Source organism: Rhinolophus ferrumequinum, chromosome 6 (assembly GCF_004115265.2).
Source record: "Rhinolophus ferrumequinum isolate MPI-CBG mRhiFer1 chromosome 6, mRhiFer1_v1.p, whole genome shotgun sequence".
NCBI lineage: Eukaryota > Metazoa > Chordata > Mammalia > Chiroptera > Rhinolophidae > Rhinolophus > Rhinolophus ferrumequinum.
In genome coordinates, this window is record NC_046289.1 from 80,569,210 (window position 1) to 80,702,571 (window position 133,362).

Here is a 133,362-nt window from a genome sequence, read left to right on the forward strand (position 1 = left end):
ATGGATTTAATTATGGTTCACACACTTGTTTCTTTATCATCCTCTTCAGATGAGAACTATACAGACACATTGTAAACTACCATGAGAACATGTTATTAGGCTGTCTCTGCTGATGAAGATATTTTCGAATTATGTTGTAACAGTCCCTTGCAAATAAATTCCATTAATCACTGACTTTCTGTTGTAGTTTACTAATCATAGTTACTCATGTAGATCAAGTACAAAAGAAAGCCAACATATCCATGTAAAAGGCTTTATTGTGATTAGCCCCAAAGGTTGGCCATAATGATTAGTCTAAAATCCATTTAACATGGATTTCATATTTCTTCAAAATGATTTCATTTCAGTTCTTTTCCAGCCCATACTTGCCCCTATGGAGCTCATCCTTAAATTGAAGACACCAAATTATCACAAAGTAAAATTTAAAACTAAAAACCAAACTCTGACTTTAAGTAAATTAGTAGTTTTAAGGAAGTGGAGTGGAGAAAGATCTGGAATGAGGTTTGAAGACTAAGTGGTTGAATAGGAGGAAATGATATGAGCAAAGAAATAAGGGGATGCAAGTCAGCTGAATACGGGGTGTATGGAGGGGCTATTGTAAAACTGGCCTACTTAGAGATGGAGTTTTATGTTGGAAAGTAATGGATAATAGGATGGAAAAAACACTCAGAGTAGAGAGCCTTGAGTGATGTGAAAGGCAGTTTGACCATGACACAACAAACAAGCAGTCAGAGGATCTTTTAAAATTATTTTTTATTTACAGGACATGCCTTCCAGACAAAATTTTAAAGGAAAAAAAAGGCATTTCATGAAAAATAATTCTCCCTTTTAATAGAGTCTAACAAAACTTATTTAAAAATTTGTATGAAGAGCAAAAATCCAAGAATAACTGAAAAACTCCTGAATAACTGAAAAACTAAACTTATAGTAATTAAGACAGTTTGGTGTTAATACAGGGATAGAAAATTGAGAAAAGAGAACCTAGAAACAGTCTGTGCATATTTGAACACTAGATTTATAATAAAATGGGTGTTGCAGATCACTGGGGAAACAGTGCTGGGAAAATTGATTATCCATATGGAAAAAATGGATCCCTACCTCATGACATATAAAAATCAATTTTAGAGATAAAATTATAAAATCTTGAAGACAAGGTAGGACCTTGGTGACCTTAGGAGTGAAGAATATCTTAAACAAGATGCAAACGACACTAATCATAAAAGAAAAGATTGATAAATTTAGCTACATGAAAATTGAGAATGTCTCTTTAGTAAAAGCCATCATATAGAAACTGAGGAGATAAGCCATAAACTGAGAGACTATATTGCAGCACCTATAACTAGTTATTCTGAATAATTCAAGGACTCCTACAGATCAATAAGGGGTAAAAAAGGATAATTGGAAACAAGGCAATAGACACAAAACAGGCATTTCACAGAAGAGGAAACATGAATGGTCAATAAACATAAGAAAAGAAGCTCAATCCCAGAAGTAATCAGGAAAATGCAAATCAAAACCAATGAGATGCCATTTACACTCACTGGATTGTAAAAATTAAGGAGTCTTATAAACCAAGTGTTGGAAGGGATTTGTCTTAGACATTGCTGGTGAAATGGTAAATAACCACTTTGGAGAATACTTCGTTATATTACTGCAGTCATAACCTACCATGTTTCCCCGAAAATAAGACCTAGCTAGACCATCACCTCTAATGCATGTTTTGGAGCAAAAATTAATATAAGACCCGGTTTTATTTTACTATAGTATAAGACCCGGTCTTATGTTTTTTATATATATACACACACACACACATACACACACACACACATATATATATACACACAAACACACACACATATGTGTGTATATATATGATATATATAACATATATCTATATCATATATGATATATATAACACATATCTATATCATATGTATATATGTTATTTACTATAAGACCTGGTCTTATGTCTTATATAACATAAGACCATGTCTTACATTAATTTTTGCTCCAAAAGATGCATTAGAGCTGATTGTCCGGCTAGTTCTCATTTTCGGGGAAATACGGTACTACTCTGCCCTGGGTGTTTGCTAGAGGACTGCACACGTGTGGCAGAAGACACAGAACATACATAGCAGCACTGTTCAGAGAAGCAAAAACCTGCAGATAACCCAAATGTTTGGCAACAGAAGAACGGATAAATGCATTGTAGTATAGGCACACAGTAGAATATTATGCAGCAGTGATAATGAATGAACTACAGCGACTTTTTTTTTTTTTTAAATGGATGAATCTTAGGAACATAATGTACGAAAATGGCAAGTTACAGAAGCCTATTTACAGTACAGAGAGCCTATTTCAGCAATGCAATTGCAACGTCTATTTACAGCAATGCCGTTTTATAAAGCTCAAAAACAAGCAACACCAACTAAGATATGATTTAGCCATATAAATATGTGATAAAATATCTTAAAAGCCTATGGGAATGATCATTAAAATCAGGTAAGAGTTACTTCTAGGGTGAGAAATGGAGATGAGGCAGGAAAGGAACACAGGAGGTAAATAGAGTATTGGTAAGCTAGTTTTTTTTAAGTTGGGAGTGTGAGTGGGGTCATGGGCATCGTTTTGTTTCTTAACACACGTGTACATATTCTTTTGTGTTTATGAAACAGAACCTTCATTTGGAGAAATACAACCTTTCGTTTGGAGAAAATACGTCTTTCCACCTTTGACTTACTCACCTCCTCATTCCCCTTTCACAGAGGCTTGTTAAACAAATTGTGGAACGTTTGTACAATGGATGTAATGCAGCTCTTACAGGAGAATAAAGCAGCTCCATGTCTTCTGAAATGGAATGATCACTGGGTTATATTGTTAAAAGAAAAAGTGTGTGTGGAATGCTGCAATTTGCATTAAAACAAACACACACACACACACACACACAAACACACATACACATATATTGGTATATGCACGTGTCAGCTATCTGAGTTAGGTTACTAAGAAACTGGCTTTATATATTGACTCTGGAAGTGACTTATGGGAACCATATTTTTAAAAGATTGATTCACATTGCGTAAATTATATAAATATCTAACCACTATGCTGTATACCTGAAACTAATATTGAATGTTAACTATAACTGAAAAAAAAAGATTAAAAAAAATATGATTGATTCAGCCATATGCAGGAAAACAAGGTGCAAGAGAGGGGCATTCATTAATGAAATCAGGGAAAACGGGGAGACCAGCTAGAAAACCATCACAGGAATATAGCCATGAGGGAACCAGGACTGGAGAAGGGTGATGGAAGAGCATAAGGAAGGGAAGTATGTATTTTGACGCTGTAAATCATTAAACGGTTCATTCTGCCTATTTACTGTTCCCAAAACCCAATAGTCTAAGAAGTCATGTAAAACTACATTTTTAATCTACTAAGTGCAATTGATTTTATTATTATCCTATTTATGAGCTGTTAAATTCAAGGTGTGGTCATGAAATGTCTCAACACACATAGATAGTCTTTAGAAAGTTTGGTGGAATCTCTGTTTGCATTAAAGCCACAAAGGGAGAAATCTCTATAAAATCTGAAATTCTTCCTGATTTAACTCTATATAAACTAATTTTTGACCTTTCATCCTGAGAAGGACTTAATTGATAAGCCTTTGGGTGGGATTATAAAAACGTTTGCCTACTAATGTGCCCTACGTAGCAATGCCAAAAATACCCTCTCAACTGGATATTCTAAGACAAAGTAGTTTTAAGGCAGAAAGTAACTATTACAGGATTTATTCTCATGACACCTATAATTAAATTGAATAAAAACATTATAAACTTTTTCTTCTACCCAATGACATTATGATATGAATTTTTGCATATGTGTTGTATCCACAGTTATGAACTGTTGATTTTTCTTAAATTGTCCTACGGTTATTGACATGCCCATATTTTGACTAATTTGTAGTAGAATCTGCTGGCAATCTAAAATAAAATAGTCCTATCTACTTTTTCTTCTCTCCCACCCCCCACCATGTCTTCTTTTTTCTGCACTTCTTGCTATCATTACTCTTCTTGCAGTTGCTCTTTTTGCTGAAATGAGGCCAGGAGCTAGTTGTGTGCAGACATATCGATTGTAGCGTTGTGTGTGTGACTCTCTGTTGTCCTCTTTTTCCTGAACCTCGAATGGAGTCGTCGCTCTCACCAGTACAAATCAATTACTTCTTGTTGAAGTACCTGAGTCTTTGAACATCTGCTGTCCTTTACATCATTTATGGGACTCAGAAGAGATCCACGTGACGTTTTTTATTTCATAACACAGGGATTTTTCTAACAGTTGTGTTATTTCCTGTAACCCAGAGACTGTTTCATTTTCCTGCAAGAGGAGGAAAAAAGGGATCTAAATGCTTCCTGTGATTGCACAAAGGTTATTTTAGGAACTCTTTTTTTTCCCTATTACACCCTATTTTCCTGGCTGAAGAATTTATAGGGAATGTTGAGTGATGTTTGCTCCTTTGCACCAAGGAAATGTTTATTTTATTGACTACAGAGTTTTAAGATAAATATTCTGTGACCCTCTGGCTCAAATTCCAAGCTTGGTGTGTTTTGTGGAGGAAAAAAACATTGCTGGGAATCTATCTCCTTGCTTTCTAATTAGCATTCAGACTGTTGCTTGAAACGGTTGGCATTATTTAGTCTCCCTCTATACTCACTAATTTTTATAAATAGTGTACATAAAACCTCCAATAAACAAAAATATCAAAAGCTTTTATTAGTTTATGTCTTTATGATGAGGAGAGAGAGTTTTTACTGTCTTGAATTAGCAAGTAATTGTTTTCTATTGAATCAGGGAGATTTCGTATTCCTTCTAGGGAGGAATTTTCATATAAACAAGCTTTTTGTATCTAAGCCTTCCAATTAATTACATTTTACAACGAACATCAAAAATAAAGATTCATAATAACCACTTCCTTTTAGTAAAGAATAGGAGATAGGAGCTATTTAGTCAAGTTGCGTTTTTATGAAATGAAGTATTGTAAAGATAGGAAAATATGCCACCTAAGTGTTTAGAACCTGTATTATCCAGTTTTGCTTCTGAACGACAGCTTTATTGTCATACTTTTTAAAATGCTTTAGTGTCCTGAGCTTTTAGAAACAAGTATGTATGTGACTTGCTTGCACATTTTCTAAGAGCATATTTTCCAGGTGCAGAGTAGGTGCTGCCACTTCAGGTTTGGTTTCACTTCACCACTCTGTCAACACAAATCCTTGTTGCAAACTAACTTTCTTGACAATTCATAGCAACTCTAACATGTTATCATTTTAATCAATAAATGAAGGAGTTACCAGTTCCTACATAAATAAAAGCATTAGTCACCATCTCCAAAATTGGTTTGAGGAAAGGGGAAGGCTTGATTTCCTGGTGATATGAGAGACTGAACTGTGGGAATAATTTCCTTTTGTGTAGTCATTTTATCTGTGCTGGAAAGTATTATACCTTACCAACTTGAATTTCTTTCCCTATATTTTTTGGTAAGCCTAAGGTACCCATTTTTTTTCAGATGGAAGAAACAGGTTTGGAAGGTTCCATACATTTGCCTAGATAAGACTGTCAAAGGAAAACACAGCCGTCCCTAGGTGTCTGCTGGGGATTTGTTCCAGGACCCCCTGCAGATACCAAAATCCATGGATGCTCAAGTCTCTTCTATAAAATGGCCTAGAACAATGTATTCATTTGGCCCTCCATATCCAGGGATTCCCAACCGTGGGTCAACAACAGTATTTTCCATCTGCAGTTGATTGAATTCTTGGATGTGAAATCCATGGATATGGAAGGCAAACCATATACCTAACGAAACTCAGGAATGATGTTAAACTTTTATTGGCTGGAACAGTCCACAGAATTAAGTAGCTATCCACTAATGTGGGTCAGAGTCTATTCACATAGCCCTGCATTTTCAATCAGAATTTCCTTGCTTTTCTCTCTAGAGTACTAGATACAAGTTTGAAGGGAAATTGGAATCAAGCAACTTGACCAGATAAATTAGAATAAGTGGCATTCTTATTGAATTAAATACTAATCAAGAATATAATTTTGACTCTTTTATTCATGTACTATAACCCTTCTCTGAAAGATTTATTTTATAATTTTCACAATTATTTGCTTTCTCTCAACTCCATTGCTCTGTGTTTAGTTTGTTTTGTTTTGTTTTGAGTACTGATTGGGGGCAGCACTCAAGAGAGGTTGGCATCTTGGAGGAATAAGGAGTTTTCCTCTTGATTTCCCCACTGTGGAGGGTAGTGGAGAGGAAACGTGGAATGCCTGAAGTGATTAAATTTGCTGGGCCATCTGGTCATCAGAAAAGGCTTGTGTTTTCAATTTCACAGTGAATGAGGACAAGTTTATTAAAGAAGGAAAGCATCTCGTGTAAGGAAGAAAGGAATCATACTTTGTTTCTACCACCAAGAGCTTCAGCTTGCTTAATTATACAAAGAAGGGTTACTTGTGGAAGACGGACCATCAGTGTGACTGTATGATGCCGTTGTCCGCATTACCAGGGAGAACTTGGAGACGATGGTTTGGGAAGATGAGGCAATGCAAGGGTAGCCACTTGCAGTGGAGTGACTCTGGTCCCCTAAAGTTCCTTCCCACCCCCTACAATCTTTATGGAAGGAAGAAAGTGAGTCAAGGGGTGAATTTTTCTGGGGCCAAGGAAAGAACTCCTTAAAGTTTACTGCCAGAGCCTCTGATCCAGGTGTTAGTTGGAAAGCCATGAATCAAGTATAATTGATTAACATCCATCCATCCACTCTTCTAATTATTGAACTACGGCATACTTTAAAAGTTAAAACCAGGCTTATGTTTTCTTTACCACTTTATTTTGTGTCAGGTTTTTAAACAATATTTACCACTTTTTAAATAAAGCACTAAGTTCAAGAGAAGCTGTAGGGGGAAAATCAAGAATAGGAGAAGAAAACAATGCAAAAAGGATACATCTGCACTAAACATTATCTGGCACTCTGGCAGAGAGATGCCAATGGACAAAGTTATGCAAAAATAAGGTGAGTCCACCTGTTGCCACTTGCTGTAAGCTCGCTCATTGTCATCTTTGCAAGCAGTTAATACCGTTCTCTGATGCCACCTGAATTAAACCTAGAAAGCTCACATCCTGGGCTGTAATTTAGACTGAGCAGCCTGAAACCTTTTAAAAGATTTGGAGAACCTGCAGTTCCACAGAGAAGTGCAGTTTGTTTTCTTCAAGGTACAGCTAATCACTGAGTATAGGAAGAAATCTTCCTGACCCTTTAAAAGACTATTGCCCAGTGGTCTTTGGTTTGTTAGGAGTGCTTGTCAAGGTGAGAATTCTTTTCTGCTGCATTTGAAGCTGCCAGTATGGGGAGAGAGGGGTAGGGCGAGAAGTGGAGTGCCCTTCCAAGAAGGGCAAGAAGAATAGAATGTGCAAAGGCTTGAAGGCTGAGACTTCAGCCAGCGTCCAGACCACAGGCAAAAACGTCAGTGTGGCTGAGGCTGGGCTGGGCTGTGGCAGAGCAGAGATGAGCTGGGTAGCTGCAAAGGGCCAGGGCATGAAGGGCTTCCTGCCATATGAAGGAGTTGGGCTTTCCCTGCAGATGATAAGGAGCCACTGCAGAATGTTAGCAGGCAGCCCTCCCTGTCTGTGGACGGCCTCGCTCAGTCTCTCTCTCTGTTCCAGGCTTCACGCTCAGCCTGAGGGTGCTGCTCATTGGACAGCCTAGCTGGCATCCGAACCTCAAAGGCTTTTTCAGTTTCCATATTCTCTGCCTCCACTCCTCTGACTTTATTCTCTTTCAGATCTACACTGCATCTGAAATCTGAAACTCTCCTAACTCTGGATGTAGTAATTTACCATCCTTCCCGTTTCTGCATTCTGTTACCCTCACCGAACTGGCTTTTCAGGATTTCTGATCCCTTTGATGTCCCTTCACCTAGTTCTTCCCCTCTCTCTGGACTTACCTTTTGTATTATTCAGAGTTCTCCAGAGAAACAGAACCAATAAGACATCAATCAATACGTAGGACAATAGGACATCTATATCTATATAGGGTGTGTGTGTGTGTGTGTGTGTGTGTGCATGCGTGTGGTGTGTGGAAAGAGAATTGGCTCACACAATGATGGAGGCTGGCAAGTCTAAGTCTGCAGGGTGGGCTGGCAGGCTGGAGACCCATGAGAGGTCTGTGGTTCAAATCCAAAGGCTGCCCATTGGCAGAGTCCCTTCTCACTCAGGAAAGGTCAATCTTTTGTTCTATTCTGGCCTTCAACTGGTTGGATGAGACCCACCACTCACATTAGGGAGGGCAACCTGCTTTCCTGTAAGTCCACTGATTTAAATGTTAACCTCATCCAAAACGCCCTCACAAACGTCCAGAATAATGCTTGACCCACTGGGCGCTACAGCCAAGTTGAAACATAAAAGAACTATCACACTTTTCTTTTTTGACCAACTTGAATGTACACAGTGAATGGTTCCACTTGTTTCTCCCTCACTCCCTTATCTTGTTGTGTAACCACTATAGCTGCTGTGCTCGTGCCTAAGTTTGTATGACTCCTGCAGTCTGCTTCCTCTTCTCCTGAAACTGCTCAGCAACAACGGGAGAAAACCACACACCCCTGTGGAGACCCAACTCATGGTCTCTGGCCTCAACAGGACGCACAGGGTTTCTGGGTGCTGCCGTGTGTCCCTGGTCAACTCCCTCTCCATTCCCACAGAGGCTCTTTCAGACCTGTACAGTTTCATGGAGTCCCTTACCCATCTTAATCTGTCTCTGCAGATGAATTTACCTGTTAGCGCAGAGTGAAAACCGTGAGTCTTGACCATTAACCATCTCTTCATCACTGTTACCAGCTGCCCAACCACATCCACACACCATGTCCTCCCATTTCTAAATCCTACTTGGGTTTACTACCCCGAGTGGTCAGGTCAGCTGTAGGAGTTGTAAGTGGATATTTAGCAAGTGGGGCAAAGCTGAAAGATGGAATGGACTACCCCTTTTAGAAGAGATGCTCAACGGTTTTGGCCCTGTTCAGTCTCGGGTGCCTGTGGAACACGGTAAACATTGTGACCTCTTGGGGGCGGGGATTATTAGGTGTCAGTCATACAACCTCACTCATTCCCTTCCCTTGAGGCCACGTGATTTCACTTTTCATCTTATAAGTTGCTAAAACAAAAGGAACTGCTGACCACCTAAAGCCAGGTATTTGAACAACAGGAGATTTATTATGTGCAACTGAAAAGGCCCTTGTGACAGCAGGAATACTTTTCACACTTCAGAGATAGGTCACAACTTGCGGCAGCACCAGCAATCTATCAGTCTCTGTACTGTAATCTCTTGCCATCTTGGCCTAATTGTCTGAAGTTCAGCCACAAGAAGGGACTCAGAGACATTGGTGAGCTAATAGTGAGGAGAATACACCTCTGAAGTTACCAGCCACCAGGTTTATTGTTTGGTGCACAATTTCTACAGAATTATTAAATAACGTTCCTCAAAAAGACCTCTCTCTGTTTATTCATCAGTTAATCTAAGTACGTAATAGCTCCTTCAAATGCTAGCTAGCAGTGAGGACAGCCCCTGACTGCACGGCAGGCATCTGGGAGGGTCTGGAATTGTCAGCTGCCATTGGCAACATTGGTTGGAATGAGAAGCAGGCATGGAAGGAAACAAGTGCTGAAACCGCTCCCAAGTCTATCTGTAGACTGAGAACCTGGCTCCTTCCCCACACAAAGGCCCACTCTTAACAGGCTACTTCGTGAATTCATGATGGCAAAGTGTGTGTGTGTGTGTGTGTGTGTGTGTGTGCACTTGCACGTGCACACACACTCAAACGCTGAGCCTTTGAGACAGGCTTGCAGATCTCTGTACTGTCAGAGTGACAGTGTGACAAAGGCAGTTGTGTCCAGCCTGGAGCTCAGAAAAGAGGCTGGGCTGCAGAGCGAAGTTTGGGAGTCATTCCATGCTGGGGGAGGGGGAAGCATTTTATTCTTTCTTAGGTCCCTTTTGCATCCTTCAGCTCCCACATGTCCTTATTTCAGTACTGGAAATTTATTTTCTTTACAAAGATTCATCAGGCATGTGACTCTTTAAAATAGGGGGTGGGTGATTTTCCCTCCCCATTATCACACAGTTGTGAACACCACTGCTATGGGGTACAAACCTTTTCAGAGGAAACATAAAGGGAGGGAGCATTGTGAAATTTTAAAAGAGGACCATTTTTAAAGTATTTTCATTAATTTCAGAAAGATGGAAGGGTGAAGAGAGGGCCTCTAAATGTCTTACAGGAATGAATTCCTTGCAGTTTGCAATCACCGAAAGAGTCGATAGAATACATAGAAAAATGCACAAGTCAATTGTCCTAGTTTTTAAATTCTAAAGTATAGAACTTAAATTCTAAAGGTGACAGAATTACAGAGAACTGAATGCATGCATGCATGAATGAATGAATGAATGAGTTGGCAACTTCTCCTTGAGCATCAGTTAAGCTCTTTGGGAGTCCCTTATCTTCCTCAGCCTACTTACAAGTTAATGGATGGTGTTCCTTTGATGCCTGAGGGTCTCCGATTACTCTTAAACCAAAAGTTAAAAATGATAGGTGCAATATCCCTATTAATTCATTAGTTAACTCTGCATTATTTCATCAAATGCCACCAAGGAATTGCTCTCAATCACCCACTTTTTCTTTTCCTCTAAGGTACAGAGCTGCTCCAGATAATATATGCTTTTCATTCGTTCTCTGTGTCACATCTCCAAGAGAGGTGGTTGTCCCAGGGCCAGGAGACCAAACTTTCAAGGTTGGTGGCAATAGATCTTACATTGATGAAACCAAATATGTTTTGCTGAGAATATTGATAAAATCATTCGTTTTTACTGAGAGCTATTCACACTGATAGATGGTCATATACAAGAAACAAAATAAATATGGATTATCCTGGCCTTACTTCTTCTGACACTTTTTTATTACTTTAATATTTTTCTACACAGTCTGTAGGTGTGAATGGGTGCCAAACTGGATTTAATTTTTCTGTGCCTCCTGGAATTGTACTTGTTAGTTTTATGTACTAACTCTTAAAGGAAAAGATATTTTTCCTATATGAAGATGTGGTACTTCAACTTCATAATATGACTGCTGCTTTTTTTTTTTTTAAGATTTTTTTTATTGGGGAAGGGGTACAGGACTTTATTGGGGAACAGTGTGTACTTCCAGGACTCTTTTTTTTTCCCCCCAAGTCAAGTTGTTGTCCTTTCAATATTAGTTGTGTAGGGTGCCATTCAGCTTCAAGTTGTTGTCCTTTCAGTCTTAGTTGTGGAGGGCGCAGCTCAGCTCCAGGTCCAGTTGCCGTTGATAGTTGCAGGGGGCGCTGCCCACCACCCTTGCAGGACTCGAGGTGTTGAACAGGCAACCTTGTGGTTGAGAGCCCACTGGCCTATGTGGGAATCGAACCGGCAGCCTTCAGAGTTAGGAGCATGGCGCTCTAATCGCCTGAGCCACCGGGCCGGCTTGCTTTCTTTGATATGTAGGTTAAACTTTAACCTGGATGTGTTTAATGAGATAATGCAGATTATTTGAAATATAGAATTATTGAAATCTTACTGAAATAAGATTTTTTATAATTCCCTTCCTTAATAAATCATATTCAGTATATTTCTCTTGCTTTCATTAATCTGGATTTTGTCATGCTTCAAGATATAAACAATCATTTATGCTTCTACTATAATATATATGCATGTATAGAGGGAAAGAATAATTTCCCTCTCTTTTTTTCCAGAATCTAACCTCAGAATTACATTTGAAACAACTAAAATCCTTTCCGTGTTTTTTCTTTCTCTTTAACCTAAGAGCTGAGTACTGCCTCAAATACTGTTTCATTGGTAATTTAGTTATTTGAGATTTTAAAATCACCATTAATCCTTTTTTCCTATTTCAATTGGAAGTCATACATATTAATAAGATGTGTTTAATTTGCTGACTAAGCCAAGCAAATGAATGTCCCCTGAGTTTTAGAAAGTAAGCATTTTCAAACCAAATCCTCAGTTAGATTACCTTAGATGTGACTTTATCTGCTAGTTGGATGCTAAAATCATCTCTAGCCTTTCTTCTAACTCTTCATTCATCATTCAGACAATAAATTTATATCAAGTGTCTACAATCTGTCAGACAGAGTGTGAGAGGCTAGGGAATACAAGATGACAAACCACAATCTTACCTTCCGTGTACTTATAAGGCATCAGTGGGGCATCAGACAGGGATTTTCTCTCTTCAGCATCACTGGCTGAAAGAATCAAGGCTAGAGCTCAAGTTCACTGTTCTCAGTCAATAAAAAAGCAAAATTTTAGCAGCCTTCCTGAAAAGTTCAAGCTCTCTGACTGAAAGTTTGCAAAAGGTTTCAATAGATGATGGTATTAGATCAGTGGTTTTCAAACTCTAGTGTGCCTGGAATTGCTGTAGGGCTTGTTAAAATCCTGCACCTGGGGTTGGAGATTGGGGTGGGGGGGGAGTATTGCATTTCTAAGAAAGTGAGACAGGTGCTGCTGGTTTGAGGACTACACTTGCAGAACCACTGGTCTAACGTATTTTGTTGCTTAATTGCTCTCCTTCTGGTGATGATATAATGATGAGACTCGCTTATACCTCACGCGGGCTTGCGGATGTCAGGGATTCTGCCCTTTATAGTCATCACTGTATTCACTCTCCACAACAACCTAATGAAATCGTTGTGATTACTATCCTCATTGTACAGATGAGGAAATAAACATTTGGAGAGGTTAATTAATTTGCCCAGTGTCCCAGAGGTAGTAAGTGCCAAAGGCCAGGATTTGAACTTCCATCTTTTGGGCACATGTCTCTTCCACCACCATGCTCCTCTGCACACCTGGGCCATGGTGGAGCAGTGCACTCAGGGTCCCTTTGGGAGACACCCATAGACATCTGTGCACGCACCTGCACCTAGCGGCTTCTGAACAGAAGCTTTTTAGGCGGTCATGGGAAGGAGATAGCAGAACTTCCTTCAGTAATCTATGCTAGTGGCAAAGAAGCTTTTTGCGGTGGGAAACTTTCTTTTTAATTGGATAAATGTTTCTGTCTTACAAGTTTTTAAAAGCCATTAAGTCATCAAGAATTAGATAACTGTAGCACCGTACACCCAGTTGAATGGACCGCAGCTCTAGATGAAACAGGATTTGACAGTAAGGAACAAGGTCTGCTGCTTTTCCCAGAAGGTCATACACCCGCTTTACAACCCCCATCTACTTACAACTGTTTTCAAAAGTTGTCTGTGAAATTAATTTGAGCTGTCCTGACCTATCTAAGTTAAAGTACTTTTTACATATCTCCTGACATAAAAATAGTAATTATCCAGTATATTAATTAATAGTTCTCTCAGGAGGGTCCATTGATCTTTCCCACAGGGTAAGAAAAATCAAAGATTGTGCTGGTGGTTTCCTCGCCATCCTGGGAAGGGCCACCTTGCTTCCTAGTTAGACGACATTGTCTGTTGGGGAATTGCTCCCATCTCCTGACCTAGCACCAGACTCCTCTCCCTCCCACAGAGGGTGGCGGAGCCCTTTCAGGTGGGCTATTATTATAGTAATAAAATCCTATTATAAAATAAAGCACAAATACAGTAGCAACACAGAACCTCATGAATTATTCTGAGGTGAACATACGTGAAATCACCGTCATGTTAAGATATCAAACTTTCTCACCCACTGTGATGGCTAATTTTATGTGTCATCTTGACTGGGCTAAGGGATGCCCAGAGAGCTGGTAAAATGTTATTTCTGGGTGGGTCTCTGAGGATGCCTCCGGCAAGATTAGCAGTTGAATGAGTAGAGACTGAGTACAGAAGGTGGCCCTCACCGACCGGATGAGCATCATCCCATCCGTTCAGGGACTGAATAGAACAAACAGGCAGAGGAAGGGCAAATTGCTCTCTGCTTGAACCGAGACATCTATCTTCTCCTGCCCTCTGACATCAGTACCTGTGTTTCTCACCCAGGTTTTTGGACTCGGGCCAGGACATAGACCGTTGGCCTTCCACTTCCCAGGCCTTCAGACTCGGGCTGAGTGACACCACCAACTTTCCTGGTTCTCCAGCTTACAGATCACGGGACTTCTCGGCCTCCACAATCACGTGAGCCAATTCCTGTAATAAATCTCTGATATAATCTATGTATATACTATTGGTTCTGTTTCTGTGGATAAACCTGACTAATACACCCATCCAGCAATCCCACCTTTCCCACAAAAGTAACCATACCCTGACTTTATCATAATCACTTTGCTGCATTTTTATAGTGTTATGCTGCATGTGTGCGTCCTTAGCACTATAGTTTAGTCTGGCTCGTATTAAAAATTTTGATGTGTCTTTAAATCTCTATTAACGTATAGATTCCCTCTCCATCCCTGTTTTCCCCCTTAAAATCTATGTGGAAGAATCCAGGCCATTTAACCTTGAGAGTTTCCCCAAATCTGGATTTTACTGATTGCAGTCTCTTGGTGCAATACAACATGTTCTCCTGTCCTCTGTATTTTCTGAAATTGGCAACTGGTTATAGACTCTGGATCAGACGCAAGATTCTAGATGGTGTTTGGCAAGCTCATAGGAGGCCCATGATATCTGGTTGTCTCTCCTTTTTATGACAGAAAGAGCTTTCTTAATCATCTACATCTGTTAATTCATTAAAGTTGTAAAATGATGCTATTCTGTCATTTTCCTTCCATTGATTAGTTGGGATAAATTTACAAAGAGATCCTTCATTTACTATTGGTTAGTCAGTCAACGGTATAGTCCACGGAAGGAAAGAGGGATAAATGTTTGATTCTTTCCCCTTATTTACTAATTCTCATGAATTAGTTCCCTGTCATACTTGAAAGGTAACTAATTCCTTTTTTAAAAGGTCATTTAAGAACTCATGGATTGAGATATATTTCTAGATTTAAATACACTGTGTTTATTATCATTGCTGAAACTCAAATTATTACAGCTTTGGCCAGTGGGAGTCTCTTCGAGGTGGCTCCTAAGTTCTTTGGACATGACCCAAGCAGTCTTCAACGGTGTCCTTCTTTCTGATATGACAAGATACTCTGGGCTTATTGTGTAGACTTCCTGTGCCATGCCTGGCATTTCCTATCTCTAATAAGCCCCAAGTTCTTTAAGTGAGAAATTATATTTTAAAACCCTATCTGGTGCTATGGTCGCTCATGGCTACTGGATCAGTCTTTGTTTCTAGGCCTTTCAGTGAACAGAGCTAGGAAAGATATGTGTGTGTAGACACATACATACATATGTGCATACATTTTGCATCTGCTCTTTCCCCATGTTTTAATAGTTGTACTTTGTCTACATCATTTTTTAACCCTTTGTTCCACAAGTAAAGTATATATTTCATGTCTGCCACCAACATTATGTCAATGTTGCCCTAGTTATCTTGGTTATTTAAAGCTCATTTTCCAGGAAAGATGCTTGGGAATAATATTCCCTGAGTCCTTGCATGTTGATTAGTTTGTATTCGTTATACTTGAAAATAACTGTTGGATATTATATTCTTGACTCATACTTTCTTCCTGTGAGTATCTTAAATATGTTACTCCTTTTCCTTCTGGGATAAAGCATTGTGTGGAAGAAAAACTATTGGCAATCTAATTTTCTTTCCCTTATAATTCACATGTTCTTTTTCTAGGTGTCCAAACAATTTTTTCTTCGTAGGTGTCCAAACAATCTCTTCACTTCCCAATACGGCCTCATGTTGGTCATCCTGAGTTGATATTCTCAAGTACATAGTGTTTTTTCAGTCTGTAGTTTCGAGTATATTTATTTTTCATTTTAGAAAAACTTTTCTTGAGTTACAGGTTTTAGTTCTATTCCTTCACTTTGGATTTTTCTTGTACAGGGCCTCATCAGTATATTTGAGCTCCTTTGCATATCTTTAATATTTCTCATTTTCTCTTGAATCCTTTCTGTCTTTATTTGTTTTTGGTTTTTAAGATGTTTCTCTTTTGTATGTATTTTTTCTCTTAGGACATTACCTGTTGTGTATATTTGCTTTTCTGTTCCTTCTAGTTTGCACTTCATTTCTGAAATGATTTTTTTTATGTTTAATTTGTACAAGTTCTGTCACCTCACTTCTGAGTTTTTCTCATTTTGATTTTTTTCAAGACTTCTACTATTCTCTTAACGTCTTTTAACTCATTTTGAAATATCAGATTACAATTTTATCCTATATTGTGGACATGTCTTTCTGGCATGCTTTCTTTGCTTGTGGGATGCTATTCAGTTCCTTATTATTATTTTTTTTATAATAAGTTTGTATGATGTCTATCTTGATACTTTTTTATAGGTCACGAAATTAGTTTTTCTCAACTTTAGAACAAAGTTGGGGTTCAGTAAAGCAGTTCTTACTTCATAGAGCCCCTCTTTCGTTTTTGTGTATTGTTCAAATATGTGGCATTTTTCTTTCTCAGCTTTCTTGGCTGTTTCCCTCCCCCACTTTGGTCTGAACTTTCCTGTTGTCTGTTGTCCCTATTCTGCTCAGTTTTAATTGCATTCCCAGCAGCTTCTCCTCAGTGTGGCCCCATCTGAGAAGGGAGCCCTGATTTCACAGGGACCCTTTCCATCCTTGGGCCATTGGTAAGGGCAAAACCTCCCAGTTTCAGCTGCTCTTCTCAGGTTGGTCCTCCATATTTTCCAGTTGACTATATTGTGGTTTTTCTGTTCTCAGGTCCATAAGTCAGAAGCCACATTGCTTCCTTTTCTTCCTCCTGCTCAGACAGGTTACCTTGCAGGTTTTCTGAGGGTTGGTTTGTCTCCACCCACTTATATTTTGGGGTTCATGGGATACCTTGTCATCTAGTTCTGTTATAAATGTTGGCCACTGGTTTTTCGTTTTGCCCTCTTGTTCTATTTTTATGTGGTGATTTGGAGAGATTGAAAATCTATGCTTGCCACACTGCTGTCTTCCCAGAATCGTCCCCTACCAAGTAGGAGCTCTTAATAAACTGTTGCCTCACTTAGAGCAGGGAGAACTATTGTAGCCTCCCTGGTGAAGACATTTAAAAGTGCTTTTGATGTAGAATTCTCTTTCTTCTCTTCAGCCTGCTCAAGCCCTCTTTACCCTTGCTTGCTCTCCCTAGGCAGGTTTTAGCAGGATGGAGGTGAAAACAAATACGCTTTAGAGCTTAACAGTGTGACAAAATGGTTGGAACATTTTTCCCATCTTGCTCTCCATAGGACTGGACAAAAAGGGGAGTGAGAGCGGACTGCTTCAGAGATGAAAGCTGTTTCTGTTCCAACTGAAGCTTTAGTGATTCATTCTTAAGCAGGAGGAAATCATTTAAGATACAGTTTTTCTGGGGCTGACATTATACTTCCAGGCAGAGGCAGGCACCACTAGGGGAAACCAGCACCGTGACCCAAGAAGCAGTTTTAGTGCTTGTATTCACATGGCGAAAATTGGAGAGGTCTGGGATTTTAACCCTCATATAAAGACCAGTTTTGTGAGTATAAAAACACAGCAGCCCACCCAACGTACTTTCCTTCTTATTCTCACCTCTGAGGAAGGTGTTGTGTGACTGATGGCAGCATTCTTTCCTCCCTGCCTGGCAGGCCTGTGCCCTCCCTGGGTCATGGAAAGACTGTCAAGTCGCCAGGCTCTGCAGTTTTTCTGTGCCGTTTCTAGACATTCTTGGAAATCCAAGCACTGTCCTGCTTGGGGCCCTACTGACAGCTAGGTCTCCTTCTGAGTTTCAGACCAGCGGAAGGTCCCCTTTGACTGGCATTTCTTTTATTAACCGGGAGCCTACAATCAGCCCTTCTACTGCGTGCCAACATTTGGTGTTTGGCTCGAAAGTGTCTCTTGGTGACCTTTATTTGCATTGGCCTTGAGCTAATAGTAAGTTTCCTTAGTGAGGAGGAGGTGGGAGGGGATAAAGGGCACATGTGAAGCCTCGGTATTAACGTAGTGAGGACTTAAGTATAGGATGTGCAGCCGGCTCTGGCAGCCTCAGTTCCGCTGCCCTTTACAGAGGGGACGATGACTTATCATTAACCGCCCCGGCCGAGCGCCACTGCTGGACTCTTACACATTCAGAGATTTTAGAGATTCGACAGCCAGTGTCCTCCAACGGTCCCTAAAACAGGAGGCCACACCTGGTAACCATGGAAGGGGTAAAACGTTGCTGTATAGGAGAGGTTGCCAACTGAGTTTCGTTTGGACTTCAGAGAGTTAGTTGTTGTTGTTGTTGTTGTTGTTGTTGTTGTTGTTGTTGTTATTATTATTATTATTACTATTATTTTTAACTAGTTGCCAACATTTAAATATCAGGACACGCCATGCTTTTTTTTTTTTTAAGTCACTTTCTGGCTTCCCTTGAGAAACCAAAATCCTGGCAACAGTTTCTCTGGAGCTGAGTGGCATCTGCACCTAATTTGGGGCCTGTGTGCCCTTGCTGCCGTAGGCCCCTCTCGCTCCTCTACCCTCATTGTTGTTCTTTCTCCTGGATTATTCCCATCAGTGTACAAACCTAATGCATACAAACCTTCTTCAAAGTCAATCTTTTCTTGACCCTACTTCCCCTGCCAGCGCTCCTTCCCAAGTCTTTTCTCCTCTTTGCAACGCAAACTCCTCAGCAGAGTTGCTCACACTTGCAATCTCCATTCCTCTGCTCCCATTCTCTCCAATACACTCTGCAGTCAAGCTCTGGCCACTTAGGCTCCACACAACACAGTGAGGTCACCTGAGATGCCATGTTTCTCTCATATTTCCTCCTAGTTGACCTGAACACCTGTGACACCTGTACTTGGTCCCTTCCTCCCTCTCTGCTTCCCTCCCTCCCTCCTGCCCTCCCTCCTTCCCTCACTCTGAGGCTCACTCTTTACTCACCTGTCCTCCAGGTTCCACACTCTCAAGCTTTCTTTTCTCTCTGGCCTCTTAGCTGGGATATCCTTAGGTCTCTGCCCTTGGTCCTCATCTCTCCTCACACATCCTTCAGGCTCGCGGCTTTAAAAAGCATCTGTGTGCCAAGTCCCAAATGTGTATCTCCAGCTCAGGCCTTGCCTAAATGCAGCCATAGATGCAGCTGCCTACCTGTCACCTCCTCCTCCTGATGTCCAATAGACCTCTGATATCTGGCACGTCCACGTTGAACTCGTCTTTCCCCCTTTGCCAGCTATCTTCCACATATCTCTCCATGTTCACTCTTCACCGTCTCCTTCTCTCTGGCTCTCTGCCCTGGGAGAGTGATGTGTATGGGCCGGCCCACTGTCTGCCTTCTGGTTGGGTTCTACCAATGTAGTTCCCAGAAGGAGATCACGGGAGAGAGGAGCGTCAGATCAAAGTGTTTATTCCTTAGGCTCCTTCCCGGCAGGGTCACCCAGGGCTGGCTGCATCCCTCCATCAAATGTAAGTGAATACAGACATCTCCACACGACTCTGACCTTCCTGGGTCCATTCATGGGTAACTGGCCCATTCACTGGGCTGGTCACTGCTCGATGGCTATCACTCTGTCACTTGTGGTTTCCCTACAGCCTGTCCACACCTTTGTAAATAGTCCCTGCATTAAAACGTCCATGTGTTATCCTAATCTGAGTGTGCCATCTGTGTCCTGCTGGGACCCTGATTGTACTTTATATTGGTGCCCTTTCTACTTGAAGAGGACGTTATTGAGAGTGACCATCCTTTGTGTGAAGACTGTTAAAAGGCAGATGTGTGTCCATCATTTTAATGTTACACTTTGATGGAAGCCTGAGGGGAAGGCAGAGCCACTTAGTCATTCTAATAAATATCTGTGCCTAGACCTTCACTCCAGAGGATAGGTAATTTGGAAGTAAATGCAAATGAGATAAAAGAGCATTTGCCTGAGATAATGACTCTGCTGCGCACGTCAAGCCAGTCGCAGACTCATGCGCTCTTCTCCAGCTGTGGGAATATAAAATTGTGATTCACAGAAACCTCCCAAGAAGGCTACAAACTGCATTCCTGCACATTTCAAACCATTTGCCAACATACAGGTAGTGGAGAAATACTGCATCTCCTTAATCTGAAAAGCGGGTATTGATTTAGCTGCTAGAGACAGAAGAGCTAGAATCATTATTGATGTATCTACAGACACTGACCCAAGCCATCCAATAAGTAGGGGGTTTAATGCAAGGATTATGTTTCATTGATGCTATTGTTTACTCTCGTTGTTAATACTATCCATATTCTCAGCAGAAACTCAATTAAGCAAGATCCTTGCTTGTTAATGCTCCACGTTCTTTTTGCCTCTGATTGAACATAAAAGAAAGAAATATAGTAGCTCGTCTACTAGTAATGGTCGGGACAAAAGGAGAAGAGACTTTCCTTGATATTGAATTGTGAGATAGGTACAGATTTTTATCTCTAATCTCACTTCCACTTCCTGTCTTTTTCCCCTTCTCAGAACTCCTTTTACCTCTAACTTCTAGGATTTAGGTACAGTCCTGTTTTTCCTGCCTGCAAGTAAAACCATCTGATAAATGTATTAGCATGAAGCCTTTAGGGAACACATCTATGGACCTTTCCAAGGGCATTTTTGTTTTTAAAATTACAAGAAAAAGAAAAAAGAAATAGCAAAGATAAAACATAAATCAAGATGAAATTCCTATCAGTTAATGTATGATTTGAGGGTCAAAATTATTTTTAAGGTAAAGGAAAATAAAATCAGTAAGGGCAAATCATCAGAAAAGCAAAGATTTATGTACAAGGAGGTTTATTCTACAATTATTTATTCTGGTAGAAGCAACAAAAATATCCTACAATAAAGGAATGGTGAGATGGAGTATAATATATCTATACAATAGTTAAACAAGTTGTTATATGCCCGTAAGCATCAATCAAACATTTTTTCAAAGTATATTTGAACACATAGAAAATTGTTCAAAATAAAATGTTAGGTACAAAAAAAGCAACTATATGTTTAGTATTGTTCTTTTTGACCATGTTATATTACATATATGCAAACCCGTATTAATAAAGTGTCGAGAGGGCTTATGTTAAAATGCTAGCAGTGATTATCTCTGGATGATAGGATTATAGATGATCAGTGTTTGGTTCTTTATAAATTTTGTATTTTATAGATTTTCTTTTTTGACTTTTGCAGTAAACATCTTAATTTGACAATTAAAGAGGGAAAATTACTCTTTAAAAGAGAGTACATTGATTTCCAGAAAGAAATGGTGGCATTTCGGGCAGCAAGGAATGGACATTGTAACGTGAGAGCCTTCTGTTGTATCATATATCCCAGAGAACAGTAATTAACAACAGGTTTTCTAGAATTATAATCAATCTGTGCTGCGTACTTATCATTTGCTGGGCTCTATGCATTAACATCCTTTATATCCATTGTTTCTCTCTTAGTCCTTTAACAACACTGTGAAGGTAGGTGCTAGAATTATCCTGAAGAGGCAAGGGAAGTTAAGGAAGTTAAGTATATTGGTCAGGGTTCAGCAAACTGCTATAACATAAACCTAAACTCTCACTGGATTAACAAAAAGGAAGAAGATTCTTTACTCATGTAAAGGTTATTTCTTAGTCCTGTAAAATCCCATTGGCAGCACCAGTGGGGAATGGGGTAGAGTTTCCAATCTGTGCTTGGAGGGAAGCCCTGCTGTCGTCAACACATGGCTTCCAAGGTTGCCCGTGGTCAGGCCAGCAGCCGGGGAGATGGAGATATGGAGGGCTGTGAGTTCTTGTGCACAGTATGTCCAACCCCATTCCAGTGGCTGGAACTCTTATCACATCACTCCTAACTGCAAAGGAGGCTAGCAAGTGGAGTCTCGGGAGGAAAGGGAATAGGGTTGGGGAATGGCTCGCTAATGTCTGCCACCTGAGATATCCTACTAGAGATCACACACCAAGTAAGTGGCAAAGCAGGATCTGAATACCGTCAATCCTATTCCAAAGCTGACATCTTAACCACAGAGCTGTACATTCACACTACAGCGGACATGCAATGTCTGAAAACTAACTCCTGCAGGCATTGGCTTATAGAGCAGCAGTCAGTCTTTGGAGATCAGATGGTCCACCTTTTGTTTTTGCTTACTTTAAAAAAAAAGAGGTTTAACTTAGTTTTTTTAAAGTTAGATTCAAAATGAAAAGAGAGGTTGAGATATAGCCAAGGCTGAATACCCAAGAGTGGGACAAACTTCTAAGAATCAGAGATAGGATGAGCTGAGATATGTGAATAAATGCTTTCCAGGGCAATAAGGTAGATTTTAATAGAGTGTAATGCAAGAATGTTACAAACTGATGACAAAGGAAAAGAAAAATTGCTTAACGCTTATTCTATCAAGAATAGTCTTCAAATAAGAAAGAACAGAACAAACATAATTAAGAAGGAATGGGAACTGAGATGCAGAACAACGAGTGCACAGTTTGTTGTTCTAGAAAATGAACTCTAGGGCATGTTTCATGAAGATGGATTAGGTGCACACATTTGCTGTCCATTAATCCCAGGATCCAACCAAAATGAAAGTAAAGACAGGGAAGAGAGAGGACCTGGGTTTCACAGAAGAATGCTCTCATTTCAATGAGTCTCTAGGAGGTGGAGAGAGGTTGAGAATGAGTTGACAGATGAGAGGCAGGGAAAGGTGACAGCCTAGCACGAGTAACAGGAGACAAGGGAGCCAGCCGCTCAGTGGAGGCTTTAGGTTGAAAGTCGACAGGTCCTGTGGGAGGCAGGTGTGAGCAGTGGGACCAAAAAGTGATGGGAGAGGGTCGTAAGAGGGGAAGGAGGTACATACGAGGTCAGACAATTAAGTTTGCAAACTCATCTTAGAAAAAGTGCCACATACCTCATTGCTGAATATCACTACGGTCCCCTTCGAAGTACTCCCCTTGGGAAGCTATGCACTGATGCCAGTGCCTAGTCCACCCTTCAAAGCAATTTTGGAACTCTTTTTCTGGACTGGCCGTCAGATCTGTTGTCGTATTACCCTTGATGTCGTGAGTGTCATCAAAATGTCTTCCTTTCAATATTTCCTGTATCTTCAGATAAAGAAAGAAGTCATTGGGGGCCAGATCAGGTGAGCAGGGAGGGTGTTCCAATACAGTTATTTGTTTACTGGCTAAAAACTCCCAGACAGACAGTGCTGTGTGAGCTGGTGCATTGTCGTGATGCAAGAATCATCAATTGTTGACGAAAAGTTCAGGTTGTCTTACTTCTTCACTCAGCCTTTTCAGCACTTCCAAATAGTAAACTCGGTTAACTGTTTGTCCAGTTGGTACAAATTCATAGTGAATAATCCCTCTGATATCAAAAAAAAGTTAGTAACATTGTTGCAACAAATTTGTGAACTTAATTGTCGGACCTCATACATCAAAGGTCTATCTATAGAAGAATCTATTAATGTAAAAATCAAAGTGTACCTGACACAAGGTAAAATGTAGGAGTGGGAAAGGTGGGCAGTCAAAACAGAATGCCAATTTTTATGTAAAAAGAAATAGAAGTTTGAATATTATTTAATGTTACAGTGGTGATTGATAGAAAAACTAAAAAAAAAAATAATGAAGCATTGAGAAGAGAATAGAGGCATGAGGTAAAATAAACAAAATACTTATCTTTCATATTAAGGAGTCAAAAAGTTTCCTCAGTTGATGAATTAAGAAATAGGAATTTTTAAAAAAAAAAAAACTTTTATTTATTTTAAGTGTATTTTTCCAGGACCCATCAGCTCCAAGTCAAGTAGTTGTTTCAATCTAGTCGTGGAGGGCGCAGCTCACAGTGGCCCATGTAGGGAACGAACTGGCAACCTTGTTGTTAAGAGCACCGCGCTCAAACCAACTGAGCTAACCGGCCGCCCCCCAAGAAATAAGAATATTTAAAAATTTTATCCAACAAATTATTCAGAGGAGATAAATAACTCCCAGAAGAATAAAAATATTAAAAGAGTTTGCTTTTTGGGTAGTGCCACTGGAGGGTGGAGAAGGGGACACTGGATTTTGAGGTCTTCTGTACTTTTTGACTTGTTCATGTATTATCTTCATGGAAAGTAAAAATCAGTTCAACTCTCTAGATTCCCTTGTTTGTCATACAACATTTTCCCAGAGAGCCTATGAGAATACAGATTTATGGCCCTCCTTCCAGGGATTGTAATTTAGCAGAGGGTTCTGATACATGTGGTCCATGGGCTACACACTAGGAACCACGATTCTAGGCTGTGAGAAATTATGTCGTGTTACTGCCCAAATCATTGCTATGACAGCTGAACCAGCATTCTCTGCTCTCACTCTCACCACACTTCTGCAATGTGGCTGCTCCCTTCCTGGAGTAGACGAGTCCTCAGGGAAAGGTCGGATAACCTGTATCCACAGATGAGCCTGAAAAGGTGGCACCACCTTCGTGATTTCCCTATGGCCCATGGACAGCACCTTCTGTTTCTAAGTCCAGTAACAGTCTTCTCTGTGCTCCCAGAGAGTCTCACTACTGCACATGACCTTAGGCAGTTACAGTGTGAAGGGGGCTGCCACTTGGACTAGACACTGTAGCCTGGCCAGCATACTCTCTTCTTGTAGAGAAACCATTGAGAGAGCCAACATAAATCTAGAAGTTGCTTTGTAGATGTGGAATCAGAGCTTATGGGATGTTTAATAGACCACAACTCAGATGGCCCCCCACCCATCTCCACAGCATGGATCCACCTGGAAGACCAGTTCTTCCCAACCCAGGCTACTCATCACAATCACAAAAGATGTTTTTCAAAAGTACCAGCAGAGGCTATTTGATACACAGTAGTGAAAATGAGCCTTTGAAAATATGAGTCTTTGAAAATGTAAGTGAGATCCTCTGCTAAAAAAAAAAAAAAAGTCTCCAATGTTCTATAAGGACCTACATGCTCTGTTCCTGCCTGGACCTGTTTTCCTACTTCTAGCCCCTTTTCTCATTCTGCTCCAGACACACTAGCCATCTTGATGTTCCTTGAACACGCCAGGCATGTACCCACCTTAGACCATTTGCATGTGTGTGTCTTATCTTAGATATCAGCCAGGCTGTGTAAATGTCACAGCCTCTCTTCCCTTCACATTGAAGTTTCTTGGGAAAAAGATAGTCTGATATTTTCTCCCTTGATCTAGTGCTTACTTTCCCCCCTCTGTCAAATGCATTGCTCAACTTTCCCATTAAACTGCTTTTACTTAGGCCTTGAAAAAAAAAATGTGTGTGCATGTGAGTGTGTGTGAATGCTTATATCGACCATTCTGGGACGTCTGACAGTGAACCACTTCCTTCAAGTCTCTCCCAGGGCCTTCAACGACACCATTCTGCTCTTCCTTTTCTCATGTCTCTGGCCCAATCTTCCACTCTTTTCCTGTGCTTATCTTATAAATGGTTATTTTTCTCAGGACTATCATTAGCCCCGCCTCCTTTACAGGCTACATGTTTCCCTACAGGCCTCCTGCCCAAGTCTTCAGTGTCCACTTAAGTGCAAGGACTCTCAAAATGAGCTCATCTATCCCAAACCCTACTTACAGTTTTACTTAGTTGTGCTATAGACTCATTGCATTTATCATATCCAAAACTGAGCTCTTCATTTTACCCACAAAACACACCCCTCTTTCCTATTTCCGTATTCTAGTAAATGGCACCATCATCTACCTGTTGCCAAAACCAGAAAATGGAATGTCACCCTTGACAAACACCTTTTTACTCACGTTACCTTGATATTTAGATGGTCTTGAATTCTCAAAGATTCTGCTTCTCATTACTTCTAAAATCTGTCCCCACCACTCCACTCTTACTGTCTCTTAGCTATGCTCTCGAGATTCAGTATTTCTTGCCAGGATTATTGCAATTCCTTCCTAATGAAATCTCCTCACTTTACTCTGCGGTTGTGTCAGTCTATACTTCACAACTCTGCAAAGATGTCCTTTGAGTGTATATATCTGCTTCTATTATTTCTTTGCTTACAATTTCCAGTAATTCCTGTGAATAAAACTCGCATTGCTTAGCCTGACTCAAGGCTCTCATGAATGTGCTCTGCCTGCCCTTCTCTCGTCACCGTCTAGCATTCCCCTTTGTAAATCCTACGTGGTTCTCTGAACACGTTACTCTCCGTCTCCCTTACCTTCCTGGCTTTGCCTGGAACGTCTTTTCCTGGTTCTCTATTTGACTGTATTATACTCACCCTTTAAGATTCATCCAAGCATTATCTTCTGGAAGCCTTCAATGACCACCTCCAGCCTGTGTTAAATATCTCTTTGATTCAGTTAGGAATTAGTTGCAGCTAAAAATCTCTGCAGCCAGCTTCTTAAAAGGCAGAGAGAGGAGGAACAGCTAATTTTGGAAGGGTTAGACGAGCAGGCTCTAGGCTGTTTCCAGGAGCAACTCCCAGAGGAGCACTGCAGAGCTGGCCTACCAAGGGATGGCTGCCTCTGCCGTGATCAGGAAGCTAGAAAATAAGGACGGTGCCACCACAATTCCGAGCTCTAGGTTTGCACTGCCTCTGCCAAAATCCATGTCAGCATGGCACCCAGGAAACAGGGCTAGACACAGGCACCACTGCCACAGCTGAGCTTGTCAGCGTATAAAATGACAGCAGTCATGGGTGGCCTGTACCTCAGGGATTTACACCCACATTCCAAGTCTTTCAATCTTTGCTTCTGGTTGGCAGAGGCTGGGCTCATGTGAAATGGATCTGTAAGGGAACTGGGAAGTGCAGTCCTTAGCTTGCCAGTCCTTAATCTGCAGGAAAACATGTCAGAAAGAGGATGGGACAGCGTGGAGGGAGCCAGCACGTGTGTCTCCTCGCACGCCCTTATGCTCTCATACCGTTATGTACACCATTCTGTAGTAATACCACTCATATTCGACTTTAATTGCCCAATACCTGTCTGTCTTATCTGAATAGACTGTCACCTTCTTGAAGGCAAAAACTATTCTTCTTCATTTCTGAATTGTGCCTGGCACATAGTAGGATCTCAGGAAAGCTTTGCTAAATGAATGAAAGAACAAAAACTTTTAGCATTATCTTAGAATTCTCCTATATCCACAAGCCAGCAGCCCCTGTTAATTCCATCTCCAAAATGTCCTTCCAACAAGCTCTCCTTATCTTACTTATTGCACGAACCTCATTATTAATTTCTATCACTTGGTTCCATTCTGTGGTATAAACTCCAAATCACCACCTAACTTTCTAAAACACAGATCTTCTCATATCACTCTCCAGCCTAAAAGCTTCCAATGGTTTTTCATTTAGGAAAAATGCAAAATCCTCAGCATAGCACAGGAAGTCTGTCTGCCTCTGTCCAGTCTGTTTTCTGGCTTTGGTTCACACCACCCCCGCACCCACTATCGCTGGGCAGATCACCCCCTCAGTGCAGCCAAAACACTGAGCTCCCTTACCTTTGCTCTACCCTCCCAATTGTATTCGCCCTTTTAGCTCCGATGCCCCTTATTTTAGGGAGGTTTTTCCATTACCTGCCCTTTACACCTTTAGCCCCCGACATTCCACATCTGACCAGCAGATGATATTCATCCTTCTCTGAAATTCTAGAGCAATGGGGTTTCCACCGTGCAGCACAGGGCCCTGGGGCTCCCCAGCGCTGTTTCTAGGGCGTGCAAAAGGAAGAGAGGAAGGCTGTACAAGGGAGGCTCTGAGCTCCCACCTCAAGTCAGCCAGAACAGCTCTGCTCAGTATGACTCGTCTACTGCATTTCATATAAGACTGTTGAGAAGAAGTTTACATTGGTATGGAAAAAGGAAAAAAAAAAATTTTAAAGGCAGTTTCCAAAGGACCTTATACTTTGGGGATAACAGTCATCCTAATGAATTAAGTTTTAATTATGTATGTGTGTGTGGTTCTGCGTCCTGTTCATCGTTGAACTTGATAGAAGCAGCCAAGAAGCGCTTGTTTATTTAGATTGAAGACAGAAGATGTAAAGAAGACGTTGTGGTAGACATCAACTTCATGGAGAGGGGAACCGGCTCCTTCTACTTCCTCAGAAACACAAGTGAGAACCGAAGGGGATGTTTCTGAGATGGAAGTTTTAGATGCAGAGGAACAATTGTCAACTGGACCGAGGCAGTAATGGTCTACCATGCAAAAGCCTCTCTGACAGTGGAATTATCTGCCCGGAATGACACATAAGTGATCTCAATGTGGGGTTGGCCACCCTACGAAAGACCTTGCAGGTCCTTTGACTTCTGTGCCACCATGATATTCTTTTATAATTATAAATCCCCACTGAGATTCCAGATGGCTTGAGACTATACTATCAGCAGTATTTTTTTTTTTGGTAGTGCAAAATGAATTGATTTCATATTTTATATTTTGAATTAGTTGCTGTCTGTTTCCAACGAAGGCCACTTTAGAAAGACAGCCCCGGGACTGAAGTGCTGTCCGATGGGGGAGCCAGTGCCGTTACTGAAGCAATGCTGTTGGCATCTTCTAGTCACAGATTGGCTGGGCAGCACATTTAGGAGAAAATTTATAGCTCGCTCCTTGGTAGTAAATGAGAATTCACTTGACTGGGGTAATGAATTGTGGGGGGTTCCGTAACTGTCTCTGTGAGTGGTCAGCAACCACTTGTCGGCAGCATTAGAAGTCAAGGGTTTATTTTGCTGGCTATTTCACATTATACTTTTACTGCAGTTTGATTGAGTTTTCCCACTTGTAGGTTGGGTCATGGTACATTTTATTCCCAGAACAACTAGCTTTTTATTAGAAACCAAGAAGATTACTTATTATTTCCAGGCCCTGGGATCTTTTGTGTGGTATGTTTGGGAACAAACAGGTTGGCAAGCAAAGCTAACAATGACCCCGGGACTGCTGCTGTTCTCAGGGAATTTTGACACAGTGTACTTAGAAACATTGAAAGAATTTGTTTGCTCACTTAACTGGACCGAATACCTATCTTTTCTAGGAATGTTTTCTACAATGGAAAAGTACTAAACATAGCTCGATATTCTGTTTTATTAATATTATTCTAATTAATTCTTGAAGTTCTGACTAATGTCCTCAGGGAAGAATGGTTAGCACAATTAATTAATTGTACTTCTTTTTACCTTCCTGTTTCCAGAGGTGGTTGTTTAATTAAAGGCTTACGGCATAATGTTTTTCTTTAATAAGGAGAAATGTTTGATTTCATAAATCTCACAAATCACATAAGGAAACAAACTCAACAAAGTTCCAAGAATATGTCTTTGTATCAAGACATAACATCCTCCTGGATCAATTAGCCTTGTGAACAGAAGACTAAACAGAAGTATACGTTGTGAATTATATTATAGATACCAACTAACATTGACATTCATACTAAATACAGGGCTAGTCTACAGCACTGTATAATTTGTGATCATCAGAGTATTTTTCTCCTATAGCGAAATCTGTCCTATATTCCTTAGCCTCTTGTGCATATATGCACACATTCCATGTCTGCTTCATAATTCTGTTATGTCAACCCTGTTATTTCTGTTGTTAATGGAGCAAAGGAGAAATAACAGTATTTCAAATGCTAGCTCCTGGGATGGGTATTCTTTCACATTTAACCATTGTCCTGTAGCTAATGATTCCCTTTGAAATTCTAGCAAAATCATTAGGTACCTCATTTTCTTAATCTTGATGCTACATTAGCAAGATAGTGTAGTTATTCAGCATTTGGCAACATAGTAAAGAAGGAAGAAATTTATGTAACTGTTCATGGTTTTAAGTTAACAGGATTTAAAACCCAGATAGTTTGTGTACAAGTATATGGCCCATTTTCAAGACTAATTACTTGAGATATGTAAATGGTGTCACCATAGAAGCAGTAGAAGGAAATTTAAAAATATGTGATATAATTATATTTCAGAGGAGGAATAACCAATTATATATTACACAGGATCAGCTCTGAAAGAATCAAGAAACTCTTGTGTGTGGCTAAGGGTCAAACAGTGCTTTATTTTATAGGCACAAACAAATAACTTCAGAAGCCAAAGTCCAGGATTAAAAGGGCTGTCATAAGAGATACAAAATGCTTAGCATAGGCACAATCTTTGATGCAAATGTCACAGTTCTAAAAATCGCCTGATAGCTCTGGACGGCCTTTGAAATCTGGTTCCCATGTCGAGCTTGTCCATACACGATCCATTCTGCCAGAGGCTTAAAGTTGGTTCTTTTCTTGATTCACTTGGGGTGGGGGTCCTGGAATGTAAAAATTTGTTACTCATTCATTATTCGTACAAGGCAACATCTGTTCCCTGCTCATTTTTCATCTGTATTTCTGCCTTCAGAGTATGTTAAATAACCATAGAAATGAGCTCTGTGGTTGAAATTTGCTAACCTGAAAGTGAAAATAGGCACATTACCTGAGCTAATGTTCAGCTGGAATGCCCCAGCTGTTAAAACACTAAACCCTTCTGTGTTGGTTGGTCTATAGCTACGATGCTGACACTCCCAAAGTGCTATCTGTCCTGGCAGCCCCAGCTCCTCCCCTGGGACTCCAGACATTTCCATAATCCTGCAACACAGGGATCATGCCTGGTTCAGCAGGCCTCCAGGAACCTGCTGGGCCAGTATGTTAAATATTTTCAATAGCACCTCTACATATTACCTAACTCTCTGGACAGCAGATTTCCAATAAAAGACTGGACTGTTTCTACTCCATATTGAGCAGTACAGGAATCCCACCTTAGGTGCCGGGTATATGTTTCAAGACCCCCAGTAGATGCCTGAAACCATGGGTAGTATTGACCCCTATAGATACTATGTTTTTTCCTGTACACACATACCTATGATGAAATTTATTTTACATATTATGGAGTTTCATCGATAGAAGATTCATTCTTACCATGGATTTTAGCAACCACTGCATACAATATTTTTCTTTCCTTATTAAGTACTTTCACCTTTTGGCTCAAAGGAAGCTCTTACAAGCTTCTCTTTGGCGTATCTGAATTGCCAGCATCACTCCTTTTGCTCTTTGGGGCCATTGTTAAGTAAAGTAAGGAGTACTTGAACACACGCATGGTGATAGTGCGACAGTCAATCTGATAAGTTGCACGACTTTTAAGTGACTAAGGGCAGGTAGTGTGTACAGCAGGGATATGCTGGACAAAGGATGATTCGCATTCCGGGTGGAGGGAGCAGGATGGCGCAAGATTTGTGCCTGCTACTCAGAATTGTAGAAAATTTAAAACTTATAAATTGTTTATTTCTGGAATTTTCCATCTAAGATTTTCAAACCACAGTTGACCACAGGTAACTGAAACTGCAGAAAGTGAAGCTGTGGATAAGGGGTGGGGAGGAACTGCTGAAAAATATTATCCAGGCAGGCTCCTAACAGGAAAGAGATGGCACGCCCACATTAAGATAATCTGTTGAGAGTCTGTTTATAATAAGGGAACTATTTACAAAGATGTAGGTGTGTACGGGGATGGGTGGGAAATCACACGGGTGGTGCAGTCACCCAGGGCTAGGAGCAGCCAAACCACCCTCACCCTGGGCCCTGGTGGATAGAGGAAGCGTGGCCGTGATCACGGAAGGCTGGCTTGGAAGAAGTGACCTGAGGTCAAGCACAATAGTGAATCTGAAGCAGTCCTGAGGCAAGGATTCTGATTAGCCATGGACAACATGTCCCGCAAGTTCCCCACGGCAGATCCCAGTGGGAAGCGGGAAATGCAAAAGCCCCTTGACATGGGGCAGCACTCAGAGTGGGGTGCGTGGAGAATGGGATGAAGGCAAGACACCTCTTCTACCATGTCCTTCGGTGTAATTTTTCAAAATTGTTCCTCTCCCACATGAAGCGCTCTTCACAAGGAGAAAATGTGGAAGGTTTAGCTTGTTTCTCTAAATTGATCACATTCTATTAGGAAATGTCTCTACTTTTGCTTTGTTGATTCACTTCACTCGCCACGTGACGCGTACTACCATACCAAAGCCACACCTCTCAAGTCGATTTTTCACAATCGATCAGGTTTACACAAAATTTCACTATTGGAATGATAAAAAAACAAATAGGTGTGCAATTGTTCAACGAAGATTCCTGAACATCAAGTGATAGAAACTCCGTCAGATGTAATTACTTCTGAGGCAGGGCAGTGTAATTGTTTATTTTCCGTGAAGTTCAATTGAGTCCTTGTGATGTCTGCAAGTGTGAAAATACATCTCTCTTTACAACTCTGTGGGTAAAAACATACCATCTGTCTTAAAAAGGTCATAGTTATCTCTGACCAAACTGACACATGTTCTTTTCCAGTGCAAGAACAGATGCTTAATATCTACATATTAAAAGATCAAAAGCTAGATTATAGGACAAAAAGAAACTGTGCTTTTTTTTTGGCCTTTGTTCCTTTCCAGCTCCATCTCTAAAAAGCTGAGCACACAGTGGCCTTGGTCAAAGCTGGATTTGTGCTGCCTGCTGCTTGCCTCCAGATTCCCACAGCTTCCTATGGCCACGTGCACTCACTTGGTAGCTTCAGACTTTCAGGGACTGTGAAGATGGTGGAGCACATGCATTGTTAGCCAGCGGTGGGAGACATGGTTTCCAAGGTGTGGAACAGAAAAAGTACGATTGCTCTGATGACATAATCAATTTGGAAATGTTGCCACTGCCTAATTTATGAGGGACCACGGGCCACACTAGGGTACCCAGGAGTAACATCCTGTCCCCACGGTTGGAAGAGCTGAGTTCTAGATTACAATTAGGCAAATTGCTTACAATGGGGATTATATTTGACTTCAGAGGGCTTTTTGTAAGGGCATTCACACTGTGGTGGTCTGCCCTGGCCAGAGGGACCACTTTCTTTCTCTTTTTTTCTTTTTAACAGTTTTTTTTAAAAAAAAATTACAGGGGACCACTTTCTTTTAGCCAAGGTCCTGTATGGCCAAATTGACTCCTTTGTCACCTGTAGCTTTTGTACTCATGATGACATCAGCCCTCCTTGGCACTGAACTAAGGAAATTATAATGTCCTCACCTCCTAAGGATATAATCTAACACAAAGATATACGAGCAGCTTTGTGCTTGGAAAATTGTTCCATCCCAACAGAAGAGGAAAGGAAAGGAGGTTTAAAATTCTCTGAACATTGAGGTGGTTTTTTTTTTCCTTTTAATTATATGCTTCAAGTGGGTAGCAAATAACTTGAATAATGGACAAATAACAGATAATTCCAAGTTCCAAATTCATTAGGGGCATACTGCGTGCCCAGCACTGCTCCAGGTGTTGAAATAAGGATGGACTATGATGCCTGCCTTGGCCTCAAGAAGCCTAATAGGAAGGTACCTTTAGACTTAGGGGTACAGAGTAAGGAATGTTTAGCTGGTAGAGGGCGAGTTCAAACAGAAAAATCTTCTTAGAACAGGTGACATCTGAGCTGGACTTTGTAAGATAAATTCTAAGCAGAGGAAAAGCCTAGGCAAAGGCATGGGGTGTGAAAAACGGCATGGCAGGTCTGAAGAGGGAGCAGAGACTTGTGGAGGGCCTGGTGCTAGGAGCTTGGACTTCATCCGGTAAGAAGTGGGGAGCCATGGCAGGGCTTTAACCCAGGCAGGGACTTGGTCAGTTTGGCATTTTGGAACCATCCGCCTCATGTAGGTACAAGGGATGAACTAAATGTTCCTGTTCCAAACCTTTGTGTTAGACCTTAGCCATATGTTAAATGGCTTTCCAATTTGCTTTCATTTAAATGAACAATGGAAGCAATTGCCTATCATCAGAGTCCTGTCAAGAGACAGAAACCACACCAGCTACTTCAATAGGGAGAATTTAATGTAAAGAATTGTTAACTAGGTGTTGAAGAACTGGAAAGACAAAGAGTACGTTAAAGTATCATGGTGACGTAACTGAAGGAAACAGCTACCAGCCCAAAGACTAGAGGAACAAGGGAAGAGGTCAGAATTATAAAAACGTAAAAGTTTCTTTGGGTGGGGGTTGGTCACGCACCGTGAGGCTGGTTCGGCGAATATTGGAAGAACTGCAGGCTAGAATCAACTGCTGCTGCTGGAATGGACTGCCACTGCCATGGTGAAGAAGCGAGTCTGGGGAGGCACTGATAAATAGGAAGCAAACAGAAAGCGCCACAGGAAAAGGCAGCTCCTTTCTTCCTTCTCCAGCCAGCGCTCCTTCTCGTGGAGCCCAATGGGGAGCAGGCCCGAGTCCCCGCCCAGAACCACCAGGCCGAGCACAGAAAGGTGAGTTTGGAGCTGAGCGGTTGGAGCTTAGTAACCGGCACAGTTGCCATTCCCACTGTAGATCCCAGTGGGTGGGAAGAAGTGGGGCAGACATCCTAGAAGCCAAAAATTTCTTAACACATTAACAGGTCACCTTTTAGGCGTAATTACCTGTGGGCGTTGTTAGTTATCTTTGTGATCTCTAATTTGCGTTTTCTTTAATATCTTAGGACTTACTGCTTTTCCTCTGACACCCCACCCCTCACCCCAAGTCTATTATCCTGCAGACCGTGGAAGTTTAGGGAAAAGATATGAGTGGGCCCAGGCTCGTCCAAAGGTGGACAGTGCCTTCTGGGGCCTATGCCTCACGCCTATCTTCTCAGTCATCATGGATTATCTGAGGTTTATATGTCAATGACAGAAATATCATGCTTCCTCTAGTCACGTCCTCTTCTTTAAAGACCCTGCAAGTACTTTGCTTAGGGCCTGGCTCTTTGTAGCCTTTTGGACTTATTTGTAGAATTAAATTCAGGGGTCTTGATCATGTGTAATAAACATTTAATTATGTACTGCTAGTATTTTTCTCCAATTAATTTCTATGTGTAAATCTTGCCTCCCCCACTAGATGACAGATTTCTGGAGGGCAGATCTGTGCGGTAGTAGAGCATGGATTGGGAGTCAACAGGATTAGTTTCGAATCCCAGCTCTGATACTTGCTAAATAATTTAAGCAAGTTACTTAATCTCTCTGAGCCTTAGTTGCCTCACCTACAAAACAGGATAAAATCTATTTTTACTAGGATGTGATGGTGAAATGAAATGATATCATAACATAGAATCTGATACTTAAGAGGTGTTTGATAATTTACTTCCCCTCTTCCTTTATTTTCTCTCTCTTTGAACACATCTCATTATGTTAGGAATGCAGTAACATTGGTGTCCTAACTTACCAAAATAGAGAAGTTGTGGAATCCTTTTAGGAGAGAAACTGAAATGTCTTTATACAATTTCCCTCCTCCTCAGGCATCTAGAACATCAGGTACACCAGTAACAATTTTAAAAATATATAATGGCTGGAAGTTATTTCTAAAGAGGAAGGTCGTCTTCAGTGTGTGTAGACATGAGCGGCCGGATACTGTGTCAGAACAATAGCTATTCATTGTGTCGGTTTCAAAGCTGGCAGTGGCAAGCTCACAGTCCAGTGTTATTCCCACACAAACAAATCTCGAGCAAAATTTCCATGACCCAGTGGATTGGTGTAAACAACTCATTGCAAGAGCTTTTTACATCCGTCCCCATGTCATTCATTTAAACACTCGGTGCTTTTCAGGGAGTCTTGTAAGCACAGCTTAAGAATTAATGATTTTTTTTTTTAACAAATGTTGATCAACCCCTTCCCTCAGGATTGTGTTTGTTGCTGAGTACATGTGGTCAACAGCTCGGTTCCTTCCACCTGAGCTGTGGATGGGAGATTCAGCCATCAGATAACACAGGCTGAAGGAAGATCCTTTAAAGGCACAAAAGCATAACAGGCTGGCCAAGGCATGCAGGCTGGGAGAGGTCCTGACTCCTGGACCAAAGATAACGATAGGCTGTTTTTATTTTTAAGTGCTAGTTAGCATTTGATGGCACTTAATACTTGCAGTGACCTTTACAGTTATTGTTATTAGTTATTCCTCCCAGGGGTTCTTTGAACTAAATGACAAAACTATTTTTACTCAAGTCACCAACTCTCCCCCCTTCCACTGCAATCCCAAGACCAGTGGGGTTCTCTGTACAGGGCTGACATTCGTTTAGGTGTAAGTGCCGTTTGCTCATGAGACATGACCTCAGTGATAAAGAATATTTTCAAGTCAAAACGCTATTAAATACAGTGCATTTTAATATACTCAGTGTAAGTCAGATCATGTCACTTCTGTGCTTTAAACCTACAGCAGTTTCCCGTTTCACTCGGTGAAAAAAACCAAAGTCTTCAGAGACAGGCCTGGAAGACCTGTCACCCCTTGCTCACTGCTGGAGCCCCCACTTCCCCCCCCCCCCAACCCTGTCCCCATCACACCTGCCTCCATGCAGCCTCTCCAGCCAGGCAGGCTTTTGTCCCAGACCTTTGCATTGGATGTTTCCTCTGTGAAACGCTTTTTCTCCAGTCACCTACCAGGCTCACTCCCTCATCTTCTTCAAGTCTTTGCTTAGATGTCACCTTCTCAAAAAGGTCTGCCCTGCCAGCTGAATTTAAAACTGCAACTGTGATGGAGCCTTCTAATATACTATATAATTTACTCAGCTGTTATAGTTACTGTTTATTTTCTCATCTCTCATCGTAACAAGGGGGATTGGAGGGGCAGGCTTTGTCAGGCCACAAATAGCTCTACCAGGCTCTCCTGCCAGGCCCATAAGGGAATAGGCATCTTATGGCATCGTAACGAAGAGTGACCACTTCATAACTCTTCCCTGAACTAGGAAGATCTGTGTCCACTTCGGCAGAAAAGTAACTGCTGTTACCTAGCTAATTTCAGGTTTCACACTACCAATCTCCCTGTGGTACTTACGTTCCCTGGGTCTGGTTCTACTCCTTGAAGCCAGTACAAGCCTCTCCCTTCTTCTCTGTGATAGACCTTCACCTACTAGAAAGTAACTACCCAGGACCCTCAGATTCTTTTCTTCTCCACAGGCTCCCCCACTTATTCAGTGGGTAATTTTAGGCATGATTTTTGTTGTTGTTGTTGTTTTTTAACAATAATAGCTGATGTTTATTTAACTTACTATATGCCAGGCTGTACAAAGTTATCCAATGTGTTAACTAATTTAATCTTCAAACCACCCCATGAGATAGGTTTCATAGCCCCCTTTTGCAGATGAGGAAACTGAGGCTCACTCAGGCACGCTTAGTAGCATGCCCAAGGTCACATGACTGCTGGGATTTGAACCCAGGCTGCCTGGCTCCAGAGCCCACAGCAATGCAATGCTGCTTCCCTAACTCAATTTCATAGAACTGGTTCTGTAAAACAGAGATAATACTTATCTCAGAATATCAGATGTGATAAAGTATGAAAAGGTAATTAGTGCAGTGGCTCCATTAGCTGCCCAGAAAAAAATTTTCATTTGCCACCATTTTCCTTACATGCAAACAAACACCTCACCTCTTAACTACTTCTTTACTCACATTTTAACTACTTAACAGTGGGTGCTCGTTGGGTGGTAATGACTCCCCACTGTTACCACCGGATGGTTTGAAGGCCCCTCCCTGCACTGATGGTTCTGCTCTAACTCATTTAGATCTTGAGATTGTGGCGCCTGGAACTGGCCTTGAGGCACCAGGTGGGTTTGAGTAAAGCAGAGTAGAAGGGAAGGGAGGTCTCTGTTACAAGGTCTCTAAATTCTGTTCTATTACCTGCAGTCATTTTTTAATCATTTACACAGCCAACAGGTATTGAAATGGCTGCCAGTCAAACGCTTGACATCTCTTTACTTAGGCTGTTACTGGCCGTCGCCTTGCCTCATTTGGCCTGTCCTTGGATAGTTGATTTTTTTCTTTTTCAAAAATGTCCTTTTTCTCTGATTTCTTAAATACCACATATTTGCTGTGAACACTTTGAAAAATGCGGAAAATCACAAAGAAGGAAATTAAAGTCACTGTGAATAGCATGATCAAGACATAGGAACTATTAATATCTGCATATATATATGTGTGTATATATATATATACACACACACACACATATATATATATATCTTTCCAGTATATGCGTTTCTTTTTTATACAATTTGTATCATGCTATTCAAAATATATTCTGAATCTGCCACTTATCACCATTTTCTCCTGCCTAAACCACCATCATCTCTCTGAAAATGTTGCAAAACTATTAAACTATTATCCTCCCAAATTAGTTTCCCTATGTCCACTCTAACCCAGTCTATTCTCCAAAAAGTAGCCAGTGTGATCCTTTAAAATCATAACTCTGTCCTGCTCACAACTCTCCAGTCACTTCCCATTTCACATAAAATAAAACCCCACACTTCCCCCGGTGGGCAGGACCATGCATGGTGAGGCCTCTCCAACCTCATTTCCTTCTTCTCTCCCCCTTGTACACCGTGTCCCAGCCTCCTGTGCTTCCATCCAGTCCAAGCCCTTTCCTGCTTTTAGGCCTTTGCTCTTCTCAGCACTACATGGCTCAGCCCTCATTTCAGTACTGGTCAGTTCCATCCCTCAGAGACCACCTTCCTCCAAGAGTACCTCTGCCTCAGTCACCTCCTCTCCCTTCCCCCGATTTGTTTTCTTCATTGCCTTAATTATTCTTCTGGAACATGATTTTGATGGCTATAATGTTCTATCATAGCTATGCACTGTCAGTCCCCTATTGTTAGATTTTCAGTTGTTTTCCTTATTGGGTGTTATAATTTATGTAAATATTTTACCTTTATAGTTTTCATTTTATAAGAGTCTACCATTTCAGCCTGATGGAGGTGGTTGGAATCCTGATAGCTTTCATAATCAGGTACTGTTCTTGATGCTTTTATGCTTACTAATTTAATCTACCTCATCTAGGGAGGTACAATTATTATCCCCATTTTGCAGGTGGAGAAATTGAGTCAGCAGGTGTAAGCAACTTCTTTAACATCACACAACAAACAAGAGGTGGAGCTGGGATCCAAACATAGGCTCTCAGCTTCCACAGTGGTACTCTCCACCCCACCAACGAATGGCCTCCTGGTCTTTCTCCCAGCAAATGTCAGCAAACTTTTTTTGTCCTGCAATCAAGGCCCCTGTCTGTGTAGAGAGGCACGGAAGACCAGTCATGTGCCATTAAAGCCCCTCCACAGACTGATGCTAACCTGTTCTCCAGTCTCCTTTGGGGGTAATTGAGCCATTCAGAGTGTTCCTAGTTGTATTATCCTGGAGCCTGTATTTTTCTATCTGGTTCGCAAGGAGATTGTGTAGCCTTGTTTGTTCCCATTTCCTAACTCTCCAATATCTGTGGGAAAAGGTACCCTCTGTAGAACCGTAGGAGAGAGATGAGGTTGGTCTGACCAGCGTTGGTCTTCCGGGGTCAAACAAACAGCTTCTAGAATTTTGCTAAAAGTCGAGACATTCGTCCCTCCCCAAGTTTCTGGAAGTTCTACCATGTTTCATAAACTCTCATATCTCATCATATGGTCATTTTTTTCAGATATTATAATCACAAATTCATGTTCGTTTCGAGCCCTAGGGCTGTTTATTTTGTCATCCCCGTTGCTGTATTTGGGTCCATGTAGAGACAGTACTGAGACGGAACTCATCGGATCATTGAGACTTAACTATGGCAGCCCGGTCCTCTCCTGCTATCTCCTCACCATCTCAGACTTTAATTTCCTCTTGGCCATGTTTTTGCTCTCCTTTCTGGCTGGCAGATCCTTGTTCTTGATAGAGAAGATGGAAACAAACTAGGAGATGAGTAATTCTGTTTCACTGTATCGTCGCGAAGTTAACTGTGTCATCTGCCCCAAACCCAGGCCAACCCTTCTCTTTTTCTTTTCTTGTACCGAGCGAGCGTATCCCAGTGGCTCTGCTGTTCTTTGTATGCATTAAACCCCAAGCCCAGCCTTCCACTTCCCTGACTTGATTCTTTTCATTTTATGCCATTCCTTTGTATCTGCTCTTGGCAGCAAATTCGTCCTTCCTGCCTTTGTAAATGTCCTTGTAAAATGTAAGCTCATTGGGGACACAGTGATTTCTTTGGATAACTCCCTCTCTCGCTCCTCTCTGGAATTATGTATGAATAGATAGTCAGAATTATATTATGTGGAGCCTCCAAACTTTCTAGAATCAATTTCTATATGATTAGCTCGGCGTCTCATCTAATTAGACTAATTAATCTAATCTAGATTAGAGTTTCTGACCAGGGAATCAAAGAGCATCTAGCCTACTGCCTGATGCAGAGGAGGCGTGCAATAATGGTGACAAAAACAATAATAGCCAGTCTCTACTGAGTGTTTATCGTGATTCAGGCACTGTGCTGGGTGCTTTTTATACAGGATCTCATTTAATTCTCACAACCAACATATAAGATGGGTCACATCAGTTATGATTCTAGTGAGGAACCTGAGATACAGGGAGGTGACGTTTGCACAGCTGTGAGGGCAGAACCAGGAGCCTGACTCAGGTCTGTCCAGATTCCTGAGTGTGCACTTTAATCTCCATGTGATGCTGCCCTCTGAGTGTGTGTGAGTTCATGAATCAGACCTTTTATTTGCTGGACTTGTGGAGCTCTGTTTTTGTAAGGTCTCAGGAACACACACTGCTCATATTCCCTTCTCTGGCTCTTATAAATCATATGACACCGTCCCTTTTCTCTCCAAGTGCCAGTCTCCTCCACTGTGTCATTCAACTAATCATGCTCCCTCATTGGCCAAAAATAGGTCCAAGCAGCAGCTTTCTTCACTGCATTCTTGTCCTTCTGTGACGTGAGATTGTCAGCAGTACAAGGCTTGAGTGAATTAGCTGCTCTACTTCTGGCAGAGGGGGACCCCTAACAGACCTCTGGATGCTTTGTCCATCATCCCTCACCAAGCAGAGAGCAGGGCCTGATGATGGAGTGACAGGTGCACCCAGCTAGGTGGGCTGAGGGGAACCATCCTTCCATCTTGCCACCTCCTCACTGAACTTTTATGCTCTGAGAAGGATGCTTTGGTTTGAAGGGTTTTGTTCAACTGTTATTTACATGCCACCTACTCTCAAAAAGAATGTGAAATAGTTTACAACAAAACATCTCTAAAACAAGACCGTTTAAACACATTTTGCAAAGAGAGGCAGAGAGAGATCCGAAATAACCTTGGTTTGACTCCCTGACAAGTTTTATAGCACATGACTGTATTTGATGAGCTCCCAAAACAAACATCTCGGGGTGTAGGCATGGGGAAAGAACTCTGCAGATCGGGAGAACCTAGAACCTCAAGGGCCCATTCGCTCCACATAGTCAAAATGAAATGGCCTCATGCCTAGTGATAGCCATGGAAATCCTCATTAATACTACCTCAGTTCAGGCAGCCTCAGGGTAAGGCAGCGGTTGCATGGGTTAATACTAAATTTAGAGTAGCCATTTGCCTGAGGGTCGTAGCCAGGATAGTTCATCATTGTCATTGACAAAGAACCACAATAAATTTGTCTTTAAATTTTAATACCTAATTCACATATCATACAGATAGAACTCACACTATCCATTTGTCTTTCTGTTATTATTTTTAAGCACAGGACTGCTATAAATCGTAATGGGACCTTTCAAAATTACCCCATTTGCTTCCAGGGAAGCTTATGCTGCCGCTTATCTGCTGAACGTGATTCCTAGTGGAGAATGGATGAGCGAGGAATGGATGAGTGCACACGGTCCCTTAACACCAGTGAGTCAGTCCCACACTGGCTGTGCCACAAAAGTTCATTCATCAAGGCTGGGCGCGTCCTCTGGCAGCGCTCCACGTTGTGACGCAGGCTGGCACTAGGGCAGTTCTGAGTCAGACTGACAGCCAGCAGCATGACTCAGGAGGTGGCGGGGCAGGCAGGGAGCACAGCCCTTCACTGACACTGTCCAGGCATGCACGTGCCGCCACCTTGGGAGTTTCATGTATGACTGTGTCCATTCTAGAGTCAGATGGGAAAATAGACAAGGAACATGGGCTGTGGTGGGTGGGCTTGTGACTAGCTATGCCATCAGGGATGTCAGAGCACTCTAAGTGACCAAGTGAATCAGAGGAGAAATTCACTGAAGTCCCTGGCAGGTGTCCCATTTCCCTACAATTCTATAGGAGCATGTCTATAGTTCACCAAATGAAATCAGAGTGCTAAGACAACCTAGAAGCGAAATACTGGCGGGGTTCACTTTAAAACAAACAGGCACACACAATGAAATCTCAGGCAACAGATCTAACTAAAACTCCCTTAGTTCTTTCTGTTTCTCTAATGTGAAGATCTTGAGTGTGTAGGTATTGATGGGAGAGATAGCAGTTATTTGTTGTAGGCAAATATTGATGTTCTCTTGGGTACAGGAAGTCATTGCAAATGGGAATGATTAGGACGGGGAAGTGGCATTGACAAGTCTGGGCATGGGTGTTTTTTGTCAGCTTGATAGAATTTGGTGAGTAGTAATTTCTAAAAACATCTTGTAGGGCTGGATTAAGCTATATAAAGTAAAAACCCTGGGATGATGTTACAGCAAAATGCAATTTCCACAAGTGTTTTTGTAAATTCACTCCACCAAGTATTTGTTAACCCACCTAGTTGTTCATCCATCCAGCCACTCATCCATGATACATCTATTCATGCATCTATTCATCCAAACATCCATCCACCATTCACTCATTCAACACTTATTGAGCACTGTAATGGGCTAACTTGTGTCCCCCCCCGGCCCAAAATTTATATGTTGAAGTCCTAACCCCCAGGACCTCAGAATGTGACTGTATTTGGAAACGCGGTGGGCCCTCAGCCAATATGACTAGTGTCCTTTTAAACAGAGGAAAATTGGCCTTTTTTTACGCCACCTCTCTCACCCACGCACTCTTTCTCTCCCCCCTCTCTCCCTCTCCCTCTGCCTCTGCATCTTCCTCTCCCTCTTCCTTGCCCTCTCCCTACACCCCCTCCTTTTCCCTCCCTACTTCCCTCCCTCCCCTTTTCTTTCTCTCCCCAACCTTGGCTAGGCCCCGTTCCCTTCTCCATGGAGAGGGGCCCCAGAGGAAACCAACCCTGCTGATCTCAGACTCCCAGCCTCCTAAATTATTAGGAAATAAATTTCTGTTGTTTAAAGCATAAAGTTCTGTTGTTGAGTACTAGTGTGTGGTACTTGGTTATGGTAGCCCTAGCAAAGTAATACAAACACCTATAATATACCAGGCACCGTACTAGATGTGAACGTGACATCTTTTTTGCCTTCAAAGAGCTCCCAGTCTGCTAGCTGCGAAACAATGCTATAGGTGTCGGGGAAACTATAAGGCTGCTGTGATGAATCAAATACTTAGTTTTGTGAGGTGTTAACATTCTAGAAAACCAAAGCTCTTGCCCATTGGTCTGACTACGGGGGCCACTGCGTGACACGTGCCCTCATTTTGTTTTGAAATCTGACCCAAAAAAATTCCAAGGTGAGGGGTAAGTTGGGAATTAATATAAATTTCTATCAGCCACTAGAAACTAAAACCTGCAGAGGTATGGGATGTTGTGTTTTGCTTTTTAATTCATGGGCATCATTTGGGTATAAAACATTCTTCTGAGGATTTTTGCTCCTTTAAGCTCATCAGAAAACTATTTTCACAGTAAAATTCCATCTTCATGGCAGATCCATTTACTCCGAACTCATATGGGTTTAGGTGAGCTCCACAGTAAACAGAAGGTATAGTGGTGACAGCTGGCACCCTGGTTCACTTAGATTCATTTGTGCAATTACTATTTAGGTGGAGCCACTAACTCAGGGAACAAATCATGACTTAAACCAAGTTGGAGGACCTACAGCAGGGCTTGGTGGCTTTTGGAATAGAACATGGTCATACATTTTAACAAACTGCATGAACCAAACTACAGAAACATGGAATTTTTAGAGCTCCAAGGACCTTTGGATGTTGTCCAGTCTTAAAAAAAAAAAAAAAAATTCCTCCTGTTATAAAGTTGGAACCAGAGGCACAGGTTCAGTGTTTCATGACTTGCCTATAGTCAGAAAACGAATTACTGGCGGAAATGGGATGACGACCCTTCTTTGTCTCTTGTTCGAAGTCCAGGTGTCTTTTTCTGCCACAATAGTTTCAGGCTTTGGAAATTATAGCCCAAAGCCAACCTGCTCATAAACACTGTCTCTGTAACTCAGTTGCGTTGTTGCTGAAGAGAGAGAGCTATCTATTCCTTGGTTTTCGTCTGAGCAGCTGGGAGTCCTACTGGTGTGGGAAACAGAGTCAGGCAAGTATGACCCTCTTTTCCATTCAAAAATAAAACTGCTTATTAACATAGCACATGTGGAAGAAATGGGAAGAAGAAACAAATACTTAGTAGGTACCAGCTCTGTGTCAGGTATTGTGCCGGTGACACTTCACAGAAACGCATGAGGCAGGTACGGTTACCCCCATTGTAAGATCCCACGGTACCAATGGACGGTTCCGGGATTTGTTGTATTCCACACACTGCGATTCTCCCATTATGCTACACTGCCTTCTTCAGCGTAATTAGTAAGTGTTATAGCATGAGGCTAAACTGGGCTTATACTAAGGTGTAAAGCCACATAAACATAGAGTTATATCTTATTTATTAACCTTTAACTTTTCTCAGTCAGTCACCATTTATACAGCACTGGTTCCATCTCCAGGCTAGAAGAGAACACGGTTGAAGCTCACCTGGAACCTCTTTTGGCCAGAAATTTGCCCAGAGTTATAAAACTTTGGGACAGCTTTGCATCAAGAGCCACTGCAGGAAGTAGTCACTTCCCCTCCTGAGAGGACATTCGCCATCTCCACGGTCCTTTTCTCTTGCTTATCATATCTGGCTTCTTTCTCAGCCGAGAGGTGGATCCCTTCTATGACAGCATGTTTTATTCCGGAAAAAACCTTGGGTACCATGTCCTGCTCTCATGGTCAGAAATCTGTGTGATTAGGTCTACTGCATATTATTTCATCTTTCATAGGCAGCTAAGAGAAAAGCCACAGCGACATACAGTGGGCCAGTCTGCCTCACTTAGATTCTGTTTGTGAAGTTCCCTTTTCTATGAGGCCACTGAGCGCTGATGTCCCAAGCACTATATGGTGTCCTGGGCACCATTTGAACCCTTTTCTGTGCATGGTCTCCCTTAAGACTCAGTATCCTTAGATTGCACCTACCTGTTTTACACCTACTTGATTGCACCTACCAGTTTTACAGACTCAGGAAGGTCAGAGAACTCAGTCAGGTTCATACAGCCCCAAGAAGTAGGGCCAAACTTCAACCCCAGGCTGTCTGTGCAAACCCCTGAGCTTTCAAACCACGTGTGCATGCTGCCTCCTGACTCTGTCTCTTTGTGCATTTCTCTAGTCAGAAGGTTTTTCTCCACCTGACTATTTATTTTCCATAATTCTTGCTCTTGGAACAGATGATTTCCAAGGTCCCTTCGAGTATTGAAATTCTATGACTGATTAAAGTTGCAATTTATGCAGTTTGATTAATTTGCACTAATGCCCGAGTTCATTTGTTATATTAATTCCTTACCTGAAGGTTCCAACAGCTTTTTAGTTTACTTACAGATCTCTTGATGTTACAGGAATTATTCTGCTTTTCCCAGAATAACATTTAAAGCCTACATTTTAAAAATGTAGGGTTTAAAAATGTATCGGAAAGGATTTTACCATGCACACAATGTATCAATTTTTTACATGGACCAAAATAGTCATTTTCAGCTCCTCTTCTCTTGGTTATCTTTCCCTGATCTCATAGATGCAGTGCTAAATCCTCGCAGCTTCCGGTTCTTTTTAACATGAGGTAACAATTTGAACGTCTTGGGTTTGAGCACTATGTTTGTTAGGCATGCCAGGCCTGGAATTGATGCTGGCTCAGCAGGATGCTGAATCCATGCAAAGATCAACTCATCTGAACTTCGAGAAGCTTCTCAGGGAGCCTCCTGTTTTGCTTCTCTCAGGCTTGGTATGAGAGCCAGGGGTGAGATTGTTTGGTTCTACAGTCCTGGCAGCTTTGGGTGTTGGCCTTTTTTGGACCGACTTCGGCATCTGAGTCCTTGTAGCCAAGCTGTGCTTGTAGAAGAATGGTTCCAGAAGAGGCATTTATTCACAGACCTACCAGCTGGGCTAGCTGTGGTGTCTGAGTGGCTCTTTGCAGCCAAAAGCACACTCGGGATACATCTAAAGTTCATTCTGACTGGATTGAGAAGATAAGGAAGACCAAAAAGAAAGGAAATGGTAGGATTCTGCGATTACATCTGTAATTAGGGAGCCATGAGGCATCTCTTTGGAGACTCTCTGGATCTTCTCTTGCTCGCACTTTAGCTGTAGTTCTGATTGCTGGAGTCAGGCGAGCCTGGATCCCAGCCAAGCTCTGCTGTCAATGGCTGTGCGTAATGAGGACATCAGCTCATTTCCTGAGCCTTGGTTTCCTCACCTGTAAATTGGGCTGATGGTACCTCCCCCATGGGTGTGTTGTGGGAAGGACATGTGATGCTGATGCTGAAACTCCCAGGCTCCCTTGTTCAGCTGTGTGGCCAGGGCATGGTCAGCAGCTGCACCATGCTGTTTTGACTCCCTTCTTCTCCTCCCCTACACAGGACACACTCCTCTAGAAAAATAAGTTTCATGCAAACTAGCATTTTAGGAGCACTTACGCAGGGATGTTCCATGTGATGCATGTGTGTTTGATGAGGTGCCAGTAAATCGAATTTTAAAATCATATTTTAAATATACTTGGAAATATGCTGCTGGGACCCACGGCAGCTCCTCACTGATGTGCGGCTACGTAGGCAATAATTGTTGTTTAGTCTGGGGTTGTTTCTCTTCTTCCTAAAGGATGATATCACATGGAATCCTGCGCCCTGAGCCCAGTTGAGCCTCAGGGATGGAAGAATTTGTGCTTTTATAAACCCACAATGATACAACAACTATGGATCAAACTGGAGGAATTACCTTAAGGTGAAAGGAGGGTGTCCTGTGCTTGTCACTGCCCCACTCCCTGTTGCCAGCAGCTAAGTATGCCTGTGGACAAGGGGCCAACAGAGACCAAGGAAATGGCGAGCAGCAGACATGGGCACTGATTTATGTGTGTGTGTGTGTGTGGGGGGCAGGCTGGCACTGACTATGTGCATGTGCAGAGCCCCCACTCCCCTCTTAGGTACCTGCAGCCACCTCAGCAAGCTGCTGCAAAGCCAACCCCATGGCCAGACCGTGCACAGCTGCCCTGTAGCCACACTTGGACCTCTTTCCAGGGAGTCCTCTTGGACCTATCCCAGGGGCACAGCAAAGGAGGGTCTTCCATTCTTCCATCCAGGAATCTCACACTCACCAAAGGCTTCCAATTTGGATTTTAAAAATGTTATCTCCCAAGATATGCTAATCGGTCTAACAGAAGGAAACGATCATCCGCTTTCAACTTCTGCCAGACTTGGGTACCACGCCCATGAACTTCAAAATAAACCCTGCTATTATATTGTGAGCAGGTTGATTATATGGCCTTGTGTGTGTGTTAAGTTTTCCCTGTGTTACAAGCCTTCATTTGTCAAATGTAAATTTCTAAATACGTCAGCATTTGGAAACCCCACTTGGACATTTCTTTAACATACCTGGAGCCTCAGAGAATGGAGGCATCCCAGACCTCTCTTGACCTTCAAGTGGCCTCTTGGCCACTTTCCTCTAGGGGGGCTGTGGGGAAAACTGTGCCCTTTCCACGTTGTCATTTCAACCTCAGAAAAGCTAAGGTGCAGCTCCGTATTTCATTGAAGAGCTGACCTATAAAGAAAGAGGTCTTCTAGGTTTAGGCGTGCACAGTTCAACTCCTTTCTTACTCTATTTTACGCAGTTTTCTCTCTTATCGTAAGGCTGCCTTACTGCCTGACTGACTGCAGCCTGTCCAGCTCTGGGGGAAATGGCTGCCTGATGTTCTTGAGTTTTTACCCTTAGATACTGGGGCTCAACTATGGCTGCACATTGGAATCAAGGAGGGAAGTTTTCAAAAATGCGATGCCTGGGTCCCACCTTCAGAGATTCTGATTTACTTGACGTGGGATGTGATCTGGGCATTGGGAGTTTTAAAAGATCCCCAGGTGGTTTTAATATCTAGCAACATTTCAGAAACAGCGCCCTAAGACTTAACCGTTCACCAACATTAGCCTGCACCAGAATAATGGAGGCGGGCTTGTTAAAAATATGCTTGCTGAGCCGCATCCTCACAGTTTCTGAATCAAAGTCTTTGGATGGTGCCTGATAATTTGCATTTCTAACAAGTTTCCAGGTGATGTGACCCTGCTGGTCCACGGACCCCATTTTGAGAACCACGGTCCTAAAAGAAAGCCAGGGAGATGAGCTGGGGAGGGAAATGTGAGTGAGTGCACAAAATCCAGCTATTTCTTATTCTTAAACTTGGCTTCCGAGGCAGGGACACCCCTACGCTCCAGTGTGGGTCCCCACAGCTGCCACTGCATAGAAAACCCAAATGGGGTTGAGCTGAGTCCAGGCAGCAGGCGCCTCAGTTGGTTGGGTGAGGCATGGGCCTGAAACAGAGAGTCTGGGGGTCTAGATCCGCTCTGTCCAATGCCACATCCTGCAAGCCACAAATGTGAGCCCTATCTGTCATTTCCTTGTTTCTAGCCACATTACAAATACAAATAAAAAACTAGAATGAAACAGTAAGATTAATTTTAACTATATATATTGAACTTGATTATCCCAACTCTTATTATTTTAATATGTCATCAACATAAAAAAAAAGAAGTTTCAAAAATTGTGAATGGAGATGAAAAACATTTTCACCAAATATGGATCATGCTATAGTTACTCTTCTGCCATTTACATTGTTTTTATTGTGGGAAATATGTATAACATAACTCGTCCTATTTAACCATGTGTAAGTGCACAGTTCAATGGCATTAAGTGCATTCACACTGTTGTGCTTCATCCCCGAACTTCATCTTCCCAAACTGAAACATCACCCCCACTAAACGCTAATCCCTCCCCTCCCCCAGCTTCTAGCAACCACCACTCTACTTTCTATTTTTATGAATTTGACTTCTCTAGGTATCTCATGTAAGTGGGATCGTACAGTATTTGTCCTTTCTGTGATGGGCTTATTTCACTTAGCATAATTTCTTCAAGGTTCGTTAATGCTATAGGATGTGTCAGAATTTCTGTCCACTTTAAGGCTGAATACTATCCCATTGTATGTATATACTACATTGTGTTTATCCATTCGTACCGTGATTGACACTTGGGTTGCTTCCACCTTTCGGCTATTGTCTGCTATGTTCTTTTGAATAACATGTGGTAGACACTTTTCCATGTGAGTTCCTCTACAGACATTTTATTCTTAATGGCGGCCTGATATTCCATTCCACGGACATGACTAGTCTAGAATCACACAGCCAGCTCGTGGTGTAGTGGGGATTTGAACCCAGTTCTTCCTGATGGCAAAGGCTGGGTGCTTTTCACCATTCCAAGAGACATGATGGATGTATACAGCTTGAGCCACCACATGGCCAGTGTGGCGTTAGGCAAGTATAAAATATTGTGATACCATTTGCTTGGGTTCTGAGAGGAGTCCGATCAATGAAGTATGAGAGTGGTGGAGGCCTGATCTAGCCCTGATGGAGAAGTCCCCACTCTATGTCCTCCCATGACACGGTTAGTGCTAGTTCTCGGTTAATGCTGACCTGGGCCCCTCTCGGGGAAGCTCTGAATAACAACAAAGAGTAGCATCTTTAGGCCAGCGAGGACCTCAGCGTTCATGAGGCCCAGCCCTCTACGGTAGGAGAGGAGGAACTGGAGCCCGAGATGTGGACCTTCTGCATGAGCCTTCACTCTGCTTCCACCTCCAGGGTGGGGCCGCCAGCTAAGCAAGATGGGACGAGGCTCCACACTGTTTACCATCCCGATTTTATTGACTCATAGTCACTCTATTAATGCTGGAAACTCGTTTTCTCAAGTGCATTATTTTTATTGTTTATTTCTCCTGGACCGATGCATTCTTCTAGCAGCCTGCCTGGCTTTATTAAAAGATATTTATGTTTTCTGATCACTTCTGCATCCCTCTCCTCCTCCCAAGAATGGACAACCAATCTGAGTGTCATTAAGAGGATATTCTCTGGAGAAGATTGCTGTTGATAGTGGATTTGTCATCCAACTTACTTTCTTTTCCTGAGCAATTAAAATTTCTTCCACGGGGTTGAGGTCCAGTGTTACTGGACTGTCTGTATTCAGGGATGCCTTTTCCTGACTTGCCAAGTTTTCATTTCATTGTCTCTCTGTCATTGGCTCATCTGATTAGTTTTAAATCTCTTCATATTGATGGAATGAAATTGGCTTGTTTAATTCATGTCGGGAAATTCTGAGAATGTTTCATTTAGACTCTGATGAGGGGCATATTTTTTTAACGTTTCCCTTGGGAGTGAGACGTCGTCCTCCCTGCAGTCTCTTGAATTACACAGAGTAAATGTTGAGACGCTGGCGAGATGATCCCTGCTGCCAGGTCTGGGTGCTTTCGCAACAGACAGTTAGTTCGGCCTGTTAATGGGGCAGTTTTTCATTTAAACAGAAAAAAAACAAAACACTGCTGCCTTCCCACCTCTAGAGTTTGTCTGAGTTGATTCTAAGCATCAAAACCTCGCCTGCCAGGGTGGGGCCTGCTTACCATGCATCCCTGCCATCTGGGGCTAGGACAGAGCCGTGGCCACTTCACCAGCCCGTCAGTGCTGCTTGATTTATAAATGCCTTCCTTTTTCCTGTTGGCTGTGAGGTCAGCGTACAAGTCTCAAAGCTGAATGTTTTCTGTTCTGTCACAAAGAGAAATGGATGGGCAGATGCAAGTGGCCTTCAAGGGGAGAAGGGGATTCCGCTTGGAGCCAAACCCCATGCCGGATGCGGGCCTCGTTCATGGCACTCAGTAAGATGCCTTTTGGGATGTGGTTACTCATTGGCTGGAATGAAAATTCTAATAGTTACTTTTCCAATCAGCAACCCGCAGGATGCAGGGAGCTTGTTTATTTAACATGATGAAACCACTATATCCAACTAATCTCTACTTGCCTATCTCCCCTAAGCTAGCTTTCATGAAAATGTGTAAACATGCTCTTAGAATTGTCTTAGAATTCCCATAAAGACCCCCCGCAACCACCTGCCCCCTCATCTGGGCTGTCCAGGCAGAAGCTAAGCTAAGGCGCCCCCTCGGTGGGAGGGTTTTCATACATCTCCATCAGGCCAGGCAAGAGCTGCAGCCAGAAATGAGCTTTCCCCCACAAAGCAGCCTCCCTGCGAGGCAGGGCCCAGGGAGCTGCTGTGCGAGCTGCAGCATTTGGCTGATTCATTTGTCTTCATTAATGTTGCTTATAGCTGAGGCCTTTGTCACATATATGATTATGTGAGATTCGATTCTCTTGAATGTGTAAACACAGAGCTCTAGTCTGAGGCTCCACACAGGCAGCAGCGTGAAGAGGTTTTCTGTTGTTGGAGGGATGGCATCTGCTTTCAACCCCTGGAGATAGGGGCCACACTGGGGAGCCCTGGTCTTAAACGTCAGGAACTGGCTCTGGGAATGCTAAGGGTTAGGCCGGTTGCTTGGTCCTTGGCTCCAGGGGCTCATCTCTGCCCCCAATTACCTCAGCGACTATGTCCTTATCCATTTCTCCCTCCCCTCAGTTCCACATCCGCCAAGTCTGCTCCTTAACTTACCACCTTAATGTCTCTTAACTTCACCCCTGCCTCTCTCTTCCTCCTGGGTCCTGTCCTCATCCAAGGTCACCATCATCTCATGCCTGGATTCCTGCAACAGCCTCTTAGCATACCCCCTACCTCCAGTTTTGTCCCCCTCTAATCCATTCCTCACCTTGCTGATACCTTAATCTTTCTGGAATGCACATCAGTTTGGGCCACTGTCCTTTTCTGGGCAAAGGCCAAATGCTTCAGCTGGTCCGAGGCCCTTCAGGACTAGACCCCTAGGACCCTTCCAGGCTTCAGCCCCTTTCAGTGTGCTCACTCCCTTCCCCACCCCCCCCTGCACCCCCTTTTAAGATTATACTTTGTCACAAGGTTCCAAAACAATTCTACCTTGTGCCTAATATCTTAGGGCTTTCAGATAAAGCAAGTTTTAAATTGTTAACTCACGTCCTCTGCTATTTCTCAGATAAAGACAGGGGGGACTGGGCCCAAGTAAAATGTCTAAGTCCCTGCTTTACTAAGTACGATTCTTCTCCAGGGACTGAAGCTTTCTTTCCAGGCTGTCATACTCAGGTCACTCTAAGTGCAAGAAAGACCACAATTAAGTTACCAGAAGAAAAGGGGGGAATTTATTATAGGATGTGCATGAGGGAACCCAGAAAAGTCTGGCTTCAGGAAGGTCAGAAACAAGGCAGCTGTATGGTCCAACCAGTCTGTCTCTGTCGCTTTCTCTGTCTCTGTGTCTCTGTCTCTCGCTCATCTCATCAGCTTCGCCTCTCTCCATTCTCCTTACTTTCTCTTGATCAGTTTCCTCTGCTTAACTGTCATGTATACAACCCAAAATGGCAGCCCTGTGCCAGGGTCTACGTGGGCTTCCAGCTTAGCACCCACGACTCACTACAACTTCCTATTGTCTGAGAGAGAACATGATGGCTCTGAGACATTTCTCTGAGCCAGGCTGCAGCTGTCCTGAGTCCTATGAGCCTGGGTATCTGTTGTCCTTGACTCACAACTCTTACCCTCATTCCTCCTCTTAGCTTTGACCCAAGGGGGTGGGGCTTTGACCCAAGGCGGTTATCAGGGTGTTCTGCCTTCTCTGTCAGTGGCTGGGAGTGAGGCAGCTTATCAGTGAGAGGCTGTATTAGTAACAAAGTACCACAGACTGAGTGGGTGTTGTCTCACAGTCCTGGAGGCTGGAAGTCTGCAATCAAGGTATTGACAGGGTTAGTTCCTTCTGAGGACTGTGAGGGACGTATGTGTCCATGCCATTCTCCTGGCTTCTGGTAGGCTTGTAGGTGGCATTCTCCCTGTGTCTCCACATCATTTTGCTTTGGGATATATCTGTCTCTGTGTCTAAGCTTTCCCTTTTCATAAAGACACCCGTTGTATTGGATTAGGGCCAAACGTAATGACCTCATCTTCACTTGATCATCTATCAAGTGCCTATTGCCAAATAAGGTCCCATTCACAGGTCCTAAGGGTTAGGAATTCAATCTTTGGGGGGAACACAATTCAACCCACAACAGAGGCCATGGGCAGGACCAACAGACATCTTTCTCCTGGGCCTGCTCAGGGGCATCCTAGGGAGCCCCCTTTGCCAGTCCTCCAGACACGACTACGTACTAGAGTACAGAGAGACGCGAGGTTCACATTGAGGCCCCCCCTACAGACAGACAGAACCTGGTACACCCCAAGTAAACACATTCTACAGCTAAACAATGCCCCACCACGTCCTTGCCTTTCGGTGTTGTAAGACGTATGGGGAAAGGTTATTTACAATATGGATCGGTCTATAACTCTCATGGCGACTGTTGACGTGGTCAGTGAGAATCACAACAGTAATAATACTGCATACCACGTGTGTCGTGCATTGGACTTGTCAAAGCGTTTCTACATACATCATTTTATTTGATCTTCTCAACAACCATGCGAAGTAGGAAAAACAGATTCTGTTTTATTTTCGTTTATTATTTTTTATTGAGAAATCATTGACATATAACATTGTATTAGTTTCAGGTACACAGCACAATGATTTGATATTTGTAGATGTGGCAAAGTGATCACAACAGTAAGTCTAGTTGATTAACATCTGTCACCATAGTTACAAAATATTTTTTCTTGTGGCAACTTTTATGATCTCTCTTAGCAACTTTCAAATATACAGCCCAGTGTTATTAACTGGAGTCGCCAGGGTATACATTACATCCTCATGACTTATTTATTTTGTAACTATAAGTTTGTGCCTTTTGACCCCCTTCATCTATTGTAGCCGCCCTCCCCACCTCTGTCGACCACCAATTTGTTATCTATGAGCTTTTTTTTTTTTTAGATTCCACATATAAGTGAGATCACATGGTATTTATCTTTCTCAGTCTGACTTATTTCACTTAGCATAATACCCTCAAGGTCCATCTGTATTGTTGCAAATGGCAAAATTTCATATTTTTTTAAAGCTAAATAATGTTCCATTTTTGTGTGTGTGTATATACATACATATACACTCTACATTTTATTTATTTATTCATTCATCAGTGGACACTGAAGTTGTTTCCATATCTTGGCTATTGTAAATAGCACTGCAGTGAACATAGGGGTGCATATATCGTTACAAATTAGTGTTTTGGATTTCTTCAGATAAATACCCATAAGTGGAATTGCTGGGTCATAATTGCTGGGTCATATTTTAAATTTTTTGAGAAACCTCCTTACTGTTTTCTTTAGTGGCTGCACCAATTTACATTCCAACGGTGTACAAAGGTTCCCTTTTCTCCACATCTTCACCAATATTTGTGATTTCTTGTCTTTTTGATAATAGCCATTCTGCCAGGGGTGAGGTGACATCTCATTTTGGTTTTGATTTGCATTTCCCTGATCATTAGTGATGTTGAGCATCTTTTCCTGCACTTGTGCAGATTTTTGTTATATTATTTCTTTGTGCCTCCGTTTTCTCATCTGTGAAACGAAGACGGCAATAGCTACACACAGTATTGTTGCATGGGTTAGACGCACTAATTACTTACAGTGCTGGCACCCTGTAGGCATGATGTAATAGATGCAATTTTCATTACGGAGATGAAGAGGTTAAGAACCTCAGCTAAGACTCTCAAACCCACCGCAGAGCCAGGGCTGGCCCTCATGGCTCAGGGGCCAGAGGATCAGATGGGCATCTCTGTGACCCAGAAAGGAGATGCCTCCATTCCCGCCCACTCTTCCTGTCATATCCTAGAGTTACTTTGCTGGAGGCTCATATAATGCCATGTTTTCAAACTGTGTTTTTATCTATTTTATTTCCTGTCAAAGCTATTTTGTTGTTACCAAAATTAGGAAGGCTAAAGAAAATACATTTTAGCATAAAATAACATAGAACTTTTTAGTTATGCCTATAATATTTGAAGGGTATACAGCGCAATCCTTTACAAGAAAGGGGAAGGTAATAGGAAAATCACACACCCATGTATGTCCATGTCCCCCCTCCCCCTCCCTCCTTCCCGCCTTCTCTGCATCCTCTGGGCTCCATTCTGGGATGTCTTAGGTTGGCCTCCTCAGAGGCTGCTGCCAAGATGAGGGATCATGTGAAAGTGATTTATTAGAAAGCCTGCCCAGGAACAATTGGAGAGTGGCATTAGGAGAGGAGGTGTAGGAAGGTATCAAGCCGAGTCTCACAGAGTTGCTCTTGGAGATAGAGGAAGTCATACTTTAGTCTTGTCTTCATCAGGCAAGGATGGACAAGGAGCTAGAATAGTTTACCCCCCTGCAATCAGGGGTGTTAGGGCTTCCCCTACCTTTCTCCCAGGACAGAGATTCCCAGTCACTTCTAGCAATCTGTGTGCAAGCCTGAGGGCGGTCCTTTACCGGAGAAGCAGGTGCTGGCTGTTGGGAATGAAGGCACTCCTGAAGCCGCTGTGTGTGAAGGGGGTGGAGAGATCCGAGGGGAAAGGGGCCTGCTCCATCGAATGCGTGATGAATCCCAGGGGTTCTGGTTCCTGCCACCAGCCTGTGAGAAGCTGCATAAAGTCCCTCCTGAGTGGGGCTAAAAGGGCTGTAGGTCCTTCAGAGTGGAGCATCTACAAAACAAAATTCTGTTGCTCACATGCGCTCTCTCTCTCTTTCTCTCCCTCTCGGCAAAGTTTTGATGTTCTATGTTACACAGGGTCTGGTTTTTTATTCGTTTTGCTAAACTCAGAGAAGGGAAAGAAATGACAAGAGTATAGGTGGGAGAAAATCCCACTAGTCCACAAACGTAAACATATTTTAGTTCCATCTTATTGATTTTTAAATGAAACTAAAGATGGATGAGACTGATTTTTATGCTAATTAAACCATGTGTTAGGTCCAGGGACCTGGGGTCTCTGCTCTCCTTGGAAGGGTTCCTGACAATGTCAGATGTCCCGCCTCCTAAAACTCTCACCCCACATCTTTCTTTTTCGTTTTCTCTGGTTTTCTCACTCTTCCCTCTTCTATCCAAAATTGGCCTTGACTTCTTTCTTTATTTCTTTATCTCCTTTTCACTTCTTTGAAAGCCACGAGTAGGGGAGAGATGCTGAGAGAGGTGGATTGAACACCCAGTCTGGATCGTTTTGGGGATCAGGATTTTATTTGAGAGGAGAAAAGACTTGGTGAGCTAACCCTCAGTGGCAGCAATAAAAAGTTATAGGAGTGGGAGGCATGTGTGAAAGGGGACAGGGAGGTGCAGAAGGAACATGTTGTCTGAGCTCTGCATGTCAGAAGAGGATTTCAGAGAAGACATATTCTCCCTCATGAAGGAAGACAGGTTTCTGGCCTAGAGAGGACAGAGCCATGGAGTCGGGAGTGCTTGGTGAGGAGGAGGGTCTGGTAGCTGGCACCTGTGGCAGAGAACTTGGCCCTCACCTTCAGTGCCTCTTGGCATAAAGGCAAGGTACTTCCTAATGGAAACTGATGAAGCCGGAACTGGGAGAGATAATGAACTGAAACGGGATTCCTCTGAATTGAAAGTCAGGGCTGGCGATAATGAATGTGATTGTGTCTACTGAGCCTAGAAGCTCCACTCTGCACGAACTTTGTGAAATGAGGCCTTCCTTGTAGAACAACAGTTTGTGAGGAGAGGAATCTCTGTTTAAATTACTGTTCAACCGAGCTAAGCAAAGTCAAGCAGTCGCCTTCCGACTCAACAGATTAATCCTGCAAGCTAGTGCTTGGAAATCTCTGAGAGGCTTGAAGGCTTCTCAAGTCTTCCGGCAACATCTGAAAGGAAACAAGTGCAAAGAAACAAAATTTCTCCTGCCACGTCAGAACTAAAGCATCTCAAGGGCAACCTGAGACTATTGTCTAAGGTTGTTTCTCTGAATAAAGGGACATCCTCAAGTCAGACGCTTGTGATTTTATGGGGTGAATAAAAGAAGCCAGAACCCTCAGGTGCAAGCATTTTGGAAATCTAGAGAGAGATTTTCCTACACTGAGGAATACCAACAAAATATCTTGGACTTTGGGGCACATTAAAAGGAGGAACTGAGGCATGTTCATCCTATAACAAGTTTGGATAACAAGTCTACTGATCCTGAACTCCCACTATAACTCCTGGCGTCACTGGCATTTCTATTGTGCTGAATGGAAAAAGTGGGGTCTGGATTGGAGAGGTCTGCTCTTGAGGTAGGATATTTTATTGATTTTTCAACTGATATTTACCTGTATAGTATTTGATATTTGCATTGTCATTCACTAAATTTTTAACTCGTGGCCTACGTGACTGCTAATCGTATGTACAGCCTGTACTTCAGAAAATTTTGTATAAGTTACATTTTTGCAAATCAATCATAATTTTGATGATTTAAAGCAAGAATAACAACATGTATCTATGAATCAGTTGTCCACAGTTTACAAAACATTTTAGTATAGTTGGTATCACTTGTCACGAAATCATTTTGAGGAGGTGTTTTCATCTCCATTTGCCAAACGAGGGAACTGATGATACTCAAGGGATCAAGGGATGTGCTCAGCTTTCCCCTGCTTCCTGGCTTATATTTAGAAGTTAGTTCTCCTGACTGCAAGTCTTACTTTTTTTTTTTAATTCAGTACTCACTAATTAAATTCCCTCATAGAACAAACGCTCATTCTGCAAGGTTAGTTTTTCTGTTTTGTAGGTACTGTATATAATGTCAACAAATATTTATTTTTATTTATCAAATTATTATAAGACACAGGGTATACCAATGGTGGGTCCACATTGAAAGAGTGTCAACTAAGACTGAAAGAAGGATTATTATCCCCATGCTGTGGGTAAGAAAATGAAAGAACAATGAGGTTAAGTGAATTTTCTGAAGTCTTAGTGAAATGGTAGTATCAGTGCTGAGTATTTCAAGCCTCTTGGTCAGCCCATAAAACAGCGCTATATTTTCATTTCTTGCTTTGATCGTCTGGTTATTTGCAATACCCATAAGAACACTTTCCAGTAGAAGCATGCTTTATGAGTTTACACAAGACCCAAGGTCAGGTCCATATGTCTGTGCTTGGAAGGTTACACGATTTGGCAGAACAATTTTAAGCAAAAGAATACAAAATTAGTGAAGGACTCTGAAAATTAAGCTTCAGTAGCTCACAGTAAATCTATTTCTACCAAAAGCTGGGAGGCGTGCTTCAGCAGCTCTCTTCCAGATTCTCACCACACTCCACACCCAACACTTACACCATCCCAAAGGGCAAGAATGAATTGATTTTTGTCTCCCTTCATCAATAAGTATACATCCTGCAGAGCTGGAGTGAAGCCCCAATTGGGACAAAGATATTGAGAGCAGCTGGCCATTTGAAATGTTATTCAAGTCTCTAATACCAGTTAAATTACTCTCCAAGGAACCAAAATAATTTAAAGATATGTTTGAGGAACAACTTTTAATAATCGTTGAACAAGTTACCAAGGAATGAATATCCACAGATGAGAGGGGAAGTTGTTACCCCCAAAATCCAGAGGTGGATTATGGAAACTACAGACTGGTAATCTTAACCACCAGCAAATTTCTAGAATGGGTTATCTAACAAATAGTTTGTTAAAATGTAGAAAGAGGAGACATGATTACCAGGTTCTAACATGGATTCACTAAACCAAAATTGTCATTTCCATTTTTTAAATTGAAATACTAAACCCAAAGACCAGGGAACTACATTTGGGTTTCTGAAGGCTATTCGACAGACTCTTTCATGATGTCTTTTCAGACTAGTTGGAGAAACGTGGATTAAGCTATGGAATAGTTAAATAGATTGGCCTGGTTGACAGAGTGAGATGAATTAGTGCTAAAGTGGAAAGTTAGAATTGCCCATTTCTTTTCGGCTCTTGTTTGTCAGGGACAATGGAGATACAAAGATGAATAAGACAGGGCTCCTGCCTTAAAGAGTTCAGCACAGAAAAACGATACACAAACAACTAGCTATGATCATTATAAAGAGGGATATGCAAGGAAAATGGGACTGAAGTAGAACTACTGGGGTGAGGGGTGGGGGATCTCTATGGCAATTACGTACTGATGTCCAACTGTGACGCCGACTGTTTTATGAAGTACTGAGGATTTTAACTAGAGGTGACATGACTGTTGGGAAAGGACATTAAACCAAATGGCTTTCAGGTTCCCTTCCTATTGTAAGGTCCTGAGTTTTGCTTATGGTTAAATCACAAGAGCTGGTCTCAGCGCAGCCAAGTCTGCTCAAAGCTCTGAGCACATATCTCCAAAGCCAGAGTGGGGTGGAGGTGGGGGACGACAGAACTGCTCAGGGGGGTACCAGTCAGCCTGGAAACCACACTGGGAGTGAAGGAAGGGGGACGAAAGTTTGTTAGACTATTTAGATTATTGGGATCCTCAGGAACGGGAATATACACGATTATTTAAAACATTACAAGCTAAAGGGTCCAAGAATTGAAGGAAACTTGTGGTCTAGCAAGTGAAAGCCAGCAATATGGGCGGGAGAACCTCCACTCAGAGAGACTGTATTTATGTGTAAAGAGTGCTAAACACCTCCATATTCTCCTCATTTCAAAACTTTTTCAAGTCATTGAAAAGACTGATTCTACTTTTCTAAAGAACAATGTGGGTTATTTATTGACATTTATAAGAAGTATTTCTGTAATGCTACCTCAGGGTTTGAAGCCAACCTGGATGGATGAGGTACATCGAAAGTCTGAAAATCCTAATGTCAGTCTTGTTTCTTGCGCGAAGCGTGATTTAAAATGAAATATTAAGTCATTGAGTCATTTAAGTACCTGGAAACGATTCACAGCAAACTGGGGGGAATTTATTAGAAAAACACATTCCAGTCCCCCAGCACAGGAGCCCACAGTTCACAGTGCACAATTGTCAACAGCTGAGTCCTATTTGAGTCTGTCACTGGCAAGTGTCCTGGCCTAAATCAAAATTCTGACCAGGACTCTCCTCTCTAACCCAGAGTCACCGTAACAAGATAGCCACACATCCTCAAAATGCTTTATAATGTATCTCCCTAGGGGCTTACTCTTTCTCAGATAGACACCCTCGTCTAAGGACAAAAACTGGGCATGTGCTGTGAGCACAGCCCTTTTCACCAGGCCGGCTCCTAATTACACAGCGTCTTTCTCCAGTGTGCTCAGCGCCAAAGACCAGCAAGACAATGAACTCATGTTGCAGTGCTCCGGATAATGCTGCTCATTTAATGTGGTTGAATATCGCAGCCAGGGCCTTCCTGTTTCCACACCAGTCAATAGAGGTGTGGGGCCCTGAGTACGTTTCACAGCCTTTTGCCATTCCGTGGAAAACAAAGAAGAGTTTGATGTTTGTGCCCTGAATGTTTAGCAGGAGGCGGGGAGGTCCAGCTATTCCTCTGCAGGGCAATGAAAGGCTGTGGTACTTGGACAAATTCGGGTAGAGCTCAGTTTGCTAGGCGGCACCGTGCCTCGGTACCCACAGGTCCATGGACAGGATGGATAGTCTCAGTGTGACCGGAAGGATCTTCAGTCGTAAACTAGTGTCTGTTCTCCTGCATAAACACACAGGCATCATACTTGCATTTAACCATCCATTTTTGTACCCTAGCATTCCATGTTTTATTTATAAAACCTACTTGTGTTCTTTAAAATTGAATGAAACAGTATTCAATAAATAATCCAGAAGTAGCCTAAGAAAATGCCCGTACATCTAGACTGGGACTCTGTTCTGAGAAATGGGTGATGTTTAAATCTTGCCTTCTTTCTACATGAGGAACTATTCTGCTAATCTGAACATGTGAAAATCAAGCTGGGATGGGCCTTAGCCCTTTGGCTCTCGGTGATGGAAAGGGATCACAGATTTGTACGTAGGCAGTCTCTTCATTTTATCCACACTAGCTTGGCAGTCAGGTTATTCCCACATAGCAATTGAAAAAGAAATGCTCTGAATAACAATAGAGTGTGTGCGACCAATGGACTAGAGTATTCTGTAAGTGAGAGTCCCAATCCATCCTTCTCTCCTCCCGACCCTCCATTTGTAAGCAACACTATGCCAAACCTCTCAGACGGCTAAGAATGAAAATCTACAGAGATGCTATAACGAACAGATCCTTAGGCTTCTACTCAGAGCACATCTAGAAAGTACGCGGGACTTTCATACACTTGGCTAAGAATAAATAGATGGATAGATCAATAGATATAAACAGATAATTACTTTACCATTTAATAACTGTGTAAGGCATAAAGGTCCTTTAAGTAAATAGAGAAAAACCAAGGTGCTATTCCTAGAAATGATCAAACTACATTAAATGTCTTTCAGGTCTTTTAAAGGGCACTTCTCTCATTCTCCCTAGCACCTTTAACCAGCTAACTCAAGGTCTTACTTTAAGAAACCCCAACCCTGGCAGACCTTCCATTATCTCCCAAGACGACTTCATTTACTTTATTCTGTACCCGTGTAGCGTGCTATTTGTTCCCTATCACAGCATAACCATGCTAGTTCGCATGGTAACTACTTGTTTAACTATCTGTCTTTTCCACTGGTCTGTAAGTTCCCTGAGGACCACGCCTGTCTTTTTTCACATTTTGATCTCCAGCACAGATCACAGCACATAGTAGGTACTCAGTAGACATTTGTTGAATGAATGAATGAATGACCTCACTGTAATTCAAGGTCACCCAGGACTTTGTAGAAATATGAATTGTGACCCTTTTATTGTGAGCACCATGCTCTGTCCTAGTTCTCTTGAGGCCATTGAAGGTTACAAGCAGTGGCCCTGCTCTCAAATTTCTTGCACGCTAGCTAGACAAATGAGACAATCAGAAACTCATCAGGAGCCATGTTGAGCCACTGACTTCAGCTGAAATTCAGAGGAGTGAGATATCATGGTGGCCTAAGAAATCCTATAAGGCAAGGAGTAAATGAGACTGCGTCTGGGCTTGAAGGAGGGGTAGAATTTTATTAGGCAGAGAAGCTGAGGATGGTATTGCAGGAAGGAGGATAAGAACTGGAGTTGGGGGCACATCTGGCATGAACAGAGAACAGGGGAGAGCCTGGCTTAGCTGCAATGAAAAGTCCAGATTCTCCACAAGCTGTAGAAGAAGCTGGGGCTAGATCATGGAGGATTTGGAAAACCAGACAGAGGAGTCTGGGCTCCAGACACTGCATAACAGGATATTGACGTAAAACTGGAAGTAATTTCATGATAAGAAAGTCATTTAGGAAGAAAGTCTATGGTCATGGCCAGGAAGACCCAAAAGGGAGCGAGCTGTGCTGAGAAGGTCGCATGGTAGCCATTGCAGGTATCTAAGAATGAGATGACACGATTGGGACTAGGGTGATGCTTGAATGAAGAGAAGGAAAAGATGTTGGAGAAAGAAATGACAGGCTGGCCTCAGCTAGAGACACCTGATGCTCTTTCAAGGCCTGAGAAACCTGATTTTTCTGAAGGTACAAGTGACTGCTCCCAGGGAACCAGTGGCCAGGGAGCAGATGGCTAATGAGGACGAAGGAGAGGGCTTTGTAGGTCTTTATGCTGTCCTGACACCCATGGGTGGGTTTTCAGGCCAACCTTCCCTTCCCCAGGGCTGTGCTCAACTTTCGCTCACTCCCCACGCAGAACAGGATGGAAAACCTTTCTTCCCAGCACCACAGTTCTGTATTCAAGAGGGGAGGTTGGTGGTGTTAAGGGTCGTTGCCTCCTGCTCCCTTGCAGAGATTTGAGTCCCTGCAGGACAAAGCACAGAATCTATGCTGAACACTTAGCCGAGGGCAGGACTGTACTGCTAGTTGCTGAGGAAGATTTTTTTTTTTTTTTTAAATGTGTCAGCCTTTGTCTGCCTTCCCTGAGGCCTCTGGTCCCAACTCTCATATTTTCCTCCAATGGCTTTTCATCGTGGTCTTAACGACCATCATGTGAATGTATTATTTTAAAAGAAAAGGTGCTGCTTTTCCAGAATGTGCTCGGAAGTAGCCAGTTCCCTTGCGCCACCACTCCCAGCTAAACTCCTGGGCTGGAGAACTGTAGGCCTTGTTGCCATGATTTATCATGTTGGTGTCATTCCCAGACTGCCTGCCTGCTCCCCCAGTTCAGCTTTTCATCATCAGTTTGGGGCTGTTTGCTCAGCCTTCACTCTTGCTGTTGCAATTGTGTTTTGGAACTGACCTCCTGGCAAGCTGTGGGCTTGGCTGGGGAAGCTGGCAGAGGCTGAGCCCAGAGGAAGAAAGCAGCCTGGGCTCATGAGGAGATTGGGAAGGGACTCTGAGATACACTTGTGCTTTCTGAGCCAGGAAGGGAATTCATCAGCAACCAGCTTAGGTGCTCTTTTGGACCATTCCCCAGTGCCAGGGGTCCCCACCGTGGTATGGCCCCGTCCTCTGTCTCCCCTCAATTCCAGCTCCCCACTCAGACTTTTGTGCTGTTGTCACCTCCCAGCAATATGATTGTAATTCTCTCCAAATTGTGCTTCATTTGAAATGAACCCAAAAGCAGCCCCCAGGGCAGGGCACCGCTGCCGGCTTCCATTGAGGAGCCAGGGCCCTGAAAGCCACAGTCCCCTCAGCCTGCTGAGTTACTGAGTGCCTTCTCCCCGTCACCGCCTTCATCCCTGGCCTCAGCCTGCAGGCCGTGAGACGGCAGAGAGATGGAGAAGAGGGAAGAGCTTTGGCCCGGACATCTGGAAATCCAGGAGTCCAGTGTCGTCTCTATCACTGACTTCTCTGATGTTGCCAACTTTCTAAGGACAAAACCACCAGCCTCCATTTTGCCCAGCAGGGGTGGATTTAGCGTTATTGATCACACATTATGTGGTAAGCTATTTACATATACTGTTAATCCTCAAGACAGCCCTTAAGGACCATATCCTAAATTTATGGTTGCTCAGAGAGTGGAAGTAATTACCTAAGGCAGCATAGCTAGTAAGTGCTGAAGCTGGAATTGAGGTCTTCCTAACTTCCGTTATTCCACACTGCCTCTGAGACAGGGTAAGCCATACCCTGACTTTTCTGATCCATGGTCAAACGTGCATATTAGAAGAATGTTATCGACATCAAAAAATATATATATTTATCGAGTCTCTTCACTGTAAGGCAAGAAAATGCTTCTAGCTTCTCAGAGGAAAAAATGCTATAGAAAAATCAAATTAGGTATGTAGCAGCTCCTGCCGCCTCTCTTCAGGGCGATTTTGATTATCTTCTGATGTGAACTGTTGGGCATCATGCTTTCTACTGTCAGCCCAGACGAGCCAGTGCAGTCAGTGAGAAAAGCGGTCCTGAACAAGAGGAGCCTAAAGGCTGAACCCGGCTGTCTCACGGTGTCAGAGAACTCGCCGTGTAGCCTGTCTGGGTTTCAGTTCTTCCCCTCTGCCCTACCGAGCTGTGCTATGAAGATTAGGTGCAAGCCTTTTTGGGTTTACAAAGAAGCTACTGCAAAATCAAAAGGCTGTACTCCAGGTGATTTTCTGTTGTCCTCTCCTGGGAAGACAAGAAAAGAGAATGTCCTCCTCTAACCAGCATCCCTGGAACTCAGAGAGGACAGGACCCCTTCACTTCTGAAGCAAGTCCTCCCTTCCTTGTCTTGTCACTCCCAACACAGGGCAAATGCAGTTTGCTCCGTCAAATTGTATAACGTCAGTATCTTCCACATTGGCAGGATATCTTGGGGTCTCGGCAGCTTATAGCTGAGGCATGTCTCCTGGGCAGACTCAATTATTCAACAATGAGCCTGGTGCAGAATTAATGTTGTTTCACTCCTCCTTCAGTAAACTGGCTGCTCCTCTAGACTCAGGCTTTAGCGTAACAGACTTTGCCAGGTCACCTGACTCCTTAGCTTTGCTCCGTGCGTCTCTTGGAAAACAGAATACTTTTTCTCACATCCAGCCCCAGCGCATTCCTTGAGGTGGGCTGAGACTCTTCTGCACTCACCCAACAACCTACGTAGAAGACTTGAGCCAGACCACGGATCCCAGCCATGCATCGGGGCTCCTCCCAGGTCCCATTCTCGTCCTCCTTAGATGACCTTACTCTTTTTCCTGGCCCTGTCGTTCCTACACTCTAGCTCAGCCATGACTAATGGTTTCTATCACATCTGTCAACGCCATCCACCCAGTAATGACCATATGAAATACAGTGTTGACAAGGATTCTAGAGTTAAGCCTCACTTTGGTGGAAAAGAATAGCCTAGACTTGATTAGCAGTCTGCCGAGGGCCTGGGAGGAAGAGGGTCAACATGCATGCGAGGGATTTGCCAGCTCTGCACCAGCATTCAGAGCTTCCCTGGCCTCACATCAAGTGTTTTGTTTTGTTTTGTTTAATATTCAGCTCACATATTTCCCCTTTGCATGTATAGTACTCGTTCTTCCCCTGATAAGCATATTTTAAAGCACACATTTACATTTTATCGTAATTGCCCTCCTCAATACAATTATTTTTGGAGGAAAGGTACTCTTTTTGTCACTGAGTTCTGTGCAAAATCTTACTACTATTATTTCCCTCCTATCTCCTTAAGAAATTAGAAAAAAAATGGGAACATATATTTTTTGGAGACAGGTACTAGAAATTTATTCATTCTCTAAATATGTCCTTATTGAGTGATTATTATGTGCCAGCCACTGCTGGGCACTGAGATACAAAAATGAAAATGGCATGGACTCTCCCTGCAGGACACTTACATTCTAGCCTGGAAAAGCCACATGTTAACAACCAACTGTAGACATAACACAAAGCTTCCTCACTCCGTCTAAGGGAAACCACCACGATGTTCTTAGAACTGGAGAATTGTTCTCACCAACTTTCATTTGCTAAAGAAGCTAAGCTGTTGAAGGAAGGACTAACCTCCTTCGTGTTGTTATTCATCAGTGATTGTCAGTTCCCAGTGTCAAAGATCCTGTGGTGCCTCTAAAATGCTCTCAGGCCAAAACTGCTGACCTGGGCTAATAACGCCGACCGAGGTAGCAGCGAGCTATTTGGCAAAGCCCTCAGAACCACCCTGTTCACCTTGTTTCGCCTCCGCAGATTCCTGTGTTCAGCACTTGCTCTCCACCCTGGCTCCTGAACCACCTCTGCCCTGGGCTTGAGATCTTCAGGCTCTGCTCCCTGCTACCAGTGCAGTTTCGTACCCCTGGGCTTCAGATTTGGGGCTTCATCCTAAAAACAGCGCTTGGTGCTCCCTCATGTGAATTCCCAGGGCTGACACCACTGCCCACCTTCAACGCTACCTTTTCGGACCAAGCATCACTGACCTGGCGTGCCCCTAATTCCCTAAGAGTCATTGCTCCAAAATGGGTCACCCATATAGTTGCTAAATGGTGCTAGCTCATGGGGAAATGCCTGAATTGCTTTGGCGATGTCCAGGTATTTCACATTTGCTTTCATTGTGAATCTGGGCTGAATTTCAGTGCTCATCAACATGTTTGGCAATTCGGAGACCCAGACTTGGCCTGGAGAAGGCTGAAGCCATCTGTTCTTTTAAGTGATAGAAAGGATGAGACTGCATTAGCTAGAACCAGGATAACACAAGAAAGGCTTTCTGAAGAGCATGACCTGCGAGGAAATTTTGCTTTGCGTGCTTATGCAGAGATCTATAAAACTGCTGAATGCAGTGGTCAGAAACCTATGGTCAGAGACAGAAAGTAATTTAGTTAGGGGTTGTCAGGGGCTGAGTGGTGGGGGATGGGGAGTGATGGCTAATGGGTACAGAGTTTCGGGGGGTTGATGAAAATGTTAGATAGTGGTGATAATTGCACATCTCAAAAACCCACTGAATAGTATGTGAACCCACTGAATTGAATGGTATGTAAAGTACATCTCAATAAAGCTGTTATTTGAAAAATATGTATAATCTATAGCAAAAAGCAAAAGAAGACCAAAAAACTCCACCACGTATACAGTTAACTTGTTCAGTATCTGCTACGTGCCAGCCTTCGTCTGAGACATGAGAGGCAGACAAGGAGTCACCTATACATGCAATTGAAACTCCTCCTTGCCCACATCTAGGGCTCACCTGGAATATTTACCAGCATAGAGCCAGGTGTAGACACCCACCCCGCCACAGTGCTTACCTTTGCACTTTCTACCAGGGAAAGACTGCAGGTCTTGGCAACCCCAAAGCCTTGTCATCTCCAGGGGGTGTTTCACTGATGAGTAGGCTTATCTCACTAGTTCGTTAGTAATAACATGAACAGAACAGGTTTCAATGAATCTTTCTCTTTCCCTATGCTTGTGGGAGTCATCTAGGCCTTTCTCTGGGGCTCCATAATCAGAGATATGGTCATGAAAGCTCTACTATAAGATATCCTACCCTCTGGGTGGCGCTCCTGCAAAGTGGAATTGCCTGGCGGTTTCAAGCTCCTTGATAGGCCATTTCATCCAATTTGCATCTTCACCTTGAAAGACGAAGTCCATGGAATGGCAGTCCTGACCTGGAGACAAGTGAGGCCCTTCCTTCCACTTCCTCTCTGGGAGGCTATATCAGCCTTGGCAGGGTCAGTACATTATTTATGTGAAATTGTTCTCAGCCATGGTATAAACCACACCTCTATTTATGACCCAAATTAAAAGAGCTTGGAAGCAATCTTTTTATCCTCAACAGATTACATTTTCTAACTTCCAGAAATGCCCAACATCTGGCCCTCAAATTTCCCTCCAAACCAGAGCAAGGACAGGCCCCGAGTGACCGTACTAAATGCAGCCTGTTGGCCAATACCCACCTGATTCCAGTGGAACAAAACCAATTGTAACCAGATGAGAATTTCCATATGTGTCAAACAAGCTCCCAGGCGGGAGAACAAAGGAACAGTATTGGAAATATGTCATCCAGCATGGAGACGGGCAGGAGTTCACGTCCTGGGAGCCCACTGGCTGTAAACTAAGCCTAGATTCCTGTTCTGAGTTACTTGTGTATGTCCCTCAGGGAAGGGGAAGTTGTGCAGGCAAGCATAGCTTGGGTGGTGTGTTTCGGAACACGAGGAGCAATGAGGAGGGGTCCTGTGGGAGGACAGAAGGACTTGGGACATCTGCAGTCCAAACACTTTCAATCTGGAGGCTGTCCGGGATATTGGGGGGTGGGAGGGCTCATGATGCCTTCTGTAAAGACTTACGTTAGGTAGGGAAGCTCGCCTGACAGAGGCGATAGAAACTAGGCAGTTCATTTTTATTTTTGATGAAGTGAAACTTCAGCTTTTAAAAAAATTCTGGTGCAACTGGAGCCTATCTCACAAACACAGAAAAGCACTGCTGGCTGTTACCAGCTACCCGCAGGAATTGTGACTTCAGAATCACAGGTGGCAGTTGAAAGGTCACGAACAGGTCCTGTCCAGCTGTCTCAGAGGAGGAGAAAACAGGTGAACAGAAGGGGAAGAGTTTAAAATAACAAGGGGGCTCTTTAAATAGAGCTGTAAAATCGGGTAGCAAACCTAGTCCAAGGGTTAAAAGCAAGCTTTTCCTCCAAAGTTTCTATGGCAACTAGATAAAAATCTACAGCAAGAGTGTAGTTAATGAAATATTTCTTCTAGACCAACAAGTAGCAGTAAGTAATGAAGGCTGACTTTGTGCAAGGATCCAATACAGGTTACATTTTTAGCAGCTGCTGCTTTATTTCCTGGCAAGAATTGAGAGCATGGAGTTTGGTGAGACTCCATTTACTAGGCACCCTGATTTCTCTTCCTCTTAGCAGAGTTTAGAAAGCTGGGGCAGAAATGCTGGTGTTGATCCAAATCACTTGGAATGGAGAGAAATCTGCTCCCTCCCTCTTTCCCCAACCCCACCAACAGTTTGGATTCATTCGACACGCACTCACAGTGTTAATTTGGACACTTAGAATAAGTACTCGTGACTAATTTTATCTATGTACAAAGAAGAAGCACAATCTGGTGAGGTTAGTTGAAAGCTGCTTGTATTGTACATGGCTGAGACGCAGTGGGAATGGTTGAACTTGGATGCCTTACATGACAACTTGATCTGTTACTGGCAATGAGACTTTGGGCAAATAATTTACCCATCTCAGTTTCCCATAAAATGGGCCTGAGGGTAGTACCTGTTCAAAAGTTGGTTTAAGGGTTAAAGGAGATTAAAACATAATAGTGCCTAGCAGTGACTGGTGTACACTAGGTATTCAATAACTGCTTATTAAAAATGATTCAATTTCTTTGGCTACAAATCACTTCAGGGTTCCAAAGAAGCTCCACTACCGGTATGTTTCTCACCAAGAAGATTGAATCTCACAATCCTTTCTATTAAGATGGCTTCTTGGAGAACAATTTAAAAATATGAGATGATTCTAAGTGTACGACATATAAATTAGGTAATAATAAAAGTGGCTAACACATATTGACACATTTAGTTGCAGGCATTGTTCAAAGCACTTTATATGCATTTGTTGTAATCCTCACAGAACGCTAGGTGGTAGGCGATAGTATAATCTACTTAGCAGATGAGAAAACTGAGGCACAAAGAAGTTAAAACTAAGGATAAAGTCCTGGATTTTTTTTAAGTTACCACCACTACCACCACCATTAATCAACATAAACAACTCATGCGCCTGGGATGGTGACACTTTTGTTTATTATTTCAGCCCATCCTCATAACTTGGTGTCAAGTTGAGGACAATAAAGCTTGTTATACTAAATTAGCCTAAATCACAGAGCTAATAAGTGATGGAGTCACCATTCAACTTAAGCAACCATGCCATCTGCAAATACAGTTTTACTTTTTCTTTCATAACTTTATGCTTTTCATTTATTTTTCTTGCTTTGTTATACTAGTTATGACCTCCATGTTTACTGATGACTAGAAATGTAAGAGTAGACATTCTTGCCTTGTTCTCATTCTTAGCGAACTAAGTAAGATATTTGCTGTGGGTTTTTTACAGATGCTCTTTATCAAATTCTGGAAAGTTCCCTCTAGTTCTCATTTACTGAGAATTTTTACCACAAATAAATGTGGAATGTCAAATGCTTTGTTGCTCCATTAAGATGGTGATCTGGCTTTTCTCTTTTATTCTGTTGAAGTGATGAATTTCAGTGATTGATTTCCAAGAACTGTGCCAACTTTCACTCTGGAATAAACTCCACTTGGTCATGATGTATTATCCTTTTTGTTGCTGCATTTGATTTGCTAGCATTTTATTATGAATTTTTGTGTCTATAATTCATGAGCGATATTGGTTTGTAATTTTCTTTGCCTGTATGTTACTGTCACGTATTGATCAGAGTTCTTCTGGCCTCATAAAAGGAGTTGAGAAAGAAGTTTATCTAATTTAGGGTTCTACCAGAAAAAGATCTAGTTGGATAAATACATGTTTATGTAAATATATGTGCGTGTGTATGTGTGTATAGATAGATAGATAGATAGATAGATAGATAGATAGATAGATAGATAGATAGAGAGCTGTATTGCAAGGTATTGATTATAACAGTTGTGGGTGCTGGCTAGTTGTCCAACATCTGTAGGTCCAACATCTGATCATCCAGAAGGGCAGGTTGGAAACATGTGGGTAGGAGTTGAAGCTTCAGTACACAGCCATAGCATAATTTTATCTTCTTCAGGGAAACCTCAGTTCTGCCCTTAAGGTCTTTTAGCTCCTTGGTTCAGGCCCATCCAGATTATTGAGGATAATCTCCTTTACTTAAAGTTAGCTGATTGTAGATGTTAATCACATCAGTAAAATACCTTTAGGGCAACACCTAGATTAGTGTTTGAGTGAATAACTGAGGACTATGCCTAGTAGAATTGACATAAAATTGACTATCACAGTCTATTCCTTTTCAACTCAGCACCCATACACGTCTCCTTAAATTATAGTTAATCTCCAAATAAAGACAATAACAAAGCCCTACTTTTGCCTAATATGACACAACTATCCTCTGTATAACCAAAAACGCACTGACCCTTTCTCCAGAGAAGGGAGCAAAGGCCTTGGATGATACTCACTCTTCTCCTTAACATCCTATAACTTAAATACTGTGATGTAAATTTAACTATTATTAATATATCTTATGTTAGATGATACGGAGATCAGAGGGAAAAAACAAAAATATTAAAATACATATTAAATGTATAAAATATAAACATGTTTATACAAAATAAGCAAAAAATGCTCTTACCAATTACAGTTCTCATTTCTGCAACGGGTCATGTGATCATAGCCGGTATTTAACTATCTTCTTATAGAAGGATTTCCATATTCCTTTTGCCTGCAGTGAGTATCTCCACTGTTGGTAGTTCTTTGCCTGGTGCGGTGACTCAAACCTTCATTTTTGAAGGGTCTGGGCCATTAGCAGTCCTACTTGAATTGGATTGTTAAAGCTTTTCCACTAACTTCAATCACAGGGCATGGTAGTGACCTCCTAAGGGACTCTCGTGTTCCAGCTATACTCTTCCTTACATCTGTTGTATTGTACCAGCCCAGTTTCCCCTTGATAATCAGGATCAATAACTCTAGCTAGTACAGTAACCCTCTTCTTTGCCTGTTCACTCAGAGGCATGAGAAGCCAAAGTGGCTGGATGGCAGTCATAACTTCCAGTTCAATGGAATCATTGTTGTGTCTCTTGGTAGAAGCATTCCTCCCTGTGGAGCTAAGACCACTAGACCAACAAATCATAAGGTCACAGGGATGGGAAGCAAAAATTTCCCTGGTGGATCACTGGTAATAGTGAGTGGTGCCACTGCTGTTTCCACTGCTCAATTCTTGGACTCCTAAATTCTGACTGGGGGAGAAACAGCACCATGTATTGTATGCTGATTAAAAGCACGCCTAGCCTCTTGGAGGACATTCCCACAGTCCTGCAAGGTATTGTCACCGAGGGGGCACTGGTTACAGTTTTCAAAAGGCCGTTCCACTATTCTATCAAGGCAGCTGCTTCAGAATGAAGAGGAACACAGTAAGACCAGTGAAATCTATGAGCATGGGCACAAGTCTTTTTTTCCTCAGTCAACTTATTGTAGGAAACTCCCCAGGAGGCCATAGGTGTGGGCTAGGAGAAAGCAGGTAATGTAGCAGGAGTGGGGACCATGGATATTTGGGCCACTTCTTTACGTAGCTTACTTGTGCCTTCAGGACCTACTTGAGCCCAATCTTGTATATACCGTTTCCATTTGGTAATGGAGTGCTTCTGTGCATGCCCAACTTTACAGCTTGGTGGGTCAGACAACACCTAATTTATGATGGGAAGCTCAGATTGCATAGTAACTTGGTGGCCGACAGTAAGACCCGTGTGATGTCCTTGTGGAGGGAAAGGTGATCAGGGTATGTGTGGACTAAATTATGGTGTGGAGTCAGAGAGCTGATATATCCTTTAAGTAGGACAGTGAAGGTGTATTGCTGGTCTTGCCAACTGAAAGCAAACTGCTTCTGGGGGTCTTTACTAACAGGTTTTGAGAAAAGTCATTTGTCAGATGAATAGATGCATATCAGATAGCAGAGGAAGTATTTATTTGCTCAAACAGTGAAACTACATCTGGAATAACAGCTGCAATTGGAGTCAGCACCTGATTAAATTTACAATAATCAACTGTCATTCTCTAAGATCTATTTGATTCCTGCACAGGCCAAATAGGCAAGTTGATTGGAGCTATGGGTGGAATCACCACCCCTGCATCCTTTAAGTCCTTGATGGTGGTAATATTTCTTCCTTAAATGTTTAAGAGAATTCACTATAAAAACTGTATGGGCCTAAAGTTTTCTTTGTGGGGAAATTTTAAATTACAAGTTCAATTTCTTTAAAGATACAGAAATCATCAGATTTTCTCTTCTTGTTTTTGTTTGGACAATTATAGTTTTTCAAGGAATTTTTCTAGTACTTCTAAATTGTGAAATTTGTTAGCGTGAACATATCGTAATATTGCCTTATTATCCTTTTAATGTATGTAAGATGTCTATAGGGACATTCTTGACGTGAGTAATTTGTATTTTCTCTTTTTTTCCTTGATCATGCTAAGGTATTCCAAATTTTATTAACCTTTTCTAAGAACCAAATTTGGCTTTGTTAATTTTCTCTATTGTTTCTTTGTTTTCTATTTCTTTGATTTCTGCTATTTTTCTTGTTTCTTTGTTTCAACTTACTTTGGGTTTAATTTGCTTCTTTTTCTTGACATCTTTGAATTTAAATCATTCTTTTCTTCTAGTATAAGAATTTAAAGCTAAAAAATTTCCTCCAAGCACTGCTTTAGCTGCATCACCCAAATTTTGGTATGTTGTATATCATTATCATTCAGTTCTAAATATTTTGTAATTTTCCTTGTGATTTCTTCTTTGACCTATGAGTTATTTAAAAGCGTAGTTTCCTTTCCAAATATTTGAGCATTTTCCAGATATTATTACTTTATAGATAGTTAATTTAATTTTAGTCACAGATCATGCTTTGTAAGATTTCAATCTTTTGAATGTATTGAGACACCTTATGGCCCATTATATGGTCTTTTGTCTTTTATGGTGAACATTCCTTGTGCTATTGAAGAAAATGTGTGTTCTCAGGTACTGAGTATGCTGTTTTCTAAATGGCACTTGGGTCAATTTAGTTGATAGTTTTGTTCAAATCTTTCTTATCCACTCTGATTATTTTGTCTAATTGCATCAATTACTGAGAGAAGGGTGCTAAAATCTTCAACTACGGTGATCTGTTTTTCCCTTTAGTGCTGTCAATTGTTGCTTCATATGTTTGGAAGCTCTGTAATTAGGTAAGTATACATTTAGAATTTTTACATGTTTCTGATTCAATCAACACTTTTCCTTAAAAATTTCATTTTTTTATCTGTAGTTATACTCTTTACTTTGTCTTATATAAATAAAACACAGCAGTTTTCTTATGCTTACTGTTTACATGGTATATCTCTTTCCATCCTTTCACTTTAAGTTATCTCTGTCTTTATATTTCAATTATATCTCTTATAGGCAATATTTAGTTGGATCTTACTTTTTAATCTCTTCTTTTAATTGGAATATTTAGTTCATTTACATGTAATATAATTATTAGTTTTAAGCTTACCATCTTTATTAATTTTTTCTAGTTGCCTCCTATGTCTTTTGTTCTTCCTTTTCTGACAGTACTTTTGAGTGAACGGAATACCTTTTAGTATGTTAGATCACACGATTGTCTCATAGATCACTGGGGTTTGTTCACTTTTTAAACCTATCTCTCACCTGATCCAGATTGGATAATTTCTATTTCCCTTTCTTCAAGTTTACTAATCATTTAATCTGCAGTCTCTAACCTTTTGCTAAATCCATCCAGTAAAATTTTCACTTCATATATTGTACTTTTCAGTTTTAGAATTTTCATTTTGTTCTTTTCTATATTTTCCATTTCTCTGCTGAGATTTCCCATCTGTACAGTTATTTTGACCATCTTTTACTTTAAGTCCTGATTATATTTGTAGTAGCTCCTTTAAAGTGCTTGTCTAGTAATTCCAACATCTGGATCTTTGGGGATTCTGTATCTATTTTTTTCTTTATTTCTTTAGTTTGGGTCAAAATTTTCTTTTACTTTGCATGCTTAATAAATTTTTATGGTAGCCTGGACATTATAGATGATACATTATAGAAACTCTGGGTTATGTTTTGAGTGTTGAGTTTAAAGACTGCTATTTTGTTCTTGTGGGCAGTTAAATCACTGGCACCTACTTTTTGGTTCTGTCAGGCTCAGTTTTGTCTGTTATGGCAGGGCTAGTTTGGTTTTGAATTTAGTCCTAGGTATAGCCCTTACTCTATGATGGGGTTCTTACTTCTAAGGTGCTTGTTTCTGAAGTAGGGACTGTATTCCTAAGGCACCATCTTTCTTGGGTTTCAACTGAATCCTGGACCAGATCTCCAATGTGTCCCAGTGCTACACAATCTTTAGCCTTACCATTGGTATTACCACTCAGCTCTCTGCCCCACAGCAGTCCATCTCTACTAGGCCTCATGTCTTGCCCTGTGAAGTGCAGCCTCTCCCTTGCCAAGGACCCTTGGTGAATCTCCACACAGACTTTTGGGGCCTCCCATCTGCACAGGTCCTTTTTCTAGCACCTGATCTCACAAATTCAAACTAGACTAGAACTGTAATTTCTGCCTTATCTGCTCACTCTGCTTTGGTTCTGTTATGGCAAGAATGTACCCATGGCAGAAAACGGGGGCAATTGTGGGCCTCATCTCATGCTTCCTTTCTCTCAAGAATGAAAGTCCTATGCTGCCTGCTGTTCTTGGCCTAAAAACAGCCGCCTCATATATTTTGTTCATTGTTATAATTTATTTCAGTAGAAAGATAAGCTAGGTATCAGTTACTCTGTCATTGTGGGATACTGACGTCTCTGAACATGTCATCTTAAAACCATTTTGAAATATATAAAGAACAAATGCTTGTATGTGGTAATTGACAATGAGAAGACCAAGCTTCTGTAAAGAAAACTATGACTATTTAATGAATGTTTAAAAGATATTGAAAATGTAACCCCATGAATTCACTCATCAAATAGCTAAGAAGTGTTTATGTTTTCTACTTACGTTTATACCATAGAGGAATAAAAAGCAGTTTCACCAGTATTTTTGATATCCCATGTACAAGGCCCTGAAAGAAGCAGAAAGAAAATTAGGTGAGTTCTGAACTCAAGAAGCTTTCACTATACCAGGAATACAAGTCACACATACAAAACAAGTTAAAGATGAAGGCAAGGCAGAATACAGGTGCATGCTAAGACTGGTTGGAACAAATAGGTGAGAAGAGCCTGACTTCTGCTTCTAGCTGCAGCAGAATTTCTGCTAACACATTATCCCCCACACAACTCAAGTCACAGGAGCTGCAGCAGGACTGAACACCCAAGCCAAAGGGTACCGATCCATAGATAGGGCCTAGCCAGTGAGATTTCCCTCTAAGAAAGTGGATTAAGAGACTCAGAGATTGCAGTCAGATCGTTGGTGTTTGGCGAGGAAGGTCATATAGAGTTGGCAATGGAGTGGGTACTAGAGCAAGCCAAAGTCATGGCCAAGTTTTAGATCTAGAGGAGCAAACACCATGGGGGAGTGGTCTGCAGAGACTAGAATAGATGCATGAGAGAGAAATAGAAATATTCCAGAGGCTGAGAGAAAAATAGATTTCTACCTGACAATTTTCCAGCTAAGTCCTCTTTGTGTTTCTAAGATATTTAATTTTTATTATAGTTCATTATGTAACTCCTTTCAGTCACTCCCTTTTTACTTGAGATGGTTTTAGTGGTGGTTGTTGTTTTTCCCTTATAATGACATACACTATAACTAGAACCATGGTTCAGGTGGAAAGTGTTAGAAGCATTCAGCCAATATAGAAATTACTCTGGGCTATAGCAGTCAAAGAAGGCTTCGTGGAGAAGATGAAACTTAAGGTTCAACTCAAAGGACAAACTATATTTGAATGAAATCGAATATGGGTGGCCTTCACATGCCTCACAGTTTCCCTTTGCAGTTCATACTATACAATCTTTAAAAATAAATCACTAGCTTAAAGTTTGCTCTGTTTTCATCAGTCATTGATGGTTGCCCCCACTATTTGCTTTCTATGTCAATGGATGAATTATCTCGTTTCTTGTGAGGTCTCAAGGTTTCAGTCTCCTGTGTCTTACTCTCCTTTGGTGTTATATGCTCTACTCCAGGCAAAGAGCTACAGTTAAAAGTTACAGAACTGCTACTGAAACTCTATGGAATCATTTTTATTTTCACACCGTCCTGGAGGATCCTCGTGTTTATTTCAAACCTCTCAGATATAGAATCATTTAGGGTAGCACTAGCACTAAATGACAATCAGAGCGCTAGGTTTTAATTCCAGCTTAGCGGATTCCCTGGTGTCCTCCCAGCACCTTGCCTTGTTCTCCCTATCTGTGTGAATGACTATTGAGGCTCTTGGTCCTTGTTATATCTCAAAGTATCATTATAGAAATTCATGAGACCTTGTTCATAAGAGGATTTAATATCTTCACTGTGGAAAAACAGCAGAGATTGCAAAGCCACCTAGCAATTGTTGCCATAATAATTGTAGTAAGCAATAGAGACTCTAAAGAGAGAAGTGGTTTTCTACTTTTTCTGTAATTGTGAAGAAGATGGGGAAGTGTAAGGGGGGGGGGGTAGAGAAATAAAAATCAGCCTAGCTTTGACTTAGATGGCATCTGACTTTCCCTTGGAGGTAGACGGAGATTAGAAGAGTCCCAGAAGCAATATTTTCCTAATCATTTATTCTACATCACCACAGCCTTCTCGATGTCTCCTTTGAGAAAACCAGTGAAAACAGCTCTGTCCTTAACTAATGCTTTCCTATTTGTTGGAATAAATGGTGACATTTGGTGTAATGGTAATACAGGTCAGGTTGAATAATTGCTTTGCTGTGAAAGGATCCCAGAGTAGAAGGCAGAGCTGTAAGCAACATGAGAAAGACACATCTTAAATTTGCAATGCCCAAAGAAATGAGGGCCTCATTTTGCATGTTTTGGAATTCGTGTTATTGTGCAGGCAGCATTCTAACATGTATTGGCAGAAATATCAGACAAGACTGCATGAGTGATAATGTTCCCCGCAAAGAGAAAAACTAGAGGCCAGAAGGCAACCAGCTATCATAAAAGTAATTAATTGTTTTACTTTTTAATGGTCTGGCAAGATTGCCTTTGAAAAAATGAATCATACAAATGGGACCATGATGTCAGACAGACTGTCCATTGAGACTTAAGAGACTAGTTCCTGCTATAAATTATGATAATGAGTTAGTTTTAAAAATGTTTTATGAGGTTGAGGAGTACAATGTCAAATTATTTTTCTTCAATCTCTCAGTGCTTTGAATGCCTTTTAGAATACAGAGGGTAACATTTCCTTTCGAAAATTCCTTCCAAGTTTACTGGCTGTTGCTTTCCCAATCAGGTCTTTCTCCAAGGATGGTTTTAGTGCATGATTTTCATGACTCAGCTTAAAATGAACAAGACCCCATTGTTGGCTTTCTTGTTTTTCCACCAGCATTATTGACAAGATCTGCATAACTCTTGGGAAAAGGTCTGTTGTCTAACCAAGCTACTATGGAAACCTGATCCAGGCCATTTAAAAGCCTAATGCCTTTTCCTCTTGAGTTTGTGAAGAATTTTGAGGCTGGTCAAACTTCACTCAGAAAATATTCACCAGGGCAGAAGGGTACAGCTTGTTCACTACACTTTGCTTTTCATCTTAAATCAGCTTTGCAAATAGACTCACTGGGCCAGGGTGAGGGGCGGGCACCACTGCCGGAGGGGTCATTGTAAAGCACACAGATTTCTCTTCTTTTATTCCTTAGGTTCTGACTGGGCAGGAGCAGAGAGAAGCAAGGGCTTGGCTTATTTTTTTAGGGAAAAAAAGCATACCCACAAAATTGATAGTTGGGGCGGGGGGCGAGGGGGATCTAGATGCTTCTTCCAAATCAGTAAATAGCTCTGTATTCAAGAGAGGAGTTAAAACTTGACCTCAAACCTCCAGGTTCTACAGAGGAACCCAGAAATGTAGCCTATACTCTGCTCTCCCGTGATCGTTTTCCTCCTCCTCACCCTATCCTTTACATATCAATGCGAGAAGTAAAAGAATACTCGTGGAAGGTAAAGCTAGATAGAGTCCATGCATCACTCTGGCAGCCAACACCAGGAGTGGCCCTGGCTGTGGCTAATCAAGGACTTTCCTCAATAAATTCTTTAGGCCATTTCCTTTCCGTATTTATTGCTGAGTATCCTGAGGCCTTAAAAGGATAGAGGGAGGCTTCACTGCCAGTTTCTTTAAGGATAAATCTCATCTCTGTAAAACAAGTCTTGCAAAATTTATAATGCGGTTATTCATCATTTATGATTCATATATACTTAAGCTTTATGAGGACTCTGACCACAGCCATCTCCCCTGGAACATGGGCCAGAGGGTAGAGCCTTCGGGACGTTTCCTGTGAACACTGATGTGATTCCTCCCTACGTGACCACTAGGGCCTGTGTGTCTGTGAGCAGCAGTCTGCTTCGCAGGATGTGCCTGTGGTGAGCCGGGCAGGGTACGGAACCTGAGGAGATCGTAGCCTTTTCATATTCTCCTTCCATCCTCCTCAGAGGTGATGATATAATCGCACCATTCTCTGAGGTAATTGGGATAACTCGGTACACAGACTCTACCCCTACTTCTTGTCAGCATTTCAAACTCTTTCCTGCCAGATCTTTAGTATAAGCTGGAAAAGTCAGTGCTGTTGAGGTTTCTGTCTTCCCCCACCCCTTTGCTCAAGTTAGGTAGACCGTGTCAACAATGCTGGTGCAAAAACAAAGCAAGGGGAAGGGAAAAAGCAAGAGTTTGAACAGTCCAGTGCTGATTAGTCATCCTCAGTGTGGTCGTTTCTGGCCCAGAGGGTACAGCTGAAGTTGGGGTATAGTTTGGGCTCCATCAGATTCCACTGGGGAGAGGGCAGGTTTTCCCATAGTTTCCTTTATAGAACCTAAGATACTAGCACAAAAGGCTTCAAGGAGGTGGTCAGATTCCTGGAAGATTCAATGAGAGTCAGTACTAAGAACAGATTATAGGAGGATAAAGGAGGAAGCAGAGAGACCAGGTAGGAGACTGTTGCAATAATCAAGGTGAGAGATGATGGTGGCTCAGCCCAGAGCAGTAGGAATGGCAGAGGGAGGAAAGAGAGAGAAACAGAGGGTTCTATCTACGTTTTAAAAGTAAAGCCAAAAAGATTTCCTACTGGCTGGGTGAATGAGTGATTGAGTGAGTGAGTGAGTGAATGACCTGTAATTGCAGGAGTAAAGACTGTAATAAACCTGAGGAGAAGCAAAAATCTCAGTGCCCAGGGAGAGCCACCCCCATGTCTTGGTTGGCCCTGTGGGAATAGCAGTTCGTGGCTGGGCTCATTCCGCTTGGTCCTGACTCCTCCTAGACTTCTGGCTTGTCTTTTCCATTTCTCTCGTTGGCTATTGCGACACCTCAGGTGATACTCCAAAATAATATGAAATTTACACTCTGTGGTTTATTCATGTATTTATCCCACAAACACAGATTTAGCACTGATGCTGAGAGTAAGAAACTCACAGTCATGCCTTGGTTCACTCAGCTGGGCTGGGATCTCTGCTCGGAGCCTCATGGTGATCTCATTCAATTCCTCCCAATGACCCCTTGAGATAAGGACTGTTTTTATCTTCATTTTACAGAGGAGGGAAGTGGAGTTAACAAAGGTTAAATAACTTCCCAAGGTCACACAGCTAGTTAGGGGTGAGCTATGGTTTAACCCTAGGCGTGTCTGACCCAGCTGGTTACTTTCAGCCTCTACTCTCTAGAACAGGAGTTGGCAAACTTTTTCTGTAAAGGGCTAGAAAGTAAGTATTTTAGGTTTCGTGGGTCATATGGTCTCTGTCACAATTACTCTGCCATTGTTGTGGGAAAGCAGCCATAGACAATACGCAAATGACCGAGCAGGTCTGTGTTCTAATAAATCTTTACTTATGGACACTGAAATCTGAATTTCATATCATTTTCATGTCATGAAATATTATTATTCTTTTGATTTTTTCTTCAACCTTAAAGAAACAAAACCCCTTTTTAGCTCACAGGTCATTAAAAAACAGGCAGCAAGCTGGATTCGGCCCATGGACCATAGTTGTCATCTCCGGCTATAAAAGGTAAAATCTCTTACCCGATGATCTTAAACCTAGGCACTTTCTATATACAATGTGTCAATTAGATTTCGATCCTCATAACTCGGAGATTTAGAGCTGAGGAAACTGAGGCCCACAGGGGCTGTTACTTGCTGAGGTCCACTGAGCAGTACGACTGGCCCCAGGGCTGTCAAATGCATTCATGGGCTTCTTCTGTAAGGGTCATTTCCTCGTGGCTGCCTGCTTTCAGCAGCCTGCTGAGAGCAACAGTCTCCCAGAAACATCATCAAGGTCCATGTTGAGCCTCAGTCTACTTAGCTTAGGGTTCTTAACAGTAAAATCTTGAGACCAGAAAGGAAAACAAATCCTGGGCTTGAGAAGAGACTTAAAGAGGACATAGGAGGGATTAATTACACACTTTTCAAATGCCTTGGCTTCCAGCCTCTGAGCCAAACAAAGTAATTATATTCTGCCAGTCCGATTGTTTTGAATTTAACCATCTCAGTATATTTGCTCTCCCAAGCTCAAGCAGTCCTCCTAACTGGAAAGAGAAGTGAGCCCCTAGATAGAACATTTCTGGTCAACTGTATTTGCGAGAACTCCTCCATCCAGGAATGGTGCAGGATCTGCCACACCAGCTGCACTTGTCAGATTCCTTCTAGAATCTGCCTGTGATACCCAAGACAAAGAGAGTACTTATGTGATTTTTTGGTTTTACATTAATTATGTCTTTAACCTAACAAGTCATAATTTTTAAGGCATTTTTTGGGTAAAACTCATTGATGAAAAGCATCAATCAAATAAAAAGATGCAGTGAACTTCCTACTGCCTTTAAGGGGGAATGTAGGAGATGACAGAACATTCTTAGAGAAGGAGAAGGATAGTATTTGGGAGGTCGATAGCCTGATCCTTCTAAAAGTTGACCCTCAAGTGACTTCTGCTGAATGGGGATCAGATCACATGATGCCTGCATTGTATCATAGGTGAGCGGAGTTGGGGAGGGAACTGTCTCAACCAGTCAAGAAGCTAGAGACTTCGGAACTATTAGGCTGGAAAAGATGATCTGAGATCACTGGACTCCTCTGTGGGTAAACTTAGACTGAGAGAGCTGAAGGAGGTAAATGAGTTAACCCCCAACTGAAGTGGTCACATGGCATGGTACAGACTGAAGTTGTGCGGAAATCAGAATGCAGGAGGAGAGAAGAGGTGAAGTGTGGTAATGCTGAAGGGCTGGAGTTGAAATCTTATGAGCTGTAGCATTGAAGTCCTAGTGGCTCCTCTGGTTCTTGCCTCCAGGACATCTGGCCGTAGCAAGGAGCCTAGCAAATCCAACACTCCTGTTCTTGGATTTCTGTGTGATTCCTTCTCATTATGGTAAATTTCCTTTGAGATTGCTCGAGCTAGGATCTGTTCTCATCAATCCGAGGAGGGATAACTAAAACGCGTGTTCATTCATTTGCTCATTCATTCAATCAATATTTATTTTTAAGCTCTGGAGATCCAGCAATGAACAAGACAAAGCCTCTGGTCTTACAGGGCTCACATTCTAATGGGGGGATAAAGATGCTAAATAAATAAACAAGTAAATTGATACTATATCAGATGCTCGTAGGTACGATGGAAAAATATGAGAGATGGGCGGACAGGAAATGACAGGAGTCCTCACTGATAAGGTGACATTTGAGTAGAGACCTTAGGAAGTAGGGGAGCCAGTCCCACAAATACAGAGGGGAAGCATTCCAGGCCAAGAGTACAGGGAGTGCAAAGGGAGGCATGTGCTTGGTGTCTCAGCATCAGCCAGGGGACCCGTGTGGCTGGGCGGAGTGATCGACGGTGAAAGCAGCATCAGAGAGGCTGTAAGAGGTTTCCAATTATTATTATTTATTCAGTAATCTTTATTGAACTCTGCTATGTGCCAGATCTCCTGAAAGTCCTGGAATCGGGATTTAGAATACAAGTGTCGTATGTCTTTCAGGGCTCCAAATTTCACTACAGCCATCTGACACTAAAATAATCTCCAGCTTGTATTTTCCATGCTCAGAAAATGGAACAAATGTATTAGGGCAGAGAAAGTGATTGAGTAATGTGCTTACTCCTTTAGGGCCAGTATTTCACATTGAAAAAGATATAGAATTACAGTATTGGAACTAGACTTTGAAGTTTTATTTATCTGCTTTGGCCCCCGCTTCCATGAGGGAGTTTCCACAAGTTGCCCCAGAAATGCAGCCCTTTCTCCTGTGCTTTAAAAGAACCGAATGAGGAATTTCCATAACTCTCTTTGGAAATGCCTTCTACAAACCCAACACTGAACTTGTGCAATTCTATATGGAAACATAAAGGCTTCCCCCACAATGTATTGCTACTACCAAAAATGTCACCAGGTGACCCAATTCCTTCATTCAAATGTTATTTTTAGTGAATGTCAGATGAAAGAAGAGTATCATTATGAAGCTGAGAACAAATCCCCTGCATAAGCCTACTCTTTTCATCTGCACCACCCATGGAGGATAAGAGTGACACGTGGCCAGTCTCCCCCTCTCTCTCTCAAGAAGATTATATCTGACTAGATCCCAAAATAGTCATGCTTCAGCCAAAAGATGAATCTGCCTTTTCTCTCCCAGAGAAAATCAAAACTCTCCCCAAATGAAGTTCCTGAAGTCATAATAACTGTGCTAAGTAATGGACTTGAATGTAATTTATCATTCAGAGACAGAAATAACATTAATAACTATAATTTAGATACAACTGCTCCTCAGATTTATAATTAATCTACGAGATTGTATTTGTTTGATTGAAGTCTAAACATTGACCTGTGATCCCTTAAAGAAAATGCATGCAAATGAGGTATTATCAAATCTCCCACTCTGCTCTCGTGGTGGACAAATCACTGGTCATACGGTCATACTTGTCTGCTGTCCTGCTGTTGATGGCTATGTGCGTGAGTGCACGCATGTGCGTGTGCCTGTGTGTGCGTAGGATTTGGAGAATCTACATTAGAAATCTGCCTTCTGCTTGTCCCAGTGAATGAGTGAATTTCCATTTTCCATTCCTTCATCCTTCGAAGGCAAGAAGAAAGTTTGCTCAGTTATCAGAAACACAGATTCTTGCCATCTGCTTACTAGGGTCCAAAAAATGAAATTGCTCAAGAGAACACTTCGGATTTGTTGAGGGTAATTGGTTTCTCTCGGTGAAGTGTGGCCCTAATGCAACTGGGCCCCAGGTTCAGTGCCTTAGGGGCCACTGAGAGGTACACACAGATAAAACCTGGCTTCATAAGTATGTCTACCACCTGAACCTCAACCAGTTGTCCTTTCAGTATTCACTCTTGGTCACATGTAGGAAGCCCCATGAGACGAATATGGCTATGAAAATTACTATAGAGGAAATGGCTCTGAGGGCCGGCCCTGCCAGTGGGAAATGACAACTATATGACATACTGACGGACAGTATATTACCAACACTTGGTGCTTATGTGAATGAAAAGAACTCACCCTCTGTACACGTATGTCTATTTTGTCAGCATGATTATTTCCTTTATATACTCCAGAGAGCCTAGTGGTTAAGATCTTGAGCTTCAGAGTTAAAGAGTTTTTAATTCAAAATCTTCCTTCGTCTCCCAGTATTAGCTGCATCCTCTTGGATCAATTAATGAATCTGTCTAAACCACAACTTCCTATCTGTTAAATAGAGGTTTAATGGCACCCAGCTCATCATTGTAAGGATTATATGAGATGATCCGTGTAAAACGCTTGGCATAATATCCCTCATAATAAGCATTCAATCACTGTTAGCTGTTGTTATCCAGTATTATTTGCTTCTACAGATAAAAATGATGCTTTCGGTATCAGGTTGTTGCACGCATTAAATGAGATGATCCAGGTATGGAGTTTAGCAGAGTGCCTAACTCATAGTAAGGGTTCAGTAGATGTTAGCCTTGATGATGGTGGTAATGATGACCGTGACCAGAGAGGTGACGTAACTATCCCAAATGTACAGAGTTGGCTAGTGGGTGAGTGGGACATAGAATCTGAGTATAATGTCACTTCTATACTACGCCCCTGTATTAGTGAGAGCCAAGAACTGGGAATGAGAATTATTCTTCTCAAATCTTAATTTCTTTCACTCAGCACCAGCAAACAGCTTATTAATATTTGAAAAGATTGCCTCTCCTTACTTTGGGGAATCCAGGTGTTTGTAGAACGACATTCCAGGCAAAAGTCTGTTTCTTGTCCCATCCTTCACATCGTGAATTAACCACCTTTTCAACGTTCAATAAATTTATTGGTCATTTTTCATAGAGAAAGATTTTATCACTTTTGGAAAGCTACTGAGTACCAGAGCGATAGAAAACAATAAAGCCGTGTTGCCTTTTCACAGAAATGGTGCCGAAAGCAAAGCAGGCAGTCCCTCCCCTCCCAAAGCCAAAGCCAAAGCAAAGGCCTTGAAGGCAAAGAAAGCAGGGCTGAAAGGCGTCCACAGCCACACAAAAAAGAAGATACACACGTCACCCACCTTCCGAAGGCCCAAGACCGTGCGGCGCCAAAGGCAGCCCACGTATCCTCAGAGGAGCGCCAGGAGAAACAAGCTTGACCACTGCGCCGTCAACAAATTCCCCCTGACTACCGAGTCAGCCATGAAGAAGATGGAAGACAGCAACACACGTGTGTTCACTGTGGATGTCAAGGTCAACAAGCACCAGGTCAAACGGGCTGGGAAGAAGCTCCATGACATGGACGCGGCAAGGTCAGCACCCTGGTCAGGCCTGATGGAGAGAAGCAGGCATATGTTCCCCTGGCTCCTGACTATGATGCTTCGGATGTTGACAACAAAATTGGGAGCATCTAAACTGAGTCCAGCTGGCTAATTCTACATGTAAAATTTTTTCACTGTAAAAAAATAAACAAAGCCACGTGAAGCTAGTTTCAAAATGACAAATTCCTATATACTATAGAACTCCTGGGTCACTTACAAACAGCAGAAATTGTGGATTGTAAATATGCCAGTGTGAAATCCTCAAATGCCAAGGATATACCCTCCCCATTAATTTCCCAGGATGTTGTTCTAGGAGAAATCTTTAGAGAATTTGGAGGAAAGCCTGGAATAACTTCAAAGAACATTAACCTGGTATTCAGGTTTCCTACAAGTTCAAATTTAATCAAATTCGTTTTTTAAAAGTTAAATTAAGAGACATGATAAAAACAGCTGCTACCATAGTGGTACAGGGAGAGTTGTTGTCTTAATTTCACTAATGCATCATGGTGGTTGAGATGCTTGGAGATGGGAAGGGCACATTTTTTTCAGTGATGTAGTAGATTTTTTTTTTCGTTAACAAATCTCACTTGTAGTTTTAGATTTTATCATAATTTCTCTTATTTAATTAATTATTACTTTGGATTCAGGATGACAAGCATTTTTCAAAAGCCATTCTGTCTATAGTAAGCTGGGTCTTGCAGAGAGCAATGACAGATTTCATAGGTGATAACCCCTGGCCTACATGTTTCTGAGATATTATGGGAATAAACGTATTTCTCATTTTGTTGCTTCTTTTTCTCTTCTCATATTTCATGATAATGAAAATTATTCAAGGCATTATAAAGAACGGCAGAGGAGGATAATGGGAAAGGTTGAAAGAAAGCACAAGACGAGCCATATTAGATACCAATGAAGTAGGTAGCCCGATGGTTGTTTCTTACCATGATTAGATGTCAGCAGAGATCAAGATGAAACCCATCCCTCATGTACAGGGTGAACTCCACACCATCTCAATTCTCTTGGAATTTGGGTAGAGGAGGAAGGAGGAGGTAGCACCTCTGGCTCTTGATTCCTGCTTCCAGTGAAATAGTTTATAGACCAGTTGACCATCCATGTGTGCAGTCCTTGCTGTGTTGGTACTTTCCCACACATGAAAGTCAACACCTTCCCCTGCTCGCTGTGAAGCAAGTAAAACAACCAAAAGCCCTCATTTGAGACCTTTGTGTGTATAGCAGACTTTATATAAATATGGGGAGATGAAAAGATTTTATAACCCTGAAATGTAACTTAAAACTGAGTTTAATGCACCTGAAACTTAAAAATCTCTGCTCCTGACTCCTGAAATGTTGTTCAGCATTCTTACTCTTCCCTTTCTCTCTCTTCTTAAGAGCTAATTTTTTTCCATTTTCTTATGCAAAATCATTCAGCTTTTCCTTTGTCCTGCCTCATTCTTCCAGATGCTGTATTTAGTCTATCTAAATGACCCTTCAGTATGTTTTTTATGCATTCATTTTTTTCTCAACAAATATTTATCAAGCACCTATTATGTGCCCACTACTGAGCTAGGCGCTGAGTATTCAAAGAGGAGTAAAAGAGATAGAAGCCTTATCCTCATGGAACTTAGCAGTCAGTTCTCTTGACAAAAGGGATTCTGGTAACAACAGTTATGATAGTAATTCTTTTTAAACCTCGCTGCATTATAAATTGGCATCTGAATTTCCTAGTTCATCATGGCTTTCAATATTCTGTCCTCATGATAATAATTTTCAAATATGGTAAACCATCATGGGAATATAGCAGGGGGTTGAGTAATTTTCTGTACTTTAAAATCAACAAACAGAGAACCAGATCCAGAGAGATATTTAAGATGCTACAATCCAGAGGAGATTGCTATGAAGCCTCTTCCCTGAAGGCCTGGACAGAGGCATGGTTGACCTCAGAGTCTTCATGGAGAAAAAGCCCTGTCATCACTGCCTGGCCTTCTTCTTTGCAAAAAAAGTACAAGGAAAGTATCCAGCATGTTCTTAGGAGTATGGGTCAAAATAAACAGTGCATTGTGGACACATGAAAACAGCATTCTTTAAACATGTTTAGGCCTCAAGTTAGAGATCCCCAGCACACATAAGAGTGGAACAAGTGTGAGGGCCAGGAGTTTGAATTAGCTCAAAGGGACCCCTTTCTCTTCTCTTACAAGTGCAATGCAGGTGCAACTGAAAAGCATTCAATTGGGGACGGCTAGAGACATGCAAAATAAGAATCTAAGCCAGAAGACTCTGGTACTTGGGACTGGAAAGAAGGCCAGCAGTCAATGGGCAGATTGTGCTGGATTCTTATCAGACCTCACAAGCTAAATAGTGCAGGACTTGTCCAATATGCAGATGGGGAAAGAGCAGATCCCTGTTTTCTACTAATGGCCTCATAACTACTGTCAAGTGACAAGCAATAGCAACGGGCAGACAGAGGGGATTTATTTACAGCAACAGGGGTGGAATGGCTCATTTCAGCTCAGGCATCGTGCAAGCAGCCCATACAACCGAGTGCCTAGGTCAGCCCTGTCCAACAGAACCCCAGCTGCTGGCCGCCCCCCCTCCCCCACACACTGATATGGCAGGTAGTCTTTATCAGAACAGCAGGATGTGCTTCCAAAAGTTTTCGTCCAGCTACCCGACCTGCTGGAATGAGGAAGGGCAACTCCCCAGAAGCCTGGCGTTTAGCAGGCTACTCACAGAAGTAGGAAAAGTTGGTTGCACTCTCCTCTTTGATGTTAAAAATATATTAGAAGGTTATACTTTACTCCATAATATATTGCTTTTTAAATATAAAATTACTTAAATTATTAGTTAAATTGTTTTATATGTCCCAATCCCCAAATCTTTGGGGAAGAATTCATATTCCAGGAAGATGGACTTGTTTATTCTTTGGCTACCAGTCCTGGGCACAGGGCTACATTCTCTCTGGGAGTAGGGAGGTGCATGTTCTGCTTTGAGAAACAGAGCATAATGGAAATGAGTAGCAATCCCAACCAAAATGTTGCATATGCTAGGAGAGGGCTGCAGTTTAACAAATCACCATTTTGGCACTACCACCACCATCTTTCCATCCTGGGCCCTTATGTAGGTATCATTTCAATGTCAGTTCCTGCCAATTCTCAGTCATTTAAGTATGATAAACAACCACATGGCCCCCTCCTTAATAGATTGAATTAGTGTGCATTATTTAAGCCCACTTGTCTCGGTCTTTCACAAACAGAATCAACACGCAGCCTCTATCGTCTCTGGATAGACCTATAAAGGAATATTCTGAGACAGAGATGATCGAAACTGTTTGGTCATTAACTTCTTCCTTTTTCATTTTGGAGTGGAAATAATGGGCATAAAAGGAGATGTATAACCTCTAGCTACCCTAAAATAAGATAGAACCTGAGAAGTAAAGTAAAAGAACCCTAAATCTAATCCCTTCCCAAGTTCATAATGTGACCACTTTGGCACAAGTAATCCATATGGGAGAGGTTTGTGAGACTCCAGTTATATCTAAAAAGACAGGTCTCCGAAGTGAAACAGAATGTGGAGACAAGTATCCAGGGAAAGTTCTAGCCTGTTCCTAAGTTCACCTAGACGATTCAGATACAACTACGACCTTGCCTAAATGGCCCAGAGAATTACATAGTGCCCTACTGCCCCTGAGGTGGTGAGAACTTGCCCTAAATGAAGAATGTGGATACTACTGAGTCCCACCAAGGCCAGAAGAATAATTGGCCAATTCTTTGAAAAACTTTGTTGCAGAAGAAAAGAGTCACAATCATGTTTCTCAATCCATTACTCTTCTCCTGTCTCGTTGGAAATGTCAGTTAAGCCACCCAGCAAAATCTGGGAGGCATTCCACCGAGAGACTGAAGATACGTTTTCATGTGGGGGATGTCCCGAGGAAATCACAGTACCTGCCAAAGCTGAGGGAAAATGGCTATCCTTTAACCCAGAGGTCCACCCGCGGCTGTGTGCTGGGAGACTTGCTCTTTTAAATGAAGCAAGAGACCTCATAGCTCAGGATGGGATTACCTCAGTTTGAAATGCACAGCAGCGAGGGTGGGGGCTACTGGATGCAAGTGCTGTCGTGGACACCTGGCTTGCCAGAATCCATAAAAAAATGAGAACTAACAGATCAAACTTGAAATCACTTCTGAAACTCCAGCCTTAAAACCCAGAAAAGAGAGTTCACACCCTGTGTTTTGGCAGTTGTCATTGAGACATGCATTATCAGCAATTTGGGGTACAACGGAGGCTCCCAGCCGCTGCAGCCTACTCAGCACAGAGAGGGTAGAGCCCTCCTCACACTTGACACGGTAAAGGTAGCTTTAGTGACACTCACCCAAAATGTAGCTGTGCAGGTGTCAACTTTCCTTCTTTCCTTTTTTTTTTTCTTTTTTAAAGCCAGGCCTTTCAGAGAGAATTGCCAAGATACCAAAGCTGAGATTCTATTCACCTAATTTGATATTATATCTAGTAAAACAATGGGCTGAAAACCTAGGGCTGTCAATCGAGATCGTGAGGGGTCCATTCTGAAAGCAGCGCTGTTCTGAGTATGTGTACAAAGGCCATGCCAGCCTAGTAGGCCAGAGAGCAGAAACTAGTCCTGGAGTCTTAAAAACCTCTAGCTGGACCAAGGAGAGAAGAGTGGGCTGCCTGCTCCCTCTCCTTGCGCAGCTCCAGCTTGTATCCTCCTAGATGGGACCCGGGCAGCACTGCTAAGGAAGAGTCTGCCTGTACACCTGGGAGCTCGGGCTGCAGCCAGCCCCACTTTCAGAGGGAGTAACCTGATGAACAAATTCCCGGTGGCTTGTTAATGATTCAGTGTGTGGTTTGTTGTCTTCTCCCAGGAGACAAGGGCAAGGAATTTCTAATGATGGAATTTCACAGATGCTGTTGAGCCTGGGAGGGAGTGTTGGCTGGGAATAGGACCTCTTCATGTCCCCTTGGTCCCCACCACCTTGTCTGACAGCCTTTGTGAGAAGGTCGGTGCACACTCTCAGCTCCACACCTTCTGTTCTGACATGGGGGTTGGCCATCTGCGTCCCTGACCACAGAGAAAGCCAGTCTTGCCTGGTGGGTTTCAGTCCAGGATGAGGGAAAAGGAATGTAGTGCCGTTTCTACAGGACAGGACACCTACCTGTCCTGGAGATGAGGGAGTCTGTACAAAGGTAAAGAGTTACGTAAGGAAAGATAGACTTACTTTAGTCCTGGATCTAGTTGTGTGGGGCCTGCAGTACCACGTGGGATATTAAAAAATAATGCGGGGATTAATGCCATCTCTTCCCTGTTCATTCTTCTGAATCATGCTCCAGGTTAAGCAGCAAGAAAGACGATGACCTTTCTCTTCACTCTGAACTTAAAGAGCAGCTGATGCCTAATGGAAAATTTTGAGAAAGTTGTCGTCAGGAACCAGTTCAATGTCTGGAGCATTTCTTGCAAGTCTTTTTTTTTTTCTTTTTTCTAGAGAAAGAAAATTTCTGGGTGAGAAGTCTGGTGTGGTGGGAGCATGAATCGGGAGGTTCAGGGAAGTGTTAGAATGGCAGGGAGACCAGGAACAGGCTCCCTTTCGTGGCTGCAGCTCTCAGATTTTCCTTGAGGTTTTCCTGGACTTTTAACGTGAAGACATAAAGCATTCTTTGTGCTGTGGGCAGGGCACAGAAATTCATGTCCAGACACTGGAGGTTTACCCTGGCCCTGCTGATAACCTGCTGGGGAAAGCGTGTTCCAGTTTCTTCCCTCACGTAGAGGTGATCATTTCTGCCCCATGTGAATCGTATAAAAATGTTGGGAACATTATGTGGTCAATCTATGGGTGGTATCTAGGCTAAAGAAATATGCTAAAAAATGCTAAAGAAATATGCAGTGAATTCCCAATCGGAAATTGTTTTATTGTGATTCTCTTCCCCATGAAAGGCCCATAATGCTAGGGCATGTTAGGAAAAGGCAGCAGGACCCGTCTTCTTATCTATTTAGTTATTTTTCAGAAGACTTCCCTGGGGGAAGATGGCTAATGAATGACCTAACAGTAAAGAATATGAAGGAATGTCCTATACAGAAGATAAGCACTAATTAATCTCATCTTTTGAGGCTGGAGAAAGAAATTTGTATTAAAGCAAGAGAGAAAGAAAGATACAGGTTAGACATAATGAAAAAACTTGCTGATAATGAGCATTTTAAGTTTCTAAGCAGGGCAAGTAAAACCATAATCTTGGCCTTTGGCCAATATACGGGTAGAAAGCAATGAAGTGAGCTGAATTTCCCACAAGGGAAGAGTCCATGTTACCTGAATTAAGTCTGCTTTCTAGCATAAGCAGGTTTAATTTCCCATAACCAGCACTCTACCCTGTGGACTTGGTAATTTTAGGGTATCTCCCTAGAAAACTTGCTCTTGGAAACTGGAGCCTTTCTCATCACTGTTAAAGCAAACTTACTGACAGGTCTAGCAAGACTATAGACTAAAGGCGGGGTTTTTCCTCCTTTTCTCCCTTCCTTCCTCCTTTTCTTCCTTCCTTTCCTTCCTTCCTTCCTTCCTTCCTTCCTTTCTTCCTTCCTCCCTCCTTCCCTCCCCTCCCTTCCAGCCTCTCTCTCTCTCTCTCTCTCCCCCCCTCCCTCCCTCCCCCTCCCTCCCTCCCTCCTTCCATCTTTTCTTCCTTCCCATCCATTTTATTCAGTCTGTTAACCCACCACAAACTTCCCAGGGGGTATTTCTGCCTTCCATTTATTTGAGGCTACCAGGTCACATCACATGTTTTCCATAATCCAGAGCTATCTAAAGCTGCTATTAGGCCATCAACTGCGTTACTAGATGCCTCTCCCCCTCCAGTCTGGCTACCCCACGACCCCTCTTTCCTCTTATATTCTCCTCTGTTCTTCCTGCTTCCCTACACCCCCATTTTCTTTCTCTTCTTCTTCCTTTCCTTCCTTCTTTCTTTCTTCTTTCATTCGTCTCTTTCCTCCCTTTATTCCCTTCTCCACTTCTTCCTTTCTTTCCTTTTCTTTTTTCCCCTTCTAAGTCATGTTCACTGCTTCTTTCAGAGCCATGATTGGAAAAATTAGATTGCTTCTTGGACTCTGTGATAGAAAGCTTGGCTGAAAATCACTCCTGGGAGGTCGAGGAAAGCCAGAATGGGCATTCATATTGGTTTATTCATTCAAAAATATTTATTGAGCAACTATTATGTGTCAGTCTCCTGAGATTAAAACTATTAGCAATCTTTAAACGGACAGGTAGTCTTGTGCATCTGACATATAGATTAGAGGATGGGCTAAAAGACCTTGAGTTATTCTCCAGCCCTGTCTTCATAATCAGCGATTATTGCTACAAAAAAGTGCAGCCAGAGACATTTTACCGATGTTGCAAACATCCCAGTGGCCATACTGGTTTGTCTTAGAATGTCATTAGGATTGTGTGTGGTAATTAGTTTCATTTTTTCCAGCCAAAGACCTCCCCGCTTCAGCATGGCAGTGTCTGGCCTTTTCAAATTCTTTCTGAGCAACCGATTTCTAGATCATTGTAATCAATCTTTCCCTATGGGAAAACCTTTCCTGTTAATGAGCTCATCATCCTATTAGGTGAAAATATACAGCAGCACAGTTAATATTTGAGGATGAAAATAAGTTACTGTTTTCTGAATAATGAGCTCTGAGTCCCATTTTAAAGCTGAATACACAGTACAAGACCAAAATTTATTATTATTTTTTTTTATGAGGACGGATACGCTTTACTTCAAACCAACTACACTTCATGAAAACTCTGATAAGAGTCTGCAAAGCAACACAGAAATATTGCAGCTGTGGGCTCTCAGAGGGAAGGAAAGAATCCTTATATTGTTCAAGTATGACACAATGAGTTTGTAATGGAGTCACTCCATCCCAGATATATTCAGTCAGATTCAATGTATTAATTCTCCCCGCATGCCACCCGGGTTCACTTAGTGGTGAAACAGAGGCAGCATCCAATTCTGTGACTTGCTTTAGACTGTACAGGAACTGAGCAACTAAGCGTGGGGTGGGAGGAGGTGCAGAAGCATAAGAAGGATAAACTCCTTCTAAATAAGAGTCCGGTACCAGGACCAACCACAGTTTGGGCAGGTCATGTCCAGAGGTGGAGGTGGCTACCAACTTTTGTCACTGCATTAGTGACCCTGCCTCTGTATTAGGGATTTGGGATCTAAGGCCACTCAAAGAACATCTCCAGGAAACCTTCTATAATTCCTCATACTAAGTTTGGTGACTTCTGTGTGTGCCCCAGGTATCTTGTACGCACTCCTTTATAGTTCTTACCACCTTCTACTGAATTGTCTACTTTTTCACAGTGGTTGCTCCATGGATTTTGGAGAAAGGTCATTTGGCTCTGTGACTAATTAGCTGTGTGACGTTGGGCGAGTTACTTAACCTCTCTGAGCCTCAGCTTCCTCATGAATAAATATTGGCGATAATAGTACATAATAGGGTTGATGTGGGGATTAACTGAGTCAGTAAAGGGCTGGGATATACTAATTATTATCACTATCATCATCAATATCACCTTTCTCACTAGATCATAAGTTTTTCATGTACAGGTTTTATATGCTAAGAGTTCAGCAGATAGGATGTCCTCAATAAAAGTCTAGTCAATGAATTTCCTAACAGTGGCTGCCAGCATCTGGTAAGACGCTAGATGTGTCTCTCATGGGATGATCATTTAGCTTGTAGAAAGCTAAGGGTCAACAGCAGTACAGAAGGGGTCACTCACTTTTCTGTGTCTTTGCAGTGGTCAACAAAAGTGATAGAAATGGCCTTTGCTGTGAGGGGTTAGGATAGGAAAGATTTCTTCATAAGGAGATGGCTGGTATGATGAATCCAGAGACTCTCACACCAGATATAAGCTTCCTGCCATACCTCAGGGGTCTCCATTTAGAAGGGGGTGACTGTTGGGGTACGTCTTCCAGGGTAAGCTCCCCAATAAAGAGCTCAGCATGATGAGTGTAGAAAATGGAGACTGTACCCTTTTCCATCAGCACTGCCTTTCGTGGGCCTCCAAGGGCAGTGGGGGTTCTTTGGCTCCCTTGGCTGCCCATACTGCCTGTGTGTGGTATGCACTCATATGGGGGTCACTCTCAGTGTAAGTTATTAGAAAATGAAGAGTACTTCTGAGGGAGGAGTATTCTGTACAAACAGTCCAATTCGTTTGCATCTGGGATGTGTGGGTGTGGTCATGTCTAAGGAAAACAATCTGGATAACTTCTCAGGTTCCTTTGTAGCCTTTTGAGTGCAGGAAACAACTGTTGTTGGTGTGCGTGCGTGCGTGCATGTGTGTGTGTGTGTGTGTGTGTGTGTGTGTGAGAGAGAGAGAGAGAGAGAGAGAGAGAGAGAGAGAGAGATAAGTCAGGGGAATAGAAGAGAAAATCATGCCATTTCTAACCAAATTGTTTCCACAATATTGCCTCTGTTAAAATCAGCACTGCTACTGAAATGAAGATGTGGCTATTGACTTGGAAATATTTCAGGCAGCAGTTGTTTTCACCAGTTCATCAGAGATGTCATTTAAGAAAGAGAATGACTAAAATCTGGTGGTAAAATACTGCCTTCTCAGCAGCCTCTTCACAAGGAGTGAAACCGGCTCACCTCTGGCACCGTGGACTTCAAAATCACAGGAGGAGATGTTTGTGTGACATGTAGGGAAAATACAGCTAAGGAGACGGCTTCATCACTGAGCAGGGAATCGAAGGGGAATTGCTTCATAGGCGTTAGGAATCTGGGCTCCAGTCCAGGGTCTGCTCCTAACTAATGTGTGACCTTGGGCAAGTCACTTCCTTTCTTCAGGCCTCAGTTTTCATATCTGGTGGCTCTCCTCCAGCTCTAACATTCTAACGTATTATAGCACAGGAATACGTACAAATAAAATAGCAAGTAAGATAGAGCTATACTCTTTCCTTTTCTTGCATATCAGAATTATGATCCTGTATTGCTCCATGTTTATTAATGTCTAGACAAATATTCAAATGGGTTATAGATCAATTCTCTTTTTAAAAAGTTTCCCCACTATAAAAATTGCTGTATCATCAAAAAAATACAGATCCCTTGCTCATGGCATTTAATTCAAGTAATGATTTCTACATTTAATTCTTTCACCCAGTTATTTAATGAGCATTTTTACCACCAGCTGTGTGCCCAGTGGTGTCCAAAGGAAGATGACAATGAGACCACTTAAGAAGCCACCACACAATGATAGCCCAGTAAAACAACACTAGTAGTATCTTGGAATTTCTCTGAGGATCTGGCCTGCACATACATTCTGAAGTGAGCCTTTACATGAGTATTTTAGTAGAAGACAGCCTAGTGCAGGGCGTATCTACCTGCAGCATCATGTAAAATGCTTTCTTCAATACCGCGTCAGCCAGGTTTGTATTGACTAACTGGGATCGTGGCTGGCATAAAATTTTACTTCCTTTGTCCAAGGAACAATGCAAATGTAAAAGGGAAGTTCCCACTAAAGTCTGAAAAGACAGGATCTGGGAGCCTAATAACTTTACAGGGATGATAAGCATCCCCATTGTGTTGGGATGACCCACTGGGCTCCATCTCCTTAGAGGCAGTGATAGTGAGTGATGATTGGAGCCCTGAGCGTGGAGGATGGCCGTTGCACATTGTCTTGTAAACACGTCTCTGCTTCCCTGAGGCTATCACCAGGCTTCCTGGTCTCTGTGTAGTGCAAACTTTAGGGGTACCAAAACCCAGTAAGGCAGTAATCATCAAAGTGACCACAGTGAGCAAGGATGCTGTGCAGGTACGAGCTCTGTAAGCATTTAACAGCTTTTTAAAAATGGCTTCCAACATAAATTTTTAAATCACTAACCTGACTCTCTCTCTCTCTCTCTCTTTCTCTCTCTCTGTGTGTAGGAGATGATTTCTTTGTTCTCCTCTCCTAAAGATTAGGGAGTCCTCAGGGTTGAGCAAGAGCTGAAGGTCAGACATGACTGGTGGGAGGAGCTGGACAAATAACACTCCCAGCACTAATATCCTGGTTTAAAGAGTCCTCACGAACTTCTTGGACAAAGAATTTGCACTGAGCCCCCTAGCAGACTGGAGGATAGGGATTTGGAGGAGAAAGATGAAGCAAATACTAAATTGCAAGAGCTGTGCACTCCCTGGGAGAAAACGTATCCTTCGGGGAAGAAAAACTCTGGCACAGAAAGCTGGGCTTAGCAATAGAACTTCAGGGTCAAAGGAGCAATGACTCTTGGGTCAGTACGGAGGCTGTTGTTTGAAGGCACCCTGGCCCAATTATCTCAGTGTTGTATGCTTGCCCTAGTGAGAAGAATAAATAAAACTGGAAAAGCAGAGTCACCAAGCTCTGCACAACCACAGTGCCCAAGCAACTCTACTGCAGGACGAGGCCTGTCTCCAACAGAGCATAACACAGAGAAGAATACCTTTTCCTTCCTGGGTGGCAGGCAGTGTGCTAGGTGACCAAGGCACTTGGGCAGGCTCTGCCTCCAGAGCAAAGCTGTCAGCCTGCAGGGACACGGGCGGGCAGTGTTGGTAAAGGATGCACACAGAAGCATTATCTCAGTGAACACGGGCCCAGAAAGAGTCTGAAACACTGTTGAGATATCCCCCGGGGACTCCCAAGAATACCTACAATGCAGAGAGGGAGTAACACAGAGGGAATCCTACAAACCAGAAAAACTCCATATTGAGGATAAAATTGCTTCATTGATTCCTACAGCCTGGAGACAGATGGGTCATACTTCTTTGGAAATGTGCTTCTGTGGGGTGTATCAAACAGTTAATCTTGTATTCCAGTTATTCTCAGCCTCGCCTGTCTTGTTGCAGCGGCTGCAGCAGTCGCTAGCTCTGCGTGGGCTCCAGTGGACTTCCCACAGGTGCCACCTGGCGCTGTCTAGCCTCTTAACTGTACTTGGCAAGCCTGTCACCTTATTCCTGGGGCTTTGCTCTTGACACAGTCATGTGACCCCACTAAATGCCCTTGCCTGAGCAATAACCTGAAAATGCAAGAAAGCTAACAATCCTGTGGCTTAAATTTGTTTTTTGTTTTTTTTGCTATAAACCACTACTTTTAATGCATTACGTAATTGAGTCAGAATATAGTGTCTATATTGATGGAGACCGTGGTGCTTCAATGGCTGAAATTATTATTAGAAAGATCCAGATAATGCTGACTTCTATTACATTAAACCACAGTATTATACAGTTTTCCTTGCTGCGCTGTGGCTTAACTCTTCGACCAGCGGGCAATGGGCATTCCCCATCCCCAGCCCCCCCCACCCCCCGATGGTAGAGAAATTCTTACATCTTTTTCTCCCATATCAATACAACATCCAGCCTCTGGGATGCAGTTTATATAGTTTCTTGGAGGATGGTCCCATTAGATGGATCAAGAAGGTGTGGAGAACAGACATGGGGCTTGACCCATGGGACTGGGCACAAAGTGTACAGATCACACAGAAGTTTCCAGGTTTAGAGACCTTGGTATCCACAGGCCACAGTAAGGTTTCCATCGAACTTGAAACTGCAGCTACCACTGCATGACTCTGGGCTCCTCATGCTGGTGGATCAGCAAGCAAAGAGTGACTGTTCTGAATACCCTGAGGAGCTGGGCTACTCCACACACGATGAGCAGGGAAGAGTACGTCTGAAATTCAGAGTTCATGATGATATATTTCGGTGCATCCATAGAAAATGCGCAATTATAGGAATCACAGCCCAAGGGCCAAAAAAGAGAGACGTCAGATCCCTTGGGGATGTTATACTACTAGGCGAGCAGGGCAGCTCAGTGGGAAGGTGCTGGCCAAGGCGATGGAAACCTAAACGGGAAGTGGGAGAAGGGGCTGATCAATGTCAGTTTTGGCCTTAGGACCGGCCGCAGCTGTGGGACTGCATCTTACTTGACTAACTCTTTTGCCTTGGGTCCCTCCGTAATTTCAACTGCCACCAGCTTGAGAAAGACTCTGTGACTGATTAGACACAGACCTCCCCCTTCAGAGAAAAAAATGAAGGTATCTTGTTCCCAGAAAAACAGAACTCCGAAGTATATATGCTGAGTGAGCCAGGGTGCAAACAGTCTGCTTGGTGCAAGGGATGACTATGTTAAACTGTTCTTATCCACCACTTTAGATCTCTTAGCTTCACTTGTCTCTTATTCCAGCTGTTGCTGCAGCAAGCAGCTTCACAATGGCACGACCTGACAGCAGTTTGCCTCACGCCCGTCTTGTGCACTGCTCGCCTGTTACACTGAGACGTCTTTGATACCAAGACATAGAAGTTCACAGCAACCCTTTCCCACATACATCCTGGATGTGTAGGAGAATTAACTCCATAGAGTGAAACTTTGACCAATAGGATATGGGAGTAGGGGGTAATAAATTCTTCCACTTTTCTCCCCTAGAGGGACATTTCTGGGACATTATTTATATGGCTTTGTAGAAGATGGTTGTGTAACATCAAAAATCAATTGTGCTCAGCAGTGTCTAGGGTTTCCAGGCAGGAATTTTTTTCGCTTTCCCATTCCCGAATCCCAAGAAAAGTTGGTCAGGAAATCGGAAAATTGGCTCCTTGAACCCAGTAATACCCACAATGGGAAATAAACATACTACTCATAATGTATCTCTTAGACATTTTTCCTATTTATTGCTAGGGTTTCTGGGCAGGAATTCCCGCCTGTTCTCAGGAATTTTTTTCACTTTTCCGTTCCCAAATCTAGAGAGAAGTTGGTCGGGAAATCGGGAAAATTGGCTCCTTGAACCCAGGTGGTTGGTAGTATCGGCCATCACTTGTGGAAACGATTCATCGTGGAGAACAGAAAACAGTTTGTATCTTGGGATTCAGGAAAAGGAAAGTGAAAAAAATTCCTGAGAACAGGTGGGAATTCCCTCCTGGAGACCCTAGCAGTGTCCAACTCAATACACTTCCTTGCATTGGTTCTATCTTCTTTCCTGTCTCACTTCCTTTGTGTCACTCCTGATCCTTGGGGTACCCTTCCTCCTTAAATACCAGGGGTACCAAAAAAAATGTATATAAGTGGACACTTTGGTCAACATTGCTCAAGCAGTAGTTTGCCATAATCAGAAGTGTCTGGACACTGATAGTAACCACTGAGCACCTCTTGTAATTGCTGAAGTCAAGAGTGACTTGTATTCATCTTTTGTTATTGGTAAATATCGAGTATTACAATTTTAATACAGTTTTCCTTTCTTAAAATGTGTGTATATTTTTTGGGCACCCTCTGTAGTTACATATGAAACCTTGCCTCAGGATTTGCTTTTCGTAGAAGTCAGGCTAAAAAAAAGGTTATCTCTGAAGATAGAAAAATAGATAAATGTACAACAATGAATATATTCCCCTCCACAGAGGAAGGATAAGTCCAAGTTGAAGCCTAACCATAGATGAACAGCACATGGTGCAAATCTTATCCTTCATGGAGATAAGATCTGGGCTTGAGTACTTGGTATCGAGTAGCAAGAGCTATAGGAGAGTAGTTTATAAACCTTTTTACATTGCCACAGGACAGCTCCATTGGAGTTTCAGAAAATTTTTGTATACAATTCAAAAGCAACAAGCACTAATATCAGGATTTGGGTTGGCCTTCTTGTAAGGTGATCTTGAACCCCTTTCCATATATTCTTTCTGTATCTTGCTCTCCTCCCCTAAGACCTCCAGGGCTATGTTCTCTTTTCTCTCTACCTTATCCCAGACTTTCCCACTACATATTATTTGGAAATGGTCACTTAAGATTTGCAATTGAGTGTGGTTGTTCTCCAAGAATCCCAGGAGGTTTTTGTACACTAACCCCTTAACTCAACAGACCATGTTTCTAATGTTAGAATTTCTGCCATCAACTGTTGACTGATAGAGATAAATTTAAGGGTTTGTTTTTTTAAAATCACATACACATCAACAGACAACAAGTGTTGGTAAGGATGTGGAGAAAAGGGCCCCCTTGTGCACTGTTGGTGGGATTGTGAATTGGTGCAGCCACTATGGAAATCAGTATGGAGGTTCCTCAAAAAATCAAAACTAGACCTACCTTATGACCCAGCAATTCCACTCCTGGGTATTTATCCTTAGAAATCCAAAACCCTAATTTTTTCATTGTAGCATTACTTACAATAGCCAATATATGGAAGCAATCTAAGTGTCCATCAATAGACCATTGGATAAAGAAGGTGTGGTACGTTTATACAGTGGAATACTGCTTGGCCATAAAAACAGAATGAAATCTTACAATTTGCAACAACATGGATGGACCTAGTGAATGTTATGCTAAGTGAAATAAGGCGGAGAAAGACAAATACCATATGATCTCACTTACATGTGGAATCTAAAGAACAAAATAAACAAACAAACAAAATAAAATAAATCACATACACAATTCTTACATTTCATTCATATCTAGGACTTAGTCCAGGCTATTTTATTCCTGTGTCTTTTCAGGTAATAATCTTTATCTATGAGAAGAAAGGGCAAGAAAACAAAAACCGAAAAACAACCCTTGACTCAGTATTTTCCCACCATATTATTATAAAATTTTTAATAATAGTTGAAAGTCAGAATAATTTTACATGAATACCCTTCTACTTACCACCTGGATTTTTTCATTAATATTTTACTATACTTGCCTTACCACATGTCTACATATCTATCCATCCTTCTATCCACCCAATAATCCATTTTCAATGCACTTCAAAGTAAATTACAGGTATCACTACTCTTCCCCCTCAATACTTCCCAGGCTTGATTTTCCTCTTAAGTAGGCTGCATGTCAAGACAAGCAATAAGAATTCAGCAACTGCTGCTTTAAAAAAATCATTCATTACTTTGGGAATCAAGGCAAAGTGAAACAAATGGATGGAATGAATTCATTTCCTCCTCCTATTGTCTAGAATAGCAAGGAGGTGACTAAAGCTATGAATGTTTGTTTCCTGAAAACTAAAGTCCTGACTCGTCATCTTCATGGGACGAAAGAGCCGTCAAACATATTCGTTCTTCCACATCCACGTGCTATAGTAAAACCAGCTCTCAGTTGTTTATGAGTTTAAATAGTCAACTCATTTTGCAGGGTCTTCGTGTATATAGGTAAAAGTCTTTGAAGCTGTAAATCATACCTTGAACTAAGTGCAAAGTTTGAGTCAGACCAACGTAAGTTGTCTGATTGCATTCCTGACCCACACAGATACCCTTTGTGGATAAAACACAAGTTGCCCCATCTCTCTTTCTAAATTCATGATCTTCCTGACACACCACCCGCCACTGGGTTTGAAGTTTCTCTGCCAAGTGTCCCTGACAATTTCGACTCCGGTGCTTTCCCATGCCTACCTAGCATAGCTCTACTTACTACCCCACGGTTGAGCACTTCATTGGTTAATTATTTTGTTTAGGACAGTTCTGTCTCCCTCCCAGAATCCAAGTTCTTGGAAGATAAGCTTGTCTTCTGAATCTTCTAACTTCAGTGCTAAGGAGGTTGGCACAGGGCTAGGTACTCATCTAAGACTTTACAGATCTTAAAGCCCTTTTATGTATAATAAGTTCACGAACTCATCCTAGAAAAAGTGCTACATACCTCACTGCTGAATATCACTACAGTCACCTTTAAAGTGCTCCCCTTGGGAAGCTATGCACCGATGCCAGCGCCTAGTCCACCCTTCAAAGCAATTGTGGAACTCTTTCTGGAATGGCCATCAGAGCTGTCATTGTATTACCCTTGACGTCCTGAATGTCATCCAAATGTCTTCCTTTCAATATTTCCTGTATCTTCGGGTAAAGAAAGAAGTCACTGGGGGCCAGATCAGGTGAGTAGGGAGGGTGCTCCAATACAGTTATTTGTTTACTGGGTAGAAACTCCCTCACAGACAGTGCCATGTGAGCTGGTGCATTGTCGTGATGCAAGAGCCATGAATTGTTGGTGAAAAGTTCAGGTCGTTTTTTTCATGCAGACTTTTCAGCACTTCCAAATAATAAACTTGGTTAACTGTTTGTTCAGTTGGTACAAATTCATAATGAATAATCTCTCTGATACCAAAAAAAAGTTAGCAACATCGGTGCAACAAGTTCGTGAACTTAATTGTCACACCTCGTGTTCTCTCATTTAAACTTAATGTATAGTAAGTAGTAAACTGCTTGGCCTACTTGCTTCTAGAAAACTGGCTCTGGGTAGTTTTAAAGTGTTTCTCCCGGGATATGTGATCATGGCAGTTAGTATCAGCCAGAAGACTTTCCAACAAGTCCGCAGGCAGTCATCGTGAGCTGGGACTGAGAGACAGGGCTTTTCTGTGTCAGAGCCAGAATTCAAAACTGCCCTCTTTTTCTTGGGTAAAAGAAACCCAGGGTGTTTTTTTTTCAACACTCGTTTGCACTGACCTCTTTTTCTGGCTTCTCAGTAGAAGGATTAAGGACTCAGGAAGCATTGGGGGGGAAATGGCTTGTTTAGCTGGACAGGGGGCTCAGGCAAGTCTGACACTGTAGGGTAGAAAAGCCACGAAGGAGCTTCCGTTGTTGTTTCTGGTAGTTCTACAAACCCAGGTCCCTGTCCAAGCCCAGCTCATCCCACAGTGATGTGTGTGGTGGTGTGTCTCTTATGTATATTGAGTCAAACTATTCCGTCAAATAAACAATCCTGGGAGGTAGCAGGAGAAGGGGTGCTGAAGCACGGGGGCAAGACATTAACCTTAACTAACTAAATCCTTTATGTCAGCTTCCAGAGGGTGCAGTCTCTTCTGAGAACGGTGCCCATGGCAATGTGTTGATCCATGTATGTGACACCTTGTGGAGTTTCGCTAAATAATACATGCACTGATATGCTTTCAACATGAAAACAGATTCAAGCAATAGATGAATGTGGCTTTCTTTCTTCTAAATTTCCCCAGAGAAACTTCCTTCTCATTCGGAATTTTATATAATAGAGAAATCATCTAAAATGCACTGGAAATATTCAAAATGTCGATGAGGTCTGATGTTGGGTGACAGCAACTGGGTGTCATGACCTGTTCCTGACCTGAGCTGGATTTAATTCCAGAACCCAGGTGGGCTACGAAGTGACCCTCTCTTCATTACCTTTGTCTTTACTGTGATTTTGCTGTGTTTTCAGTAAAGAACAAACTGAAAGACATCCTTAGGGGCTTATCATTAAAGTTGGGTGTAAAAGTAGAGAAGCCAATTGTCTAGAGAGGAGTGAGTCCCAGAGCTTCTACTTTTGTATTTCTTCCTTCCTCCATCCTTCTACAAGTTCATTGCCTCCAATATTTCTCCGAAGAATCTTCCCAGGAGTGCTCTGGAAAACAAAGAAGCGTAGAGAACAAATTTAAGTACACCAGCAGAGGAGAGGTGGGGCAGCTTTACCGTGTCTTTGGCAAAGAAGCACCATGTGATAGTCGAGGCCCAGTCAGTTCTCCCCTCTTTGTCCATACCTGTGGTGGCCTTGGATTCCCATCAAAGCCTACACACTATGATGCCTGGAGATTAAAAAGACCCCCACAGCCTGTGAGTTGCCAGATTAGAACCCCTGCAGTCCATTAAGATGTTTGCATGCAGTGGCCAGCATGTTACAAAATGGTTGCCATAACTCCAGACATCGTGACCTCACAAAGCCATTTCCAAAAGCAGCTAGCAGAAATGTTCATCACGTGCCTTCCTTCTTTTATTAAGTATAATCATAACTAACATTTTTTGAGCATTTACTATATGTCAGGGACTATCCTAAGCACTTTATATGTATTAACCCATTTAATTCTACAGCAGATGAAGAGAAACCAAAGCACAGAGAGTATAATTAACTTTGTCAGGGTCACACAGACAAGAAATGGTAAAGCTGGGATTCAAACCCAGGCAGTTTGTCTCCAAAGCCCTGACAGTGCCAAACCACCTCTCAGTTAGGGAAGAAGAGAATTCCCAGAAGCCTCAGCAGACTTTACCTTTATGCTTCGTTGTTTAGACCTGAGTCACATGAACCCCCTGGCTCTAAGGGAGGCTAGGAATACAAGTATCTGTCTATTTCAATCTATAGGAAGATGGGGGGGTGTGAGGTTTAGTTGAGCAGCCAACGAACAGAGTCTGCCACAGTTACAGAATAAATAATGGCCTTGGTCACAGTGGAAAGATCCTGGTGCACTAAAGGCTTAGGTGAAAGTTTGAGATCACAGGGCTATTTGGCTTACTGCCACTGGGGGGAAAAAACAAGTTTCCGTCAAGACCAGCCAGAAATAGCAAAAAATGCCAGCATCCTGACAATCTCCTTTCAACCAGCCACTGGAGTGTCTGTGCATAAGCAGTTATTAAATTATTCATTCTGATTTAAAGGGGAGGAAATCAGATGCAACAGGTGTGGTTCTTCCTGCTTTTGACCGGCTTTAAAATAAGCTTTCAGTTACTGGTCGCCTCAGGGTAAGCAGCAGGAGGACAAATCAGCTGTATTTTAAGCTAATTACCAGAATACTACAATATCTGTCAAATGGGGACATTTTGTTCCAGTTTTAGTGGTCATAGAATAGAGCCCTGGAGAGGAAAGGAGAGTATTACATAAGCAATTTGCTTTACATAGACTCCAAAAAAGCCTCTCGATACAAGACAAGGTCATATTCCAAGTGTTATTGTACCTGCTTGTAAACTTGGGTAGAATCTCATTTTAATAAGCTTAAAGAGACTTCCAAATTGCTACATTAGATCCAAATCTCATTAAACTTGAAGACTATTGCTATAGCATACTAAAATATACTGCATTGTTTCCTGGGTTTAAAATTCGCTTGTACAAAGCAACTGTTAGGTGTACAATTCATTTGCAAATGGCATGATGGGGGAGGGAGGGAGAGATGGGTGCCCAAAGCTGTGCTTGCCTTGTGCCAACCCATTGGAGCCAGAGAAGGTTAACGGGTGCTCCATCCTTCTACCATGACTGTAGTGGAATGCAACATAGTATCTTAATGAAACATGACATGTTTTTCAAATGTTAGGTGCTTATGTCTTGCAGTTTTATAAATTGCATGTTTGTCTTAGCTCCAATATTTCTTTCTCTTTTTTTGATCAGGAGCTCATTCTATGTACTAGTACTATGTATTTAGTACTAGTAACAGCTAAAGAATACTATAAACTGAGTGGGGTTTTGAGTTGCCATTATCTATTCAGAAAATAATTAAAGGGTTCACTAAAAAACCGTCTGTAGCTGGAAGATGCTGAGTGCTTAGAAAGCAACCCACCCAGATTGGCTGTTGTCTCTCCCGGGTCCCAGAGAGAGCTGTCACATCCACTGTCCCTAATCTCCATGGCGCCTTAGTTTTCTCATCTGCAAAATACAGAACTGGCCCCTGTGGTCCCTACGGCTTTTGATGAGCTGAAATTCTAAAGTTCTAGGGTGGCCGGATGGCTCAGTTGGTTAGAGCGTGAGCTCTGAACAACAGGGTTGCTGGTTCGATTCCCTCATGGAGTGGTGGACTGCATCCTCTACAACTTAAGATTGAAACTGGTGACTGGACTTGGAGCTGAGCTGTACCCTACACAACTAGATTGAAGGACAACAACTTAGAGCTGATGGGCCCTGGGGAAACACACTGTTCCCCAATAAAATAAAATAAATAAATAAATAAAGTTCTATGATTCTACACTCCCCGGGTCAGGATGTTAACAGAATTCCCCACGTATTATAAATATCTAAGTCACAAACTGACATGCTTTTCCTGGACAGGCTGTTAATAATATTTAACAAAGCAGACAAAACACTATACAAAAAGGAAATATCTTCATTCAAAACTGGATGATTAAAAGGATAAGTATTTCTAAATACTTTGTATGATTTTTTTTTTCCTCTACACTATTTCCTGTATCCACACTGATGAGTAATGTTAGTATGTGAAGCTCTGTCAAAGCATGGAAATAGCCTTATTCAGTTGGATATTAAAATGGCATTCTGCCTACATTAGGCTTATGAATGGAAGGTTAATGAAATTGTGCATGTTTCACTTTTCACTCTGCAGGTTATTTTGTAATAGGGATGAGACTGTCCTACCTTTAATTTGGTGTTTTATTAAATTAAATGCATTACAAAGGAAGAGCCACTTTATTCTGCTATTCTATCCTATATTCATGAGCAAGAGGGCATGCTAAGTGCTTTTTCTTGTGGATTCTGTTAGGAGTTTCCTGTTTCCAGTGAATGGGATATAAGCCGTATTTTGCACACAGAAGAAAAAAGTATGTATTTCTTTAAACTGAGGCAGGAACTTCCTTTTGGATTCCTATGGTTTGCTCTCCTCATTTAAAAAAAAAAAAATGGCCTTAAGCATATCAATGGTTAACTCAGTGGTTCTCAGATGGGTGGTTATTGGCATTGGGTGGGACAGCATTCAGTTTACAGGACTGACCCATACATTGCAAGGTATTTGGCATTCCTGGGTCCCACGCACTAAATGCCAGAAGTACCTCTGAACATTGTGACAACCATACCAGCCTCATACACATCTCCAAATGCCAACTTCCTTGAAAGAATCCAAAGTAAAAGTTTTCCTCTGTAGAAAGGAAGTCTGATAATAGATTAATTTTCAAAAGCCCACAGAGGGTCTCTGTCCCCATGTAGAGACATGTGGTTTCAGTCCATGTCTCCAGTTAACATACCTTTGTGACTTTATTACTCCCCAAAGATGACACTTTTATTAAGAGAAAAGGCATGAGAGAGGATGTATGAGAATCACATGACTTATAAAAAATCATACACTTTTCCTAGATTTTAAATAGGAATCAAAGCCTTCAACATGTAAACTTATGGAAAATGTGGACTCATTTCTCTTTCATACTCTGTAGACTGTGATCCAACATAAAATAACTCTTGAGAAGTAAAGATCCTGCATAATAAGAAACATACACAGGAGAACGAGTGGATTTTGTTTCCATGTTCCAGATGCCTCTGTGGTGTCAGGGTTTTGACTTCCAATAAAAATTCAGTGAACAAGTATTGGGTGCTAAATGGGAGAGATGCTCTCTTGGGCCCTGGGAGCACAAAAAATGAATAAGACATGTTCTCTGCTTTTGAGGCTCACAGTTGTGCCTCAGAGACTGACTCTTGGATAACCAGAGTATAAAATAATAAACACTACCATAGAAGTATGTTTACATGCTATGGGAATCAGGCAAAGGGATAGTTGATTTCACCCAGGCATGAGGGAGCTGGGGAGGCGGGGGAGAGGCAGAGATTGGCAGATTCAGGGAAAGCCTCAGACAGAAGGTATCGAGTGAGTTGGGCCTTGAAGGATAAACGGGCATTTGCCAGTGGTGATGGGGTAGGGAATGGAATTCTTAGTAGAGAAGAGCATATGTAGTCACAAAAGTGTGAAGAGAATGGAGAAAATCCAGTGCAGTAGGGCGTTAGTGGAAAGGTGGGAAAGGGGAGGGTAGACGATGAGCCGGGGTGGCAGCACCTAAAAGCCCTGATACGCCAGATTAAGAAGGTGGAGCTTACCTTCTAGAGGTAGAAAGGAAGCAATTTGGATTTTTAAAAAGGAAAGTAAAATAATGAGATTTATACCGGGAAAAGAACTCTGATGGCAGATGGGTAAATGTAGACAAACTTCAACCAGGGATAGTAAGTGAATTGATTTTAAAATTTACTCATAAGGTTTGGGAAACCAAGTTAACCCACGGCAAATTGAAGGCAGCTATAATAAATATGAGGATTTGCCAGTGAAAATTTTAATGACTTGTCCTGATATTTGGAGGGCCAGCTCCAACCACTGTTCCTTTCTAAATAATGAAGCATGAAGCACTTTCGTACACCAGGTCACCGTGTCACAACCTGCCTAGTCACTGCATTTCCCATCCTCCTTACTTCTAAGGGGAAGCCACGTGACTAATTTTTGCCGGTGGAACTTTGGTTTTGAGTGTCACCTATGGGTGGAGTGCCTTCTCCATACTCTCCTCTTCTGCCAGCTGAATGCAGATGACAAGGACAAGGTTCCAGAGAATGGCAGAGCCACAGTATGGAAGAGCCCGTGTCCCTGAGTCATAACATGGAAGAAAACTGCTGAGCTGGAACACCTGTATTGTATTAGGTTGGTGCAAAAGTATTTGCAGTTTAAAGGTTAAAAATAATTGCAAAAATCACAATTACTTTTGCACCAACCTAATATTATTACATAAGCAGGAAATAAACTGAGATTTCGGGGCCTGTTTGTTTCCACAGTCATACAGTGCTGCCTCCCGTTCTCGCTTGGGGACTGAGAGCAGAACAGTAAGCTTGAACCTCTGTTGTCTGGTAGGTTACCCAACGTTGTTAAATGATTGTGGTAATTATCTCAGATTGCATTGTTTTCCCACATCAGGAGTAGCTCCCTCTTTTTCTTCAGCATAACGGGAAAACCAGAAGGTGTCATGAACACAGAGTATGTTTATAAACACTTTGTTCTTATGCCTTCTCAGAATCCTTGAAAACTGGGGGAGAAAAAAAGAACAGAGCTTGGAGCCTAGTAGCACCTCTCATCTGTTAGAGGCCTCCATTCTAGTCCAATCTATAGTTAGATGTCACTTCTATTTCACACCTCCACTTGCCAAATTGCAGCCACCTTTGGTGTGAAATCCGGCACCTGTTTAATGGGCTCACAAGAGATGACACAGCTGTTTTCAATAGTAAGCAAACGCGTAACACAGCTGGGAAAAGGCAGTGAGACTGGAAAGGAGAAAAAGGCTAGGAATCTGGAGAATTTGCCTATCCAGTTGTGCACTGTGTCACTGATATGTGAAATTGGGATCAATCCCACAGGGAATCTAAAGGGAGACCTACAGAATGCACGTCAGAGTTATCTGCCTGAGGTGTAGCAGAGAAAGTGTTTACCCATTAGCAACCATGCCCTATTGGTGAAGGGTTGCCCTGTATGATATCAAGACCCCTGCACTTCCAGGTTGCACATTCGTGGGGGCCAATTTCGGTAGGTACACCATGCTCAGGTATCAAAGAGGACACCTTAAGGAAAGAGGATATAAGATAGAGTACCAGCAGAGTGTGATACAGACCTCAGTGCTAGAAAATGCAGGTGGGATTTGAATCCAATACCTTCTGATACCAAAGTGATAATGTCACTGCCCACACGCCACTGCTCACCTGGCCTGAGGGAAAGAATGCAGGCCTCGGTGTTGGAGCATTGCCTCTAGTTCTGGAATAGCTGCTTGACTCAGGCAAACCATTTACTCTCTGGCCCTCAGTTTCCTTCCCTTTAAAATACGGATACTGAACAAATCCATTATTTCCCAAATTATGTTCAAATGTACAGTAATGTTATATACAATGTTAATTAAGAGGTATAGCTGGGAAGAAAGGATTTTCTGGTCAAATAAGATTGATAAGGGGAGCTAACAAAGTTATACAAATTTCTTCATTAAAGGACATCCCCGTCTTTATGATATATATTATACAACATCCTTTATTTGCGAAACAGCTCACAGGACTAGGCTGTTTTTATGCTAATATTTATTGAGCACTTACTATTTGCCAGGCATCATGCCATAAACTTGTCATGTATTGTTTTGGTCATTCATTTGTTTTCAAAAAAGTATTTGGTGAGCTCCTGCTATGTGTACTACATTGTTCATGGCTCTGGGGACACCTCCATGAACAAGACAAGTCCCTGATTTTTACTTGGGGGTGAGGTAGACAGACAATAAACAGGTAAACAAAACATATGAACAAAATATTGGCATGTGTGATCTCATCTTATCTCACAGCTAATGAAACAGGGTCTATTTTATCATGCCCGTTTTATAAATAATGAGATTGAGGATTAGAGGGGGTAACTTATTTAAACTGATAGAGATGGAAATGCCAGAGCTAACACTACATTAAAGTCTGCTCTTAAAATGTTGACATCAGGTGCACAGAATTGGATTAATCAGTATCCTGGGTCGATTACATATCTTCCCACCGATCCATGTTTAGCTCATTCCTGTGACGACTATGGTCCCAACTACTTTGCTCTATTGTCTCTTCCACCATCCTGAAGATCCGTGCTTTGCAAAACATCAGTTTGAGAAACAACACACCACATAGTCTGGAGAAAGGGTTTTCCAGCCCTAATGAGATAAGCAGCAGCAAAAGATTTTGCTCATACACATAACGGAGATTCAGAACTCAAATGATTGAGAGGTGACAGTATTGCAAAGTACTGCATAATATCTTGTGAGTTATGCCTCTCAACAATTCTGAATAGACTTGCATTATTCTCTTCTTACCATAATAATTAAATTTTTTCTCGATAAAAAGTAAATGAAGTTTATGGAAGTTCTCGCAACTTTAATAATCTAAGGAGTGACTTGTCAGTGATAAGCTGATTTAAACATATACTTTATCTTGACAACTTCCTTTGAAGAAAATAAAAATCCTGGGCCCAATTTTAATGATCCTTTGGTCTGTGATACCACTATCAGAAATAATAAAGAAGAGGAAGGATTATACTCTCTGTGTATGGCCATCTATTTAAATGGTCAGGATTGTTGAATGTTAGATGCAATGAAATATTCTTTGAAGGTATGAACTATTTGTGGATAACACTTTCTTAAATGCTTTGCTATTTTTACCACTAAAAGACTCTTCTTAAAACTTAACCTAGTCCCAACATGGTGGTCACCATGAGAACGCTGCTGCAGAAGATGTCAATGTTACTTTTGAAAATTAACAAAAGATAAACAAATTTGCATGAAATACAAGTAGAATCACAGAGCTAAAGGAAGAAATAGATGTAAAAAAGAAACAACTTCAAAACTTAGATGCTTCTGAGGGCATCATGCTTGCAGAGGACGACTGATTAATGATACCTTATCAAATTGGTGATGTTTTCATTAACCATTCTCAAGAAGAAACACATGAAATGTTAGAAGAAGCAAAGAAAAATTTGCAAGAAGAAATTGACGCCTTAGAATCCAGAGTGAAATCAATTCAGTGGGTGTCAGCAGATTTGAAAGTTCAGTTCTATGCCAAATTTGGGAGCAATAGAAACCTTGAAGTTGATGAAAGTTAAACATTTTATGACACTTTTTAAAATTTGTTTAATAAACTTGAATATTGTTTAAATGATAATTTCCCTTCTTTAAATGATATGGAAAGCAAAACTTTCTTTTTTTTAAATTTTAATGTATTTTCAATGGAAACCTGCCTATTTTCATGGCTTGCTTACTTATTTTATATTTTTAAAAGAAGACAGTATTTGTCTATGTAGTTTGCATGATGATTGTATCAAGTGTAGGGGTTTTATGTCATGTTATTCAAATCAGTTAAGCAAAAAAATAAAAAAACTCAACCTAGATCTCATCTTACTTTAAAACTTCCCAGCCAAAAGGAACTTGAGAGTTACAGTTCATATAAAATCCCCACAGTATAGTTGGAAGCACCACACACACACACACACACACACACATACACACACACACACACACACACAATTATGTTGAAATAATTCAGTGACTAGATTTTAAAAAATGGAAAAAAGAAGCAGATTGTTCTTCCTGGAGATTTTGACAGTAAAGGGTCACAAACAATAAAAATAATACAAGATAATCTTAGAAGGATGGGACCCCAATTATTTGAGGTCTTTAGGAAAGAAAATTATAGCAAAATAGTCCCTTCTGCTTCCACCAATTGACATTGAGCTTGGTCATGTTCTTTAGGTGTGTACTAGGGAAAAGAATGAGAAGTGAAAAGGGGCAAAAGAGTCACCGTGTTGACCATTCACCATAGACCATGTGTTTGTTTGTTTGTTTGTTTAATGCATCATTTTATTTAATAGAGCTGAGGCAGGAATCATCTATCTTTGACTGGCTGGTCTTATTGATTCAGTATTCGCAGGCCCTGGTTAAGAGGAAGTATATGTTAAAGGTGTAATTCTCATCTTGCACAAAGAGGAGACCATTTGCTACCTCTGTAAGATTTTTTGGATACTCGTGCGAAATCAGAAAGAGAAGGACAAACCCTTGAAAAGGGAACATTTGCCTATTCTGCTAGAATAAAATCAGAATTAGAACTTCTTTCTAGCAATTGCTGGGATAGTGAAGGTCTGGTGTTCTGTTTCAGAGGGGATTTAGTCCAACGAGACCCCCTATGCGTTTATTCTTTCTAACACATTATCACCAAGCTTAGACTTCCCCAGGGTCAAAAACTTACCTCTAGTCTGAGACAGCCTACTTTTTCATCAGGATGACACAAACAATACCTTCCATCTAAAAGTCCGTACGTGGTCAGAATGATAGGTACGGACGGCTAATTTCTCCTTTCATTAATTCATCAAACACATATTGAGTAATTTCGGTGGGAACACCGAAATGAATGACACCTTGTCTTTGTAGAGCTTTCAGTTCCGTGTGGGTAATAGGTAAAGTCATAGCAACCGATGGTATGGTTGTTAATAGGGGAGATACCTGGTCTGGGAACACAGAAGAGAGATACTTAGGAAGACCGCGGGAAGTCAGTGAAAGCTTCCACAAGTTGCCAAAAAACAATGACTGAAAAAGGATTCAAAATTGACTAAAAATTTCCCTTTATACGAGTTATTCTCTTGGTGGTGTCTAAGTACACAGAAACCCCTTTTGGAAGCCTACTATATTTATTTTCCCCTGAATGCTGCTACCCTGTGCTGTGGTAGGTTCAATGACTTTGGCCTTGAAGGTCTGTTGATGGCCTCTTAAGGAATAATAAATATTTGTGTCTCCCTAAAATTCATATGTTGAAGCCACACCTCACGTTGTGATGTTATTAGGAGGTGGGGCCTTTGGAAGGTTATTAGGAGTAGATGAGATCGTAAGGATGGAGCCCTCATGAATGGGGTTAGTGCCCTTACATGAGTCTAAATCAAGACTGCCAAGTACTGGTGTGCTTATGTGGGTATTTGAAAATGAGATTGCCAGAGAGCTAGGACTTAAGTTCATTCTACCTATATAACACAGGACAAAATAAAGTCTTAAAGGAACAAATTAATTCTGGCCAGGAAAAGAGGGATGTCTACACAAAGGAGTTAATAATGTGGGTTGGCTCTGAAGGGCAAGCAGGATTATTCCATCAAGCAACCAAGAAGGGCAAAGCATTGAGACAGAAAGAAGACTGTGAGCGAGGGCTCAGAGCCTGGCAAGCCCGTTACCCAGTGGGGCTGGAGGGTTGGGCTTCTGCCCTGAGGTGCTGGGAGATGAAGCGAGAGAGAATTAGGGCTAATGGTGAAGGAGTTTTTGCTCTATAGAAAATAAAGAGCCATAGATGAAGTGGCACTTGAAACATGAAATGGGAAGGAGGGCAAGGAAGTCTGACAACATATCTTGAGCTCCAGAAGGCCAAAAACCATGTCTTCCAGTACAACTCAATTCCACAAGTAAACATTAGAGCTGGAAAGATTAGAAGTGATCTAGTGTCCAGCCCAACAGCCCTTATTTGCAATTGAGAAAACGTAATGATTTAAATGACTCACATAGCTTTTCAAATGACTCATGTACTACTTAGTGATGAAACCAAATTCCTGCTTTGCCACTTACTATCTCTGGCTTTAGGCAAATGACTTAACTTTTCTAAATCTTAGTTTCCTCATCCACAACATGGATGGTTGTTGTGACGATTCAGTGATAATATATGCAAAGTGCTTAGTAACATGCTTGATATTTAGGAAGAACTCATTTAATATTAACAAAAACTATTAACACCAAAAATAATAACTACAATATTATCAAAGTTTCCTGATTCTGTCCAATGCTCATTCATGTATGTCACTAGTGCCCGATCCTGGCTGATCATCTAAATTACCTGGGGTGTTTTAGACAGTTATAAATTTCCTGGCCTATCCCAAACCTTTTGAATATGAATCTTGTGGTTACTGAGGAATCTGAATTTTTGAAAAGTTCCCTAGATGTTCCTGACGATAAGAACTAGGATTAGAAACAACTGTCCATTTTTACTATTATTCAAACGTTATTTTCTTAGTCTGAGAACTTGGAATCATTTTCCATGGTTCAGTCCTTTACATGTCGGTGTAGGAGTTAGGGTGGGAAGACGGGTATTGCACATAATGCCGGGATCCCAGGAGGTTAGAAACACACATCTGTGCTCAAAAGAAAGGGGGGATTGGATGGCAAGATTGGAAATGGGATGTTCATCATTGGTGGGAATGATTAATTATGCCCAGTTTTGCACATACATTTGCACGCCTCTTAATATAACATATGCAAATACATCTTTAATAGCATGACTTGTTTGCCAATGTTGAATGCTAACTGTAAGTAATTTCTATTTTTTGTAGTGTTTAGGAAACTTCAATATGGCACTTGCTGGCAGACAGTTGCTGTCTCCTGGATTTAGCAACATATTAAGTAATCATTACAGAAACATTTGTCGCTAACTACTAACAAAAGAAGTCTAGACAACAATTTGTGGTTGTCAATGGAAACAGAGGATAGGTAAAGCAGGAATAATTTCAATTTATGGAAAAATTTTTAAATGTGGCCTACAGTTCCCTGTTTTTCCTTACTAAGCTTTTGCTGATACAGAGCAAATTAGGCCATCAGAAGTTTCACCCCTTCTTTTAGGATCCTAGTTACTTTTTCTGATGATGTCACCAATGGCCAACATACGAAGTTGGACAATTAAGTTCACCAACTTATCCTAGAAAAAGTGCTACATACCTAATCACTGAATATCCCTATGATCAACTTCAAAGTACTCCCCTTGGGAAGCTATGCACCGATGCCAGAGGCTAGTCCACCCTTCAAAGTGATTTTGGAACTCTTTTTCTGGAATGGCCATCAGAGCTGTCTTTGTATTATGCTTCATGTCCTGAATGTCATCCAAATGTCTTCCTTTCACTATTTCCTTTATCTTGGGGTAAAGGAAGAAGTCACTGGAGGCCAGATCAGGTGAGTAGGGAGGGTGTTCCAATACAGTTATTTGTTTACTGGCTGAAAACTCCCTCACAGACAGTGCTGTGTGAGCTGGTGCACTGTCGTGATGCAAGAGCCAAGCATTTTTGGCGAAATGTTCAGGTCGTCTAACTTTTTCACGCAGCCTTTTCAGCACTTCCAAATAGTAAACTTGGTTAACTGTTTGTCCAGTTGGTACAGATTCATAATGAATAATCCCTCTGATATCAACAAAGGTTAGCAACATCGTTGCAACACGTTCGTGAACTTAATTGTCAGAACTTGTAAGGTGGGCAGTAGAATAAATAAGAGAGAGGAAATAATTAGGGGCTCTGGGAGTCAGTACCTGGAGACAGTAATCACTGAATAACCACCTATCGGCATCCCCCTCTTCCTGTTTCCCCTCCACACCCCCAATCCATTGTTCTCCGTCTGTATAAAAATCATACAAACGTATTTGCGTTACTGGAGCCCCACTTCCAGAGCTTCTGATGCAGTGTATCCCAGGGTGGGCCTGGGACTCTGCACTAACAACAATACCCTCCCTCCTCCGTCAGCTCATGAGTTTGATATGGATGGTCCCCGGGATATACTTTGAAAAACACTGCCCTGGGTCACGTAGAGCCTTGAAACTCAGTGTGGGTCCCGGGCTGGCAGCATCAACATCACCTGGGAGTTTATTAGAAATGCAGAATCTCAGGGCACACACCAGGCCTACTCAGTGAGAATCTGCATTTTAACAAGATCTCCAGGTGATTTACAGTCACCTTCAAGTTTAACACACACTGGTCTAGAGGAGGCCTCTTCTTCCTTCTTTGCATGTGTGAACCTATTCCATTTCCCCACAGGCTTTCCCTCCTAAATTACTTGGGATTGCTGGGTTTTCAGGGTGGGTCCCCAAACCTATTGAGTCAGAAATTCTTGGGGGAAGGCCCAGTGGTGTGTGTTCTAACAAGCCCTCCAGGCCAGATGATTCTGATGCAAGCTAAAGTTTGGGAACCACGGGCATAATTAATGTTATTGGCTTGTTTTTGAAAGTGAAGTTCACCAGAGCACTCAGTATCTTTTGTTGTGTATAATAGGCCAGTGTTAACAGATCACACAGACCCTTGCTTTGTGTTATCAATCCCCCAGAATCAGTCAATCCTACAATACCTCCTACCTCCTGCTTCACTGGTAAAGAGGATGCGTTGACTAATACAAACGTTGCAGGCAATCACTTCCTGTTGTAATTAATGAAATGCCAAGATTGGAGAGCAACCTGGGTAGCTGCGCTGTATAATGGTATCAGGGGATGAGTGGCTCAGACAGTTGAGTTTCAAACGAAAAATAACTTCTGATCCAAATATCTTGGAGGTTACAAATTAGTGTTCTCTACTTTTTGGTGATTGACCCGACTGGAACAGCCTGAGTGACTATATCAAGGTTTGATGATGCTCAAAAGAGAGTCCCTGAATGTGAACTGGGGGTGCAATGTGGTGGAAAGGTCAGGGAAAATACGGTTGGACCACTGAGCAAGTCAATTAAAGCTGAATACATCCACCTTTGTTTGACTCTTCACTCAACACTTAACCTACTACCAACTGGCTCTAAGTTAGAGGTTTTTATTTCACTCTCAGCCCCTCTCACCATGTCATCTGTCTTGGGCTCTCTCTCTCTCTCTCTCTCTCTCTCTCTCTCTCTCTCTCTCTCTCTCTCTCTCTCCCCCCCCTCTCTCTGTATCTCTTCATCACACTCTATGTCCTTCTGTCTCTGACTCCCACCCCATCCCATGTCTTTAATGAAAAGATTCAGTGTACTTCCCTGGGGACGGAGGAGGAACAGATTTCAATATGGACAAAAGCAAAGAGACTGCAAATAAGGTTTTTGTTGGTAATGTTGATTACTTTTTCTGATGTTGGAGAGTTGTGTGGATGAAAAAGGGGCCACATTCTCAGAGGCCCTAACAAACTCAGAGACCGAAAGTAACCATATATATGATCTGAACATAAAAATCCCAAACTAAAAGCCGGTCGTGGTGGGTAGTCATGTCCTAGGCCTGTAGCTTCCTTGACAAAGGTCAATCGTTACCTTAAGTGAGCCTGTCTATTGTCTTTTTGCCTCTAAGATAACATGCCTTTGAAATGTCAGAATAATCTCCTTTTCCAGACCCCTCAGGGCACAACCACTGGCAACAGAGCACAGAACCCCTCATTGTTATCTTGTTCCCCACATACCATCTCTATGTGCGGTTAATGTTAATTATTAACTCTCCTGTACCCACCAGTGTAAAATAGGTATGTGTCTCTCCATTTTACTTTTTATCCAATCCCAGAGATTTCCCCATATGGCTTTCCCCCACCCCCTTAATCTACCACCAATGGATTTCATGTAACTCTCCTCCTATATTCTAACGCATAAAATAAGCTACAAAACTGCCATTTTCTGGAGCATTTTCTCAATTCGTTGAGATTTTGCTTCCCAGCAATTGTCGTCAATTTGGCTCAAATAAACTCGTAAAAATTCTTTACAGGTTTGGATATTCTTACGTGGACAGTTTCATGTTATCCTGCTATCTCTGTTCCTTTTTTTTTTTTAAATTTGCGAGTGTTTGCCATAGATTATTATCATGCTATTTCTCGATGGGATTGAAGTACTAGTTTATCAAAATGTCAGCATAAAGACCAAAAGTCAAGCAAATTTGCTGCAATAAGGAAAGGCTATAAATTTGCTGTCAGTTAAGAAATCCTCTGGAATTCAAAGTACCAGCCTAGCTGAAAGCATTTTTTAATAATTGTGACTGAATGAGTGTGAGGTTAACCTAGTGTGCCTGTGCTTTGATCTTGTGCCTTGTTAAATTTCTCAGTTTTAATAATTGGGGCCATTATTTGTGCTATGATTTCAGGAGCTATGCTATCAGGAAATGCCAGAAATATAAAATCAGGTTCATCTTGCTAATTTCACTTGTTGAAACTCACATCTTTCCTCCTTTTATTCTTTCGAATGTTAATCATGTATCCCAGAATAAGACTTTCTCTTTCAAGTCTTAATTATAGTTTGGTTGAAATGCGGAAACTGTTTAACATTGAAAATGTTTGTCAAATAAGCCTGATACAGGAAATTTTATGAAACTTCTCATTGTGTCTTGGATATAAACACAAAGATGAAGCACGTGGAGAAAGACCTTTATCTCCTTGGAATTTTAAGTCTTTCTGCACTACACAAAACAGTAGTTACACAAAAGACAAAAAAAAAAATGATTTCCTCAAATCTAATTATCAAAAGGCAATTCATCTTGCTTGAGTATTTCAATCAACACATCCCTGAAGCCACTTTCTCAATTTGCCCTCCTGTCTAATATATGGATTGTGTGTGTGTGTGTGTGTGTGTGTGTGTGTGTGTGTGTGTGTTATCATTTGGAGAAACCTCTTAGCATATAGGAGAAAAAATGCTGTTTTGCTAATTTTATGTTTTATTTCTTAATGACCTACTTCTCTGCAGCAGCTGTAGTGGAATGCTTTAAGCTCAGTCTGACTTTTTGAGAGCCCTTCATTCTGTGGCAGTGACTCAGCTAGGATAGAGCCAAGATGTTTACATGATTGGGGTGGGAGGGTTGCATTGCACAGAGCTTACAAATTGTAGGCACTCAGAATAAGTGGCATTATTAATGAGTGTAAAATACCTGCAGGGTATGGGAGTGATTTAGAACTCTAGGATTCAGTGAAAAGAGAGTAGGATAGGGACTCAGGTGTCTGAAGGAACTGTCCAGTACCAGCACTGAAATGTGACCTTAGGTAAACCACTTGACCTTAATTCTTTACCTTTAAAATAAGGTGAATATATGTATTTTCCTTTTACTGAAATGCTGCAAGTTATCAGGGCAGTATTTGCCATGCACAAGGAAATCTTTTCATGGTAAGATAATTATTTTAGGTAATGTTTTGCAAAATATTACTTAACACAGGCAGCTTCAACCTAAGAATCTGTGAAAATTGCATGTATTAGAGAGGACATCAGCTCCCCACTGAAGGGGTCATTGGCAGAATAATTATTTCATTTCCCTAAGAAGGGAAAGATAGTCTGAGCTTTTTGGAAATTTGCTCTTTTCAAACTAAAGTTGAAATTGTATAAATAATTTAATCAATCAGTATTTTGTAGCCTAGGTCAAATGATCACGCCTACATTAGTATTCCCATCAAATGTGAATACCCTCGGTGAATCAGTAAAGCAAAACGTAACTAACTACTCAACTGAGTTCCTCCTATGTAATTACTGCGTTATGCACTGCTGCATTTCTAGAACCTTAGCTATAGTCCTCACCTTCCAAAAGTTTGCATTTTTAGACCAGCAGTCTTCAATAAAACTTTCTCTGGTGACAGAAATGCTCTGTATTGTTGTTATCCAATATAGTTGACACCAGCCACTTATGGCTATTAAGCACTTGAAATGTGGCTAGTGTAAATGAGGAACTAGAATTCTGAATTTCATTTGATTTTAATGAATTGAAGTTTAAATGATCACATAAAGCTAATGACTACCTGATTGGATGGCCACTTTAATCAAAGACAAAATTAATGCCCATACAACCATTAGTGACCATCCCCAGGAGGCATATAAAGAGATGTTGTCTTGGACAGAAGGAAACTTGAGGTTAGTGAGGTAGGCTAGGGTAAGACAGAAAGTGGAAAAGAGAAAGAGAGGGTATTCTGGGCTGAGGGAAAAATAAACCAATGACCTAAAGACAAGAAGAGCGTGGTGCTGTAGCTGAAAGGTTAGGAGATCAACTTGATGAGAGCTGAAGGTTCCTGCTAGAGCTGAAGAGGAAAGAAGACAGGTGTGGGGGAGAGGAGAAGAAATGGGGGATACCTATCCCGTACCAGGCACTTCACATGTATAATATAATTTAATCCTCACAACCAGCTGATGAATAGGTATTGCCATTATCCTCATTTTATGCTCAGGAAACAGACTCAGGGAAGTTAAGTAATTTCTCCCAAGGTAACAAGCTAGAAAGTAGTGAGTCAAGCTTTAGAACCCTGGAAGGTTTCCTTCAGATGCCACACCGCCTCACTCCACTACAGTGGTTGAGAATTTGGATTCTGGAATCATCGCTCTTCTGAGTGTATTAACTTGTGATTATGGGCATCTGTAAATTGAGGACAGAAAAGAGATATCATTTAAGGTTGTTGTACTGGGATTACATGGGATATTGCATGTGGAGCACCTGGTAGTGCCCGGAACATAATAAATCTTTGCTTAATCTTGTTTTATCAGAAACAGACTCAAAAGGCAGCAAAGAAGTTAGGGCTTGCTTGAGTACATTAGGCAACCATTGCAGCTGTTGAACTGATTGAGATGTTGAAACAGCCATAAAGGACAAAGGACAGAAGGAAAGAAGGGAAAGAAGACTGGAATTATGGAGGCCTCCGAGACCGAGTTGCAATCTTAACTAGGTCTGGAGGCTCACATTCAACAGATGAAATAAATATGATTTTATTTTCTCCTAGAAACAAAAGTAATACATATTGATTGGGGATAATTTTAAAATGTCAGAAAAGGACAAGGAAGAAAATTAAAATCACCCATAGTACCATATCTAAGAGCTAATCACCATCAGTATGTTGTTATATATCCTTCCAGGTTGTTATGTTTGTGATCGTAAGTGTTGACGCACATTTTAAGTTTACTGTATTTACCTACAGTAAAGTTCACACTTTTGGTGTACTGTTCCATGAATTTTGACTAACACACACTGTCATATAGCCACCAGTACAATCAAGATAGAGAAAAGTTCCATCAACCTCAAAAAATAAACCTCTTACTCCCATCCTCAGCCCCTGTTGACCACTGATCTGTTTTATGCTCCTATAATTTTGCCATTTCTAAAATGTCATTTAACTGGAATTGTACGGGATGTAGCCTTTTGAGTCTGACTTCTTTCACATAGCACGAGGCATTTGAGATTCATCTATGTTGTTGTGTGTATGAGTAGTTCATTTCTTTATATTGATGAGTAATATTCTTCATATACATGTGCCACAGTTTGCTTCTGCTTACCAAAAAAACCATTTGAGTTGTCTCCGGTTTTTAGCAATTTGAGTAAAGCCACTGGTTTTTATTTCTCTAAGGTAATTACCTAGGAATGGGATTACTGTGTCATATGTTAAATAAATGTTTATAAGAACATTTTTATTTTTCTTATTATGCCAAAATGTTTTCAGAGTGGCTGTTTCACATTCACTTTTCCACTAACAGGTATAAGTGTTCTAGTTGCTCCAGATCCTGATCAGCACTTAGTATGATCAGTTTTTTTCTTAAGCTACACTATTATGTCTGTCGTGGTATATAATGGTGGTTTTAATATTCATTTCCCTAATAAATAATGTTGTTGAGTATCTTTAGATGTATTTTTTATCCTCAAATAGAGAAAATTTTATTTCTTCTTTTCCAATCTGTATATCTTTTATTTATTTTTTCTTACTTTATTGCATTAGCCAAGACCTTCAGTATGATATTGAATAGAGTGGTGAGAGAGCAGATACCCCTACCTTGCTCCTGTTTTAAGTGAATTCTTTCACCATTGGGTATGATGTTAGCTGTAGGTTTTTTATAGATGCCCTTTATTAGGTAAAGGAATTTCCCTTCATTTCCTAACTTGCTAAAAGTATCATGAGTAAATGTAGAATTTTTTGAAATGCTTCCGTGTGAATATTGAGATGATTACATGATCATCAGAAATCTGGGGAGTCCAAAATCTCTGATTTATGGTAATAATCTTAAATAATCTTAATATACAACAGAGATTTCTGATGTTTGCAAAGAAAACGTTTTTTTTTCCTTCCATTAAAAAATACTTGTGTAGATCTAGATATAGAAATCCATATGCATATTCATAGGCTCAAAGAGAGAGCATCAACCACGTTTTGATACATTTTATTCTGAAGCATTTTTTATTTTGAGGTATTTCTTCCTTGGACAAGTAAGTTTTTTCTTTCTTTCTTTTCTTTCTTTTTTTTTTTAAATAGAAATGTGAGTGTTTTCTACTCCAGAAAAAATACTTTAAAGACTGATAGGCTGTAAGCACCCACTTTAAGCTTATTTTTAGAATTCTAAGAATCTGCTTTCTTTCCAAGATTTATTTTAGAAAATGCAATCTAGTTACTTTCCACATCCTCATAAAGAAAATGGCATTGTTTTATTTTATATGTGAGACAGAACTGGAGATAATGGCAAATCTTGCCAAAGGCCTCAAGGATACTAAGCATGAACTTTGGGAGGAGTTATGTTTGTTTTGGTGTCTCTCATTCCCATTCTAGTGTTAAGATGGGTCTTAGTCTCTCAAAATGTTTGCACAAGAGGATGAACTTCAATGTTTGCGTCGTTTCCCCTGTTTTATACTCTCCTCGCATAAACCACAGCTTAGAGTTTTAGAGAAAAGGCGCTTTCGGCAAGTGCAGAGTGGTATTGTCATGTTGCTACTGGAGCTGTCTGTGAGAGCCAAGAAAATAGGACAGAATGAAAAGGAAGTAAAATAAGTCATAGCGAAAACTTCTCTCTCAGAGGAAGGAAAGCAAACATTGAAATATTGCTTTTTCCTGGCTGCTTATTAAAGGGGAAATTTGCCTACTGTGCTGGAAGAGTCTTTTATTCATCTTTCTGTTGTTGTGAAGCATCCAACTTGTTTTGTTTTTGTATGCATTACCCATTCTGTTTCTTAAGGGGAACTCTACTGACAGTGAGTATTTAACAGATTCAGCATTTCTCTGGTTAGAAAAGATGTCAATGTGTTTTAATCATTCAATAATTTATACTAGACCAGTTCCCTGAAACAATTTAATTTAAATACGTTTGCTGCCAAGTCCATTCAAATTTCTGAAATATATGAAGTCATTATTTATATTTACATTTATGAAGGCATTATTTATATTTATTGATTTATGTTTAATATGGATTAGTTTGTTTGAAATAAGATGCTCTTTGGATATTTTGTGGAACTTACATAATTTCGTCACTTTCAGAAATGTTTAGATACAAGGTATTGCAAATTAATTAACTAATATAAAAACCTTGACTTTACAGGTATAAAACTCTAGTGTCACATTATGCAGTTACATACCCCATATTCCATTGTCATAAGTTCAAGGTCATTGGTCTAAATTACAATAATATAATTTCTGTTATGACTGTTGGTGATTGGTATAATTTGACTAATTATTGTCTAAACAATGGAAGTTGGCTGGGACTCAAATTGCAACAAATGCTTTTTTATATAAGAGCAAGGAAACTGAATGCTTTTTTCTCTTGTCATTCAATACAACAGGCTGCAATTAATCATAAATATTGCACTGGGGGTATAGAAAGCTTTCTTTATTTTCCAGGATCATCTTTCTTGAATAGGATAGAAGGGAACCCTCCAGAGAAAAATAAATGATCATGTTTAGAGAAACATCACATTGACTGACTAATTGGAAGGACAGTGGAAAAATCTCACAGGAAATGGTCCAGAGCCTGTGACTTTTATAGTCAATACTCTTCTTAGACAGAGCAAACATTCCTTTTAATGGCATAAAAATCCATTTAAATTGAAAGTAACATCTGCCGAAACTTCTTATGTGACCACAGGGTCAAGAGTAACCATTGCCAGATGAGGAAATAATAAAATGTTTTTTGAATTATAGGATGAACTTGTGTCTAAACAATAAGAGTGCAATTACAAATTAGGATCCTGTCGTTTGAAAAGGCACTTGTACTTTTAGGCAATTTAATATATTACATAATTTACTAAAAACTTCTTAGCCTTTCTAACCTTTTCAAATAATTTCTGTCTGTTTTGACCACAAGCTTTGAGTAAATTGATTGATAAGACAGCTTGGTCATTGCCGCTTTTCAAAGGCATGGAGATCTACATGAATACAGATAACACAGAACCCCTGCAAGTGAAGGGTGAATTGTCAGCGTTCACTGCTGAGGAGGTGCTGCTGGGACATCCCAGGCTCAGAGACGGCAAGAAGGTTCTTCTAAGATCCTCAAGGCAGTGAGATTTTCCCAGACAAAGCAACAAAAGTGAGAATTCAATCTGTCTTATGGTCACTTCCCACAAATTCTAGGTAGAGAGTTGCCCCATCTTCCCTAACCCCTTGCAAGGAGCTTTATAACTCGAAATGCGTTCACAGAGGCCATAAATCAAGATCCTTCAATGTATCTTTGATGCCAGAGTAATTTTTATAGAAAAGAGTAACTTGGGGCAAATATTCCATGCTCACATTCCAAAATTAATAATATGGCTTCTGAAGTACGGAATGAAATAAATTGTCTTTAGTACAGCACAATGTAGCATAAATAAAAATGCAATCTCCTTATTTAAATCTCATTTGAACATTTTATGCTGCTTATCTTAGAGATTGTCTCATTTCCTTGGCAGCTAATGACAGGTGGGCAGAGACCAGCTGCCTGTTGCAGAACTGGACTTTGTGGAAACAAAAGAGACCTTCTGGAATGTCTATCATACTCTTTACACATGTCAGATCTGGAACCTTGCTGCCTGGGTTAAATTCTTATTCTGCCATTCCCAGCTATGAATCCTTAAGCAAGTTGCTTAACTTCTTTGGACCTGAATTTCCACATTTGTAAAATGGAATATATTATACCTACCTTAAAGGATTACTGTGAGGATTAAGCAAGACCATTCAGGTCAAATACTTGAAAAAATTTAGCTGCCATTATTATCAATTCATTTTGTCTACTTTGATATTCCTTCTTCTGGCCTTTCAGACTCCAGAATTATTCAGAATCATTATGGAGAATTTTTTAACCTATCCAAATTCTGAATGCCTAACCAATAATTCTAGGAAAACTATTTACTATTAAGTACAAAATAGACATATTTTCAACAAAAGCCTGTCTCTCTGTATTCACCTCAGCACTGATAGGATATCCTCAGACCATAGTTATACCCAGTGATGTTTAAGTGGACCCAGAGCCTCTAAGAAATTAGGTAAATGCAAATTTTTCAGGCCAAGCAGTCTTCCAATGATTTCTGAAAGTCATGATTATAGACCTTCCTGGGCCTGCTGGGGACATACTCTTCTCATTGGTCTTGGTAGAGAGAGCTCTGTAGTTCCACCAGCCCCTTTCAGGCGCACAGAACTGTTTTTCATTTTAGGAGATGAAGTAAAATGTTAAAGGAGAAGGTTCTCGAGCACCTACATAGCCTGGTGCCCATCTGTTCTTTGAAAATTCATCAGTGTTTTGGTTCTGGAGTTCATATTTTGGGTTATGTATGGATTAGAGGTTATTGGCTAGAATTTTTTTAAGCCAGGAAAAAAAAGTTACTTTGGTTTTTTTAGGTCATAGCATTTATGAATGTTATTAAAGATTAGTATGGAATATAAAAAAATGTGTCCTCAGAATTCTTGACCTAAAAAAGTAACCTTTTGTTTTAACTGCTGAGCTTACCTGGCAATACAAGTAACTAGTCTGTAGCAAGATTAGACTCCTTAGCTGCAGCAGAAAACATTTTATCTTTCTTGGATGCTGCAAAATCATAAACTGAAGAAGTCAAAGTCAATTTATGAGCTTCACAAGATTTTGCTAAGGAAATAGCTAGAAAATACATAGAAAACAAGTATATTTATCCTTATGATACATGCAAAATAATCTCAGAACACTTCCCTAAGTGATTCTACTATGCTGTGCAGACTATGTAGGATTATGAATGCATTGAGTTTACTTAATATGATGCTTTAGGGAATGCGGTTTAATTGAAAGCTTTGGATATAAAACTAGCATCAATTGAGTTGAAAAGTTCCTTTTTAAATAAAAGCTGCTAAATTATACTACAAAATGCAGGAGAAAATATTGCACACCACCTAAATGTGAAATTAATGGCTCCCTAAACATTGCTATACGTAGCGCATCTCAACTTAGTTCATAATTGAGTGAATTGTTTCTTTTGTTTCTGGTGATTCAGATTTCCCGTGTAATATCTTTTCCTTGTCTCTTTCTGTAACCAAATTCTGCCACTAGACTAGGTTGTTTGAGCAAGTGAATAAGTGCCTTCCAAGGGTGGTAACAGAGCAAAGAGGAATATTTCAAGGGAGGTAAATATATACATAATTTTCTGAAAGTGCAAGTTTTCTTTGTGATTTTCCTCCTTGCGTTAGAACTATAGCTCTTTCACCAATGGTCTTCCTTCTCTTTTGTAACTTGTGACTTCATTTGTGTGACTCATTTCACTTGTTAAGCTTGTCTCCATGGACACTAACCATCTAATAAGCCATACATTGGATGTTTTAAAACAAGGTAGAAATCAGCAGCTCTCAACCTGTGTTTTCAGTATCCAAGGGTATGTTGATGTAAATCAAAAGCTATCTTTAGTTCTTTAAAAACAAACTCAAAATAGCTTTGAACTTCAAGATGCTACTGAAAATTGGAATGAATGATTGTGTAACAACATGCTTTCTCAGATTTGAAATACTATACTTGTATACTTGAAGAATTCTTAGTATAGATGCAACTACCTGCTTGAGGAAATTGGTTACTAAGCAAACAACTGAATTGTTTTAAAAATATAACTTAAGTTATACTGGCTTCCATCTTTGGATTTCCATTCCCTTCCCCCAAACTCAAGATATTTGGAGGCACTGTTAATATGATAAAAATTTATAAAAGTAGACTCTACTTCTTACACTTCACCTTTGAAATGTTTGGGCTCTATAGATCATCATCATTTAAAAAATTGACTTTCTTTAGCCAAATCAAATCATAGATGTGTGATTTTAGAAACTCTTCATTTTACAAATGAGGAAGCAAAGACCCACAAACATATAAAGCAATTGTTTGATTTTACCCAACTCTGTATTTAGCAGCAGTTCTACTAAGAACTTAGGCCTCTCCCCACCAGTATTGTATATCCGCCCCCCTGCATCAGACTACTATCTCATTTGCATGGCTCCATATATCTTAGAGTAAAGTAAGTGGCAAGGCAAGGGAATAGTCAATTGAGAATTGGCAATTTGGGGTAAGGTCTATGACATTGTTTTTCGAAGTGTAATCTGAGGATCACCTATATTAATTACTTGGATGCCTGTTGAAAATGTGGATTCCTGGACTCTACCCCACATCTATTCAATCTCAATCTTCCAGGGGTAGCAGTCAGGAATATATAATTTAAACAAGCTTTCTAGGTAATTTTTCTGTACACTAAGGTTTGTATTCCATAGGCCAATGATATCCTGCATGTGTCACTAGAATGTTGCTTACTATGTTTTAAATTGTCATAACAGCATAATCTATTTCCATTTCAGAAATGTGTAATGTGGAGCGGTGTGAAGGAGACCTGTGGTGGAGGAGAAGGGCACTGAATTTGAGTTCCAATCTAGGCTCAACCATCTTCTCTGTAGGCCTGGGCAAGTTACTTAGCTCTCTAAGACTCCCATTTTTCTTCTTTAAAGAAGAATAATGCTGCGTTTGCAGGATTGCTGAGAGATCATGGATATAAAATACCTGGCAGGCACTAGGCCTAGCATAGTAGAGGCATGAAAGTATTAATTACTGTCATTACTTAAATTATATAACTATTATTTTCCATGGCTCTCCCCTTACCTTGTAAAGTGGAAGTACACTGAATTACACATTCTTTCCCACCTAGCTACCATTTGTCGATTATTTCTGTCCTTTGCACCTCCTCTTCTCCTCTGTGGCTTCCTCACTACCTCTTGGCCATTTCACTATTCATTAGTCACCTCTACCAGGAGGAAAGAGAAAATAAGAAATTCAACTCAAAGCATCCATTTTCCTCATGTTATTACTTTTAGTAAAAGATTTGGTGTGAAGGAAAGAGGATGAATCACGGGCCAAAATACATTTTTTTTTTTTAGTTTTCTGAGAGTTTGCCTATTTTTAGACAGTTTCTGTTTCTGCTCTTATAATGGATAAGTGGTAGTCATCCACTTACATGCCCTCATTTTAAAATAGTGGTTTTTATCAACATTGCACAATATAAGGGTATTTCTAAATGAATCATTTTGAATCTTGTTTCCTTCCTTTCTTTTTAGGGAAACCAAAAATATTTGGTTTAAGAAAACTCATTAAAATACTACAGAGAGGGAGGCTGAATATGAAGTAGGTCAAATTTCATCTCCCTGGTCATGCCTTTGAAATATGTCAAATTCCATCTCCCTGGTCATGCCCTTGAGGCATTGTTGACGTGCATTTGTAGCTCAGCAGAGGTGGACTCTGTGTGTGGATGGATTCCTAGATTGCACAGCTCCTCGGTAGGTACAAGTTCAGACCTAATGAGAAGGTGCCTGAGTAGGGCCTGCAGTCAGGAGTCTTGGTTTTCACACTGGTTTAAAGTCAGACTCCGGCAGGAGGGCAGCAGGAGGGGTGAGCATCTCGGATGGGGTGGGGCGGGGCAGCTGTCTGGTTGCCCCACTCTTCACCTATTGCCATTCCTGAGTCCTGACAGGGTGCTGATTCCAAGCCATCAGGTGGACTGATTGATGGTCTGGTTGAGATGTGTGGCATGACCAGTCCATTAGAATGGCATCTTCTTGAGGGCAGGTATTTTTGTCTGCCTTATTTGCTACTCTAATCCCAGCATCTGGAACCAGGTCTGTCATAGAGTACGCACTCAGTAAATATTTGTTGAATAAATGGATGAAGTAATCACCAGGGTTCATAAATCATCAGGATTTTTTAAAGGAAAGGAAGAAAAGGGGGGAGAAATAGAAGAGGAAAATCATGAGATGGTGCTTGGCTTGCTTGAGTCAATCTGATTATCTGAAGAATGCTCTTTTCGGGTAAAAGAATATAATTTTTCGGTCAAAGGCATAATGCGATTTCTGCTACAGCTTACCCTCCAAACAGTTTTAGGGTCTACCCCTGGGAATGGTAATGCTGGTGACTGGTTGGATGGGAAAAATAATAATAATGATGAATCACAACAGCAGCAGCAACCAACATTTATATAGCACTCATACTATGTGGATTATCTTTGCCAATCTACTTGTAAAACTTAATGAATGATAATACAAGTACACTTGCACCTTGCCACAGCAGTGTGATGCTTGATGTAAATATCAAGACCATTTAGTCACTGGCATGCAATATTACAAATAGTTCCTGAGCGAAGCAGGCTAGCCGAGTTTCTCTAAAAAGACACTGTGTGTGTGCGTGTGTGTGTATACACACCTAAATGCACTAAGCCTACTCACAATCATTTTAGTAATAACCTTTATTCTGGAAGTTTGGTTGCTAGGTAAAGCTAAGTGTAATTTTTATATTAATATCACATCTTTTTATTCAGATCATAGTTTTCTGGGATGTTTCCAAAACCACAAGTGCAAATGACACATGCATCTCTAGAAATTTCCCTTGTAGGAGAATGGCAGTATGCCAACAAAGGTGAAGTACAGAACGTACTTTTCAAAAGAGCCCCTAACCAGGCCTGTATTTTATAGATCTGCTTTGTGACCCTTATTTTGTCTTCTCTATTTGCTGCTCTAACACTTTGGCTCTCCAAGGCACTTTATTTAAATTCAATGACTGCAAACTGGAATGAATGGAACTATTAAATAAACGTGTCCTTGAGTGTGTCCTCTGTGAAAGGCCCCGGGCTTTGGAGGAAGCCAGACTTGGGTGGTTTGGATTCCAGCTCTGCCAGTGATCACCTGTATGACCTTAGATAACTTTCCTAACAATCAGAGTTCTCCTCTGCAAAATAGAGAAAGAAAGAACCTGTAAGGGTTGTTGTGAGGATGGAGTGAATAATATATATATATATATATATATATATATATATATATATATATATATATATATACATAAAATAAATATATTATAAATATATAAATATATAAGTATAAATATATATATATGTGTGTGTGTATATATATATATAAATGCTTAGCACAATAACATGGCATGTAGGGGTGTACATAATTACTTCCCTTATTACCTGGTAATAAGGTAGCATCCTGCACAACATAGGCTGCTAAAATACTTGGACATCCCCAGAACTAGAGTAAATTAAGAAAAAAAAGAAAGAAAAAACAGATTTTCCTCCTGTGTCTTTCTCCTTTACTTTCACACAGAACACTTCACTTCTGACACTTCTGGTTACAAAATGTGTGGGTTCCCCCTGCCCACACCACCACAGCAAGCAATTCTCTGGACCCTAGCTGGGTATTCTACAATTTAACTCATTTCTGACACTGTCTCCTTGGATATAGTTCAGATCCCACAGGTTAAGGGTTCACAAGACAGCTCCCATCCCATTTCAGATGCCATGGCATTAGTAGGTCCCCAGATTACCCACTTATAAGACTCGGCTATAAATCGGAGGTTCCCACTACCTACTCCTTGGGCTCGAGTAATTTGGTAGAGTGGCTCACAGAACTCATGGAAACACTTTCTTATGTTTACCAGCTTATTAAAGGATATGATAAAGGATACCCGTGAACAGCCAGATGAAGAGATACACTGGGTGAGATCTGGGGGGGCCAAGTGCAGGTGCTTCTGCTCCTCCCCCAGGAGTTGGGGTTATGTCACCCTCCTGGTGTGGATGTGTTTGCCAACCTGGAAGCTCTCCAAACCCCTTACCGTTGGGATGTTATGGAGGCTGCCTCACATAGACGTGATCAGTTATTAACTCCATTTCCAGCCCCTCTCCTCTCTCTATATAAGTGGAGTGGGGTGATGGAACTGAAAATTCCAAGCTTCTGATCAAGGCTCGGTCTTACGGGTGATCAGCCCCCATCCAGGTGCTCAGCCAGAGTTGCCTCACTAGAAAAAAGCTGCTCTAGTGCTCTTAACACTTAAGTATTTACAAGGGTTTTAGGAGCCCTGTATCAGGGATTGGGGACAACGACCAAATACACATTTCTTATTCTAAATCACATTATCACATAGAGCCTCAGGGCAGCCCCTTCTTTCTCTCATAGACTGTTACAATTAAAGGTAGATTTTGTATTCCAGCCCACTCTCAGCCACAAGCATTATCTGACACACACACACACACACACACACACACACACACACACACACTACCTTTTATTCCACTCCCTTCTTTGTTTTCTGCAGCCTACAGCACAAAGCCTAAGCTCCTTGTTGAAGCATGCAAAACTTCCTCATCTGGCTTTAGGTCTGTTGACTCATTTCTTGCTGAGCCTGAACTCTGTCTTCAACCTTGCCTTGCCCTTTTACACCTCCATGCCTTTGAATAGGGGTTTTTCTTTCCCAGCCTCAAATGCCCTTCTACTCTTCTACAGCCAGTGTATATCCACTGTGTGTTCTTTCAAGGTGAAACCCAAATGCTGTCTCCTCTATAACACGTCTCTGGACAGCCTGAAGCCAAGACAGTTATTATACCCTTTATGTTGTTCTGGCTCCCATAGCTCTTTGTCCCTCTGTTATAGCTGGGTCATGTAGTAATTAAAATTCAAACACACCCAGCTATGCCACTTTCTGGATGTGTGACCTTGGGCAAGTACTTAACCGCGCTTAGCCTTGTCTTTATTTGTAAAATAGAGACAATATTAGTACTTTAAGTACTAAAGTTGCTTTAAATATTAAATGAGATAATCTATGTAAAACACATAGTACAGTGCCTAGAACATGGTCTTTACAGGTCTGTCTTTGTTAAGACTATGAGCTGCTTCATTTTTGTACCCCCAATACCCAGCACAAAGCCTGGTACACAGGAGGTAGTTAAATATGTTTTTTGGAAGAAGGAAGCCAATGACCTACCTTTCGTCTATATTAACAAAGAAAACAGAAAATGTTCAATTGTATTTATGAGGAAGGCTTATTAACTGTCCCTTCTTTCACACTTTAGTTAATACTCTTGGATCTTCAGTTTCACCAGCTATAAAATGCCTGCTTCCTCCTTCCCACCCCCCCAAAAAAGCTTACAAGATATAATATGTAAAAATGACACAGCCTAAAGTCCTCTAGATACTTCTTACCTACAGAAACTGAACCAATACTGTCCCAAAAAAGGAAGAAAATTATTTCGTATTTTACATTGCATATAAACTGTGAAATTAAAGAAACTTCGTAAAATGGAAGTCAGATAAGCCATTCAAGAGCATTTTCTATATGTGTTGTCAATAGTTTTGTTTTCAGGAGAATTCACTTGCCCATTTAGCAGTTCTTTTCTAATTAATTGTTAGTAAAATGATACTGTTGCCTTCTTATACTTAAAGTTCAAAACCCAGTTATTAAAAACAAGCACTGCGTTTCCCTGTAATGACCTACAGCAGCCATTTATTTCTGTCTGTCGAAATGTGAGCTCTGGCAGTGGGTAGCAAGATTTTTGGGTTCTAGTTCAGGAGCAGGTATTGACAAGTCAATTAATCCAGCTTAATAGTTTATAATTTACCCCCTTAATAACACTGCTGATTATTTCTTAGAAGCTTCGAACTTTTTAAACACTATTTAATATTTCTGCAATTCAAGTTCCTCATTTGCAAAAAGAAAGTAAAAACACCTATGTCCAGTTTTAAAGATTAAATACGAAGGTTAAATGAATACTTTATACAAAACATCTAACAATAGTAGATACCCAATAAATGTTATTCTCTTTCTCATCAGGGTTTTGTTTATAACACCATGTTTTATTCAGATTAATGTGTTTACATATGGGTCTACCTCACTATACTATAAACTCATATGAGGCAGGAATTCCGTCTTACTCATCTTTGGATCCCTAGCACCCAGCACATTGCTTGATACAAAACACATGTTTAATATATACGTAGTTATGGAAGGCAGGAAGAAAAGATGGGAGGACAAAAAGAGAAGAAAGGAAAGAGAAAGAGAGGAACATAGCGAACTAAATACTAGGTAAATTTGAGTACCATAGAAAAAAAATTTCTATATAATTATTCAAGTTGTGTTTTAAATATTTATATTTTATCATATTAATTCTAATAATTATAAGACATTACCAACATTATAAAAATATAGTTGAATATTCTTTTATACTTTTGAAATTAAAAAAAACCCTGATGTATGCCTCCTTTTGTTTTATGCCAATATACATGAACAAGCATTACTGAATGAAAACTGCTTGTCAAAAATGTAACGTGAGATAGGATGGTGATTTTGATGGCATGTGTCATTTATGCTAGCAAAATGAGAGGAGCGTCACCATGTTTCAGGGCTCTTCTGTGGCACTTAGAAAACTCTGCAGTCTGCAATCTACTTGTTCTGTGACCTAGTCAAGGTGATTGATCACAGGTAAAAAGTGTGTTTCATGCCTTTTTAAGTGACATGTTTGACACGTATTATGAAATGATACA

The 133,362-nt window shown here is 41.4% G+C and overlaps 2 pseudogenes; both read left to right on the plus strand.

The window, feature by feature from the left end:
* Window positions 1-7,451: 7,451 nt before the first annotated feature.
* On the plus strand, window positions 7,452-85,297 carry LOC117023200 (60S ribosomal protein L23a-like; annotated as a pseudogene).
* Window positions 85,298-97,778: 12,481 nt separating this feature from the next.
* On the plus strand, window positions 97,779-111,210 carry LOC117023201 (prefoldin subunit 4-like; annotated as a pseudogene).
* The last annotated feature ends 22,152 nt before the right edge of the window (window positions 111,211-133,362 follow it).